The sequence below is a fragment of the Triturus cristatus genome, chromosome 5_1 (assembly GCF_964204655.1).
Source record: "Triturus cristatus chromosome 5_1, aTriCri1.1, whole genome shotgun sequence".
Lineage (NCBI taxonomy): Eukaryota > Metazoa > Chordata > Amphibia > Caudata > Salamandridae > Triturus > Triturus cristatus.
This window is the reverse complement of record NC_140587.1, coordinates 605,992,893-606,137,071: the sequence shown is the minus strand read 5'-3', so window position 1 is coordinate 606,137,071 and position 144,179 is coordinate 605,992,893. Positions and strand designations below refer to the sequence as shown.

Here is a 144,179-nt window from a genome sequence, read left to right as displayed (position 1 = left end):
CAGGAATAAACCTAGCGATAACGATATAAAAAGTCTTCTTAGTGGTCTTATTGGAGAGCAGTCTAACTCAGTGGTTGCCCAGGTTCGCATACCAGTAATTACGCTGACAGACACCAAGCATGACGGGCAGAATTCAAATTATACATTTACCAGATTTGGACAACCCTGAGGGAAATGCTCACTGACCGCCTTGATGTAGGGGGGTTAATGGCAGAGACTATGAAGCCAGGGGAGATTAAAACTGATATTCTGGATAGAATGAGGGACGATGGGAACAAGAGACAGGACAGCCATGGATTGAGACAGGCCCAAAAAAGTTGCATTATTTTACTATATACTTAAATAGGGGCTGCCTACCGAGATACAAAGCAGACTGGACAGCGTGGTTGGGTTAGACACCCTGGGGGGAGATACAAGACCATATATTACATTACCACAAAAAGAAACAATGAAAAGGATTTAAACAAAACAGGAGCAGGCCCAGAAAGACACTGCTAAATTGGTCCGACACAATTAAAAAAAAGACCGCCCCAATAAGGCACACAAGGGGTATGCGCACTCGCAGATCACCATAAAGTCAGATGTCACACAAAGTTAGGAACATGTAGCCAATAAGGACACAATACACACAGTACATGCAGTGACCATGCACCCCCCATGCCAGACATCATGTTACCCATTGGCTTCATTGTGTCCACGCAATGTTTAGGCCTACCTAGATTGTCCAGTGAACAATTAATTTATGACTCCGAGGGCAGCAGCTTACATTACTTACCATACAAGGCTCAACAGAACTTTGTATGGCGTACAATGAACTGTACATAAGAATGTCTCAGATCAATTGAAATTGAGACATTCCTCAGGCACTATGCCTGTAACTGATCTCCCAGCCGCAATGTTTAATTAAACATACTGCTCCTGTTTTGCCAAATGCCTTTTGTCTTTTGTTTTTTTCAAGGAATTTCATGTTCAAGCAACCAGACCTTCCAAAAGGGTGATAGATATGTTCGATCTTCAGCATATCTAGGATTATACCTTCCATATGCAAAACTATGACTTTCTCTCCTCCAGTCATCAAACATGAGTCCATAGAGTTTATAGTTGAAGCTCTAATTGATTCCAGGAAAGGGGAATTGAAATATCTGGTAGCCTGGAAATATTATGGACCAATAGAACTCACCATATTTCTTATGCTCCTAGATTATTAGCTTTATTTTATCAAAAATTACATTACAAGCCAGCACCAAAATGGGCCGGTTGTAGAGGGGGCAATTTCAGGAATAAGCAGGTTGTGTGGATACGGAGACTTGCTGTAGAAAGAAAGCACAATAGCTTTTGCTCCAGAATTCCTGCCTGTAGTCGATGGGGCACCAGAAATTCTAGCCTGGAGTGTCAATAGGTGGGACTTCCAGGTTATAAGAGGCGGCAGTGCTTTATTTTTATTTTTTTATTTCGAGAAGTTTTATATAGCGCAAACAAGACCCGCTTCGGTATCAGAGCACTGTACATTTAATCATAGACATTAAGCTGCTGCAAAAGAAAATGATACAACAAATAAAAAGGTTACAAATGCTCAAAATGCTTAGTAGTGCGGTTGGCCAGAATTTGAAAAGCGTTAGAGTTACTAAGGGAGACAATTGGTATTTTGTCACATTTGGCTCTTCAAGAGTAATCGTTTGACTTCTGTTTTTTAAAGCAGCTGTGTAGCCATTCATTTCCCTTGGGAAGGTGTTTGGCAACAGCTTGTTTTCTATTGGCTCTTTTATTGATGGTTTGTTCACCATATTACTAGCCCTTCACATTTATTGTTCTGCTCTGCTACTTAAATGTAACCTCTGTTTCCTGACATTTGCCTTGCCTTAACGTTGACATGTTTGTGGAAGATGGTTTGGTTTGGTGTGCTGTGTTTTGTTCATTTCTTTCTCTTACCATTTCCTAGGATCACTTTCAACCTGGAGTTCATCATTTCCACTACTAGCTACTTCCACATTGGCTTAGGCTTGCTGCGGCCCGCCATTCTAAAGTCAGTAAGCATAGTAATGATAACCGTATTTATTATTCATTGTTTCTGACTGGGAACTATAGTGAATGTATATTTGTTTTTCACATCTGTGAGAACACTGTGGTGGGCTCCCTGAAGTTTGAGAGATGTAGACCGTGCAAGACTGCAGTAGCGGCTCCTGGAGCGTGTGCTGCCTGGGCAGGGTGGGTGTAGTAAACTCCGGCATATGGCCGAACGGAGGTAAGTACATTAAAAAAAAAACGAATTACATTGCGCATGCTGCAACGCCAAATGTCAATGCAGCGTGCGCAATGTAATTTGTTTTATTTATTTATTGATGTATGTACTTACCTCAGACTCTGACGCTCAAGTTTTGCAAATCCTGACAATGAGACTGCGAAGGGGAAATGCATGAGAACACAGGGTGTAAAGAACAAAGTGCACCCTCATCTTCTGATGTGTTGGGCAGGAAATCTCTGTGGGAGGATGTTAGAAATTGGGTTTCTGGTCGGCAGAGGTATGCACACTGTGTAAGCAGAAGCCACAATCCAAGTCAGGGTAAGCTATCTCTACACTAAAAGATAGCTTGTGCTCACCCTCTGGTAGCTTGGCACAGAGCAGTTAGGCTTATCTAAAGAGGCAATGTGTAAAGTATTTGTGCAACAAACACACAACACAACACCATGAATACACCACAAAAAGACTCAACACAGGTTTATAAATACAGGTTATTTTACTTTGAACAAAGCAAGACAAAAAAGAAAAAAATCCAATCTATAGAATTTTAGATATTGAATTTTAAAAGAATAAATGCAATAAAGCACTTATAAGTAAGTAGCGCTAAAAGGTTACTTTAGGTCATGCTGGACCAGGGCAAAGTCAAAGTTCGGGCTGAGTGCGATGGACTCACGCAGGCCCTGGTGAACAACTACCTCTCCTGGCCGCAAACAACTAGATGAGTTGATCTTCTTCACGCAGTGAAGGCAATGTGTCAGTTCTGAAGAAGGGTGCCAGAGTCGAGGGGCATCAAACTATGCACTGATTTCTGCCACTCTGAGGGGATGTTTCAATCTCATCATGCTGCAGCGGTGGTGATTCACTGTCTCATGCATCAATATCTGGAGGCAGAGCTCTGGTTTCCAATGCATGAGTCAATTTTACTCCCGTAACAGGGTCAATGCGCTGGTTCTGCTACACGCGGACAGGAGATGCATCGAAATCCATGTTGCAAGTGTCTGGGCAACTTCCTGTGAGCCAGGCACATGAGCAGGGGTAGAGACTTTGATTACCCTGAGTCACAAGCAACAGGAGGCAAGCAAACAAGCCTTGGAGATAACTTGGAGAGAGAGCAGAGTCCAGCTCTCCTTCAGCAGAGTCAGAGAGCAGCAGGCAGCAGGGCAACATATGAAAAAGCAGGCCTTCCAAATCTGCAGTCCAAAGACGAGTCCTATAAGGAGCACAGCCGTACTTCTGACAGAGGTTCAGTTCAAGATATAGAACTGACTTATTTGATGGGGACAGAGAACCAGTACTTGTACCCAGAAATCCCTTTGATGTGGGGGGTTACTTCAAAGCAGCTCTCTGAATTGCACAGGTTCCCATTTCAGACCATCCTGGCCGCAAACAACTAGATGAGTTGATCTTCTTCACGCAGTGAAGGCAATGTGTCAGTTCTGAAGAAGGGTGCCAGAGTCGAGGGGCATCAAACTATGCACCGATTTCTGCCACTCTGAGGGGATGTTTCAATCTCATCATGCTGCAGCGGTGGTGATTCACTGTCTCATGCATCAATATCTGGAGGAAAAGCTCTGGTTTCCAATGCATGAGTCAATTTTACTCCCGTAACAGGGTCAATGCGCTGGTTCTGCTACACGCGGACAGGAGATGCATCGAAATCCATGTTGCAAGTGTCTGGGCAACTTCCTGTGAGCCAGGCACATGAGCAGGGGTAGAGACTTTGATTACCCTGAGTCACAAGCAACAGGAGGCAAGCAAACAAGCCTTGGAGATAACTTGGAGAGAGAGCAGAGTCCAGCTCTCCTTCAGCAGAGTCAGAGAGCAGCAGGCAGCAGGGCAACATATGAAAAAGCAGGCCTTCCAAATCTGCAGTCCAAAGACGAGTCCTATAAGCAGCACAGCCGTCCTTCTGACAGAGGTTCAGTTCAAGATATAGAACTGACTTATTTGATGGGGACAGAGAACCAGTACTTGTACCCAGAAATCCCTTTGATGTGGGGGGTTACTTCAAAGCAGCTCTCTGAATTGCACAGGTTCCCATTTCAGACCTGTCCTGTCTACCATGAGGGATAAATCATTCTTCAGAACTGACACATTGCCTTCACTGCGTGAAGAAGTTCAACTCATCTAGTTGTTTGCGGCCAGGAGAGGTAGTTGTTCACCAGGGCCTGCGTGAGTCCATCGCACTCAGCCCGAACTTTGACTTTGCCCTGGTCCAGCATGACCTAAAGTAACCTTTTAGCGCTACTTACTTATAAGTGCTTTATTGCATTTATTCTTTTAAAATTCAATATCTAAAATTCTATAGATTGGATTTTTTTCTTTTTTATCTTGCTTTGTTCAAAGTAAAATAACCTGTATTTATAAACCTGTGTTGAGTCTTTTTGTGGTGTATTCATGGTGTTGTGGTGTGTGTTTGTTGCACAAATACTTTACACATTGCCTCTTTAGATAAGCCTAACTGCTCTGTGCCAAGCTACCAGAGGGTGAGCACAAGCTATCTTTTAGTGTAGAGATAGCTTACCCTGACTTGGATTGTGGCTTCTGCTTACACAGTGTGCATACCTCTGCCGACCAGAAACCCAATTTCTAACATCCTCCCACAGAGATTACTACGTGCGTTGCAAAGCTTTTCTTGTGCTTGCCGCTCCGTGTTCCCGGGCCGTTACAGAGGTAAACGGTTGTGCCCTGCCTGTGGCTGGTCGCCAGGTTTTGCCCCGGCCGCTCCTTTACGGAGAGATGAGGTCTGCATTAAACATCTCTGCTTAATGCTGAATACAAGATCGGTAGGGAAGCACGCCTTGGAGATCTTTGATCTCCTTGTTAGAGAGAATCCACTCTGTCTCCTGCTGACAGAAACTTGGTTGGGGGAGACGTCCAATCCAGATATTAGGGCGGCTTTTCCTCCTGATTATACAATCTTTCGTCAGGACAGAGTGAAAGGCAGGGGAGGAGGGGTGGCGGTAGTAGTGAAAAAGTCAGCTACCTGCTCTATCGCTTTTTTGAACACCATTGCAGGAGCGGAATCCCTTGCCTTCACTATCAGATTAACCCCTCATCAAGCTCTGAAAGGGCTACTGGTATATAGATCTCCTGGACCAGTGGGCTCTTTTTTTGATGATCTTCAGGGGGCCGTATCTGGTATGGCATTAAGTACGGAGCATTGTCTTCTGGCAGGAGATTTTAATTTTCATATGGACGATGACAATGATCCGGATGCTAAAAAACTGCTCGATATTAAGGCTCCTCTCGGTCTTGTCCCTTTTTTGGTTGGTTCCACACACGACAAGGGTCATACTTTAGATCAGGTTTTCTCCTCGGTTCCTCTTGTTGATGTGGAGCTTCTTCCGGTGCTCTGGACCGACCATAGATTGGCCAGATTTGGTGTATTGGGTGGCGAAAAATTATTCAGCAGCGCCCCCAGACAGCATGGCACTGTTCAAAGGGCTCTGCATAGAGTCACACCCGAGCTGCTGGCTCAGGCTGCTATAGACCATCCCTGCCCTCTTACAGGGGATTTAGAGCAGGATGTGGAGTCCTTGCAGGGATGGCTGAACGATCTGGCCCCCGCAATGGCCCCTCGGGATAGGGCTAAGAGGGTCTCAGCCCCATGGTTCACGAAGGCATTGTGTGCTACCCGTGCGCAGTGTAAGGTCGCCGAGAGGGCATGGCGCCTTCGCTATGACCCGGAAGCTAGATCGGCTTATAGGATAATGATTAAATCCTATCATCAGGATATTCTCCGGGAGAAAAAGGAATATCTGGCCAGGAGGATTGAGACTGCCTCCAACTCTTGTAAAGAGATCTTTACTGTGGTAAGGGAGTTTACGGCGCCTAGATCCTACGTGGCCCACAGTGTTCCATTGGAGCGCTGGGTCTGCGATCTGGCCAAATTTTTCACGGATAAAATAAAATCTATCCAGGACTCTTTCCCAGTGAGGTCTGTGGAGGTGTGTTCCAGTCCGATGGCCGGATTGTCCTTCCCGCCCGCGCAGGGTGCGGTTTTTGCTGAGTTTCCTCCTGTCTCGGCCGATGCTTCTCTTGCTCTACTGGCCAACCTTAAATCGGGCTCACCATTGGATTCTTGTCCTGCCAAATTTTTGCCCAAGATGGCGGCCGTGGTTAACCCACTAGTCAACCCTTTGGTGAATCTTTCCCTGAGGGAGGGGAGGGTTCCAGTGCCATGGAAAAGAGCTATGGTGATCCCCCTCCTCAAAAAGCCTGGGTTGGACTCGGAGGTCTTGGCCAATTATAGGCCGATTTCCCTTTTGCCGGCCTTGGCTAAGATCACAGAGAAGCATGTACATGGTGTTCTCTCCAGCTTTCTCGAATCCAATGATTTGTTCCATCCATCGCAGTCCGGTTTCCGTCCTAATTTAAGCACGGAGACGGCACTGCTGGAAGTGTCGGAAATCATCAGGGAGACACTGGATTCTGGAGGAAGGGTCATGCTCGTCATGCTGGATTTGTCGGCGGCCTTTGACACCGTCCCCCATGAGGTGCTCCTCTCCAGACTTTATGACATCGGTCTGAGGGGGACGGTGTTCAATTGGTTTACATCTTTTCTCGAAGGCCGCCGACAAACGGTCTGGGCCTCTCCGAGCTCCGCTGAGATGTCGCCATTGGGAGTCGGTGTTCCACAGGGTTCTGTGTTGAGCCCGACTCTCTTTAACATCTTTATGACACCTTTGGCGGCACTGGTGGAGTCCTCTGGGGCCCGGATCGTATCCTACGCTGATCACACTCAACTGCTTTTCACGTGTGGGAAAGGCCAGGCTTTTGATGGAGAGAACATCCGGGGTTGCTTGGAGTTGGTCTTTGGCTGGTTCCAGTGAAACGGCCTTAAGGCAAACTCCAGTAAATCGGAGGTGCTGTTCTTCGGCTGCTCTCTGGACCCTGATTGGCAGGCCTGGTGGCCATTAGGTATGGATTGCCCTGTCCAGGCATCGCTTGTGGCTAAGAATCTGGGAGTGAAGGTTGACAATAATTTGTCACTGAGCTCACATATTTCTGGCCTGGTGGGTACCTGCTTTGGTATGCTTAAGATGCTCCGGAAGTTCCTGCCTTTACTCTCAGAAGAGCACAGAAAGATCACTGTGCAAGCCTTGATAGGCTCGAGATTGGACTATGCGAACGTCCTTTATGTAGGTCTTCCGGAATATCTGGTTCAGCGGCTGCAGGTTGTGCAGAACTCCGCGGCCCGGGCCATCTTTGGCCTTCATAGGCGAGCGAGAGCTTCGGGTCTGGTGCGATCGCTACATTGGTTACCTATCCGGAAGCGGATTATGTTTAAAGCACTGACCCTGGCGCATAAAGCGCTATTTGGCACCGGAGCGAGGTATCTACAGCAGAGATTGTCTTTCTATCGCCCAGTTAGATCTCTGCGGTCGGAATCTTTGTTTCTCGCGGTGGTTCCTCGGGTGAGGAAGGCCCGCACTGGGGGTCGCTCTTTTAGTTTGAGGGCCCCTCAGTTGTGGAACTCTCTACCTTTGGACCTACGGTCCTCTTCTTCTCTCCTTCTGTTTAGGAAGAGCCTCAAGACGTGGCTTTTTAACCTGTAGGGTGTCTTTGTCTTTTTTTCTTTAGTCTGTTTTTATGTTTTCGGTTTTACTGAGCTGCCTCGATAATGCGCCGGGACACTCCACGGAGTAGCCGTGCGCTATAGAAATAAAAGTTTAACATAACATAACTTTGAGTGGGGACAGGACACAGTCCATTCAAGTGAAGTGTTAGCCCCTCCCTTCCATCCTGCCCAGGCAAGGTGATCAGAATGCAGATGTATGCAGATGGGTATTGTGGCTGTCTAGAGGGAATGCACAAAGTGTAGCTGTCATCCAGCCCAGACGTGTATTGAAGACAGGCTGCAAAGCACACAGAGTTATAAGCACAGGGAAGGTCTACTTTCTAAATGTGGCATTTCAAAAAAAGGTAATGGCAAATCCAGCTTTACCAGTGAGGAGGATTTGTCATTACCATTCCAAACATATGAAACATGAAAAAAAACTGCTCCTCTCCGATCAGGAATTACATCTTAAAAGTGCACTAAGGAATTCACAATGCTAACCTATGAGAAGGGTAGGCCTCACAGTAGGGAAAAAAAATTGTCTGTCACTACCAGGACATGCAAAACATAAAATTACATATAATACCTTTTACTTACATAGCACCCTGCCCTTAGGGCTTCCTAGGTTCTACCTTAGGAGTGACAAGTAATACAAAAGGGGAGTTTAAGGCTTGGCAAGTAGTTCTAAATGCCTCGTCGAAGTGGCAGTCAACTGCACACACAGGCACTGCAGTGGCAGCCCTAAGTTAGGTTTGGAAGGCTACTTCTGTGGGTGGAACAATCAGTACATTTAACTTATAGGCCTCTGGGTATAGGGTATGCTCCTTACAAGAGACTTACAAGTAAATTAAATAGGCCACTCAGGTATACACAAATAACACGCATGTAGGGAAGAAGCACATGCACTTTAGCACTGATCAGCAGTGGTAAAGTGCTCAGAGTCCTAAGGCCAACAAAAATGAGGTCAGAAAAATAGGGGGAGGAAGGCAAAATGTTTGGGGTGACCCTTCAGAGAGGACCATTTTCCAACACAACACCCATAGCCCAATGCCAGGGTAGCCTAATCAGTACTTTGATGGACTCCCTGCTTGGAGTGATAGAACATGGACAATGGCCATCTACTGCATGGATACTTGCCAGTTCTACGCCTCCCTGAACCCAGTTGATCCCACGTCTATAGTCTCTGGGGCCACTGAGCTAACCCATTGAGAATCCTTCTCCTTACCTGGTTATCGTATTGGTGCAGCGCCTAACCTTAATTTGGTTACAGATGCATCCCATTTGGTAGACAGTACCACCATGAGTAATAAAGTGATGTGACCTATTCTACAACTTGAGTCTGACTTCTGTCTCCTACCCATTGAAAACTCTGTCCACAAGGATATTGCAACCAACAGAGGCCACTGACAGCTGTCAGTTTCAAGAGTCAGTCTTTGTCCTTTGTGGTTTCTCAGAGTAGGGTGCTGTAGACCCAGGTGTCTTACATCCTTTCTCCACTCCACCTCACACCACTTCAGGAGTGGTATCCTTCAACTGGTTCTCCAACCCTGGGGTCTGTACACTTGGGCTGGACAGGAGACAGGGGTGAGTCCTACCTCCCCTGCCCCTCCATCTGAGGATCTGTACTCTCCTTTTGGGAGTGGTTCCCTCAGAAAACTGAACTTTCAGGGCACCTGTGGCATCCGGCCCTCCTAGTCTTTCCGAAGCTTTGGGCAACTTTTTCCCCGGAAATTAGTCAATGGGCATTTGGGAACTAACTATGACCTTCTCTGTGTCACCTCTCCACCCCACTCTAGCAACACCAGGACCATAGGGTGGACAAAGCCCTGCCCCTGGGCTGGAGTCACTCTACACATGTTGCTGGTATACTGCTCTTGGGAAACTAGCTGTTGCACAACCATGGTCCTGCTAGCTCCAGTGTCCCTCAGAGCAGTGATTGGGACTCTCTCACGTGGTGGAAGTGATGACTCCCGCCCTCAGTATGGGGAAAGTGTGACATCTGACCAGTTCGTCCTTAAGCAACTGATTTTCTTGTTACACTAAAGCCCTTATTTACCCAAAAGTGGTAGGGTGTCCTTGAGCAGGGCCAGGCCCAGAATGTGTATCGGGTCATCCATGTCGTCCAGGAGGTGGAAGCATTGCACTCACCTGGTCCCAACCGCGGAGACAACACTGGAGAAGAAGCTGGATCTCTTATCCCTCCAGAGGACTATGCAGATCCAGGAACCGAAACTTGAGAGTCCACACTCTCCCCTGGTGGGAAGGCGGGTTGGAATAAAATAAGAAAAGAGAGCCTTGGGGTACTGGATCTGCTCAACTGATGTGCGACACTGTGTTACAGGATTTACAGTTCCTGTGGCCTTGTGTGTCTGCGAGGTACATACGCACTGGACCAGAACATCTGATTTTGCAATGATGCAATAAACTAGACATAAGAGAAGGCAGTTACCATCAGTACACTAAGAAGTCTCTACATACAATGAATATGCATTAACTTCTGTGACATGCCATTACAATTTTCATCAACAGCTTGGTATGAGATCAGAATAATCCACATCACGGATTGGAGTGTAGCACTCCGAAGAATAAACTTTAAATACAGATTGGAGTGATTAACACTCCCAGGGATACACTCGGAGCACACGGTGGAGTTACTTGCACTCCTAAGGATACACTCAGAGGAAAATTTAGAGTTACTTGAAGTCCTAGGAATATCATCGTGACACAGGATAGGGTATAAGGTTGATGCATATTTCAAAGGCTCAAAGAAGTTAACACAGAACTAACACAGAACTAAAGTCTTGAATCATTGTGCGGTGACAGTTCTAGCATCAAGGTTGTAGGGAGGATTTGGGGAATAAGCACACAGGAAAGACACTGGAGTAATTCACAGAAAGGACATGGAGGAAATGTCTATAGTCTTTGAGTATTGTGTGAGTGTATAGTTTTTGTGCATCTAATGTGTCATGATGTGTATGTGTATTTCTTTAAGTATGTGTATCAGGATTTATACATTTTTATAATATGCATTGTATTAGTGTCTACAATCGTAAAGATATTGAACAAAATATTTAAATAAAGATTATTAATTTTATGAATCTGCCTTTTTATAGCTGTTTGTAATGTGGAAATTATTTTACATTTTTTCCTTCCATTTGTACTTATGTGTGTTGACTTTTGTGCTAGTAGTGGCATTCCCTGTGTTTGTTTGAGGGTGATTCCCGTGCTGTACCTCTAGGTGGCCATCTGTAGTGTAAGAGTTCCTCTGAGTCTTATCTGTAGTAAATAGAGCCTGTTTGAGCTCTAGTACTGCTGGAGCAGATCTGGGTGTAGCACTTGTGAATTGCAACTGATTTGCAATTTTGTAGGTGTGTTTTTGTACTGGTGTGTCTTTCCTTGTGTTCCTTCTTAATTTATCTTTCCTCCTGTCACTTTTTAACAGACATTCATTTTCTAGCCTCTCCATTTGCCACTCCTACAGTTGCACCTGAAATGAAGAACAATATGTGCATAGTTGTAATCACTATCAGTGGCAAACTCCACACATGAGGGCTAGGAAAGGCACGGTTGTACACCTGCACCTAAGTGAATTGCATCTGTGAGTACATAAAATAGTACTTCAGGAGAACTAATACTCATAGTATAATATGTTTTTCTGAATTAGGTCCCATGTGTTCACTGTTTCACTTCATAAGGACATTTTCTTTCAAAAGGGTAATTTGCATGAGCACACTTAAGAAGCAGACTTACAATTTAACAGCAGCTAATGATGAATTTAACGTTACTAAACATAGGTACACATTTTACTTATATAGATAGCTTAGGCCCAAAGTAAGCTCTAATATTATGTATGTTCGGTCCCATTTCCACGTTTAAACTTAAAATAGGAGATACTTACTGTTGTGATGAAAATATTACACCATTGTGTTGATATTTACTAGGTACAATAATAACCTGCTGCCTTCCACCCCAGTTGTAATCAGGGCCTAATTTGGCACCCTCTATTCGAGTTTACGCAGATTGCACTTATGCTATTTATAGCCACATTTGCAGGACTTGACAAATGCAAAAATTACAATTGCATAGACCAATCAGCGAAAAAGTGAAATTTTTTATTGGTCGGTTGTTTCAAATATTGGTTGAATATTACACCTCTGAGCTCTTTGTAGTCTAGAAGTGCATGAGCGATAGTGTGTATTATATAGGCTAGGCTAATATATATTTTTGTACGTAAAATTTGTGATATTATTTAGGGATGAGAGTACTTGGTGGCAGGACGCCAGAAGACTGCCCAGCGAATCTAATATATACATCAGTCCGCGCTTGGCGTCCATCATTGACTATAGTTTCTTATCACCTCCCATATTCGCTGCTGTTCGCTCCTTCCACACTGCCGAGCACTGTGATAGAGACCATCTTCCACAAACTCTGGTGTTGGATCTCAAGAGGGAGGTCATTGAGAGTAGACCAACCATGTTCGGCTCCCAGTTTACTGTGAACTGAAAAAAACTAAAATGCTCAGAATCATCTTTTGCTTTGATTATTAATAGTGCCTCACCTCATCAAAATGTTTCAGCACACCCTGAATTCAGCCCAAACTTCAAAAAGAAATCAGTAGCCTGTCGTCTGACCAAGAAAAAGCTAAACCAGGCTCTGGGGCCAGCTCGCAAAAAAGGCATCACAGCAAAAAATTATAACTTAGATGCACTGAGGGCGGCAAAAAAGGAATCCGAAAAGACTATTTGTTCCAACAAAAGAAAGATCTGGACGCCTTCTGGGCCAAACTGCTCTATAATAGCAAACAATTCAACTCAAGATCTTTTTGGCAAACTGTGAATGATTTCAACGGGCAGCAGCAGGCCCCTTGGATCATTCCAATCAGGGAAGATGGTTGGATTATATTTCTTAAGAAACACTTCTTGGCTGGAATGGAACTGGCTCCAGCAACACACACAGAGGCTGATCCTGTCCTGCCACCGCCAACGGCCTAGCACCTCCCTGTAACAAGTCCTTCCTCACAGTAAACCAGACAGTAAATATACCATTAACAAATGTCTCCCCAGCAGATCAAGCTGCCAACCTGGGGTTATGTCGTAGTTTAGGCTACTGCCCAAACGGCCAACTGTCTTTAGCTTCGGACCTACTCTTTTCCCTCAACCCAGAAGGTGTGCAACTGCCACAACAAGAGGTTGAACACTTTATTAACAAAGCTAGGAAGTGTGGCTTCCACAGGCCAAAAGGAATACCCCAGGCCATTTATATGCAATACCTGCTGTATTGGTTAAGGAAGCTGGCCCCCCATTATTCCCCACTACACACACAAGGGAGGGGATAATCCATGTCTAGAAAAAGATCACCTCATAATGCTCCTAGATAATGAAGCAAAATAGTGTGCATCCTGTATTCTTCATGACCAGACCGTCTGGGTTGACGCTAATCAATTAATTCCAATAACTCAATCCTGCTATTGGAGAGGCTCTGGCACCATTACAAACATCTTAGCCCTGTCAACAACCTTGGGTCAAATGGCAAAGCTGAATCGTACTACCTATCTTTGCTTTGTTGTTTATAAATTGGTGTTTGATTGTGTAAATCATGTGAAGCTCTGGAGGAAGCTCAGGGCTTTGAACATCCCCTCCCACGTGCTCAGATTCATCAAGCCCTTACACAGTCATATATGGGTGCGGATTAAAATCAGTGATGGCTCACTAATGTGAAGAAGATGCAAACCCATCATGGCCAAAAACAGGGGTGAGTGTTAGCCCCACTTCTTTTCCATCTTTTGATGGCTGACCTCTCCCCTGCTCTTGATTAAACTAACAGCCATGCCCCCAGATTCATTATCTTTGCTTTGAACCATCTTTTATATGTATAAAATGTAGTCTAATGCATCTTTGAACCATCTTTTATATGCGTAAAATGTAGTCTTATGCAGCTTTGAACCATCTTTTATCAGCGTACAAAGGTGGTCTTATGTAGCTTTAAACCATCTTTTGTATGCGTACAATGTATTCTTATGCAGCTTTGAACCATCTTTTATAAGCGTACAATGTAGTCCTATGCTGCTTTGAACCATCTTTTATATGCGTACGATGTAGTCTTATGCAGCTTTGAACCATCTTTTATATGCGTACAATGTAGTCTTATGCAGCTTTGAACCATCTTTTATATGCGTACAATGTAGTCCTATGCAGCTTTAAACCATCTTCGATATGCCTACAATGTAGTCTTATGCAGGTTTGAACCATCTTTTATATGCGTGGAATGTAGTCTTATGCAGCTTGACCAAAATTGGCGTTTAGAGACTGATCAATACGCTCCACCACCATGCAGCGCTAAATGGCCTGGTTGTCAATCGGAACAAAACCAAGGTGCTGATGGTCAGCAAGGCAACTAGGAAAAATGTAACCTGCCTTCTTGGCACACACATCTTAGATGCAGTAAATGAATACATGTACCTAGGATTTCTGCTGGATGATAGGGGAATGGCCAACAAAAAGCTTCGAGCCATTAAAAATAAGAACAACGCCCTCATTGCTGCCTTCACCACTGTGAGCAAGAAGTTGAAAGGTTCATCATTCGATCCGCTGCTGAAGGTCCTGGCAGCAAAATTCTGCCATCTTTGACATGAGTAGCAAGGCTTTCTTGGGCCGTGACTCGGCCGTACGGGACAAACTCCAATACAAATCTACCATTAAGTATTAAATCAAACACAAAGAACACTTCCACTAGCCAAATTCGGCTGGAGTTTGGCTTCAAACGGTAGTCTATTGGGCGCCAGTGATCCATAGACGGCTTGCAATGGCTAAAATCTCTTTTTATAAAGGATAAAGAGGAGTATGCTAAAAGAGGTCAAGCCTGGATCTCATTAATCGCTGCTCTAAATTATCGCAAGCACTGTATTTAGCCTGCACTTACCCGCTGCACCTGAAACTTAAACTATGAAGTGCTGCCTGGGCTGCCTCAATCTCTAGCGGAAAAACGAGCATGGATATACTCTGGAAACATAGAGTGCCGTTTATGTGGGACAAATGAGAATCTCCTGCACTTAACATGCATCTGCTTCGAGCCGGCCATGGAGAGGAGGCACATTCTTAAGCCCCTAATCATAAGTAAAGAAATCCGTATATGCAGATATGCAGTGATATACTCCATTTGTCATTTGTTAACTACTTGGCATCTTGACAAAATGGATATTGTAGGAGAGTAGGATCTGCTTCACATGGGTACCCCCACTTTTTGCTGGTGTTTCACTGTTTTTCGACCTTAGTCTGGCTGTGGCCCTGCTAATCAGGACCACAGCCTAGCTGCTTCCTCTCTAAATTGGCTTGCATGTACATTAGGTACATATCTAATTGGATTCTGGAGTGCCTTATAAGCCCCTAGTAAATGGTATACTATGTACCTAGGGCATAGGTACCTCAGAGGCCTACCAGGGGCTGCAGCATATATTATGCCACCCCTGGGAAGCACTCCAAAATGGCACCACAGGTCTGCTACTGCAGCCTGGGTAAGGGTGTGCTTGCACCCCTTACAGTGGTATAGGCAACCTATATCCACACGTATATACAGACACATAAAAACCTATAAGCCACTCCTATGGCAGGCCTTGACAATCCTGAAGGCAGAGTGCTTGGTTTTATGTGAGAGGGTGCCCAAGCATGAGCTGAGCCCCTCTGCAGCTGTCGGAAATACTTCCTTATGGCTGTTCTGTGATACAGCCATACCATATACTCTTAAGTGCATTATAACGTCGTGGTAAATACTAACTTTGGAATGGCTGCATCATAACATGTTGTGTTTGGTGTCAAACGCTTTGGAATACTACCCTCTGACAATTCTGGCGGCGGGGGTAGCATTCTACCCTTCCAGAGGGAGAGACATGTTCACACTGGCTAAACCCGGTAGGACTTTCCTGAGCCCTGGCATCACAAAATGGATGCCTCTGCCACAGACATGGGTCTGGCCTCCTGCTGCTGACCAAAACTCTGGCAGGGGAGGCCTGGACAATAGGTTTCCTGTCGAGGGGAGGTGTAACCACCTCCCCAGACAGGCTGATGTGTATTGGGGCTGGGCGGGAGCACTCTCTGGTGCTTTGAAGTCCTGCACTGGGGGCACGTTTGCTGTCCCTGTGCATAGCCCAGTTCAAACCGGTGGCAGGGGCTACCTGCCCCTGCTCTGGCGTAAAACTGGACAAAGGAAATGGGTGTAACCACTCCTCTTTCCAAGCCCTCCCATAGGTGGGGCCTTAGAGTTAGTCCATCCCTTAAACTTACTATAAGTATAGGAATCCAGTCCCTAGGACTTTAGATTACCCTGGACCAAACTCTGAAACATATATCCTGGACCTTCGACTTTCTATCACGACTACAAGACGGAAGAAATCTCCCTTGGGTTCAATCAGTGACTCCCCTGCTTGGCAGGCACCAAAGAAGAAACTGAACCGGTCTGCATCGCTGAAGCTCCCGCCGGACGCTGAAGTCTTTGCATCACCAGGGGTGGATTTCCAGGCAACCCTGAGTCCACAGCAAAGCTAAGGCCCATGACTATCGTGGATGACGTGGAACCGTGACCCCTGGACACCGTGATCTTTTGCAGCAACACTATCTTCGTGGTCCTCCTTGAAGTTGTGCTTTGGGCTCCGAGTAGCCCCAGCCTTGAGCACCTCCTGCACCGAAGATAGTTGGCCTCCACTCCACGAGTGACCCCTGGGCCAGCTTCAAGTGCGACGGCTCGAGGCTCCTTTGCGATCACTAGCCCGTTGGCTAGCAGGTCCCCACCAAGGCAACTCTTTTCTACTTGGGCTTTCCTGGTTGCTCCATACGTGCCCTGACTTACCCTCACTGGGTGAGTCCCTCAGACCTTGCTGGTCTGCACCGCAGTCCTTTCTCTGGATTCCCGTGACTTGCCATTGCCAAGGCTTGTTGGGTCCAATCTGGTCCCCGACACCACAGCACTTGACAGTCTTTGTGGGACAGCTCGAATCCGGCTCGTGGACTTCATCGAAGCCTCCTGGACCTTGTGGCTGAAGAGTCAAGACACCCATCAACTCACCTGAAGCACCCGACATCTGTGGGCATTGGTCCATCCTGCCCTTGGTCGCTGGCTAGTGACCATGACTCTGTCCCCTCTGCTTCCAAGTTCCTTACATCCTAGATCCAGGGTTGGTTCTCTTCGGACACTTCTCCTCTTCACGGCAGCACTGCCCTGTTGCTACTTGTTTCTGGTTTTTTCTCTGTTCTGTATGTATTTTCCTTCTGCCAGTCAAAGCTCCGGGATGCCCCTTTGCTGGGGGAGCTGTGCGCTATAGAAGATGAGATAACATAACATAACATATGAGACAACAACACATGCTATCAATAGTTATGGGATCTCAATAAATATACATATTACCTACCACTGCCTTGCTGATGTTATTCCATCTGATCATGGAGATATGGGTAGGTAAGATCAAAAGAAAGGGGGGAGGTAGAGAGAAACAAGCTAGGTCCACCCTCCTATATCATATGTAATCAAAAAATCTGAACTCTCAGATAGAGAACCTAGCAGGAAATAATCACTCAAATGTTGGTGAAAGAAAATGAGAAAAAAGAAGGAAAAATGTCCTTTCTTGAGTCCCCTCACTCACCAGGGTTTCCCCACAGTGACATGCTTCATCCTTGGGGCCATCTCAACCCGCTGCGGGTTGATGCGTGCCACGACTTGCGGAAATACGTAGGAGCACTTTTGTGAGACTATGTGTGGTGTGGTGATGTGTATGGAGTGGAGTGAGTTTTAAAAAAAATATCTAACTAGTGGGCTAAATGACTTTTATTCTTGCTCCTAGTTGATATATTAAAAAGGGGTGAGTCCCTAGGGGGTCTGGCTATAATGCGTCAGATGTCCCTAGTGGGTGTCAACATGTTTCGAGCTTCCCCTCAGCTCTTCTTCAGGCAAGGTATAGGGTCCAGCAGCATGCCTTCCACTCCTAAAAGTGACCTAAATAGGGATTAAAGATACGTGCTACATCTAATAAGCATGCACGTTAATACATACGGTATCTTAACTTGTATATCTGTTAAAGAAAAACACAGTTTATTATGTTCGACAACCTACTCCTGGTTGAGTAGGTAAATGGCGTTAAACCGGTGAATATGTAACAATAGAGTGCGCGTGATAAATGACATGCATAATCAAAAAAAACACACACATAGATGAAAGTGTCATAGCAAATGTGCCTTTAAAATCTGTTCCTTCGTGACAAAATAACTGACGGATTTCATACGAGTGAGCTAGTCAGGCAAGGTCCGTGCCCGAAGTGCTCTACCCCGTTACACCGAAAAAAGGCAAGTATGCGTCAACTATTTATAATGCGTAGTCAGATATACTACTGATCGTGTGCCTGGTTATCGTGCACCTAAGTAGAATCAAATCATGAGCCACAAATCTACATCGCTATAATTATGTAGGCTATTGAGAAAAGCATTACTGCATTTAAATATCCGGAAACGCCGGAGAGCGTGCTTGTTAAATGATCGTAAATGTAGGCATGCTGATAAATGTCAGAATTCGTTAAAGTTTCACATCCATCAGAAAAATATATCACATACGTCAACAAAGATATAACTAACAAACATTTAACCAACATTACGACACAGATGACATTTGTAACATACTATTTAGCGGGCAACAATGCGCCTCATGGTGCTGGAGGGGTAGGGAGGATCTCGAGCGCTAGAAAGTAAGAAGCGAGGGAAAGAGTTGTCAATCGCCTCGGTGGTAGGGAGGAAACGAGGCTAAAGGAGTTTCCGTAGGCTGCCCGGTTACTGTGGGGGGAGAAAATAACTTACTTGTCGGAGAAATCCTCTCTGGCTTGCTTGCCTAGTGTGTCCCTCGAGACCGCATATTGGCGAGTCTCGGGGCGGGTTCTGTATTTTAAGGAAGTGTTCCCGCCTAGTCATACTTGGAAGACTAGAGCAGGAACCTTTACAAGATGGCCGCCGCCTATTGGCTCATCAAACCGCTCTGTTAGAGGTGTATACTTCCGCCTCGAGAAAGGAAAAAGGGGGGAAAAAGTGTATTAGAGGAACGAATGTATAGTATTAAAAATTGATGGTAGATATATGAAAAGGTATTTTCTCAACTTGGATAAGTGGGAAAAGGGAACCTAAAAACAAAAAAGGACAAACATTAAATACACATATAGACAAACACTGTTATGGCTTGGAAAAGGATCCAAAGGTTCAAGTTACGTCAACGGGCTGAATCTCATTGATCCAGTGTAAATATATTGTTGGTGTTGGCGCGTTAGCTTAGTGGGCAGCTCCTAGGCTGGAAATTTCTTATCTGCGGAGCTGACCCCAAGGAATGTTATCGTTTAGGCCTTGTCTATCGCTGCGTAATTTGAAAACCCAGCGTTGCTCCTTCTCCAGGAGTCTGTCTTCCAGATTGTCACATCCCTTAATGTGTTCCAGTACCACCCATTTGATGTCGTTGGGGGTGTGTTGTTGCTCGATAAAGTGCGTTGTCATATTTGTTGTGGCTCGCTTGCACCTGATATTACTCCTGTGTTCTACAATCCTTGTGCTCACTTTCCTGGTCGTCATTCCTACGTAGTGTAGCTTGCATGTGCAGGTAATCATGTACACTACTCCCGATGTGTTGCAGTTGGTGAAATTCCGAATTTCCCAGGTCATACCATTGTTGAAGAAAACCTTTTTGGTAGCTGTGGTAAGGTGGCAAACACTGCAATTACTACACGGGTAATGTCCGCTGGGTAGTGTGTGTAAGGTTGTTTGGCCGTCACTTATAGTGGTGTTCTTGGGCCAAGTGTGGACCAGATAGTTACGGAGATTCCTCCCTTTTCTGTGGCTGAACATAGGCCATGGGATATCTAAATTTCCACTGTTCAGTGTACGCCAGTGTTTTTTGACAATCTTCGTCACATGGCCTGATGCAATGTTGTAAGTTGTTATGCAGATGGGTCTGTTCTCCTGTGTAGCATTTGTAGGTCTAGGTTCTAAGAGAGCTTCTCTGTGGTTGTTGGCTGCCCTCTTTTTCGCTTTTGAGATCAGATGTATTGGATAGTGTCGTGCTAATAGTATCCCTGAAAGGTCTTTGTCTTTGGTATTGTAGTCTTCCTTTTCAGTGCAGTTTCTTCTCAGTTTCAAGAACTGACCGAAAGGAAGGTTATCATTAAGTTGCCGGGGATGACAACTGTCACAGAACAATAAGCAATTTCTGGCTGTCGGTTTGAAGTGTGTAGTAGTGGACAGTTTGCCTTGATTTGCTGTGATGTTAAGGTACAGGAAGATCAACTCCGACCTACTCATAGTGTGAGTAAACTTCAGAAAGGAGACTTGAAGGTTGAGCCAATTCATAAACTCTGTGGCTTCCGTTTCAATCCCCTCCCAGATTACCAAAATATCATCAATGTAACGTTTCCACAGTTTTAGATGGTTGATATGAGGGTTGGTGGTATTCAGTATTTTCTCTCTCTCAAGATGGTGGACGTACAATCTCGCTACACTCGGCGCGCACTCTATTGTTACATATTCACCGGTTTAACGCCATTTACCTACCCAACCAGGAGTAGGTTGTCGAACATAATAAACTGTGTTTTTCTTTTACAGATATACAAGTTAAGATACCGTATGTATTAACGCGCATGCTTATTAGTTGTAGCACGTATCTTTAATCCCTATTTAGGTCACTTTTAGGAGTGGAAGGCATAGGGCTGGACTCTATACCTGTCCTGAAGAAGAGCTGAGGGGAAGCTCGAAACATGTTGACACCCACTAGGGACATCTGACAAATTATAGCCAGACCCCCTAGGGACTCACCCCTTTTTAATATATCAACGAGGAGCAAGAATAAAAGTCATTTAGACCTCTAGTTAGATACTTTTTTTTTTAAACTCACTCCACTCCATACACATCACCACACCACACATAGTCTCACAAAAGTGCTCCTACGTATTTCCGCAAGTCGTAGCACGCCTCAACCCGCAGCGGGTTGAGATGGCCCCAATGATGAAGCATGTCACCGTGGGGAAACCCTGGTGAGTGAGGGGACTCAAGAAAGGACATTTTTCCTTCTTTTTTCTCATTGTCTTTCACCAACATTTGAGAGATATGGGTAGATAGCCTGTAGGAGCCTTTTCTACAGTGGGTTCAGCTGACGGTACCTGGTGTGGGGCAAGGTTAACCTTCCAAGCATGTCCTAGACTTTGTTGTGGTCCTAATGTTGGGTGGGCTCACAATGCTTGTGACACTCCTGTACCAAGCGGTTGTAAGCTCGACTGCAAAACCTAGAAATATCCGGCAATATCCTTACTGATGGTAGGTGTGCAAACTTCACCAAAAGGCTATATGGCCCCATAAAGCTCAGTATAATGCTGAAGGGTCCCACTCCAAGATCACCTCAAAAGTGCAATTTTATTAGATGTTTATGTGCGTGTAGTGCAGGGGTCTCAAACCCTTTGTGTAGTGAGAGCTACTTCTGGTCAGTAAAAATCGTCGTGAGCTACTAAACCCCAAGCAACTCGCACATTTTTCCGAGAGACCCCCCCACGCCCAATTTCATTGATTTTAAGCCTAATTTCTTCAGAGCCCATACTGTGGTTTGAACAAAATACTAAACAGTTCCTGTCTAGAAACACATAAAGGAATGACTTTGGATTGGTGTTGTCAAGACGCTTCGAAACCTTATAATTAATAGCTTCATAATCAAGACCGTTCAATTAATAGCTGTCACTGAAATAATCATTGTAATGCAGCTCAATTAACAAAGGAAAAGCAATCTTACTTTCAATGTGGAACTCTGATGTCCTCTAGTACTGTGTAATCTGGTAGCCTGGCAGGGGGGACAGTTCTGAAGATCTCATTATAGTAGTGAAGTAGTCACAGTGTGTGGCAGTCAGCTGGTGCAAAACTTTGCTGAATCACAATTGCAGATGGATTCTTCTACTGTAGCTTTGACAGAATGTCTGTCAAAGTCAAATGATCTTTATTCGGAATTTGTATTTCCATAAAAGTACATCCAGGTTAAAAACACACATAAAAACATGTATAAAAATATTTTAAAAACAATAATTTTTCAATAGGGTTAGAGCAGCATATATGTAACATAAAGTGCTTAATACACAAACAGGATATACATTATCTAACATGATTTACAATTGGGTTTAGCAGCAAATAGTCATAAAATACGAGGTGCACAGTGGGGACAAACATGATCTATTAATATATGAGATTGTAAATGCCACCTTATCCATTTCTATAAAAATCACACATGTCCAAATACGCATAAAATAATTAATTCAATTACTATTTATAATGAAATAATGCTAAAGTGCAGTATACATTCAATAGCCAATTATGTATGTTCCATGCTAGCCCTGGATCTTATGCAGGTTTTTATAAAGCAGTTTACCATGTGTATAACCTCCTCTGTCGACAACATTTGAAAAATTTTTAATGCCAAGATGAAATCTCTTATATTATATTTACGAAGAATCGGCATTAAATATTGACGGGTATACAACTTATAATAGCCGCAGAAAAAGAGGAAGTGCAACAAACTTTGTTTTCCACCTTCTGAGCAAGGGCAATCCAGCTCTTCTAGGTTTTTATTAAAGCCAAGGGGAAAACTTAGTAGATTAACGATACTTCCTTCCCGGAACCTAAATAAAAAACTTCGGTTCCATCTTCCAATTGGGATCGACAGGTATCTGCGGGGTTTAGCTAGGTTGACATTGTCTGGGTCAGTTAGTGGCAGATATTTAATAACAACAGGCTTTACAAATTCAGATCTCCTGCGTTCCTCTTTATAAAGATCAAATAGTGCCCGTTTTACACCGTTCTTATGGGAAGGGGCAATGATATTAGGGGAACTAAACAGGAGACCTTGGCCCACACTCAACAGGCTGTTGTTAACCGCATTTAACCAGGGGACAAGGTGGGAGCTTTCGAGTAATAGACAATCAGATATTATGCTGCGTGTTAGAAGTGCAGCTGGGTTGGACCAAATTTTTATCCAGAAAAGTGCAGGCCTTGACCTAATAAAATCGGAAATGTATGGCATCCTTAGTTCATTATGACAGATGAATGTGGGCGCACAGGGAACACCCCCCAGTACCTTTCTACAAAATCTATTTTCCTCCAGCTGGAGGGGGGTGCTGTTGCAATAGCCCCACACTTCTGCTCCATATGTCCCAGTTGGGTGACATTGGGTACGGTAAATGTTAAGCAGGGGGGAAATGACATCGGCCAGTTTGGGTTGTAGGAGAGATAAAATAGAATAAATCGATTTACCAATTTTATTTCTCGCATAGGCAGCATGTGGCTGCCATGAGCCTGTATTAGAAAATAATAACCCTAGATAAGGGAAGGTGCTGGTGCATTTTAATACGTTGTCCCCCGATTTTATCGAAGTGATATTATACTTTTTAGGCCCACAGTTCATGATGAAAGATTTTTTAAAATTGGTACTTAGGCCCAAATCGGACATAAAAGCAACAAACCCAGTTATTAAAATGCGTAAAGCATTCGGAGTACGCCCCATTAGTACTGCGTCGTCCGCATAGAGAAGAGTAGAAATGGGGGAACCATTTATGATTGGTACATCCTTAGTGTTCGTGCTCAAAGAGCGGCTCAACCCGTTGATGTACAAAATAAAAAGCAGTGGGGCGAGTACACAGCCCTGTCTTACTCCTCTGCTAATAAAAATATCATCTGATAGTTCGCCATCATTATTGGTGCGAACTCTCGCCTTTAGATCCCTATGTAGATAGGAAAGAAAATAAACCAATGAGCTATCTAGACCATAATCCAGCAGAAGTGACCACAACCTAGAACGATTAACGAAATCAAACGCTGAGCTCAGATCCATAAAACCTAAATAAAGCGGGGACTTTTTAACAATAGTGTATTTGGCCATAATTAAATTCAAGTTGAGGCATTGTTCAACTGTACCCACATGGCTTCTAAATCCCAGTTGGCTGCAATGTAGAATATTATTATCCTCAGCCCAGTTACGTATTCTTTTAAAAATAACCCTTCCGAGAACTTTTAACGTATTGTCGATTAGTGAAATCGGACGATAACAGGCAGGATCCGACCTGTCACCTTTTTTAAATATTGGTACGATAATACTGTTCGACCAGGAATCGGGAATTGAGCTGTCAGCCAAGTGATTAAATAGATTGCATAATAAGGGGGCCCAGAAATTAATTTCAGATTTAATCTGGTCGATAGAAAGACCGTCCGGGCCTGGGGCTTTATTGCTGGTGCTCTCGAGTATGGCATCCTCCACCTCAGATAATAAAAAGTTAAGTCGATCAACAGTATTAAATGAGTGATCAATATCTAGGGAGGAGGGTAATATAGCGTAGATTTTAGAAAAATGTTCTACCCACGCTTCACTAGTTATATTACAGTTAATTGGTTTGATGTTAGAACCAAAAGATCTTAGGGACTTGACTTCTCTCCAAAAACCAGTCGTGTCCTTTAGTGAGGCAAAGCGTGTGAGGGATTCCCAGTGATTAATCACTAGGGCCTCAGATCTAAGGCGTAATGCAGATTTGTAATTTGATCTAAGTTCTCTCACTAATTGATCATCCCTCGGATTGGTTTTTAAGGCTGCCCTCAGGTCCCTATTGGCCCTAGAGCAGGAGGAGTCAAACCAGCGAGGGCCATGATCTATATTAGGCCTGGCTGGTTTAGAGCATTCTATTTTAATAGCCCCACAGAGATTACCAAAGGCAATGACCACATCCTCGCCTGGGCTGGTATACGACAGACAAGTCTCTACTATGATAGGGTGCTTTTTGATGACTCTAGCTAGGATATCTTTGTTATCCACCCCTTTCCATGTTAGTCTTAGTCTGTCAGTGGATAGATCCAAATGGTGTTGTTCCCCCAACACTGTTCTCGATGTAGCCTTCAAGGTCTGTGGATTATATAGGCATATTCTAAGAGGATAGTGATCACTATAGGCGGAACAGATGACTTCAGCTTTAGAAATTATATCACACAGTGAGGGACAGATAAGTATATAGTCTATCGTGGACGCACAACCCTGACCTATATATGTAGGTGTTAATGTATTATTTACGCTAGATCCAGCAGTGTCCATTACATTTACCAAATCACGGGAGGCTAGGTGATTTTTCAGCTCTTCACCGTTTCTGCATGGGGGACTATTACGATACATATGAGCATTAAAATCCCCTCCAATGCAAATGCCATCAAAAAACCCATACTTCTGCCCCTCCATTACTTCATCAATAAAATTAAACAATGACAAAAAATTATTGTTGGGGTGAGTAGTAAAATCATTATTATAAAAATTAATTAAACATAATTTCATCCTGTTAATGTACTTCATAGCCATAAAACATTTACTTGGGGTCGGAATTAATTTTGTTTGTACCCCGGATATTATTTTAGTCCAGATAGATAATCCACCACTAGGGCGTCCCATAGTTGAAACAGAAGCCTTTTGATTATAACAACAGAATCCATCCATTGTAGGTGTAATTGTACTCCAGGTTTCTTGTAGCATCAATATGTCACAGTTATTTTTAACCCATTCTAACCATTCTTTAATTTTCATTTTGGTATTGAGTCCCGCTATATTCCAGCTTACCACGGATAGTTCGGAATCATGGGACAATAATCTATAGTTAGAGGGTTTTTCTTTCTCTACAATCCAAGCAGGAGGTTGTGGGACTTCCATAATTTCAGCAATTGATTCCAATAGTGAACGGTCAGCCCAATTAGTCAATGGAGGTCAATCTAACGTGTCCAAATCTGACAAAGGTGCAAATCTATTATACATATTGAGTGGAGGTAGGGTTGACTGGAGTTGTGTGAAGGGTGGCTGAAAATGCATTGGTGGAAATTGGTGTTGCATTAATGGTGGCCGTAGTTGCATTATGGGTTGTCTGTAAAAGTAACCCAAAGGTAGCATAGATATAGCTGTGGAAATGGCGAAACCGTTACCATTTCTGTTAAGCAAAAATCTTACGGTACCAGGGTTTTTAAAATTAAGAACAATGCAGTCACCTTCTTTGTCTTTAATTAAGGGACCAACCCAAGACACCCTACGAGCTGATAAAATCTCTCTAGAGATATCAAATCCAACACCTTTATGCTTAATTAGCCAGTCTATGCATTTATTTTGTAATTGCGCCCATGATTCCCCCTGTTCCTCTCTCAACATTGGTACTCCTGCAAGAACTAGAACGTAGGGACAAGCGTCAGGTGGTAGATGTAAGACGGGCCCCTGATGTTTAAGAGGCTTATTTGTCCCTACATGCCCAGTGCCTTTATTATTGTCAGCAGTTAGTCTTGTGGCTGTTATAGGGTAGATGGGACCGCTATTATTATTATTGGCGTTTTTATTAGTACTAGCAAAAGGGCCAGTTAGTCTAGGAGCAGGAGTTGGGGTGGATTTGGGAGGAAAATTAGGTTTTGTCAGATTTTTCCCTCCATTAATATTTCTTGGCTTGGTTATGGGTAGTACAGGAGAAAGGGCTGATGTACCAGGATTATTCGTACCCCCACCCGGTATGTTAGACACAACCTGTTTCTGTAGTGACATAGTATGGCTTACAGATTCAAGTTGTTTTACGAGACGGTCAGCTCTGATTTGATCCAGGATGACATGTCCCTTTCTTTTTGCTTCCTCATTCTTAACTAGGTTATCTAACCTGTCCAGTCTTTTAAAAACATTATTAAACTGATTGATCATTGACTTTTCTAGTCGGTTAAAAATAGTATCCACTATGGTTTCTATAAGGTTCCCATTCTGTTTCGAGAGATGGTAATTGTCTCCCATTAATGTAGTTTGGGTCCATATAGTATTAAAAGGCCCACTCGAGTCCACAGTGGTTGCAGTGGGAATATCCTCATCCGCAACCGTGATATCTTTATCCTTCACATGAGCAATTTGAGCCTCTGTGGGCTTTTGTTTATTCCACAAGCACTGAGGCGTCGGCTGATTCTTGCTCATTGGGGGTCTTTTTCTTTTGTTAGCGCTGAGTTTGGAAGTACCCCTTTTGCGTTTTTCCCCTCCCTGTCTATTACTGGTGTCATTTGGTCCCACAGTAATGACATCATCCTGGGAGGCAATTGTAATAGTAGGAACAATTTCAGGCAAGAGGGATACAGGTGATGATGGTACTAGTGCCGGCTTTGTGATTACAACAGCTGGTGATAGAGGAATTCCAGGGCTATTTGGCCGTGGTGACGAATCGATAATATTGTGGGAACGGCTCATGGACATTCTTCTCTCAGTGTCGGCTATTTCACTAGATACCAGGTTCAGGGCATTTTCGAGTAGGGACTCAAATGTGGCAGGGGGGAACGGAAAATCGTCCTGTGTAATACCAACATTGACAGACTCCATGTTTGAATAGTTTTTAAGACTCACCGAGTCGTGATGTCAATGATAGAGGGGTGGCCCGGCCCTGCCTCCTCCTGCCCCGGACGGCCACAGACGGCCCGCGACGCGGAGGAAGGCGCGTGTTTTTAAAGCGCCTCCGGGCGCGTTGGCGGCGTCAGCGGCCGCAGGGGTGCTTGGTAGCTGTAGTCTCCCCCCGCTCTCGGCCGCAAGTGTGGTGATGGCGGCGGCGGGGGAGACAAACAGCGGAGAGTGACCAGGGCAGCAACGCCAGCAGCGCTGGCGTGACGGTGATCCGGACGGCTCCCTCAGCGGCGACAAATGGCAAGTGGCTGAGTCGGTCGATTTCCCCACTCCACAGTGGAGGCGCGTGTTTTTAAAGCGCCTCCGGGCGCGTTGGCGGCGTCAGCGGCCGCAGGGGTGCTTGGTAGCTGTAGTCTCCCCCCGCTCTCGGCCGCAAGTGTGGTGATGGCGGCGGCGGGGGAGACAAACAGCGGAGAGTGACCAGGGCAGCAACGCCAGCAGCGCTGGCGTGACGGTGATCCGGACGGCTCCCTCAGCGGCGACAAATGGCAAGTGGCTGAGTCGGTCGATTTCCCCACTCCACTGTGGAGGCGCGTGTTTTTAAAGCGCCTCCGGGCGCGTTGGCGGCGTCAGCGGCCGCAGGGGTGCTTGGTAGCTGTAGTCTCCCCCCGCTCTCGGCCGCAAGTGTGGTGATGGCGGCGGCGGGGGAGACAAACAGCGGAGAGTGACCAGGGCAGCAACGCAGCGCTGGCGTGACGGTGATCCGGACGGCTCCCTCAGCGGCGACAAATGGCAAGTGGCTGAGTCGGTCCTTTTTAATTGCCAGATAAGCTGAACTTCAGGTTTGTTTGAGAAAGTACAGATTTTGTTCTCCACTCTGAATTCTTCGGAAGGTAAATTCTGAATTCTTCAGAAGGTTACGTTATGACTTTAAGGTTTTTATGGTACCAGTCATGTTTGCAGTTGTATTCTCATTGCTCCCTTTACTTTGCAGGAGTGTCAGTAAACCAGGACTGCAGTACAGATTGCTAAAAGAACTTTGAAAGATGCTGAAGATTCTTCTCAACAGCTATCTTTTTTTCTTGATGTCAATAAACCAGGCCTCCAGTAAACACTGCTTTGTTATCTTGTGCAACAAATAAACATTTGGAAAGGTGCTGAAGATTCTTCTCTCCAACTACTTTTTTCTTCATGTCTGAAACACAGGCCTGCAGTATACATTGCTTTGTTCAACTAACAAAAGGACTTTTGAAAGATGCTGAAGATTCTTCTCTATAGCTATCTTTTTTTCCTTGATCACAATAAACCAGGCCTCCAGCAAACACTGCTTTGTGCTTGTGCAGCAAATAAAAAATTGGAAAGGTGCTGAAGATTCTTCTCTCCAGCTACCTTTTCTTGTCTTTGTAAAACAGGCCTGCAATACACATTCCTTTGTTTTTGTTCAACAAATAAAAAACCTTTGTAGGGACCTGCAGATTCTTTTTTGCAGCAACTTTAATCTTGGTGTTAGTAATGAAACAGATACCTAGGTTTGGGATTTCACCAGGAACTGTCACTGAACAAGTATGGATTATGAATGCATACAAATAATTTCAGTGAGAGACTTGATACTGCATGGTGTCCACTAATCCCTTGTAATCTGGGGTGTAGCTTGAGAGGGCAACTCTTATGGAGTCGTTTAAATGTTCGTCAGTCAGACGTGTGTGAAACTTAGATTTTATGAAGTTCATATCGGAATAGGCAGATTCGCAAAGATAGGTAGAGCCAAACAGGGAAAAAAGTTTCAATGCAGCTGTTTGGATGTTCTTAAACTTTTCAGCATCCACAAGACTCCAGAAATTAATGTCAGATTGCCTTGATTTCAATCCAATGTCATTTTGAAGTGTGACAATCTCCATTTCCATGGTGGTAGAGTCAAGGTTCAGAAGCACACTAATTTTCTCTGAAATGTCACTAACATCCACTTCCATGAAGGGGTTGGAAGTGAAAGTCACACAGGGCTCTAGTTGCTCAATGTCACTAAATCTGTCACTGAACTCTTGATTAAGTCTCATGAGGAGGCTACTGTATTTTTCTATGTCCAGGAGCTCAGCCTCAGCTTTGTTTTCTGAAAGTATTTGGAGCACAGAGGGAAAGTGCTGCATCTTTATTTTCTGTACATGCTGTATGAAAAGGTTAAGTTTGGATTTGAATGTTTTCACTGAACTAATCATGTTGGATATTGGACTGTTTTTGCCTTGCAACTCGTAGTTCAATAAATTTAATTTTTCTGTCACATCAGTCAAAAAAGCTAAATCGAGCAACCATTCAGTGTTTGATAACTGTGTGGTATCTTCATTTCTTGACTCCATGAAAGCTTTGACTTCTGGCAATAACGAAAGGAATCTTCGCAGTATTTTTACCCTGCTAAGCCATCGGATTTGAGTGTGCAGTAAAAGGTCACCATACTCGGCTGATAGTTCCTCATGGAACAATTTGAAGGTTCGGTGCTGCTTGGCCTTTGCACGAATTGAATGAATAATTTTAACAACAGGAGTCATCACATGTTCAAACCCCATTACCTTTGCGCATATTGCCTGTTGATGTATAATGCAATGGTAGTTCAATAACAGAGGGAAATCTGGATCTGCTTTACAATTGGCAATGAAACCCGAATGACGCCCTATCATTGCGGGTACGCCATCAGTTGTTATTGCCACTAACGTTTTCAATGGGACATTTTGTTTCACAAAATAATTTTTCACCTCATTGTGGATGTCAGATCCTCTGGTTGTGGTTTTCAGAGGCAACAGAGTTAAAAATTCCTCTTTATCACTGAAATCTTCAAAAAACATTCTAACGAACATTGACAACTGTGCAATATCGCTTGCATCAACAGATTCATCACATTGAAGAGAAAAATATTTGCATGACTTTAAATCCCGCTCTAACTGCTCTATCATGTTGGCCGATAATGCAGATACCCTTCTTGCCATAGTGTTTGACCCTAACTGCACATCTGAAATAGCAGACTTCATTTCAGGGCTATTTTTAACGTCTTTGAATAAGGATTCTGCCATTAGAAGCATTGCTTCCTTCACAATGGCTCCATCTGAAAATGTTGCTTTGTGCTTGATCAAGTGATGAGTAACTATGAAGGATGCTTCAGTTGCCACAGTGGCTTTCTTTGTTGGCTTCGTAAAAAAAGATTGCTGTGTCTGCAATGCAGATTTCAGTTTGTTTACTTTTTGGGACCTCAGGCTGCTTCCTTTAGGGAACTTCCTATCAAAATGCATGCGCTTTGTTGAAAAAAGCCTCTTAACATTGCCTTTTTTCCCCACTGCAACTTTTGCTCCACAGATCAAACATACACAGTTATCTTTAATTTGTGTAAATAAAAAATTGTTCTCCCACTCTTGATGGAAGTAGTATGTCTTACTGCTCTTTGGCCTTTTGGAGGGACCTGGCTCTTCATCCATTATTGTAGTAGTTAAGGCTGTAAGCAAGAATAGAAATGTTGGTGAAGTCAACATCCAATTCCAACAGGTAAGAGTACCATGTGGCCACCTTTAATTATGTAGCAGCATGTCAGGCCATTTGTGATTAGCAACCATGCTGGTAAATTAAACAGCACATTTGGAAAATAAGAGAACTAACTCACATTAGCTATGTTTAATTATGAATACTGGATGACTGCTTTTCACAAATGACCCTACATTTGATTCAGCATGACCTAAGTCCTAAGAAGAGCCAAAAATTATGAACTGTTATGTGGACTTGGACTTAGGCGAATTCTGTAAATAGGAAGAGGTCTAGTTTGCACCGTCCTGTCCTACACTAAGCACATACCCATTTTTCTCAAAAGCCATTCACTACTAACAGCACAGCTGCCTACTGTGCTCAATCGCTACATACCCCTAAGGCACACAGGTGTCAACCTCTTCAAAAATGTTTTTGGGAATGTGCGTGCATCAATCTGTCTGTGACTCTGTGTACAATCCTAGACATGGTGCTGCACCTGCTCAAAATGTCAAGGGCCGCCAGTGCATATTTGACTGATTTTTACTTATCATCACCCCAAAAACCCTTCTGCTCTACCTGTTAATTTTTTGGTTAGCCCACCTCTAACAAAATGTTTGATGGGTCTCCTACCTTCATAAACTTATTCCAGAAAGCTGGTGCCTTACTGCAAATGTAGGAGATTGGTAAGTAAAAATGTATTTTCCCTTCTGACATTTTCCCTTTCTGTGGCATGAATTTTGCAATTTTGCAGTCTGGAATTTATAACGCAGAGAAGAACGAGACAAAACTCATCAAAGGGACTCGTTCTTTGAATTGTGACAATGCCCTGCTTCTGTCTGTTGAGCCGCGAAGTAGCAGAAGGAAAATTTGCAAAGGAAGAGGCACAGACCTACCTTTTTCAAAAACATGTACTTTCAGTAATGCTGAAGGTGCGAGTACTGTTCTTGTTGGCACCAGTGACCAGTCTGACCTTCATTTTCAAAGTGCACCACATTTTAATTACAAAAATGCTGCTCAGTGCATGTGAGGCCCTTTGATTTCAACCTTGGCTGCCACCGCACTTTACTATTAAATGAGGATGTAAAGCGCGGTAGCAGGCGACGTTAGAATCCAAGATCCTTGCATGCTCTGAACTGCTTTCACAGTCATGCAAAGGTAAATATATAGCGCAGTGTAGAAATCAATGAAAGGTCGCGCTGCCCTAGCTGCAGCACAGTACATGCAAGGACTTTTAATTTGAATGTCAGCTGCTGCTGTGCTTTATTACTGTTAAGGCAAATATTAAAGCACGGTGGCAGCCGATGTTAAAATCTAAGGTCCTTGCATGGGTGCATGCTAGCCAGGCCTGCTAACAGCTGTCACAGTCATAAAAAAGCATATATATAGCGCGGTGTAGTAATCAGTGAAAGGCTTTCACTGATTACTACACCGCGCTATATATTTGCCTTTGCATGAATTTGGAGGTGTTCAGTGCAGGCGAGCACTTAAGTTGGCTGCCACAGTGGTGGAGTGCCTGCAAGGACCTTTGATGTTAACGTTGGCTGCCACTGCACTTTATTCCTCATGCATATGTAAAGCACGGTGGCAGCCGATGTTAAAATCAAAGGTACTTGCATGCACTTTCACAGAATAATCCGCTTTCACTGACTACTACGCAAAGGCAAATGAAAGCGTGGTAAAGTCAGTAAAAGTGGATTAGTGCAGACAAGAATCTTAGACTTTAACATTGACTCCCACCGCGATATTGGCCCAGTCACAGTGCCTGAAAGGACTTTTAATTTTAACGTTGCCTGCCACTGGGCTTTTTTACTGAAGGCAGATCTAAAGTGCAGTGGCAGACAACACTAATATTGAAAAGCCTTGCAAGCACTGAGTGCTTTTTAGCCAGCGACTCGGCTCATTCAGGGTCGGGGGCCCCTCTTAGCACACAGCTGCTCCGGGAGGCCACAAAAATGAAATATGATCCGAAGCGCGGTGCCAGCCTGGAAAAGGCAGGTGGCGCGTGAATCGGAGGAAAAACCTCACGTTCGTCAGGCAATAATGAATAAGAATCTTACATTTTTTACTTAACACAGGCATCCACTGCCACCGCAATATCGGCCCAGCCCCAGTCAGTGCCTGAAAGGACTTTTAATTTTAAACGTTGCCTGCCACTGCGCTTTTTTACAGAAGGCATATCTAAAGTGCAGTGGCAGACAACGTTAAAATCAAAAGGCCTTGCAAGCACTGAGTGCTTTTACCCGGCGACTTGGCTCATTCAGGGTCAGGGGCCCCTCTTACCTCAGAGCTGCTCCGGGAGGCCCAAGTCAGTGGAGTGGAAGATGATGGGAAGCGCAGTGCCAGCCTGGAAAATGCAGGTGGCGCGTTAGTAGGAGGAAAAACGTCACGGTCTTCAGCCTGCCCCGCCCCAGCTAAGCTCACTGCAGCTGGTATGTGTGAGGGCGGGCAAGGGCTGTTTACTTGTGGAAAAGGGCTGAAAGTTGTGAAAGAAAATGACGGGATACAAAATAAAATTGTAAATGACGTCTCAATAATTCAATAGCAGCGCGAGCTACTCTCAGAGAGTCGGCGAGCTACCGGTAGCTCACGATCGGCCTGTTGGAGACCCCTGGTGTAGGGCAAATCTACAAACTTAACCGGTGTGGGATGATTTTTTTATGCAGATAGGAAAAGTTTCTACTGTGATTCTTGTGGTTTTGAATGTTCTGTTATTTGCATATGGTGTTGATTAAAATGGCATATCATTTTAATGTTGGTTGTTTGTGTTGTGTGTTATTGTTTGAGTGTATAGGTTTTGCCCATCTAATGTGTCATGATGTGTATGTGTATTTCTTTAAGTATGTGTATCTGGTATTTATACATTTTTATAATATATACATTGTATTAGTGTCTACAATCCGTACAGATATTGAACGAAATATTTTTAAAAAGATTATTAATGTTATGAATGAGCCTTTTTATAGCTGTTTGTAATGTGGAAAGTTATTTTACATTTGTTCCTTTCATTTGTACTTATGTGTGTTGTCTTTTGTGCTACTAGTGTCATTCTCTGTGTTTGTTTGAGGGTGATTTCCGTGCTGTACCTCTAGGTGGCCATCTGTGGTGTAGGAGTTCCTCCAAGTCTTGTATGTAGTGAATTGAGCCTGTTTGAGCTCTAGTACTGCTGGAGTAGATCTGGGTGTAGCACTTGTGAATTGCAACTTTTTTTTACAATTTTGTAAGTGTGTTTTTGTACTGATGTGTCTTTCCTTGTGTTCCTTCTTAATTTATCTTTCCTCCTGCCACTTTTTAACAGGTATTCATTTTCTATCTCCTCTCCATTTGCCACTCCCACAGTTGCACCTGAAATGAAGAACTATATGTGCATAGTTCTAATCACTATCAGTGGCGAACTCCACACATGGGGGATAGGAAAGGCACGGGTGCAGATCTACACCTGCACCTATGTGAATGGCATTTGTGAGTACATAAAATAGTACTTCAGGAGTACTAATAATCATAGTATAACATGCTTTTCCGAATTAGGTCCCACGTGTTCACTGTTTCACTTCATAAGGAAATGTTCTTTCAAAGGGGCAATTTGCATGAGCACTCTTAAGAAGCAGAGTTACAATTTAACAGCAGCCATTGATGAATTTAACATTACTGAACATAGCTACACATTTTAGTTATATAGCTTAAGCCAAAGTAAGCTCTAAAATATGTATGTTCGGTCCCATTTCCACGTTTAAACTTAAAATAGGAGATACTTACTGTTGTGATGATAATATTACTCTATTGTGCTGGTATTTACAAGGTCCAATAATAACCTGATGCCTTCCACCCCACTTATAATCAGGGCCTAATTTGTCACCCTCTTTTCGAGTTTACACAGATTGCACTTGGGCTATTTATAGCAACAGTTGCACAACCTGACAAATGCAAAAATTGCAATTGCATAGACCAATCAGCGAAAAAGTGACATTTTGCATTGGTCGGTTGTTTCAAATATTGGATGAATATTACACCTTTGAGCTCTTTGTAGTCTAGAAGTGCATGAGCGATAGTGTGCATTACATAGTCCGGGTTAATATATATATTTTTGTACGTGATATTGATTACTTAGGGATGAGAGTACTGAGTGGCAGGACACCAGACGACTGCCCTGCAAATCTAATATACATCAGCCCGAGCTTGGCGTCCATCATTGACTATACTTTCTTATCACATCCCATATTCACTGCTGTTCGCTCTTTCCATACAGCGGAGCACTGTGTTAGAGACCATCGTCAAACTCTGGTGTTGGACCTCAGTAGGGAGGACATTGAGAGTAGACCAGCCATGTTTGGCTCCTAGTTTACTGTGAAGTAAAAAAACTAAAATGCTCAGAATTATCTTTTGCTTTTATTATTAATAGTGCCTCATCTCATCAAAATGTTTCAGCACACCCAGAATTCAGCCCAAACTTCAAAAAGAAATCAGTAGCCTGTCGTCTGGCCAAGAAGAAGCTAAACCAGGCTCTGTGGCTAGCTCGCAAGAAAGGCTTCACAACAAAAAATTATAAGTTAGACGCACTGAGGGCGGCAAAAAAGGAATAGAAAAAGACTGTTTGTAACAACAAAAAGAAAGAAATGGACGCCTTCTGGGCCAAGCTGCTCTATAATAGCAAACTCTCCAACTCAAGAAGATCAATAATTTCAACGGGCAGCAGCAGGCCCCTTGGATCATTCCAATCAGGGAAGATTGTTGAATTATATTTCTTACGAAACACTTCTTGGCTGGAATGAAACTGGCTCCAGCAACACAAACAGAGACTTATCCTGTCCTGTCACCGCCGACGGCCTAGCACCTCCCTGTAACAAGTCCTTTCTCACAGTAAACTAGACAGTGTGTGTTAGCCCCACTTATTTTCCATCTTTTGATGGCTGACCTCTACCCTGCTCTTGATGAAACTATCAGCCATGCCCCCAGGCTCGCCATCTTCCCTTAGAACCATCTTTTATATGCGTACAATGTAGTCTTATGCAGATTTGAACCATCTTTTATATGCTTACAATGCAGTCTTATGCAGATTTGAACCATCTTTTATATGCGTACAATGTAGTCTTATGCAGCTTTGAACCATCTTTTATATGTGTACAACGTAGTCGTATGCAGTTTGAACCATCTTTTATATGCGTACAATGTAGTTTTATGCAGCTTTGAACCATCTTTTATATGTGTACCATGTAGTCTTATGCACCTTTGAACCATCTTTTATATGCATACAATGTAGTCTTATGCAGTTCGACCAAAATTTGCTTCCAGAGACTGATCCATACGCTCACCAGATTGCAGTGCTAAATGGCCTGGTTGTCAATCGGAGCAAAACCAAGGTGCTGATGGTCAGCAAGGGAACTAGGAAAAATGTAAACTGTCTTCTTGGCACACACATCTTAGATGCAGTAAATGAATACATGTACCTAGGGTTTCCGCTGGATGATAGGGGTATGGCCAACAAAAAGCTTCGAGCCATTACAAATAAGAGCAACGACCTCATTGTTACCTTTACCACGTGAGCAAGAAGTTAAAAGGCTCATCATTCGATCCGCTGCTGAAGGTCCTGGCAGCAAAAATTCTGCCAACTTTGACATAGGGTAGCAAGTCTATCTTGGACCGTGACTCGACCATATTGGACAAACTCCAATGAAAATCTACTGTTAAGTATTACATCAAACACAAGGAACACTTCTACTAGCCAAATTTGGCTGGAGTTTGGCCTCAAAAGGTAGTCTATTGGGTGGCAGGTATCTATAGACGACTTGCTTCAAGTTAAGACAACCTGAACAACATCTTGTGGTTAGCAATTAACAAAGAGGGCAGCATCAGTAGTCTTAAAGAATTCTTGGATCAGTCGCCAGCACACATGGAAAAAGTGAAAATGAGGAGAAATAATGCATTTCTCCTCGTTTCACCAACTTAAGACCAGGGTTTTCCTGGTCTTCATTTTGGCACTGTACATAGGGGGCAGCATCAAATACAATGGGTTTTGCTGTGGAACCCCCACCACACCACCCACTGAACGCCCTTTTCATGCTAACCATGGCTTAACGCTGCCTTGTACATAAGGCGCAGCCCCTATCATCACCATAACGTTCGTAAAAGTGCTGTTGTGGTGGCGATAGAGGCTTGTACATATGCACCTATATCAAACTGTTCATGCATGAAATTTTAAATACATTTCAGCTAAAACTGTCCAAGCAAGTAAAGTAGTGCACCGTGGCCCAGTGAAACAGCTGATCAATCTGGGGCTGGCCTCATTTTCCACTGGTCTAAATTGTGAACTTCAGGGAAGCCCCAAATCCTCCTCTGGTGGGCTTAGGCTTCAATTCCCCAACTCCCGGGTCGCATGGGGCCTGCTGTGTGACCCAGAAAACCAACATGAATGTACAAATCTCCTGGTAGTGGCACCTTGGACCTTACGACAAAGCGACCTGCTAATAGTGGCGTCATATTTTAACTTATTTGAAACTGCCTTGGCTGCTATGATTACATATTTTTGTGTATGTTTACATTTAAAATATTTTGGCCACTTGCACTTTAACCTAGCTGCCAGGGTGGTAGCTAGGGAAGTCATATGACTGGATAGCACCCATGCACGTTAATAGCAGCTTCACGCTTGCAATTTAACTTACCATTGGCCCCCATAGGCACTTTTGATCAAACAGCTCAAGTGGGTGATGGTGTCAGCCGGGTAACATCAATTAAGTATCAGCTTTTGCCCTTTTTGTTCCCTCACGGTATAGTCAGGTTTTTATGAATTTTATGATTGAATCTTCTTTGTAAGATTTTAATTAATTGAATACAAATAAAGATTGATTTGATTTCATCTGTCTCTCTCTCGCTCCCCCACTGGCATTGCTTTCTCCCTCACTCTTCTATTTTCCAAAGTAAGGGACTGAGTTGGATATGTACTAGGAAGTGGTAGAGCGTGTCGTTAGCCTCCGTGGCTTAATGCCACGCTCCGCCACTTCTGAAATGCTAGGCTGCACCATATTTACAAGAATGTGGAGCAGCCTTCCTTTTCCCCCTGCAATGGCACTAAGTTTAACAACTTAGCCCCTATGCAGGGACCCTTGCATCAGAGTGCAAGGGTTTCTGCGTGCAGGGAAGGACTGTTGATGTGTAGTAAGGTGTCCCTTCCTGCACATAAACAATCCTAAAATGCCATTCTGTCACTTCCATGTGTGCTACTTCATGCAGCACACATGAAAGGGACAAAATGGAATTTTTTTTAAAGGTTTGTTTATGTACAGGAAGGGACACCTTCCTGTACATAAACAAACTATGGCATTTTGCTTTTTCCATGTGTGCTGCACAAGGTAGCACACATGGAAAAGGCAAAAACGAGGAGAAATAATGCATTTCTACTTGTTTCGCCAACTTAAGACCAGGATTTACCTGGTCAGAATTTTGGCACTGCCTCTTATGTACGCCACCCTTGTACATAGGGGGCACTGTCAAAATTAATGTGTGTTGCGGTGCAACGCCCACCGCAACACCCACTGCCCACCTCTTTCATGCTAACCATGGCATGAAAGGGGGCCTTATGTACATGGCAGGTTAATCCACATTAAGTGGCTTAACGCTGCCTTGTCCATAAGGCGCAGCCCCTATCACCACCACAACGTCTGTAAAAGTGATGTGATGGCGATAGGGGCTTGTACATATGCCCCTGTGTGACCTTATCCAAGCACATGTGAGCCTGAAAACATGTAAACAAAGCTGTAGATTTGAAATGTCAGAAAACTCAGGGGGATATGTACAATGAAGTGGCAGAGCGAGTTGTTAGCCTCCTTGGCTTAATGACATGCTCCGCACTTCAGAAACACAAGGCTGCACCATATTTTCAAGGATATGGTGCAGTCTTGCATTTTACCCCTGCAATGGCGCTAAGTTTAACAACTAAGCGCCAACGCAGGCACCCTTGCACCAGAGTGCAAGGGTGTGTGTGCCGGAGAAGATTGGTTATCTGTAGGAAGATGTCCCTTCCTGCACATTCACAATCCTAAAATGCCATTTTGTAATTTTCATGTGTCAGTCCTGTCATGAGTGATGCTTTATGCAGCACACATGAAAGTTACAAAATGGCATTTTTTTAAAAGGTTTGTTTATGTACAGGAAGGGACACCTTCCTGTACATAAACAAACCAACGCATCTTGCCTTTTCCATGTGTGCTGCACAAGGCAGCACACATGGAAAAAGCAAAAATGAGGAGAAATAATGCATTTCTCCTCGTTTTGCCAACTTAAAAGCAGGATTTTCCTGGTCTTAATTTTGGCACCCCCCTCCTATGTACGCCACCCTTGTACATAGGGCGCAGCTTCAAATACAATGGGTATTGAGATGGAACGCCCACCGCAACACCCACTGTACGCCCCTTTCATGCTAACCATAGCGTGAAAGGGGGCCTTATGTACAAGGCAGCGTTAAGTGGCTTAACGCTGCAAGGCAGGGCTTCTATCGCCACGGGAACATCACAAAAAGTGGTGTTCCCGAGGCGATATGGGCTTGTACATATGCCCATGAGCCTCTTGTTGTCTACACTTGGAGGTGGTGCTGCATTTGTGGTGTCCAAGGAGTGAAGCTGAACCACTTTGGCCACCAGCCAGCAAACATGAGCTGGTGGACATGCTCAAATGTAGAAAGAGTGCACTGCATGCACAGAGACAAGCTCAAAGCAGCAGCAGACATGAGACCAGAGAATAAATAGAGATAAAAGAAGGACTAATTATGAATTTTAAATAGACATCAAAATATTGTCAATATTAATTTTACTACAATTTAATTTTTGCTGACAATATGTAGGCTATATTGCAAAATGTGGCAGCAATTGAAATCACTGTAAAGGCTGCTTTGGTAAAAAATAAAAAAACTGCTGAACTTCAGGAACTGCATTTTACCCCTCACAAAAATAGAGGCCAGCACATAATCACTCAGGCTGAGCCCTAGTGTGAATGGTCCTCTGGTAGAGTGGCGGTTGCTCATGTGTGCAACAACTGGCACTGCTCACCTGCCCTTCTACAAGTCCAACTAATGATAATAATTGGTTTCCACTGCTGTAACTTTATATATTTCATTTTGCTTGTCACAAAGATGGATTTAAGATGAGCAAGCGTTGGCCTCGGTGTGTAGCGGCACTGCGCACTTGCTCTGCAGTCAGCCTAGCCCTAGACGATTGTAACTGTGGGTTTTCATTGGAATGTAGGGACGCTTCTCAGCCCATGAAATACGGTTGGAGCAGTCCATAGGTGAATTGATACACCTAATGCTCTAATGAACTAACTGACCAATGAGACCAGTAAGGAGGATACTCCACGGGCTGATCCAAAATTTGACTGACACTTCAAACAAGCAGCCGTGAAGCAGACTGACCCATTAGCAACCAATGGCCTGTGGAGGAGTCTCAAAGCCCTTATCTCCATATGTGTTGTGTTCATGACATAATCTCTAGAAAACAGTGTTGTGGTCCACCAAATACTAAGCAAAGACGCTTGCTGTGCCGCTACAGGTTTTATGGATTTAACAGGTCACTGCAATCAAAACAAAGCCAACAAATGATTGGAGATCAATTAATATGGCGTTAAGGTTTTTTAAGGTTTAATCTGCGAACACCTAGATGGATGGAAATGAGAAATATGAGGTTTGAAAAATAGACATAATAGCACAAAATACCCTGTAAATAAGATAACAATGGACATAAAAATGACACACTCACTGATATGATATATATCACTACCAATGACTTGATCCATGATATCACATTTGACACCATCAGTGAGAGGTTGCTCCTTGCAGGGGACATGGAAAAAAGGATGGCGCTACAGGAAAGGGAAATGAGGAAAAGCAAATTCAAGTGCCTGGTGTTTTTTACAACATGGAATATATTCTGCGTCAGTCTGTAGGTCAAAGTAAATGAAACGAAATATTTGGTGGCGCAGGGCCAAAGGTATGTTATGCAGTGTGATACCAAACAATGTGCCTTACATACGAAACTTGCTCAGATGAGGCCTGCATTGACAGCCAATCACCACTGCCCATCAGACACGTTTGCCTTTCCAGTTTGAATGGACCAGGCAACTATCTGTATCAATGCCATACAAAATGGCAACTTGCCCTACTTTGTGAATCTACTGCTCTGTAATAAAGAACACAATAAGATGTCAGCTCTGTTTCCCAGAGGGCGCATTCCTGTTGCTTGCTTTTACTGTAGAATTTTCATTCGAAGTAGGCTGACTGTAGGAAACGTACAGTGTTACATGTGAGAAAAACATATAAATGAAATTTAAAAAAACATTGGCATTGACAATAGATTGGCACCACCGACAACAGGAGGGAGGGAGAGTTGGGGGGAGAAAAAGGCAGTGACAATGGGAGCGAGCAAGGGCGGTGGAAGAAGGTGGCCAGGGAGTCGCACAGATCAAATCAGATAATTTCCCTGGAGAACTAGTCACCGACAAGAAGTCTTCAGCCAAGCATTATCCAGCATGGTTAGGGGAGAGCCATATGAAAATGCTCATTGTTGCCCTGGGAAGTGGCTTGCCATCCTTCGCACACCCAGAAGCTACCACTGGTTGTTTAGCACCGGCGTGTACCCGGGGAGGCTGAACAGCAGCTGAAGCACGTGTTTCGGTTCCCTCTCCTCGTACAGTGGTGAGCCTCGCCCTCGGCCAACACCGGCCTAAAGGAAGCCGAGCACGGCATTATAGTTGGTCTCATATGTTCACACGTTTCCAGGTAGGTGTTTAAACACCGAGTCCCTCAGGCTGGAATTTAAGGTCAACCAAAGGGAGCAGTTTGGGCAACTTTTCATCCAGAATAACCTGTCATATAACATTCCTAAAACACGCTAGAAATATTTGGTGGCACTGGGCCAAAGGTTTGCTCTTCGTGTCCCTTCTGGCGACAAGTTAATTGCTTAGTAGCATTCTTTTCAGTGATTGGCTGGTGAAGGAGAGGTGTGGCTGATGTCACCCAATAAGACCCCTTCGACTATGAAGCTCCGAACAGACGGGATCTTCTCTTCCAATTGCTTTCTTGCTCAAAGGCACAAGGTAAGACAACGGGTTTGCATTGACACAAGAATTGTGCAGGAGTGGCAGGGCTGTTTTTGTATTTGGTTTTCTGGTTAAACTTGTTTCCCTCTCCTGAATTCACCTTCACTTATTTCAACTTAAATAGTCTATATTAATGCTCCTTGTACAACACTTTTATCCAATTTGCTTTTTACAAACCCGCTGTCACATCACTATTTGCCTGTTAAAAGGGAGAGCCATCAGCACTTGTCCACAGTCCATAATTATTCGGGTGTGACCTTACAATGCCCGCAGTCACAACCAGCAGACGGCGTGAAAAACAACACCACCAGCAAAGCCAGCTGTCAAAGACCCGAAGGGAGGACGAGCCTTCGGTTCTCTTTCCTTTTGTGTTCCATGGAGCTGCCATTCATTACCAGAGGGACTGTTTATTTATGCGCTTCTGGCGGTCGGTGCAGGGAAGCAGGGCTTTTTTTTTTTACCTTACATCACTTTCTAAATAGCAAAAAGCTAGATCTGAAATTGATGTTCTATCTGCTGTGAATGTGTTTGCAAAAAGGGCATTTTGAGGTCAAGGGCACGGATCTCATCTGACGCTGCAAATCACCAACATGCAGCTTATAATCAGAGGCCCAAGAGAACAAAGATTTCAGAGAGGTAAGAGGGGAGTAGGGTAACGGTGTGCTCGTGCATTATAATAAACAAAGCACCACATTGCTGACTTGTTACACATCATGTTCCGGTGCCATTCCTCATTACTTACCCTTTGACCCTTTAAACCTCCATATTTAACCAGCGTGTAGAAAGAAGAATAACCATAAACACACATAAAGGCAAATTTCGTTAAGAAAAGTGCCTTGTTGTTACAGACCCACGCTTTGTGTATCAAGGAAGAAGTGCCACCGAAGCTACAGGGAGTCAAAGAGCAGGATACTGGACTGCCACCAAGACCCCCCTAGCTGCAGAGTCCAAGTGAGCCTCATGGAGCTCAGTGAGAGGACAGGGGCCTTGGCAGGATCAGTTCAGAGATCTGAGGTTGAGTGAGGCGGGGCTAAAGGGTTCACTACAATAGAGAAAACATAGCACTGAGAGGGTGAGAGATTAGGAATGGGAAGTATGCATGTTGATAGACAGTAACTGGAGCTTTGCAGAAAAAAGGGGAACCAAAACTCTATAATGCTTGACGGTGACCTGTGAGTGTTGTGTCACAGAAGCTGCAATGGTTGTGGAGAGAAACAGAATGGTATAAGACTAAGGGCCTAATTTAGAGGGTGCCACAAGGGTTACTCTATCACAAACGTGACGGATATCCTACCACCTTATTACAGGTGCTTTATATCCTATGGCCGTTGCAGTAAGGAACACTTTTGTGAGGGAGTGACACATTTGCCAAACTTTAAATGAGGCCTAGAGGGCCGAATGTACAATCATTGGCAATTGTGACTCGCAAATTGCGCCAAATTGCGAGTCGCAATTTGCGAGTCACATTTGCCAATATAAAACAGTGGCTGAGACACTGTCACAAATTGCATGCCTCATGCATATTAACCCCTTCGCTGCGGCGGAAATTCCGCCGCAGCGCTGGGGGGTGCGGGGGGGCAGCGCGGTGGCGCGGTGCTCATGACGGAGCCACTCCGTCATGAGCCACGGTTGGGCTGTGCTCATGACGGAGTGGTTCCGTCATGACTCCGCCCACAGCGCTAATCGCCCGCACAGGCGGGGAATTAGCGCCGGGTGGGCGGCGCGGCCGCCAACGGCCGCAGCATGACGGAACCACTCCGTCATGAGCACACGGCAACCGTGGCTCATGACGGCGTGGTTCCGTCATGAGCACGGAACGAGTTAATGAGGCAGTCGCTATTTGTGACCCCATTGGGAATGGTGGGCACTCCCAGGGATGGTGGCCTGCTGGGGTCAGCAGAGCTCCATGTCTGGGACTGCTTTTAAATAAAGCTGTTTTTTTTGTTGAAATGCAGCCCGTTTTCCTTTAGGTTGAGCATTCGAGACCTCGTGTATATACTTTAGTATATACTTATTATATACTTATATGTATATGTACTTTGTGGGCTCTGGAGATCGGCCCTAGGACTTGTCTGCTTCCACTTAGGGACTTTTCTTCTGTTCAACTGCCTCTATTTAACTGTCTTGATTGAAAACGATCAGCAGAGGTCAGTAAAATACCAGAATTGCTTTCTGCTGAAGGACTTTCTTTTTTTATTTTTCTTGCAACTGCCTATATTTAACTTTCTTGATGGAAAACGACCAGCAGAGGTCAGTAAAATACCAGAATCACTTTAGCATTCTCTAGATTCCAGTCCATAGAAATTGTCTTCCACGTGCACCCGTAGACAATAATATTTCTTTAAAATCTTGTATTTTCAGTGATATGACCAGCGAAGGCCCTGATTTTATATCAAAAACAGAGCTTTGGACTATACCATTTCCAGTTGAAAGGCAATATTTCTCTCCATGTGTTCCAAAACCTGGCATGTCACGCAGTTTGGTGCTTACTTTCCCTCCATGTTAAAGAACAGGCTAATGTGCTTCATGGCTAAATATACATATAAGGTCCCAAAGGCGATACCAATTGCATTGCAATTGCTTGTTTAATGGCAGGTAGTGGGCCCTGGGACTACTGCCTGCACTGAAAAAATGTTTGTGCATCCATTCACAAAGGGGATGGGGACCCCTTCCTGTTTGCAAATGGTTTACCACCCTCTTGAAGAGGGTGGTAAACTGCAAGTGTTTTGCCACCGCAATTGCAGTTGCAAAACTTTCTTATATAGGGGTCAGAATCGCTTTAAGAAGGGACGCCCTCAGAACGCCCTTTCCTAATAGTGAGTCGCTAACCCTAGTTTGCGAGGCGCTATTTAATTTGCGACTCACAAAATAGGGTTAGTACATGGGTCGCAGGTTTTTTGCAAGAGCAAACATGTCTAAAACCCATTTGTGCATGCAAAAATCTGTTGTACCTCTGGCCCTTAATCTACTAACCATTTACTGAAAACTCTCCTCTCTCATGGATCATTTCACAGAATTTCTGTGCTGTAGCCATCAAAGGCAAGGTGATTGAATTTCAAATAAATTAGTATACTTTCTGCCCACTAATGTTCTATATTTGGTCTTCTGCAAAGAGGAATACTGACTTATATACTGACCTAGTGTTGGGCAGAATGTCCACTGAGCTCTGACATCCTACCATTTGTCAACTTTGCAGTTTGTGTCACCCCTGATTTTAGATACACAGCTGCAGGCCTCTTTCCCGAAGCCCATGAGATAGGCGTATGGTGACCCTCTTGCTCAAATCCATCCAAAACCAATGTAATCTCTTACTCTGGGGCCTGCCCAAAAATCAGACCTCATCTGGAGATGACAGAGAAGAAAAAAACACCTGAAGAATTTGGAAAACTGTGTATGGAGTGCTTTTATTTTTTGATTTGCTGACGTATCATTTGTTTAGAAAACTTTTTCATATTTTGCAGCTACTTTAGAGATGGTATAAACATTTTACCTTGGAAATGTATTTGCAATGTTTCCCTTTAAACTAGTGTGGTGGCAGTCTCCTGTAATGTGTGCTGCCTAGGCAATGTATTGGTGATTGCAAAAGCACCTGTTATTATTATATGGTTGCATTGTATCCTGAGGGAAAGGCTGTGGATGGGTAAAGAGCTCCGTCATTTCAATGTAAACTGTTATTTGTGAGGCAAATCAAAGGCCCCTTTCCATCTTCTATTGTATATTTTCTGAACTTTCCTGTCATTTTGATGCAAGCATTATATTCCCCATTTCCCCCGTCACAAGAAATTTAGCATCCTCAAGGCTGGCCCAGCCCCAGTAAATCTTTCTTTATTCTGGCTGGTTTGTATTTTACTTCACTTTGCTTCCTACCCCTCCCACACCTCCCCTATTACACCCCCCCCTTCACAATGTACTCGGTGTTCTCCTTCCGGCCTGCTAAGTCTGTGACTCCACCCAAAAGCTGGTGTCCCTGCTAACATATCATGCTCCCCTCCCTCTTCCTCGGCACGTTTTGTTACTCGCCCATATTGAGAAATATCAGCATTAAAACCTGCGCTGTATGGAAGTGTGAGCCAATTTACATCTACAATAATTTCCCGCCATTTAAAATTTCCAGTGTTTTAGCATCTACACCAATGAGTGCTATTTAGTATATAAGATACGGACAGTAAGTAAAGTGTGTATTTTGACTCTTTTTTACTCCTCTTTTCAGAAGATAACCAAAAATGCAGGAAGTTGTTGGCAAAATAATTCTGCTCTGTGCGATGTTCTCATACAGCGCAGGTAAGGTGTTTTGATTATTAACACAGCAGCATTTTCATTACTTTTTTAGACGTAGTAAAAGCTGTATTATACAGCTTTTAGGGTCTCGGCATCTGCTAAACGTCATGTGATTCTGGACAAATGATTTATATATATCACCTTTTGCAATGTAACTGATGCCCATGTAGAGCACTCGAAAGCCTTCAGGTCACGTTGGCGCTATATAAAATAGTTAAAAAAAAAAACATGGAATAGGGAAGAAAACACTCAAAATTAGTAGGGTGCATTGGAGGGAAAGCAGTTTTCCATGATAAAATAATATCTTCCATGTGAAAAAATGAGGTTAGCAAGTGCGTTTTCACTGCAATTGCAGGTTCTCATGAGAAAAGTGTGTACATTTTTGCATGAGAAACTGGAATTGACAAATGTTTTCCGGGATAATGCTTGCAAAAGCTAAGTCTGGTGTCCCACTGTAGGTGGAAATTAGAGTATTTTTGTGAATTCCGGAAATTAGTAAATCTACACCACTACGATCTTACGATCTTCAAAATGCTAATTGCTTTGAACATGTGGCTCAGAAACTGCATAGTGTAGACTGTAGAACATAAACTTAAAACATCACTGTTCAAAGTATCTGCCATACATTAATGTCTGCATGAAAAGTGTTCATCAAGCAGCTAAACCCACTATCAAGCAGCAGCCTTGTCCATTGTTTGAGCAGTCCTAAAATAGATGGGATTTGAGTTTGTCTGGACTTAGAACTATGGAAGTAGATTGACATTTTTGCAATCAGCTTCATGAGTTATTGATATTTTAGCAAGAGATGTTTTAAGTCATTGTTTTGCAGGTCTGTCTATTCAGTTTGTGGTTCCACATGAAACTAACTGACGTAGCTTTCAGGCTGATAGCAACCCTTCTGACCTCTCAGTGGGATACCCTGACTGTGCCAATCAGCAGAGTGACAGAGCAGGAGGGCTCTGGGACAAATACAATAATGAAGTAAAGATGGCGCATCTGTTTCCTGTACTATGTGCAGGCCCCTTAGGGGTGGGCGTAACTTATGTAATAATCTTGCAAAATAGCCATAATGAACACTGGTACGGAGTCATTGGAAGGAATGTAAGCCCTGGATCCGAAGATCCCTGTATGGGTTTGGAGAGTCCTCTGAGGCTAGGTGAGGGTCCTAGACTGCTTTAGGTGAACCCATGGAAACTAGACTCCACTCAGAGAGGTCTACTTAAAAAATGATATTTAGAAATACAGCTCCCTTCTACGAGGTTAGGACTGGAGCTGTGCTTCCGTAGAGCTGCAGGCACTTTAAACATGCCTATTTCAACAAAGTGGAATTCTTTGCTAAAACTTTAAGCGGAAAATTAATGATTATGAGTAAAATAAAGTGCCGCAAAAATGCCGCTAAATTTCCATATTTGTGCCGCTAAATTTCCATATTTGTGCCGCTAAATTTCCATATTTGTGCCGCAAAATCCTGGGGGGTCTGTGTATTCAGTGCAAGGTATTCTTTGAATTGAATGTCCTATTGCACACAATACAAAACGGATGTGGTAAGTAATGAGGAGGACCAAACGTAAGGTACAGAGACACCATAAAAAGTTTATTGAGAGAGTCCTAAGGATTTCATGAAAAGAACGTGGGAAGAGGAAAATAGAGACTTGGTTTAGATAAAAATTGAATTACCATCAAGGTGGCTGCAGAGGATCACAAGCTGCAGGAGTTACTGTAAGCACTCTGTGAAGGACTGACATGCCTACGAAGAATGTCAGTACAACTGCACGGTTTGCTTAAAACTAAGATGTTGAGCTTTATTAGAGATATATTTTCAAATAAAATGAATGAATCTCGACATTTCTGAGTTTTATTGGCATACACATAATTTTACCATGATAGGGGCATATCAGCAAGGGCCGGCGATAATTATCGCTCAGCGCTCTTAGCGTGAGGATAATTATCGCCGGCCAACTCAGAATTTTATCGTGGAGATAGTGTGCTATTAGCAACGCTTATCTCCAAAGTGATAAAATTCAGAGCTCAAGCTGCCAAATGTGCGATTATTGCTGGAAATCCAGCGATAATCACACAACTTTTTGCGATAGCTTGCTGATAGGGCCTCACATACTTAGCCATGTTATCCACCTTCCATAGGATATCATGGAAAAGCCAGTTTTAAAGCAGGCATAAGGAAAGTAGCGATATCAGAGGTTATCGCTACTTTTCTTGTCGCTATGATGCTTTGCGTGAGGCTTGATAATAGGAAAAATGTCGCTTAGCGACATTTCTCCCGTTATCCTGGGGAGGAAAGCCCACTTTGCATATCATTAGAGATGCAAAGATGGGCGTTAAGGGAAATGGCGATAAGGCAAGGTTTCATGCAATAGCGTGACCTTGCTGATCAGACGATAAAATTATCGGCGCTTTTCGTCCGAAAACGGACGCAAAAGCGTCGATAATTTTTTATCGCCTGCTTGCTGATATTCCCTTAAGTCTTTTAATATAGGGTAATATTGAAGTTGTCTGTCTGTCTCTGCACTGAAAATAGCAGTTGACCGGTTTAACTGGAGTGGAGGTAGGACTGTGAGCTTTATACAGATGTGTATATGTTTCGCTCAAAGGGGCAAGTTGGACTTTAAGCTTCATCAAGGCATGTGCATTTGTAGCATTTCTAGTGCTACTTAATCTTGGAAGCAAAAAAACAGACATTACTCAGTTTCAATCTTCCAATCTGTGGCTTCATACTTTCATGTGTCAGGATGTTGCTTGTTGTTCACATGTTTGCTAGCATGTCTTCAGATGAACACAATGTGCCAGCCCTGAGTCACACAGGTAAACGTACACTTTTGTGTAAGTTTACAATTGTTTTCGTATTCACCAACTACGGGCCTCATGTAGTATGATTTGGTGCAGGGCAGCGCCGCAAGGCTTTTCGCTGCGCTTCCCTATGCCAAATCAAAAGGGCAGGAATGCACCGTATTTACGAGATACAGGGTATTCCTGTCCTTTCGGTTAGCTCACAGTTTGATGCCTTGCTCCAATACAGGCACCCTTGCCCCATGGTGCAGGGGTGTATGCGTTGTTGGCAGGATTGTTTTTGTGCAGATAGGGACACATTCCTACACAAAATGGAAGCGTTTTCTTGTTTGTATGTGTGCTGCAGAATACAGCACACATGGAAAGAAAAAAAACAAGGAGATATAAATATATTTCTCTTCGCTCCATCTAATAATAATAATCATCCACATTTGTAAAGCGCGAACAATCACCCGTGAGGGTCTCTAGGCACTGGGGGCCGTCGGGAAGATTAAGCAAGCTATTGCCCAGAGTCACATGGTGCTGGGCTAATCTGCTGCCGGCGCCGGGGATTGAACCGTGATCCCCAGATTCCGGGAGTCAGTCGCCCTGGCCGCGGCGCCCACTATCTTTCCTGGGGAGGTGTACAGTTTTGATGCATTCCCAGGTTTACATTTCCTTGTAACACGCGACACCCATTAAACACCCATTTCTCGCAAGAATGTCCTTGGGGCCAACTACCCCTCCTGCTGCCTCCTGTAAGTCCCACACAGCGGGATTGCTAGGAGGTCTTTGGAGGTGACTCCCTTTTTGTCCACCACTCTGCAAATGCCCCTGCTGACGCACTACTGGTTTAGGGGATGAAGTCCACTTTACTCCTGAGGGACATTGGGGGTCAAGAAGCCCTCCTAGTATCCCCTGTAAGTCCACTACAGCGGGTTTCCTGAGAGGCCCAGCCGCTTTTTCTGCACCACTCTGCAAACGCAACTACTATTTAAAAAAACAAAGAAATTTACGAAAAAAACAAAGGTTACAGGAACGTTATAGTTAGGAATTAGCATTTTGAAAAAACCTTAGAGATTCACTGAAAAAAACAAAGGTTACAGAGACGCTATAGCTAGGCTCAGGTTTCTATTGCAAAAAAAGGTAAATTCAGCAGTTATAGTTAGCACAGTTAACTATAACACGCACCCCCACAATGCACTGCTTATGATCTCACATAATACATCACTCATGACATGCTCAGTGACATCACTGGTGGCATCACTTATGACATCGCTGATTATATCACTGATGACATCTTAAATGACATCATTGATGATATCACTGATTACATCATCTAGAAAATTACTAATGCATCCAGTCACACCCCATAGAACCTTTCATACACCCACTCCCACACAACCATTCACAAACCCATTCACTGACCCATACCAGTACTTTCACACCCACTCACTGATTCAAAGATCTACACACACATCCACTCACTCATCTATACAGTCACTTATACACCCACTCACTCAGTAATACAGCCACTGAAATATCCACTCATACAGCCACTCCCACAATGAGTCAGGCACCCATAGAGCTACTCACACACCTACTCACTCCCCCTACAGTCAATCACACAGCCACTTACTCACCCATACAGTTACACACATACCAATTCACTTACTAATACAAATACTAACACACACTCACTCACCTACACATTCACTGACACAAGCAAACACCCATCCAGCCACACTCACATTCACTCACTCGCCCATACAGTCACTCATATTCCCTCATCACTCACCTGTACTGCCTTTCACAGATCCAGTTACTCACCTATAAACCACTGACACATTCAGCCACTCACCCACACAACCATTCACATACTCACTCACCCATATAGCCCCTCACACACACACTCACTAACCCATACATCCACCAACTCACCCTCTCACTCATCCATACTGGCAGTCACACACACCCTCACCCACCCACTCAGACAACCATACAGGTACTCAGACAAACAATCACTCACCATTACAGCCACATGCGTATCACTCACACACCCATATAGCTACTTAGACACCAACTGACAGATTGATACAGACATTCACACAACCAGTCACTCACCCATACGGTCACTGAGACACCTAATCACTCACTTATACAGTCAATCATGCAGCCACTGAATCATCCATACGGGCACTCATACACCCTCTGATTCAACAATATGCCCCCTCAGAAACATTTTAAAAACAGTCACCGCATGATGTTATCAGTGATGTCATCAGTAATGTCACTGACCATGTCATGAGTGACATAATATGTAAGATCAGAAGCAGTGCATTGCGGGGGCGGGAATTATAGTTATCTGAGCTAACTATAACTGTTGAATTTCACTGGTTTTGTACGAGTGAAACCTGAACCTAACTATAACATCTCTGTAACCTTTGGTTGTGCGCGAGTGAAACCTGAGCCTAACTTTAACGTCTCTGTGGCCTTTGGTTTTTTCAGTGATTCTATCTATCTATCTATCTATCTATCTATCTATCTATCTATCTATCTATCTATCTATCTATCTATCTATCTATCTATCTATCTATCTATCTATCTATCTATCTATCTATCTATCTATCTATCTATCTATCTATCTATCTATCTATCTATCTATCTATCTATCTATCTATCTATCTCTGTCTGTCTGTCTATTCATCTATCTACCTATATATAAAGGTTTTGCACTTACCTGCGAAATACTTACATATTTGTTGTGAAGGCATGTGTGTAAAGGTATATGTGTGGCAAAACGTTGCATGGTAAAGGCATGCATGATAAAGGCATATGCGTGGTAATGGACATGTGGTAAAGGCATGCATGTTAATGGCATGCATATTCCATCATACATCAGTGGGAACGCCCATGCCCCACCCATGAAACCCCACCTTAGGGCAGAGTAACGCAAGACAGCGAATTGCGCTGCCTTGTGTTACTCTAGATTTATCAAGCCATGCATGGCCACGCAAGATAAATCTCACTTAGGATTTCCATCGCCCTTCCGCCCTCCTGCAATGTGCAAGGACATTGCAAAACCTTGATAAATATGGCCCATAGTATTTATGGGATATGATTGAATTTGGCCGACGATCAGCTCATTGCAATCATAATATATAGGAAATACTCATTTTACTCACCTGTGCACTGCTTCACCACAATACTTGTTGTATACGTAACTCATTTTGTACTATTGACCCTTGATACATAGATTTGATCATGAAGCTTGCTTCATATTTTAAGTCCTATTTTTTAATAAAATTTAATGTATGCTTGAGTCACTGATAAAAACAGTGCACTTTCTCCACATTTATATGGTCTCTACTGAATGTTAAAATATTTTCTATATGTTTCCAAAGAACTCTCTCATTATATCCCCAGGTTATTAGGCATATAGGGAGACCCGATATTCCTAGTCCATATCATGGCACCCTCATTCCACTTAATGGGACTAAAGGTATAATCGCCACTTTCTGTTAATGCACTAGTTTATACTGATGAAGGGGAGCTCAATTCATCGCACTACAAGCTATTAAATACATCCAGACCCACAAAACAGATCAGGAAGAGACTCTTGTCACACCTAATGTCTTGAAACTGTCCTTAACTGAGCTCAGTCACATATAATCAATGGCCCATAATCCACGTCTCATAATTGGCCTCCCACACAAATGGAATCAACCAAAGTTATACCAAACAGGCCCCTGGAGAGATAGGGTTGGGGTTATTGGTCATTCACAGGCTGCTGTTGGTTCTAATTTCTGTATGGCTGCCACCTTGGCAGAGCCTCTGACTTAAGAGGTGAAGAAAAGTATAGGAACCCCCAAACACCTGAATGCCAACACCACAGATTTCTTTTCAAACCCTTCTTATACATTATTTGCCCATTATGGGCTAATGCGCAACATTAACTAACACTACTGATATAACAACTATTACAACAACACTGAAATAGCTTTCTGTATCCCTGTGGGATTGGCTGCAAAGACAAGGCTATTGGCATGCAAAGAGCAGAGCAGACTGTCATCCTATTGTTTGCATTTTCAAATGGGAAACTTTTTCTAAAGCAGCTTCTGTTCCTCAAAGGAACCGCTACTGCTTTTTATAAAAAAACAAAAACGGCTTCCTGTTTGGGAAAATATTGGGGCACAGTAAAGAGTGGTGCTCTGGACCATGGATATTCCCTCAGAGGCTGGCAACACCAGTCACAAAGGCTAAGCTGTCCCAGTGGACACCTTCCAGTGTGTGAATCAATTAACACCATCTTTGAGGTCAGTGGTTCACGACCGCAATTGCAGTATCAAACTACTGACATATCATACCAATTCACAATTAGGAGGGAACCTTCTACTTTCATGCCGCTTCCTAATTGCGATTCGGTATTTGTCAGTAAACCAGTTATGAAAGTCAAAAATACTTTTCCAACTTGCACAATGAGTTTAATAGCAAACAATGCGACTTTGAGAAACGCATTGTTTGCAATCGCAAAATGGCTTTCTACGTCTGTCCCATTGTTGCTAGGATAAGGAGTACACTGGTACTAAGAAAAGAATAAACAGTTGACTTGTTCACTGAGATAGGGAGACAATGACACATAAACACACACAAACACACACACACACCACAAACTGTAAATAAAATACAAACCTATGGAGCACACTCACATGGGCTTGGTGAAAAAGTGACACAACCCACTCCTTTATGGAGCCCGCAAAGAGCAGACGTCTTCAGCATACCGAGAAACCCACAAGTGCAGTGAGGCTACGACTGTCAGTGAATGATGCTTGTAAACTACATATAGTAACTCCTTTCTAAAATGTTGGTTGATTATATGGAAGTACCTTCTCTCAATTCAAGTAACAGTCTTATCCACATCTTTTACACTAACGACTGTGCAGATTTTAGAATGAATTGAAAGTCAATTTGTGACAAAAAACATGCTTTGAATCATATCAATTCATCTAACAGGACAAGCCAACTTCCCAGTAGGATGGTCGATGAGATCCTCTGTCTACTACAAGTATATTCCCACTCCTAAAACTTGGGTGGAAGCAGAGGTAAGACACAAATTTCTCTGGGCAGGAAAAGAAGGCACGCCAGCCTTTCTGCAACAGTTGCAATAGTTTTCTTGCCTTCATCATGCTCTCTTGGTCTTCTCCTTTTTTAGTTTGCCTCTTTCTTTTAATTTTTCTAACTTCCCTCTTGCCTTATCTGTTTCCTAATTTTCCTCATTAATCCATGCATCTCTTATTTCTTCTTTTTAAATGATCTCCTTGATGTTTTCTTTACTCTAGTGTCTTCCTTGATTCAACTTTTACTATCTTTATCACTTATCTTTATTACTAATTTTGTCTCTTAATAATTATCCTTTTTATTCTGTTTCTAGTTAAGAGTAACAACCAATGCATGCTAACGTACCACATAAACTAATTGTACAATTAACATCAGTATTGGACTTTGTTAAAGCATATTTGAGCATTATGTTAACAGGTATCATAGCAATGAACTAGACAAAGCCATATTCATCTCTGCAGTGTAGTGATAGGGGTCCATACTGCAATATGCACTAATCTATATGAAACCATGTCTCTGGGATGTCTTGTAATATCTTCATGAATCTGCACCCCTCTAGCCATCCACGTCTGGGATGGTAAGTCAAGAACCTACCTCTGTATGAAGATAATGCCTGAACAAATCCCAAAGGTCCCATGGCCTAGTGACCTCAGGTTGAAAAGCCACATATTTTCTTGCTATGGTATGAGACATGTAATTATCTAGTGCCAGGCCTTCACCATGAGACATGAGGTCTGTAACCCACACAATGCCACTTTGCATTTTTCCATCGGCAGCATCTATTTCACCAGCTGCCTGGCAAACCCTGAGTTTCCTGAACATAGCAAACACAGGGAGATGATGGACGGGGTGCTGAATCCTATCAGACACTCACCCCCAGTAACAGATCTGGGTTGATTCCATCATCATTCTTTATCTCACTTCGCCACCCCAGTTCAGACCCAGCCATATGCAAATCAGTCTTGACCCTGTTCCTTCGGGAATAGTCAAGCCCGAGCTGCCAAGCCAGGTCTCTCCTGGACCGGAACCAAGCATCCAGGAATAGGGTCCACTAATTTGCATATGGCTGGGTCCAAACTAGGGAGGCGTGGTGAGCAAAAGAACGATGGATTAAACCCAGATCTTTATGACTGGGGGTGAATGCTTGCATTGTTCAGCATTCCGTCCATCACTTGTTCCTTTTGCATTTGTGGGAAGGGAATGCCCAGATGTGGGTCCCGTGCTCACTGCGCCTCTGGATTAAAGCTACCCTGGCTGATGAGGGGTGGTGCCCAGAAACCAGTCCCAGGATGCTTGTTTCTGTTCCAGGGAGGACCTGGCTTGACAGTTCGGGCTGGACTGTTCCCATAAGGAACAGGGTCAAGACTGATTTGCATATGGCTGGGTCCAAACTGGTTTGGCGTGGTGAGCAAAAGAATGATGGATCAAACCAAGATATTTGTGACTGGAGGTGAATGCTTGCATTATTCAGCATTCCGTCATCATTTCTTCCTTTTGCAATCTTAAGAAAGTCTGAATATTGTATTGCAGATTTCCGGTATACCATTTAACCAATGTGGTATCAATATCTCGTATGCTCCTATCCACAGACAGGCACATGTCTTACAGTGGATAGGATGTAAGCATCTTGGAGTGCTCTCTGCAATCTTTGCATTCTCTATTTTTCCTGGGCTACTCTCCTACAATCAACGAAAGAGTGATCAAAATTGGGAGGGGGGTTCCTAAGTGTGCAGTGGTGATCCTCTCCTGCCCGAAGTTTACAAGAGAAATAAATGAAACATGTCCAACCCATTACTACGGGTGGGAAGGGAAAGAGACCCTTTTCTTTAAATTGCCCTCACTCACTCTAATAGTGACATGCTTCAATATAGGGCTCACCCCAACTGCCGAAAGGTCGGGGTGGGCTCAACTGTGTTTCAGGGAGCACTTAAAGATATTATGTATGGGGGCGGACTGTTAAAGATAAAATTCTTTAATAATGGAGTGGGAGGGAAGGTTAAAATATATACAATAGTGTGTTTAAGGATGTGATGGCCCTATGACGCTTACTCTAGCACCAACATGTTTCAGCCCTTATATCTGGCCTAAATAGGTCCTGGGCTTTTCTTCAGGGTGGGATGCAAAGAAGTTACTTCCCTCAAAGATGTGTGTGCGTGTCAACTATTCGTTTCAGGCACTCTTAAAATATTAAAAACTGGAACAAGCCTAATACTTGCCACTGGTCTCGATGAGGAATTACCCATGTAAAGAAAAAACATATAATATATGCATTTGTTAACATATACATTGTGATTGATATTTGATCACCAGTTTCACACCGATCCCTCTAAATCCATAGATGTGATGATGTGGGCGTTTTCACCCTATAACCCCATTGTTACAGCATCTTGCTGAAGTGGTTGTATAACTTGTACTTCAAGTATACAATACCAATTAGACTCCTGTGACTTTCACATGCTCTATGCAAAAATACAAGCATGCATTATTTCATTCACAATGTACTCTCAATCTGTTCATACCAATCTCCCATTATTATTTACTGCCACAATGTTATCACAATGTTACCTTCAATTCCCTCTAAGTATATTTTGAGCAATGATAACGTTAGTCATAACATTTTAACTTTAAATATCTTTGTCACCCATAGAGTGTGACAATAATACCTCCCTCCTACTTTCCCTCTGGGAATCCGTTACCTTGAGTTACTGGGGTGAGTGCTCTAGGAATTTCCATACCACAACACATATACTAATGAAAGTGAAACAGAATGGGAGTTTTGGATGAACAGATTGAGAGTACATTGTGAATGAAATAATGCATGCTTGCATTTTTGCATAGCCCATGTGAGACGATTTTTCAAATAAAGAAGGTTTGATTCAGCCCCTAAGATGGAAGAAACTAAATTCCACAACATGGCTGTGGGAACTGAAAAGGCCCTATTTCCGTAGGTGACTGTTGGAATCCTTGGGAGGCTAACAAGATTTTGTGAGGATGAACGGAGTGTGTTGGAGGGATAATAAATAGAAACTTGCCAGATAGTAATGTAGGACTGCTATGACAGACACATTTGTGAACAGATGTTTAGTCCTGAAATGCTATTCTGGAGTGCATGGTCAATTTATGCAGTGGCTTCAGGACCAGGCTTGTGTTAGCCAGGGAAGGGGGTTTCAATGCTGATGGGAGCAGCAGTGTTCTGCACCAGTTACAGCGCAATGGATATTTTTCAGGTAATTCCACCACCGTTTTGGCAGCATCCTTCGGTAACATCTCTTCACCTGAGACTACAGTTAAATACTTTCGAATTAAATGGAATAGCAATCACACTATGGAAAAATCAAATATCAGAGGTGGTCTCACCCTGCCCTCTCTGGTCATGCCTCTTCTTTCCATCAACAACAGTAGCAGCCTTTATTAGGTCTAGACTAGATTATTGTAACTTCCTAGAGCACTGAATGTAGAAACATTTACTGACTATACTTTACGCAATCCAGAAGCATGCCGCCAGATTGGTTAAATGTGCACATTTTTTTTTCATTGGCCAAGCCTCTTCTTGCAGTTCTTCACTGAATCCCAATCAACAATAGGATTTCCTTCAAGACACTGTGACTGATGCGTAAATGTCTAAATGGTGAAGATTTTTATTCTAAAATGTAAAGTCAGTTGCTACAAGGCATCATAGACTCTTTGGTCTGCCTCTGTTCAGTTACTTAATCAACCAATTTGTAGGCAATCCACTTTTGGAGATAAAGCCTTCTCAAATCTGGCACCAGGTCTCTGGAGTAATCTTGATTTGAGAATCACATATTTTAGGAAAAAGACTTAAGATTTTTATATTGAGTTAAAATGAGTTTTCAGGGTCATTTCTCATTACCAGTCAATAGTGTAAAGAGGCCCATGTAGTGCTAGGTGTGCTTTACATGTGTCCATTGACATAACTTATATTAAGTTGTCATAGTCCAGTTTACATTGCATTAATGCATTTATCACTGGGATCTGGCAGCATTTTTCAATATGGGACAGAATTATTTTTAGTGTGGACCAATGGGAACTTGGAGTTGAATAAATCTCCAAGAGCCAGATGTACGACTGCTAAATAGTGTCTTGCAAATTGCGTCGCATTTGCGACTCACAATTTGTGAGGCGCTAGTTGGCATGTACAACAGTGTGTTTAACACTGTTTGTGATTCCCAATGGGGTCGCAAATTGCGAGGTTCATGAACATTAATGAGCCTCCCGCAATTTGCGAGCCCTTTGGGAATGACAGGCCCTCCCAGGGATGGTGGCCTGCTAGGCTCAGCAGACCACCATGTCTGGGACTGCTTTTAAATAGAGCAGCTTTCTTTTTTTAAATGCATCCCGTTTTCCTTTGCATTTAAAAAAAAAATTACACGTTTTTGTTTCATTTTTTAAGGGCAGGCAGTGGTCCCTGGGACCACCACCTGAAAAAGGTTTCTGTACCTCACCCCCGTTCAATTAAAAAATTACTGGTAAATGGAGTATCCCTGCCAAAGCATCCAGTACCTGTATCACATACAACTCAATACCAAAATAGATAGATGAACCCCATCATCTCTGAAAAACCTCAACATCTCATACTTAATTTCGCAATGTTCCAAAAACCTAAACCCTTCGCTTTGCAAAATGTTCTCAACTCTTTATTACCTTGCTTGCAAGCTCTGTCTATTGCCCCAGGTTTCTTTGCCCCTCTCTAAACTCTTCCTGCCATTATTTAATCAAAACCACTGTCGTGCCAGACCAAGACCCCTTTTACTGCTGGAAGTGCAGCGCTCTTTGGGCTGGTTATATGAATACATTTTCTGTGTTGTGAAGATGTACAAAGAAGACAAATGGAATGCTCTATAGGTGCTGGTTCTATGGTTGCATTTTCTACGGCCTGAAATTGGTTCCCATGAGGGGCTGCTTTTATGATTGCATTTTATGTGGCCTGAAAGAATTTAAAAAGCGGAGAAACACATTTTATTTTCATGTTAAACTGTTTCATTGAAATAATAATGCTGACAGTGATTACTGATGAAGGCTGATATGCTTTATTGACATTAACAGTTGTGTTTACCAATGGTTATTATTGCTCATTACATTTATGCACAAAATGATGGTGCTTTTAACATGCTGTTTGTTGTTCCTGTAAATTGGTGAACCCTTATTAATGCCAATAGACCTGTTTTATATAAAGTGATAACTATATATTGATGTGTTGTTTGGTATAGGGCGGGGGCACTGTGATTTTGAGTATCAAGACCATTTGAAGGTCAAATGTGATTTGATAATTTAATCCAAGGTATTTTTGATCTGCCTTATGTATATATTTGTAAATTAATGTGTTGTATTTAGTAGTGTGTGTGTAATAAATGTACTTTTCCTTTTTGTAAAGAAAAAGCACTGACTGGACAATCATTTATTGAGTATTATTACTATTATTGCAGGCCAGCGAATAGTGATTACTATCCCACACCACCTCCCCTGAGTAGCCCTTAAACTGCACTGCTTTGCTACCCTGAGAGAGTCCAGTGCTACAATGGGGTGCTTGGTTTCCAATAAGGGAAAATTGTTGACCCATTATTTGACCAGGCCTCAAATTCTGCACAATTAATAACCCAATTTCCTGCATTACCTGTTTGGAAAATTGCTGATTTGTGCTTCCTCTTTTCTTAAGGGTCAAGACGCCATCCAGTTGGTGTGCCAATGCCTGAATAATCAACAAGAATGTGAAAAAAAATCACACTCGATTCCTTATCAAGTGCTGCAGTTCATTGTGGTTCTTTTCGAATTGAAATTGGGAAATGTATTTCTTCCTCCCCTAGGGCAACAGAAGATTGTGGGATCTTTTTGGAATCTCCTAGTCTTTCAAAGTGCTGCAACGAGTGAATGGGTGAGGATAATGGGTGACATGGTGGCTGCTCTGTGTCTAGTACTCTGGGCTTGCAGACAGACACCTATACGACCTTGCTTATCACTTTCGTTTGGTTTGGAACCTAATGTCTCAGAACTATGACTTTTTGGTCCCTAGCCTTGGTCCAATTTCTCTGAAACTGCAATGGTGGCTCAATCCATCAAATCTATTGAAAGGAGTACTGTTGGATTGTCCCCTTCCGCAGACAATCACAACTGATGCAAGTGCTCTTGGTTGGGAAGCAATACTGCAGAATTAATTGGCCCAGGGTCTTTGGACCTCAGCGGAGTCCATCACATCTTCTAACTGGAAAGAGTTTTCAGCTGTCTACAAAGCCCTACTGAGTTTTTCCCCTTGGATCAGGGGCACTGCAGTCCAGATCAGAACAGACAATCAGTTTGTGAGGGCCCATGTGAACCGTTTCGGGAGTACCGGTGTTCCTTCACCAGCATTTCTGGCAGAACAGATCGGTATTTGGGCAAATAACAATCCTTTGTCTCTGACAGAAATGTTTCTGTTGTGGAGGGAGAATGGGTGTGCAGATCAGCTGAGTTGGTTATTCCCATGTACCTCTACATTGCAAGAGAGTCTTTGTCACATGATAGGGCTTTATAGAGCCATTCTTATCTATATTGAAAGTACTTCCTCTTTTAGAAAGGTGAACTTTGTTACTTATGGCTTGTACAACAAGTGACACCGCCCTACCACTTTGACTTTAAAACGATGGATACAGATGGTAATTTTTCTAGCCTATCAGAATTCCGAAGTCAACCTTCCTCCCAACATAGAGGGATGCTCCACTAGATGAATGTCCTCCTCTTGGGCAACTTTCAGGGTCACCTCTTAAAAAGATATTTGTGTTGCTACAGTTTGGACTTACCTTTCCAACTTTATTACTCACTTCAGATTGAGAATAGGGAGGTGTTTTCTTTGGAATTTGGGACAGCTGTTTTGTCTTCAGTTCATTACACGTTTTGTATTTGTTGATTTAATACATCACTTGGGTGTTGCATTACTTCTAGTGGCATGGTGTCATTTCTGTTTTTGCAGCTCTGGTATACAATCACTGAAATGGACTGGGATGAGGAATACAGACGAGGTAGCTAATGACTCGGCTACTTACCAGTAATCTTGATTACCCCGAGTCATGGTCTTCCTCACCTGAATCTTTGGTTCCCTCCCTTCCTTCCTGGGAAAAAGAGGAAAAAACCTTGTGATATGTATTCTTACTTGGCATGTCAGGAAGTTATGTCATTTTAGCCTCTCCTTTATAGGTAATAGATTATCCACTTTCTCTGGAGCCATATTGCTTAAGGCAAAGTTTGATTATTTGTGTTATGGGTGAATTCTGTGGTTGAGACAGGAAGTGCTCATTGGTAAGGACCGGTGCGAGGACAACTATGACTAGGAATAATGAAGATTACTGGTAAGTAACTAAGTCATCAACATACACAGATAAAGATAATCCAACCTAGCAAAGTAAGGAAGCCAAATGCCCCGTTAACAGATTACACGATGAAGGCAAAAGCTTGTAGCCTTATGGCACACCATTGCTAAATCTCCTGCTCTTGGAAACAAAAGGCGGCAGAGCAACGGCCTGAGTTCTGTCAGATATGAACTGTGCCAGAGAACCCAAGATTAATAAGGGTTTGCTGAAGGATTGAGAAGCAATGATTGGTTTGTCTTTCAGTATTGTAGAAGCAAACACCTTCAATAGTATTAAAAATGAAACCAATTCAGCGCACTATTGAACAGCGAGGAACAGGGTTAAACTTTGTGATCAATTAAAAACAATAAAGAGGGCAGCAATCAGAAGTCAAGCACAGTAGAGGCCTGTATTTTGGAAGTCCGCCTTTACTTACAAGAAGTAGACATTTAAGCATCACAAGTAGGTCAGTGGAGCTGGAAAGTTTGGAGTTTCTTCATGAATATTTCTATCTCCATCCTCCTAATGCAGGTCTTTTGCCATGTTCACTTGCCATATCCTACCTAGTGCATCTTCTCTGGTTGAGGATTCTTCCCCCCAGCTCACAGCTAAACCCGCCTCCACGTTACTGCAAGCCAATAGAAGTCAGTTGTACTACTTCTTAAGTAGCCTAGCTTTCAGGCATGATCTTGCTTTCGATTTTTCTCCTCTCTGTGTCTTATACTTTGTGATGTATGAGAGGTAAGAAATAGTGTCATCTTGAGGATTTATGCAGTCCTAGACCAGAAATATTTGGGGGCCATCATACTTTGGTTAGTTTCACATGCCAAACTGCCTCAAAGATGCTACTGTTGTGTCTCGTCTGGTGTACTATAATTTTGGTAAACTGGGTTCCACGATTAGTACTTTGTTGTTCTGATCAGTCTACCACTCTCAATGAGAGTCACTTTGTATACTTAAATTCTGCACCGCTCACAGTATTTGAGACTGCAGGTTTGCAATCCCTCACTCTCTGAGCCCCCACATATCACAATAGGTTTCACCTGGCTGGTTTACAATCTGTGTCCTTCTTTAATTGAAATACTTGTCATGACTGTAGTCTGTGTCTCTTATGGCGAAAAGCACTTTTCAAGATTGCTTTTTGTATCTCTTCCACATTCTATGAGTAACATCTGTTTCCTCAGATCTATTGCCAGAGCCTTACACCTACTGCCCATCTTGCTTCTGTGCACTCACTGGAAGAAAACCGTTTTATTCAGGAGCTGATATACGACAGTGCAAAAGGCGACCCCATTGTATGGATTGGTGCCAGTGATTGCCATAAGGTAAGTGCAGTCGGCAGTGCATGAAAGTGTGTGGTCCATATACTTATTCTATGTTATCACTGAAGGGCCTCATTTACAAGGCCATTGCGCTGCCGGTGCGGCGCTTTTTCAGAAACACCAGCGGTGCAGTGTGCCTGCCCATATTTCCCATATTTACAAGGCCACGTATATAGGGGTGGGCGGAATTTGCGTAACCGCGTTACGCAAATCTCCGCGAAACGGTAAAAAATCTCCGCGAACATGCAGAAATTCCGCGAACACGCGGAATTGCTTGTTCGCGATACTTTTTTCCTGTTCGCGATCGCTGTTTGCGTGCTCGGGGTGAAATATCTCGCGAACACGCATATTGAGAACGCGAACAAGCAAAAAATTTCGCGAAGTTGCGGAACGTAGCTTTTTTTGTAATTTCGCATTCTCCGCGGAACGCGAAATTACCCAAATTTCGCAAATTCCGCGAACGGAACGGAATTTACCGCCCAGGCCTACACGTATAGTCACCCTGCATGACTTTTCATAGCCTTGTAAATATGGGCCCTTCTCTGTGTGTTGCTGTTGGTATTCCCATGCAACATCCATGGAACCTGAAACATTCCCAGCTTTACAAAGTTTTGTAAAGCTGAATCCTATGACTCCCCAGGGGAGGTGTAGGAGTGGTTTAACAAGGAGAAATACTTCTTTTTTCTCCTAATGTTTTCCTCTTTCTATGCATGCTGCATTCTGCACCACAAATAGAAAGAGATAAATGCAATCAAAACCCTCCCGTACAAAAACTATCATCCTGAAATGCAGGCACCCTTACAACATGATGCAAGGGTGCCTGCACTGGTGCATGGCAGCCAATTGTGCAACAGTGCAGGGGAAAGCACAATGATGTGCGTCTTGTTGCTAATACGACGCGTACCTGTGCTTTTAAAATGACGTAGCTCGGTGCAGCAAAATGGCTTGCAGCATTGTTTTTATAAATGTGGCCTGAAATATTTGCTAACCTGAAAAGTGGCATTTAAAAATACACTGATTATACATAGTTTATGTTATTAGCTGTGAGCAAATGTGACACATACAGTACTTAATTTTAGCTGGTGGTTGCAGGTGAGGCCCTCAGTCACATATCTTTCCTTATCAAGCTTTGACCCAGAGCCAGACCAAAAAAAACAAGGATGGAGAGGAGGAGAAAGACAGAAAAACTGTTGCAAATATTAAGGAGGGATGCAGAAGAATTTTAAAGAGTGCTATAAAAGAGCAGGGACTGTCCGGTGATGGATGAAAGAGAAATCATGAGGTGGGATCAAGACTACACAGCCTTGGTATTCAGACGTCTTATATTTATTAGCACCAGCCGTGAGCTTCTGAGTGAAACTTTGGGACCCAACACTTATTCTTTTACAAATTACTAGGAAGTAATCAACTGTCAAATACACATCTTTTTTTTTTTATTAACAATACAGACCAAAACAAGACATCGTGGTATCTTATACAACAGTACACATTATAAATGATGAACTTGTCCCTTCCATAGCCAATGGACCCACGTAGTACCCCCCTCAAGATTCACAAATTCCTGGCTCCAGTATTCATTAGCTTCTATACTTTCCCTACACGATCCAAACCCTCGAGCCCTGACCTTTGGTGGTTCTGCTGCACCCCGTGCCCTCGCTATATTCCTCTTTGTCACAACAGACGCCACTGCCAGCCACATTTTTGTATGTTTGGGCCAGACGGCCTCCCCTGTCACTATCAGCAGGTGCCATCTTACCTCCACAGGAACCTGCAGACCCACTACTGCTGCCATCACCCGGGATACCCCTTCCTAGTATCTCTGAATCTTGGGACAGGTCCAAAGGATGTGAGAGAAGGTGCCCGTCTCCCCACAAACCCTAACACATTGAATAGATTCACATGGGCCCAGTCTCTGTTGTAGTGTTTGGGCCATGTAGGACCTCTGTAGAATCCTGAGTTGGACTAACCTGAATCTGGCACGTATGGCAATTTCCCTAGGGCTCTGTATATCCTCCACCCACTTGTCTGCCCAGTCGTCATATTCCAATAGTCCCCAATCTCCCTCCCACGCTTCCCCTCAGGGGCCTAGAGGATCCGCTCGATTGTTCATGATCTTGCGATATATATATAAGTGCTACGGCCTTGCCCACCATCGGGTACATCAGTAATCTATCCTCCATTGGGTAAAAGTCAGGCAACTGCACTCCCTCCGTCACATGGCACCTCAGGGCATGTCTCAGCTTTAAATACCGGAGTCTCTCCCCCTCTGCCAATTTATATTCTGAATGTAGGTTCTCAAATGTACACATTTCCCCATTTCATCAGACATCCATGAGCTTGTCAATTCCAATGAGGCTCCACTTACGGAAGCCCTCCAGGCATCCCACTTCTGCCAACTGGTCACAATCCCACAATGGGGATTCGCACGTCATTTTGGATTCCCACCCCAGCCGTTTTGTGGCTATCCGCCATACCTGAATGACCGTCATTGTATATGCCGGCAGATGCGCCTTACGTCCACCCTTATACAATGCAGCAGGATATCCCCCAGGTCCCAGTGTGTGACGGTCTACCCTGTAGGCTGGTTCCTCGTCAGGTGCAAATACCCAATCGTTCACGTTCACAAGCTGAGCAGCCAGATAGTAATACCTGACATCAGGCACCGCCAGTACACCCTCCTATACTGCCCTTTGCAGCAATTCGGGGGCTCCCCCGCCCACAACATTCTGCATCAAATGGCCGAAATACTGCGGTCGGGATCTGATATGGAGTATTCTGGAGTACATATAGTAAACGTGGGAGGGCCATTATTTTAAACAAGACAGCCCTTTCCATAAGAGAGACCGGTAGCTTCCGCCAGTTTGTCACATCTCTGCGTAATCTCTCCAGCTGCGGATTTAGATTCAGTTGTAGACCTAGTAACCCAGATTCCTAAGACTAAGACATGGCTGCTGACACCGGTGGGACTTTCTGCTGTTTTCAACAGTTTTTACTGCACACAATTTTAAATCACGCTTTTTACCTGTTCTCCCCAATGCTATTTTTGCTTTTCCTCTGCCTCTTGCCCTGGTACACCAATGGCTGTAGTGCCGATTGAGCAGAGGGCAGAGGTCACGTTGCGAATTTAATTTCTGCCCTATCACATCCTCAGGCGATCAGCGCTCCAGTTATCCCTTGCTCCCCTACTTAAGCTCACACAAATACAGACATGCAGCAGACTAAGAGGGCCGCTGACGCCGCACAAACTCACCTTCGTTCCCGGGGTAACTTTCTCACTCCCCTACTTAAGCACTCACAAATGCAGATGTGCCAAGCTGATTTGAGCTCATTGAATCTTTTTCTTCCTAATTCTGCTGCCACCAACATTGCAGGTCACCTCCTAGACCCCATCTTCTCCAACCTCACCACCATTCTCGTTGACCCTCAACTTCAACTTTGTTGGACTGATCATTATGCAGTACCATTTATTATCCAAGTCCCTCGCTTCCTTGCTACTCGGCCGGCACCGCAACTCATGCAACTCATGAATAGACACTGGGCAAACTGGATATGCCTGAGCTCAATATTTGAATCCTTAAGACTATCCCTACCCTTAGTGTCAATCTTCAGGCTAATCAAATCGTTGTGCATCAATGGCTTAGGGATGCTACTGACGCATTTTTGCCTTTAACACCTATAACGCAACGAAGAATAATTCCTCCTGCCCCTGGTTCAATAAAGCCCTTCGATGCAAAAAAAACCACTGTAAAATCTTGGAAAGTGGCTGGAGGAAGCACTATGCACCTGAGGCCAAAGCAGATTATACTGACCCCTTGAAAAAATATCATGCCTCCTGCAAAAGTGCCTGATCATCCTATTACACTGAAAAGATTTCCAGCACCCAACACTGCCAAATAACCTTGTTTAGAGTGGAGATTGAACTCTCGGCAGTTAGCATTTTTACACTGCTGCCCTCTCTTTCTCAACAACAGTGTGATGAGCTAGCCACCTTTTTCCTAAGCAAAGTTGAGCTAATCCGTCAGCAACTAGCAGTAGATGCCCCCACACTAGTGAGTTCCTATTCCGTAGCCACTCAAGCAATTGACAATTCAGCCTTAAATTCTCTTGCTTACAAGCCCAAAGACAAGCCTGAAGAATCCTCGGAACTCAAAGCCTGCTTCCCGTTGGATCTAGCATTGTTGCTTACTTTATTAGACACCATAAGTCTGACTCTCCTTATCCTCTGTCTAAACTTGGGGCCATATTCTCATGGAGCTATCGCAGAGTTAACGGCACTTTATTGCAGTCAAAGTCGTGATAAATGTATCACCCCATTCACAAGCTGGTGCTAACAGCCCATATCACCAGTTCACCTGCGATAGCAGCCGCAAAAAACATAGCCACAGATGACCCCGGCAACTATCGCTAATGAGATGCAGAGTAGGCGTTCCCGTGCAAAAAGCCGCGACAACACCACTTCACAACATTCTTAACAACCAGCCAGATTGACGAAAAGACCACGAAACATGCAATAAGGCGTGTTAGAAAATTAACATCTGCTCTGACCTGGTGCAAAGTCAGACGGCAGCCTGCACCACAAAAGTGCCACACCTGAAGAACAACAGATGCCATGGAGCCACTGAACATGTGTGCTGGTCACCCAAGAGGGGCACAACACCCACCGCTACCACCCCAAGGACCACCCCCACCCCCTGGACACCCACTGCCCCCCCGGACCAACACTGAGGCAGCGGAGACAAAGACAGCAACCCTCCCAAAATGCACCAACCACACAGACCCAACACCAGAGAATGTCATTGCCCACTACATGCCCAAAGGGACAACCCTGCTCCGCATCCTGACCACCATTGCCTACAGGCTGACGGTACCAACACAGCTGACAACCAATATCCCACCTCAGACAAAGCTGATGGCCTTGCTGCACCTGTTGGCCTCTGGTACTCTCCAACCAACATATGCCTGAGACGGAGGTGTCACACAGCCAGGCCAATCCAAGCCCCTCACAACGGTCATGGATGACACCATCAGCTTGGTACCCCACTATCTATACTTCCCACACACTGCTCAGGAACAGCTGGAGACCTAGCAAGGCATGTACGCCACACCTGGCTTCCCGCACGTGTCAGGGGGCAATTGACTGCACACGTGTCCTACTAGTGGCCCCTGGCAACACTGCACACAAGATGCGCAACAGAAAGCGCACATATCCCACCAATGTCCAGGCAATAGTGGACCACCTGGGAATCTCTGCCAATGCCGCCGCCAACCACCCAGGCAGTGTGCATGATTCCTATACCTTCCGACAGTCTATCATCCACCTGCACCACCATGGAAATACACTGCTCGTTGGCCAATACCAAATGTACACAGCACACAACTCAACTCCACAATCATGCAACCCACAACACTGGGAACGCATATGTCACAAGCTCACATACAACATGCACACCCACCGGACATGACAGCACAACTCACTGTGGGAACCTGGGCAAGCAATGTACATTAGCCATCAACGGCATGGCACCTCGGCCACACAATAGCAGAATGTTGGAAGAGGTGGGGACAAGGAATGTGCGAAGGAGGTAACCGACTCATGAATGAGACTGTACACAATGCCAAGTGTGGCATGGATGTGATGGCCAGACTGCAGTATGCAGACCACACACAAATCCATGTCAACACACTCCACTGGTGTTTGGAGTGTAGTGGACAGTGGACGCAACCATGTCACCCCAGTCAGTAGGGAAGATCGCAGAAATGTAGCTTGTTATGTCCCCCAATAAGTGTGAGAGGAGTGGGTTGGCCCAGCATGCGCCAGGCCAGCGCATGGGTGTGAATAAAAGGCATGTAACTCTGGGTATTGTCCTCTTCCGGAATGCCCAACGTTTCTGCTAGGGCGGCACTTCTTACCCCGCCATGAGGCTGACGCCATGAGCGGAGTCGCCAGCGATCCTGTGCGCCTGCTGCACCTTGGACGTTGGCTCCCAAACCAGTCCTGCCCACACCTGCGCACCCAGGACTCAATGCCCACCTGCCGACACCGGCGTGTGTCAATGAGGGCCCCCCATGTGCCGGTGCAATCTCCAAGCCCGTGGCATGCAACCGTGGCAGCCACCTTAGACCATCACGGCCTCCACAACACAGGCCTGCAGTACTCCTTACTCGTTGATGTACTCCACCAGCATGCACAGCGAACAAGTAGGTCACACATTTGGAACTGAGTCCTGATTACACCATGGCAGTGAACATTATTTAAGGCAGAGTTTATGTCACTATACTCCATTCGATGTGGTGCCACCAAGTCCGTGCAAAGCATTATAACCTCACGTGTCTGTGGGCCCACGCGGACTACTGCCCTCAGCCTACACTGCGCACGAGTAGGTCACAGATGTGGAACTGAACATCGATTATTCAAAGGCAGAATACATATCATTGCACGCAAGGAGCGGCGCAAGAGGATGATGCGTTGCAGTCCCGAGGGAATAGGATCATTGTTACGGAGGTGATCGAACACTACAGACAACTGCCCTGGTGTCACTAACTTTGTGCATCGCGAGCCAACGACACGTGGCTGTGGGCCACTGCTGACCGCTGCCTCCGGCCTACACTACGGTCCAGTAGGTCACAGAGTCTTGATTTAGCGATGGCAGAGTTCATATCAGTGTACCGGCATCATCGCAGACTGCACCCCCTCTCGGCCCCGGTGCCACTAAGTCTGTTCCCTGACATTCATGGACACTCTCTGGTTGTACATTGGTGCAGTCTGAGTCTATAGACTAGGGGGTAGTTTTCATCCTCATGTGGCTGTCACCGAGTTGGTGGGGGCAACAAGGTTGTCGCTTTCCACTCCTCCATTTGCTGCTTCCGGATAACTTCAGACCTTTGCATCATGCCCTGGAGGACACCTTCCACTGTCCCCCACAGCACTCCGCCACATTCACCTCAGACATCGATGAGGACCCGCCCAGTCCGTGTGGCCCTACCTCAGTGCACCGCAAGTCACCGTCCCGTGGCGGCGTGCATGTGCCGACCGCTGTGCATCCGGGGCCACTAACTCTGTGCAGCTCACGCCAGGGACCCTGTCTGAATGAATATTGGATGACCTCTCTGACTGTGGTCTTGGGGTCATCGACGCCATGTGCATGTAACCCTGCACTGTCCGCTGCCCTCGGCCTCAACTGCGGACCACCAGGGCTCACACATCAAATCGAGTCCTGACCGGCCCGGACCTCGCATAACCGCAGGAGGCACACGCTACCATCGCAAGAGCCAACTCCATCCACCATCTGCCAGAGTCGAAACAGCGGCACTGGCAGATTGACGGAGTTGCTCAGGCCTTTAGTGGATGCCATCATCTGCCTGATCCCCTGCTCAGCACTCCAGGTGCCACTGACTCAGTGCACTGCAACCCATGGACCGTTACTGATTGAGTTTTGTGCTGTTGAGACGCTGCGCAGCAAAGTCACCTCAGGCAGAGTGGGAGTCCTGGGACATTGATGAGGAAGTTGATGCAGGTGTAACACACCCCACTGGATCTGCATTAGGACTAACCCAAAGAGACATAATCCTAGCAATTTCTTTACATGAGCACGCTCATCTCTAGTGCCCCAACCTCAGTGCACTGCAACTCACGGACACTTCTGTTTGAATGTTGGGTGACCGCTGTCCTTACTCCGGCTACCTCCATGTTGCTCAACAGTTGACTCTGTTATGTAGGTGTTTTCTGTTTCCATTGCACTGGTGTCCACTGTTCAAGTTGTTGCCAGCACCAAGCACTCCGTGCTGGCCGGCTTATACTCACCCCCCACACATACAGCACAGGCGTCACTGTAAATGTGGCCCTGCCAATAAAGGGGCCAGGTGCACGTGCCCGTAGCCAGTTCATCATGATATATGCATGTGTCCCTGTGGTCTTGTCGTAAGCATGAGGGCCCTGGGCCCTACGACATTACATAGTGCTGCATACAGCAGATGCAGACATGTCACCGCAGGCAGCGGGTATGACCTTGGGCATTTAGCTTTGTCGTCAGCCACTCAATGCGTAGAAGTGGACTGGGCCGTCGTACGGAGATCCAGCATCGGGGTGTGAATGATGATTCCATGGCTCTGGGTGTGGTTCATTGCAGGACATGTGCACATGCATGTGTATCTGTCGTGGTGTGGGTCTCCTATGTGGGGTGTAGGTGGTCCTGATGGGCTTCCATGAGCTCTGAGCCCACCCGCACCTGTTCGGCCACCTCCTTTTTGCATTCTGACACCTGGCATTGGAATGCGATGTGTGCCTCTGTGAAGTGTTGGTGGCGGGTGCTTCCTGCTGTGTGGTCTTTGCATGGGCTGGGGTCTTCTCTATGTAGCTTGGCTGCCCTGTTCCTGGGGGTGGGTTGCCTGAGAAGTCCATGAGCTGTTGTAGGGCGTCGGTGTCGGAGGTGTGGTGGTCGTCTCCGGCATCATTGATGGGTTGTCTGGTCTGACTTGCTGGAGGTGTTTTATATCCCTCTGCAATGTGAAGGGGAGATGCATGTTGACATTGTCTTGACATTTATGTTTGCGCACTGTTCTTGTTTACATGCAGACTGTGTGACAATGTACATTGTGACTGGGCGGTGCTGGCAATTTGGTGGGTAGATTGGACATTGGGACTACATGACGGATGTGAGGTTGTACCTGTGCATATGCATCTCACAGTTCCCTGCTCTGTCCAATGTGATTGGCCTGTTTCTGTGAATGAACGGACCCAGCTGTGTCCCCTGTTCTGCAGTGTTGGTGTTGCATCTGGTGCCACATTGTCATGGGATGTGCTGTGATTGCTATGTGTTTGTGCTGCAGTGTCCCATGGGGATGAGGGATGTTTTCCATAGTCATTGTGGGTGTGCAGTGTGTTATGCTTGATTGTGCATGTATGCCATTGTGCCCATCTCCCATCGTCCCCTCAGTCCCTGGTTGTTACTCACCCTGTTGTTGTTGTGTCAGGTCCTTTCGAGCTGTGTCCTTGCACCATCTCCTCACTGATGACTGGCCTCCATTTACTCCTGCTACTCCTGCGGCGCCGGACTCCCACCTCCTGTCACCGTTGCTGCCTTCCTTTTGACGGCGTCTTTGTGACTGGTTTAGGTTTTCAGGTCATGCCAGCACCTCTTGGCCTCATCCATTGGCCTCCTCGACACTCCGGCTGCATTCTAGGTAGTCTGATTGTGGAACAGTTGCTGGTAGTGTTCTGTCACCTCCTTGAAGCTGGTCTTGTGTAGTTGCGGACTGCACCCCGTCTTCCTCTCTCTCTTTTACCTGGCCTTCCCGACCCCGTTGTACCTTGCTGGTGGTCTGTGGGCTCTTGTGGGGTTCGCGTAGGCCTTTGCGCTTGATCAGGGTGCATCCATGGTGCTGCGCACTTTTGATTGTTTCTGGTGTGTTTTTCTTGTTCTGCTTTTATAGTGCATTATCCCGCCAGACGCGTGGGATTTGCAGACCTGTGACAGGTTTTCGCAGCATTTTGTATCACGCTTGACCTCATCGCAGCTTTTTTCGCGTTCGTGTTTCGCACTTTAGCTGCGTGGCGTTGATTTTAACACGGCCATTTGACTCGTTATCTGGTGACTATCGTATGGTACCGCCGTGTTGTGAATACTTGGATAACACGGCGTAAATTTCCTGCAATAGACTGCGATGTTGTAGGTTGCGTTAAGTTACTTTTGCAATGATTATCACACGATCGTGAGAATATGCCCCTTAGATTGATTGATGATGCTGCCCTTACAATAATTCTTGATCTTCTCAACTGCTCTCAGAGTACGGGCCATGTCCCCCAGAATTAGAAACATGCCGTAGTACATCCTCTGCTCAAGAAGGATGGTCTTGACCCCCTTTGTTGGGCCAATTTTTGGCCTATCTCTCTCCTCCCTGCCTTTTCTAAGATTCTTAAAAAGCATATCAACACTCAACTCTCCTCCTTCGCTACTTCCTTCAATCTGCTCCATCCGTCTCAATCCGGCTTTGGGGCAGGCCATAGTACAGAATCCGCCTTACTGGGAGTCACTGAGCTCCTTCATGTGGACTCCGGTGGAACAGCCGCCCTTATGCTTTTCGATTTATGTGAGGCTTTTGACACAGTTCTACATTCTATTTAACTGGACAGATTGGAGGCTCTAGGCATTGTGGACTTGGCACTAAGATGGATGTCCTCGTTCTTGAAAGATCGTACTTTTCAGGTCTCATCAACCGATAACACTTGCTGCCCTCGGGGGTTCCGCAGGTCTCCATTTTGAGTTCCCTTCTTTTTAACATTTACCTCCGCCCTCTGATGGACGTGATTAAGGAGTCTGGTCTCACTCTGTTTTCTCATGCTGATGAATCCCATATTATTTTCTCACTTTCTAATGCACAGAACTTAGATTCGTCCCCACTTAGGCAAGGCCTGACTAATGTCGCCCACTGGAGGAACAGAAATGCCTTAAAGCTTAATGGCAATAAAATTGAAGTCATAATCCCTGGCAACAATCCTGAACTCTGGAAAGTTAAACACTGGCCGACCTCCCTGGGACTCTAACCTACGCTGGTTGATAAAGTCAAGAATCTTGGCTTTATTATTGATAAAAACCATTCACTTAAGCTACAGGTCTCAAAACTCACACCCTCTTGTTCATCACTCTCAAAGGGCTCTAGAAAATTCTCTGGCTGATTCCTTAGAACACCCAAAGAACGGTTTTACAGGCATTGATAACGTCCAGATTGGACAATGGAAATGTTCTCTACCTGGGCGCAGATAAATCAGTGATCCGCTGCTTACAGATCATCCAGAATGCGGCTGCCCGCCTTCTCTTTCAACTACCTAGACATACTTCTGTCTCTCCCTTGCTCCATAAAGGTAATTTGCTCAAGGTCAATGAACGTATTAAATGTAAGGCCTTGTGTTACATGTTCCGAGCTTGGCATGGCCTCACCCATACATACATCCAAGGTCTGGCGTTACCTTATCTCCCCAGCTGGCTGCTGAGATCAGCTAACCATGCCCTATGCACCATGCCCAGGTTTCGCTGGGCCTGCATGAAGGGTCGCTCTTTTGCATATTTGGGCCCAAAACTCTGGAACTACCTTCCTTTGGCTCTTGGGAACTGCCACTGTCTACTTTCTAACCGTAAGAATTTGAAAACTTTGCTCTTCAACTGCTACAATGGGCTAATGAATTTACTTCGGGCTTATGCACCCTGTGGCTGTTTTGCTCTAGCACTGGGAGACACTTTTGTGTAGCTGCGCGCTCTATAAATTCTCTAAAATAAAATAAATTCCCAGATACTTAAATTCCTCCTGCTGCTTCAAGGCCGCACACACCGACGTAAGGTGTAGTTTTTGGCCCGTCAAGGAAAAGACCAGTGATTTATCCCAGTTTGTTTGGTAACCAGAATAAGTACAGAATGCTCTAAAGATACAGATAAGTCTATGAATTGTGTGGCGCGGTCTATGCACATAGAGCAGGACATAATCCGCATAGAGGGAGATATGTTCCTCCCAGACCCCCCCAACATCGATTCCTTGTACAAGAGGATCCCTACGTACCCATGCCGCAAGATGCTCCAGAGCCATCACGAATAGCATCGGGGATAGCGGACATCCCTGCCACATGCCCTTGTGGAGCGCAAATGGTCTAGATATCGCCCCCTTGACTCGAGCTCTACCCATGGGGTCCGAGTAAAAAAGCCGGACCCAGGTACAAAACCCCGGTCCAAAGCCCAGCTTGGACTGGACCATAAACAAGTACGTCCACTCGATGCTGTCAAAATGACATACGGGCATCCAATGACACTACTACTGCGTCTTCTGTAAGGCGCACCGTTACCTCTTGCATTATTCCATATAAACGACAGAGGTTCAGTCTTGTGCTCCTCAGAGGCATAAACCTCGATTGGTCTGGATGAATTATTGTAGAAATTATTGGCTTGAGTCTATTAGCCAGCACCTTTGCCAATACCTTAGTCTCAAAATTGAGCCGCGAGATGGGTTTAAATGACCCATATAATTCCGGTGATTTACCCAGTTTGGGGATTACCACTATTGTAGCAAGTCTAAAGTTCTCCAGTAGACATCCCACCTCCAGCGCCGCATAGAACATTTCAAGCATAGGCTGCGCCACTGTGTCTGCCACACATTTAAACATTGCAGTAGGCAGCCCATTCGGGCCCGCTGCTTTCCCGGACTGCAGCTCTCTTATAGCACTGGCCACCTCCTCCACTGTCAGGTCTTGGTCAATTGCCTCCCTATCTTCCGCTGAAAGTGTCAGCGTGGCAATATCTTGAAGGAATGCAGTACATGAGGTCGACTGGTATATCTTTTCATAGTATTGCGCAAATGCTTCCGCTATATCGGATCCTGCCCTACAGCACGCTCCATCTATCTCTCTGATTTCAGCCACCCAGTTCCTTTCTCGATCCCTCTTTTCCAACCAGGCAATTAGCTTATTAGCTTTATCGCCTTCATCATTCGAAGTCTCAGGGAAATCAAAGACTTCACAAGAAGATCCTGGCTGGATCTCAAGTGAAACTTGCCTGAAAGGAAAACTGCCAAACTGCACGAGTTGCGCTACCCCTGATATTTTTGGGGTGGGAAGGCCTGCAGTTGCTGCTCCTGTCTGGAGCAGGAGGAGGACTGGATTGTTCCCTCCTGTTTATTTACAAAAGAGCGTATGGAGCGCATTAGGGAGCGTCTCTGTAATTTTTAGTGTTTAAAAGTTAAAGCGCTTCTTATGCAGACATAGCGCGTAGGGAGTGTGTTATGCCTTTTTTCTGCTAGTGCATGGTAAATGCTATATGTACCTAGGGAATCAGCGTGTGTACATGTGGGAAATGCTGCCTGGGCACCATGTCAGGAGTGAATAGTGAACACTGAACTCTAGCCAGGACCATGCCTAGATCCTCCAGGGATTCCCTGCTCCCTCACGCCACCTCTGCCAGCTGAAGAGAGGAACTGTGGCGGCAAAGGGAGTCCGGCCCAGCCCCAGGGCACTCTCTGAGCTGAGAGCAGGGTGGTCGTGTTTTATCCTGCCAAGAAAAAGAGCAGCATGCCTGTAGCTGGGACCCGTGTTCCCCACCCAAGTGCAATGCACCCGAGAGCCTACTGTCCTGCTGGAGCATTGCTGGGCAACTGAGGACACACCCCAGATCTCCAGAGGAGTCCTGGGCCATGTTAAGTGGTCGGGGATCAGGAGCGCACCTTGTGTGTCGTGCTCAGCCTGCTGTGCTCCATTTCCGGTGCCTCGACCACAGATTCGCACTGGGCGCACACCACCCCAAGGCTGTGGGATGCTGATGGCAGCCAGCCCTACCGTCACCTTGAAGTGGGATTGAAGCGCTACGTGCCACCTGGCGGTTGTTGCCCTGAGAGGCAGGTACTGTGACTACTGGGTCCATGCGGCTTTGGCTGCCAACCCCAGATACATCAACGGCAAGTGGGGGAAGTGTAACAAAGGAATGCACGTGACCCCTAACGCTAAGAACAGCGTACTAGGATCACCAAGTGGCTTCGGTGCATAAGCTTAGGAACCACCGTAAGGCATTCAGGAGTGCTAGTGCCAGGGTGGCCCATGTTAATGTACCCTACAAAGGGTAGCAGAAGGGCAGGGAAGCTGCCTCCTATGGGTTCACAGTGCTAGTAAGTGATTCCTGGGCCTTATTAAGTATTGCAGCATTACCAGCCCCAGTATGGGGATGTGGGAGTACCTCACTGGGTTTTAATCAGACCTACTGCATTTTTGTTTGATGCCCTAAATGTAATGACACTTAAAAATGTGTTCTTACTTCAGGAGCTGCATAAATGTGCACAGTGATGGTGTAAGGTGGTGCTAGGCATCAATGATATTTTCTATGACAGGTGCAACATTACAGGTATTTAGCTTTTGAACAAACTGTGATATAAGACATAATGTTTCCGTGATGGTGTTCATGACAAGTGCAACTTATAATTAATCATCAAGTGCACTGCCTGTTATGACAATTGCCTTATGGCATAGAGATTTATGATCTATGAGTTAATATGGCAAATTACTTGTGGCAAAGTGATTTATCTGATTGTGGTATAATATGTGTTATATACAATATAAGTGATATTTTTATTTAATCTTGTGTGGAGTCTCTTTTTGTGGTGTGGCTAGTGTGTCACTGGTGAGTGCGTGTGTGTGTGTTGTGCAAACGCTTTACACATTGCCTCTGGGATAACCCTGACTGCTCTGCCATGGTACCAATGGGATGAGCAGGGGTTATGTTGGGTGTGCAACTCCCTTACCCTGACTGGAGTGGTGGGTTCTGCCTGGCTTAGGTGCATATCCTAGCCAACCAGAAACCCCCTTTCTAACACACATAAAGATTAAAAATGAGTTACAGAGAGGCACACTACATCTGTCTTTAATTTGTGGTGCCCTCACTCATGATTAAAAACTAAACCACACTTAGACCATTTTAAGCTGAACGTCTGACAAGTTTCATTGCCACTTCACTTTTTAGCAAATTCATCAGGGCACGGAGATGCCATTCCATCTTTAAACTTCATTGGGCTAAGTGGTTGCCAGTTGGCAGCCTACAAGCAGACTGCAGACAGGAGACTGGAAGCAGATTTAGGGACCAAACCTCAGTTGCTTCCGGGCTCGGCGTTTACACGTCTGAGCAAACTGACCATTGCGGTACTCAAAGTGGCCTTGTCTGACTGGATAAATCTATCTTAGAGTTGCATCTCTCTTGGGGCGTGGCTTGGATGGCAGAGCCGATGGCTGCCTGATCCAGTTGCTCTGTCGAGTGCAGAGCTTCAGCGCATGATGTACCATAATAATGGTATTATCCAGGCTTGGCGATAATGGGAATCGATCTCGGAGCACTCCCGGCATCTAACACAGCCTTCTGAACTCCATATCAGCAGACTCACGACATCGGACCATGTTTGAGTTTCTCGGTGCCGTGACTCAAAATGGCAGACGGAGCTGTTCGACGGATGGAAGTCATGGCGGACAGATGAAGACACTCTGATCCCTGCCGAGGATCAGCTTCTCATGTCTACAACTTCATTATTTCTTGCCGAATGGTCAATAACAGAACTACGCGATATCCAGTCTGACCTTAAAATGGCGGCATGACGCACCCGGCGAGAGGACTCTTTGTTCCCCAGTTGCAGATAGCAGATCGGAGCGACAACAACAGTGAGAGCAGGAGTGGGAGGAGGACGTATCTGCTGCCAAACTGCATACATTTTCGGCCTGGCTCCAGCCTTAGCTTTTGGTGATTACCCTTGTTGGCTCCCGCATATTGGCAGCCTATTGATGAGACGGTGGATCCACCGTTTTCCCCTCCATCAGTGAGCAGTTACAAGTGAAGAGCGGGCAAGTGTTTGGTTAAGACATGGTGAGTGGGGCTGAGGGGTGGCGGAGGGGAGACAAGGAGGAGAGAGGAGCGTGTACAGGGACACCGGTTGTGGTGTCTGCTGAATGAAGAGCTCAAACGCGCTGCAAGAAAAGAAAAGAAACATTGTGAGCTGACTTGGGAGAGTACTGGTTTCTTATCTCTGGATTGCTTCCAGGAGGCACCGCTCTGCAGCACTTGCTACCACAATATTGTTTACTACCTGACCTGGACATGGTGCATGCACGAGAGAAAAGACCATTGTGTATTTACATTACGATTTGACCCAACAGCTGGAGTGTTTGTTGCTTGATCCCTTCCTTGGCAAGCAAATTTGATAAGAGAGGGGCTATATTATTAAACCAGGGCCATGCTTCTAATTTACAGGTGTGTGTCGCTTTTAGTCATGTGCTGATTTCACTCGGGAACAATTACTAAAGTAGCCTTTGATGTCTCTTACCCTATAAAGGAGGCCGACGGAGTCAGATCGCCCCCTTCTTACTGATTGTGCAACTCAGTGGGGTACATGCTCTAAAGAGTAGCTTTATTTCAGTATACCGATAGGCTGATAAAGGGGGTACTGATCGGTTACACAGAGCTTTATTGAAATCAACCTGTTATCTGCAACTTCTCATGTGCTAATAAACCTAAACTGAGAAGGAATTTATCCTTCCAATGGCTGAAAAAGAATCTAGGATGCAGTTAAAAAAAACCAAAGGGGAATCTTCACCTCTGATTCTCCCATCAAAGCGAAAACTGACATGAATAGTACGATGGAAATGATTCTTAAGAAACCCGCAGATGTACATGATCTCGCTAATTCCACAAAACAGAATACAGACACCATGCAGTTAGAACTAACAGCAATCAGAGCAGACATGAGTGCAATTAACTTTAAAGTGTCAGCAGCTGAATAGAGACTCAGTGATGTTGAGGATGTTGCTAAAAAAACTAACAAAGAGATAAAATCCCTCAGTGATATTACAGCCAATCTTAGGAAACAAACAGCGGAACTTGAAGATAGAAATAGAAGAGGTAACATAAGGATTTTAGGTGTTCCGGAAGGCTCAGAAGATTCAGCGGATTCTTGTATAGCTTTCCTAGAGGACTGGATACCTCAGTTTACTGGTATAAAATGTTCAAATCCTTTTGAGTTGGACCGTGCACATAGAGTAGCTACCTTTAATTCTTCTTCACGTCAAATAACCTGTCCTATTATCTGTAAGCCACTGAGATTCCAGCATACTGAATCTATCCTCAGCTTTGCCCGTAAAAGTTGTCAACTGATTTGGAATGGTCACAAAATAATTTTCACACAGGATTTCTCCAAGACTACTGTGGATACCAGAAAGCGGTTTCTTTTCCTGAGAGACAAACTTAGAGCTAATAACATTCAATTCTCCTTTGTAGATCACCGTCACTACTTTACGGAGCCTAAAGATGTGCTGAACTTTCTAGAAGGGTCCCCTCCTCAAGACATGGACGCTACTCAATCTTCCTCCAATAAAAGGAAATCATGATACTTACATATGCTTTATTAACCGGATAACAGTTAATGTCCGTTTGTGTGTAGTCAGTGATTGTAGTATTGTATAAACACAACATCGGTTATTTTAGCTGCTTAGCTCGTCTGAGGTTGAGAATCTTGTGTCAGATCTTTACTCTTGGAGGTAATTTTCAGACAGCTTGATTATAGCTGCTACACTTATTGCGTTATAAGATGGTTTAAAAGGGGAGCCATTATATTTTCTCCCTAGTTTGTAGCCTTGCTTATGAGCCACATTGTTCTTTAGGATGTTCTGATGTCCTACTCAAATTGACAATGTTGATGTTATTCAATATCTGCTCGACAGTTTGACGCTCCTGTCATTGCACCTCCTACATTCAAGGTTTTCAGGGATGGGTGGAGAGGGAGGGGGGTGAAGGATGTTTGGGTTTGGATTCAGGGAATCCCCAGAACATGAGGAATGTTACTAGTTGGGCTATGTTTTGTTTTTTGGGTTTCCCCTATTGTTTTTTATTATTTTGTGTCTTCTTCCTTTTTCTTCTCTTCACTGTCTTTTCTCTATTGTTAGTTGGGCTATGTCTTGGCCCTATTAGACAAGAGTACCTATGTGAGATTTCATACACAATATGGTTGATACTTATAGTTTTTGTACTGCCACGACAATTTATTTCTTTGTTGTGAATGGGTTTTCTGAAAATGACTTAGTACTTAATGCGGAAGTCAGCAACTATTTTATAATGTGTGTGTTCAGTGCAACCTGCTCTCAATCGTATTTATGTTAGCACAGCCTAAGTCATGCAATATTGAAGAAGATCTCAATGTAATTTCCTGAAATGTTAAAGGGCTTAACCACCCAGTTAAACGTCGACAAATATTTGATTATTTAGCTAAAACCAAAGGGGACATCATTTTATTGCAAGAAACAAAATTATCTAAAGAAGATGTCACTTTTATTAAGCATAATTGGATCTCTCAAATTGCTTGTTCACGGGCGGATAATAAGAGTAAGGTAGTGTTCACATTGATAGCAAAAAAAAGTGAATGCTTCATTAGAATCACAAACTCACAACAGTGATGGCAGACTATTAGTTATCCACTTAAAGAAAGGAGAAGACATCATACGCGTGGTGAATATATATGGCCCCAACACAGATGATCCAGATTTTTGGGAGAGTATATCAAAATCTAAAGAGGATCTGCCTCAGGAGGATCTTATCATAGTTGGAGGAGATTTTAATATTCCTTTAGATCCAATAATTGACAGACAGTCCAATTGCAAATGCCACTCCACCAGATCGCATGCCATAGTCCACACCATATGTTCTAAATTTAATCTCGAAGATGCGTGGCGCATTCAACACACAGATTCCAGAGATTATACTTTTTACGCCCCACCACATAATTCATATACTAGAATTGATTACATTCTCATTTCAGGGTCATTCATACATTTATTTCAGCACTCAGATATATCCCCTAAGTTGGTGTCAGATCATTTGTGTATTAGTGTTAAACTGGCGGGCAGCCATAATGAACCTTCTTCAAAAAGATGGCGCTTTAATAATGAAGTCTTATCAGACCCTGAGGACAAAAAGAAAATTGAAGAGGCTATAATGGATTGTCTTAAGCATAATGACACTGCGGACACTAACATCAACACCCTATGTGATGCTTTGAAAGCCACCATTAGGGGAATATTTATTTAAATTAAAACAAAAATAAACAAACACATTAATTCTGAATTAGTTCAATTAGAGCTCGAAATCAAAAACCTGGAGCCTTCACATGCCAGTTCATTAAATGATAATTCTATCCTCGCATCATTAACGCAAAAGAAATATGAATATAACAAAATTCTAAGCGAACGGGCAGGTATATGGGTAAATAAATTCAAAGCCCTTAATCTTTGTGAAGCTAATAAGGTGGGTAAATTACTTGACTCATATCTTAAGCATACACAGAACCAGAATGTTATCTCGTCCATCAAGGACGTCAGCGATCATGTGCACTCAAAACAGAAAGACATACTAAACACCTTTATTTCAATCTTTCTACGAAGATTTATATAGAAAGGGCAAGGAACTTAACTCAGAGAACTGCACACAATACTTGAATAGACTTAGATTACCCCAATTGACTGAACAAGACAACCTAGAGCTAGGGAAAACAATCATTGCAGAGGAAGTTACGAATTCCATAAAAAGCTTGAAAGTTAATAAAGCTCCGGGACCAGACGGTTTTACTGCCATATTCTATAAAACCTTCTCAGTCCAACTACAACCGACCATGCTGAGAGTTTTTAATAACATAGCAAGTGAAGGTCGAACTACAGACTCCATGACAGAAGCCAATATAGTTATCATACCTAAAGAAGGGAAAGATCCCCTGCTCCCGATGAACTATAGACCAATATCTCTCATCACTGTTGATTGTAAAATCTATTAAAATATCTTAGCTACAAGGCTTAACATTGTTCTGCCATATTTAATAAGAAACTTTCAAGTAGGTTTCCTTAAAAGTAGCATGTCTAACGACAACACCCGAGTGTTGTGTCATGTTTTAGAAAGTGTTGTGTTTAAACCAGATCCGGCTATTGCTATTACTTTAGATTTAGAAAAGGCCTTCAATAGAGTCTCTTTTCAAGATGGTAATGTCCCTTTATTTAGCGCCATCAGCTCTTATTGCGATTAATGGATCTCTCTCTGACTCTTTTACCCTTCAGCAAGGCACTAGATAGGGTTTCTCCTTGTCTCCATCTCTGTTCTTGCTGGCAATGGAACCATTAATTCAAGATATTAAGTTGAATTCTGATATAAAGGGGGTAGGCTTTAAAATATATTCAGGTAAATTACCTGCCTATGCGGATGATATCCTAATTATGACTGAAAATCCGGGTCCTTCAATTGTTGCCTTGATGGCTACAATTGCAGAATATTCCGTATATTCAGGATACAAACTTAATAGCGACAAATCAGAAGTGAAACCCCTGAATGTGCGTTGCACCAGAGACGTTTTAGGTAATTCGTGATTGGCTTGGCAATCGGGATATGTAAAATATTTAGAGATCGAATTTGGTTGCAATATCATTGATACCCTGCATCACAATGAGAAGGTAACTTTGAAAAAAGTCACAAAACTTTTGGATTCTTGGTCACCAAAATTTATAACATGGTGGGGAAGGGTAGAAACTATAAAAATTATGATCACACCTTTGGTTGATTACCTTTTAAATATGCTCCCTCTTCTGTTGACGGAGGACTTTCACCATAAACTAGACATTCTCCTTACAAAGTTTCTATGGCGCGGCAAAAAAGCTCGAATTGGCATCATAAAATTGATACTTAACAAATCCTTGGGTGGTGTAAATGTAGCGGATTTTAAATTGTACCAATCAGCGTTTCTTACAAAGCAAGGATCCTATTGGATTTTGCCTCCTGCTCATTATAACCCGGTGTGGTTAGATGTAGAAAAATCCATTCTTGATAATCTCAATCCTCTGACATTACTTACCTCTAACCAGCTTTACCCAAACAGATTTAAATCTATTTTCAAAGATACAATAATGGCACTTCTGATGATAGATAAGAAATTAGATGTAAGGTTCTAAGATGGAGTCTCTGTGGCTTAATCGAAGAGTATTCTACAAAGGGAAATGTTTAATTATGATGATTGGATCAAACAGGGTATCTTCTTCCCTTATCAGATGGAGCACTCTTTGTATCCAGTGACGTTTGTAGATCTTCAAACCAATTATAAGTTAGACAAAATCAAATTTTATAATTTTTTTAAAGTAAGAGCGGCAATAACTAAAGCCAAATTCCATAATGTGCCCCCATCCTTACCGATGTGTGTAGCACAGATCAATAAATTAGGCCACCAAGTATCACATATCTACAAACTTCTCCGCCCTAAATCCTCTAAACTCAATGATAATCTTGTCACTTTTTGGGATTCACACTCTACTGACCCAATACCTGACTCTTCATGGCCACAAGTGTGAAATTCGATAACAAGCAAGAACATATCCCCAGTATTATCTCAAACTAAATACTGGCTTTTGTACAAGGCATTTTGAACCCAGCTTGACTACATTCTCTGGGTATTCGTGATGATCCATTGTGTTTGGAATTGTAAAGAGAAAACTGGTGACTTAGCCCATCTTATTTTACATTGTAAAACTGTGTCGTCCTTTTGGGACAAGGTTTTTGGTTTTCTTTCCAAAATATTCAAATGTGAGCTAAAAGAGAGTTTTCTACACTAATTACAAGTTTTTTAATGGTTTTTTAATGTCTGATTTGTGTACTGAGACAGACAAAGCCCTTTTGTACCTTTTACTTCAGCAGTGAAGATTGTACTTAATATTTGGAAAGACACTCACAAGACTTCATATAAAGGATGGATGAGCTGGGTTACTCAACTTAGGGGGCAGACAATATAGCACTACAGAACTCTCTGTGGAACTCTCGTTTAGATAATTGCGGAACTCCTTGGACGTTTACTTTAATACACACAAACCTCCTTGATCAGGCATACTTCGGTTGTATTCTCGGTAATGTTACATTTATGATATTTGATGCTATGTTTGTCGCTATTTTTTGTATTTACAGTGAACTTTCCAACATTTGTATACTAATGCTATCAGTACCTCAATATAGGTTTCTCTTGCTGTTTATTATATATCTTTTTCTTTTTTTTCTTTCTTCTTCTTTTTTCTTCTTTCTTCTTCTCTCTTGGTTTTTTCCACCTTTCTATCTTTGGTTTACATGGTTTGGAATATTGATTTTAGTAGATTGCTAAATTGTATGCGATGATAATTTGGAACTTTAGCACAAATATTCAAGTTGTACATTACTCCAAACTTGTTATTTGTGGTTATTTTGGTATATTGTTGAAAATTTAATAAAGCCTTTGAAATAAAAAAAAAAGCCAAATATGACAAAAATCGACACTAAATTGAAAACAAGATTAACAAGCATTGGCATAGCCAATAGGTCTCGTCTTTGGGACCTTATAAGTGTTTAGTTATGCAGCACAATATCCTGTGGCATGGCTAAACACTTATAAGGTCCCAAAGGCAAGACCTATTGGCTATGCCAATGCTTGTTAAACAAGGCTTGTATGTTGGAACTTTAAAACTACGATACACTAAGTGCAATATCACTGCAAGGTTATTGCATACGGCTATATTTAATTTTATGTTGTATGTCAAGTATGTTTGCCTGCTGAGCTTATACGTCTTTTTATTGCAAATACGATTAATGGATGTAGGACTGCAAGGCTGAGTAACAACGCATGTATAATGTCTTATTCAATGCCTAAACTTATCAATGACTAAAGAGGCACTTTCCATTATAAGCAAGACCAACTGGCATTGCCAAGGCTTGTTATAACTGGGCCGCACATTATTTACCTACAATGGCTTGCAGCTATACACCTTATAATTAGAAGCTTGCTCCACGCTAGCAGATATGCATTAATTTCTGAGCTTTTGTTTTATAAATCTTTGTAATCTGTTGTGTTAACTTGGTTTGACTGAAAGAAACAAGCAGCGAAAGTTCCAGAACGTCGCAATGTATTAAGAATCCAAGAACAGGATAACAGGGCCTGACAGCAAGAGCGAGCACTTTACTGCATCTTTAAAATGTCATGGACAGCACCTTGCAAGTTGATCACTGTCTTTTGGACTCAAGACAAAACTCTGCAGAGGGATCTGACAAACTGTGGAAGGACATTTCAACCTCCTCTGGTTTAGATTACTTGGAAACTACTGTTCTACTTTTCATTTAGGTAACTGACCCTTATCCTGGAACCAGCAAAAGCCTAGCAGTGTACTGTTTCACAGTATGTGATCTGAAAAAAACACAAATCAATAGTTGTAAGCCTGCAGTGGTTCCCAAAACACATACCCCTTTTTTGGCTGCTGTCAGCTTTTTCTTCCCAATGAGAGTGGGCTTCACATCTGCGAGAAATCAGAACAGCGAGTTAGCAAAGAGAAATAGAACCATGTTAAATGGTTATCACTGAGCACATCTGCAGGCTGTTAGTAACACACTTGGGTAGGCATCGCACAGCTTATTTTCCCAGATCAGAAGCCAGTGTGCTGGTCACCCTTCGACATAACAAGCAGTGCGCTACAGCACATGACGACATGTCATAAAGGCTGCGATCTTGGACAGTGTGAGTTCAGCCATGGGCAGCAGACAGTGGTGGCAGTGCAGTGCATATCGATGGAAGAAGAGGGGTTTGTCTATCTCAACAGCAGTCATCTTACTCCCAGAACCACAAAAAGATTTGAAGGTATCAGCTCGATAGAAAGGCAGCAGCTCTAAAAGAAAAAAAAGGAAGCAACCTCCGTTGGAAGGGATGGCGGTTCAGAAGTTAAGTGGAGGGGGGGATATCGGCAGAGGGGAATAGGTATTGGGTTAGGCAGGAAACCCATACTGCAGTGAGCCTGGCAAAAGCACAGCGATCGCTGGAACTAACAACTAGCCTGATGAGGTAGGAATTTCAACGCAGATAAAAGCAACAAGCGTGCACGCCCGGCAAGTAGGGGGTGGAGGGGAGTGCAGCCAAGAGCTGGCAGCGTTTCCCTTGCTTGAACGAGCGCGATAATAGATAACACATGGTGCCACTCGCTCCCGCAAGGGAATCGCCCGACGTGCACGTGTTGCATTGAAAGCAATACAACGCGTGCACGTTTTGCCTGCAAAGTTGAATCAATTTCAAGAGTTCTCTTTCCTATGCAGTGCATGCGCGCTGTGTGGGCGAGACCTAAAAATGTTATTTTCCTCTCGATCTATCGGAGTGAGTTAGATAACCAAAAATAACATTATTGGCAAGAGGTGAAAAGCACAGATAGCGGTCTGAATGGTAATCAGAATTGTCAAACATTGCCATCTTGTGGCTTGAAATAGAACAACTCATTTAAATACTTGAAATGGGATGGTGCCAGGGTTCTCCAGCCTTTTCTGTAATGAGAGCAACTTCTGATCTGTAAAAAGCGTCATGAGCAACTGACCTTCCAACTTACTCTGTTCCACTGCATAGCTACCAAGGTTTCAGATTGCTCATGTGTGACATTTTCATAATTTCAGTGTAATAATGAGTGGCATTCAACGACTATGAGTGACACTTTCTCGCAAGCAAAACTAAGCAATAAACACGAGGAAACAAATATAAATATCAGAAATTAAACCCATTTGAGCAATGGGAAACTCTAAGAAGAGCTTAAAACTGCTGGAAAGTACCATAAATGGAAGGGTATTAGGGCCCTTGTAATTTGATAGTTGTTAAACAAATGTGTAACCATGATGTTAACAGTCTACAGGATTGGTGATGTGAGCACAAGCGGTAGGAAAACATATCTTCTAAAAAAAGCAAATATGAACTGTAGCATAAGGTACAAACATAGCTGAATTGCTGAATTCGATTACCTAGATGGTTTCATTTACATTCGGTAGCCGGGTCAACACGTCAAGGCCAGGGAGTGGGACCTGAGCTGATGGCTGTAGAGCAACATTAAATCGTGCCAAGACAGGTGAGCTGCTTTCCAAAAGTAGCCCTATAATGTGCAATATTTTCACCCAGTTATGACATTTCTTATCCAATATAAAACCCCATACTGGGACATGTAGTTTACCTTTTCTGTGCACTGTTGACTAAAAAGCCAGACCTTACTGAAGATGTTTGATACAACAGATTGGGCAATGATAAATAAAAGTTGCTTTAAAGACAAGATAAAAAAAGAGTTGCATAACTCTTGCGCCCCGTTGCGTGGTGCAAGGGCAACGCAACTGTTTGATGAAAATTCCCCAAAGTGGTCACCATTATGGTCAGGTGATTCTCAGAAACATATTGCTGGAAGTCTTGCAGACTGTCATGTCTTGACCTTCCTTATTTCATTTATTTTTGCTTGGGAAATATTCCAGTTATTTGCACTTAGCAGTAGAAAATACTACCTTTTGTCCTTCCTGCCCTTGTCTCTATTTTATTTCTAGTGCCTTCTCTCCAAATACCATCTCCATCTTCCATTTCACTCCAACATACTCACTTATGAAGAGACATTGGCAGAGGTCCTTTGTGTGCAAGCCCTTTATATGTAACAGATTAAACATTAACCGCTTTGTCTGAGGGCAGCATGGGGTTTTCTAGGATAGAACGCAGGTTCTGAATTGACTGCTAAATAGAACCATATTCCCTTAATTTGGTGCAATGATTGAGCCTTGTACGGGGAACAATGGGGCCACATTAAGTTAAGTTTAACTTTTATAAATAGCCAATAGGCTCATGTTGCTTCATTCTCTTTTGATATTGTAACTGCAAACATTTCTGCTTTAGAGAGATTTCAAAGAAGGACATCCCTAAATAAGTACAAATACATATCTGATTCCAGTAAATGTGTGTTTTCAATCTCCTTTGTCTGCAGGATAGGACCTTCATGTGGACGGATGGCTCTCAGTGGAACTTCCAGGCATGGTATAGCGGAGAACCCAACAACTTCGGTGGGCGGGAGCCCTGTGCGATATTCAACTTTGGAAGTAAGTGAAAACTCCTAAGCATTAGCACTCAGCAACTGCCCAGATTATAGTTCTGTATACTGTCTATCTACTATTTAGGAGCTGATTCAGCTTGATGTGTAGTGTACGTTCTGTCAAGCCTCTCAAGCTGGATGTTTGCGCTATATTGCTTGTTGCAGGTGTTATTTCCAAAAGTCCTAACAAAGGCCTCCCTTGCCAGGCCAGGTTTCCTTCCTTCTGGATTTTGCAGCACACTGTAACTGTTATCTCAATGTCTGTCTCCTCGCAACTCCCTCACAACCCCCAGAAAGTGCTGGTCTAGATTTCTTTACAGAAGTGGAGAAGGCAAAGAAATGCACAAGAATGGGGGTGTGCGGTCCCTATGGGTAGAGGGGCCACACCCCTCCACATTTCGCCCCTCGTGAACAGTGTCTGTGAGGCTGAACAAAAGTCAACCTGAAAGACACTGTTCACTTTCAGTTCAGGCAGCCAGGAGCCAGACATGCGCATTTAACGCAGGCCCCTGGCTGCCTGAACTGAACTTTGCTGGGCTGAGAACGTCACAGCTCCGGTGGTCGTGACGTTCTCAGCTCAGCAAAGGTTGCTGAGGCCCTCCCCTCAGTGACGAGGGGTAGTGTCACTGGTTGCCTCGCGCCTGGGCACTTCGGGCCCGATTCACAGAATTAACTTAAGACAAAGTCCTAAACTTAGTACCATTTTGGTATTCACAGAATGCACTTACTACTTCTGGTATTCACAGAATGACCGTACTACTTTTGCGATTCACAGAATAAACTTACTACTTTTGCTATTCACAGAATGGATTTACGACTACTAACTTTACGTCTGCGCTCGGGCCGGAAATTCCGGCCCGGAGGCGGAGCTTCCGGCCCGGACGCGGGGCTTCTGGCCCGGAGGCGGAGCTTCCGGCCCGGAGGTGGGGATTCCGGCCTGTGGCGGAGATTTAACCATGGCCAAAATCTCCACCTCTGGGCCGGAAGCTCCGCCTCCGGCCCGGAAGCCCCGCCTCCGGCACGGAAGCTCCGGGCCGGAATTTCCGGCCCGAGTGCGGACGTAAAGTTAGTAGTCATAAATCCATTCTGTGAATAGCAAAAGTAGTAAGTTTATTCTGTGAATCGCAAAAGTAGTACGTTCATTCTGTGAATACCAGAAGTAGTAAGTGCATTCTGTGAATACCGAAATGGTACTAAGTTTAGGATTTTGTCTTAAGTTTGTTCTGTGAATCGGGCCCTTCAGTTTTAAGCCCTGAAGTGCCCAGGATCGAGTGTCAATAAGTGAAACTTCATCACAGAGTGGGGTGGGGTCAGTAGTGTCTCACTGACCCCATCCCACTCTGTGATGATGTTGGGACTGCTGCCTTCCCTCATTGGCTGACCTTTAGGTCAGCCAATGAGGGAAGGCAGCAGTCTCAACCCTTCTGAATCGCTGAGGCAGCGCAGAGATGGCTGAAGGTAAGTGTGTTTTATTTTTGAATTGTTCGTTGTGCGTGCGTGCATGTATGAATATTTGGGAAAGTGTTGTGAATCAATGTGTTTGTGCGTGTGTGTGTGTCCCGTCCGCCCCCTCCCTCCAAAGTGTACCGGCTGCCATTGGATGAGTGTCACCTGACACCTAACCATATGGTGTCAGTCAGCTGTGCACCTAACTGGAGCACCAGATGTGGATTGAAACAATGCTGGATGTCAGCAATAATACTAGAAAAATAGCCTTCTACAGATAGTATTGTCAATGCCACCTTGGTCCCCTTATCACTATGGAGCAAGGCCTCCACTACACAGCTTCTACTCTCCTGGTGTATCCAATGCTCACATGAATCCATAGGTACACCTTCATGTTTACCATTGACACTCATTTGGCACTTTGTGGAGCCCTACTGGCCACCTGGCAAAACTGAGTGGAGCAAGACTGAACAGAGCCATTACAGGAGGGTCCTTTGAAGCAGCTGTTTTCATTCTGAGCGCGGAAAAGTTGAGAGAGTGCTCAAGTATTGAACACTGTGTTGCCTAATCACATCACTGCATTATCCAAGCTCAATTCCAGATTTTACGAGTAGGCCCTGTCAAATGTGACAATTATTGAATTTGATAAAAATCCGAAACGAGGTGTTCGGGATTTATTGGATGCAATAGTTAATACTTAGTCTCCATTTTCGGAGAGTAACATGCAACTTATGGTGCCCACTGCAGAAAAAAACTGCATGTCCCAGTACATACTGAACCTGTGCCCATTGTCATATTCTGACAGGTTTGAGCTGCTGCAGTGTAACAAAGGGTGCAATCTTTTTTGCATCTGGTAGTTCCCTGGTGTGGTAAGCATCTTAATTGCTATCCGTGTACAAAAAGGTGTTTGCGCAAGGGTTGCAATTTAATGGGCTATTTATATAATCAGGGTCAATATGTTATAACAACAAATGATCATATTTTATTCACATACAAAACAGCTCATTTTGTCCAATTCAGAATGTTATATAGCCATCTAACTGCGATTCACTCATTATTTTTACACCATATAGCATCTGCTCTAATATGCAGCCACCTCACACTTATAAAAAGATGCTCCCCCACCCAGGCCCACAGGAGCCAATTCCATGAACATTATTTCATTTAGGGCCTCATTTATGAAAAATTGTGCATCGCTGCATGAAAATAACGATGCAACACTTTTCAGCGCGCCCTCCTTGTGACACCTTGGATGCACCGTATTTACCGTACAGCGCTCCATATAACAACGATTTACAGATTCGTCAGTATTCCTGATGTATCTGTAGGCGCAAAAGTGGCACATTGCTGGGGTGTGTCTGAAAACAGATGCAACTCCAACAATGTGTCTTAAATGGCCTTTGTTAGTCTTATGCCTGCTGTGAGGCAAGCACATAAATTTGATGCACTAGCGTCCTAGAAGCATCACAGGGAAACCTCATAGTTTTCACTGCGACACTTCTACAAGCCTTTTTTGCGATGGAATGCCTACCCTGCATACATTATACCTGAAGCAGGTATAATATAGCAAAGGGGTTTACAAAGTGAAGCATCTGCTTAGTAGCATCACTTTGTAAATATGTCGCAGTGTGGCGCATATTTTACGCTGCCGGTGCATCACAAAAAGTGCCGCATCGGCGGTGCAAAGGGCTCATTAATAAGCCCCTTAGTACCTAAACCTTATGCTGGTATATAACTAGGTTCAATGTTGGAATGGTCCATTGGGTACTCTGGCTCTTCCACATTTCTTCTCACCCACATAGCCTACTTTAATTATTCTTTTCTCACTTACACTAATTGTATTCAGTTACTTACATCTGCCCTTCAGTCACAATCACCATTCCCTCCTGTGATTTCTCCTGCTTTTTATTTTGTTCTAACCCCTTGCTCTCTGTCTCTCATCAACATCCATTGATTTATGTTCCGTTTCTATTATAGCTAACTGAATCTAAGGATTCTTTCACCTTCTTTCTGTTTGGAAAAAAATTTCTAAATACAAGAGAGTCAGCCTCTTCAGCCAAAAGGGACAGTGGAGGTAAAACAATTAAGCAAAACAAATTCCCTTTTGTGCTAGAAACCTGTAAATGTCCATTAGTAATCCTAGAAGTATGCACTGAAAAGCTTACACTATTGTGCCACAATAGTCAATATTACCAGTTAACACCTGTCTTCTATTCTTATTCAATATTATTTAATCAAATGAATATTTAAAATGTCTTACAAAATATAAATATATGGACATACATTTGAACATTCATAAAAACCTACATAAAAAGACAGGATTTGCCTGGACTCTTAGTGTATTAAATAATTCCACTCTGTATTGTGTGTCCTATTTGCAGAGACTCATTGCAGATTAAGAAAATGTAATTAATAACAAAAAATTTGAAAATGTAGGACTTGTGATAGAATTTTTAAAGAATTAGAATTTTTTTATTAATTATTTTTTTTTAATCTGCAATGATGTTTTTAATAATTGATGTGTGATGTACAAATTGTGATGATATTAAGAAAGGAGGATTTGCTGATGAGTCTCTGCAAATTGGATGCAATACTGAGTAGACGGTCTCTCTCCTCCCAATATGACTTGCACTTGGAACCGCAGTTTTTTTTGCAAAACACACAGACAGGCAAGGGAAGCCCTTCACTCAGCTTAGGCATAAGGACCTCTCATATTCTCATACACAAACCCCCCCCTTACACCATGTCACATGCCGCTATGATGGGTAATAGTTCTGTTAGTTACACCCAACCATTCCTACCCATCCCCTTTGGTGATCTGCACAGTTACTTGACAGCCTGCTGCACCATGCCAGCCAGTGATATTCACTACCCATGCCAGTTCCACACAGCCAACCCGAAACGCCACCCTCTATGCTTTAAATACTCAGTTTCACATGTCAGGAGTCTTAATGTCCCCAACAAACGACAAGCCCTGTTGTCGATGTTTAGGGAAATGGGCTGCGACATATGCCTCCAACAAGAAATGCACCTCTACTGAAAGACTGGAGACAGCTAAAATCATACTCGTTTGACTAACAATAATTTTCATCAGGCCCCTGTAAGAAAGCCAGTGTGGCTATACTCCTCGCTTCCAAGTTCCATGGACAGGTGCTGCAGACCCAAGCCGAAGTTACGGGCAGACTCCGGGTGTTACGACTTACCCTCTTAACATACACCTTTATGATTGCTATGATTTACACACCTAATAAACAACAGGAACGTTTCCTCTTCCGGTCCCTTAATCATGTTCCGCCATCCCCTGATGCAGACATTACAATATGGAGAGACTTTAATATGGTCTTTAATAATTACCTTGAAAGATCGACCCATAGACTGGGATAGTTATGAACTTGGAGGAGTTGGCGTTTGAGAGGTGGGCCTCATAGATGTCTGGGCAGGTTCACCACCCCACAACGAGAGAGTACTCTACCTTTTCTGCACCCCATCTATGTTATACGTGCGCTGCACAGACTACTCTTTTCTATCCTCCCGCCTTGGGGCAGCAAATGCTGTCATTGATACCAGTGACTCTGCCCTTCTTGACCATGCTCCCATTATGCTGCTGTTACACACTCATGGGGCCCAACTGCCGATAAAACATGGCGCCTCAACCACACCCTCCTCTTTCACTCATCTAAAATCAAAGAAGTGAATGAGGTGATGTGCCACCACTTTCAGGTGTACAACTCCCCCAACACTCCAATCGCAATACTATGGCACATCTTAAAGGCAGTGGAGCAAGGTTCCTTCATAGCCATATCAACTAAACGGGACGGGACTAGGAAGGACAAGAGGACTGCCCTTGAAACCCAGGTGTAACTACTCGAGGAGGCACATAATCGAACCAGCACCATAGAGTGCACCACCATTTGACCCTGGCCTGTAAGCAATTCAGGGCTCTTGACGTACTGAGCTGAGTTAGCCCTCCTCACACTAAACAGAGATTTTGCATCAGCAGTAATAAGGCGGGACAACTCTTTGCACGTAAGCTACAAGCAGAGGCACACAAACATAGACTTCAGGGGATATATATACTCAAACAGGCTCTGTAGCCCACACTTACCACGACATAGTACAAGCATTCAAACATTTTTATACTGACCTCTACACCGCAGAGAAAATGGACCCACGGGCCACATGTTCATATTATGTATTGATCCTTCTTTTAATCTTTTTATGGCACTAGGCACTTTAATGGACTTAATTGTCTAAATAAAGTATATTTGTTTTGATTTGACATCCTCAATATCTCTTCCCCGCGTACACTGTCCATCTCCCTACGGCAGAAGCACACTCCGAAAAGGCAGATATACAGGTGGGCGAGGTACTTGCCACCATTGTCTGACCACAGGTGGGTATGGTGCCCAGCATAGATGGGTTCACAGCAGATTTTTACACAGACTTTGGCACCGAACTAGCCCCACTGCTGGAACCCTTAGGCAACTCATTTAGGGAGACGGGTGCGAGAGGGTCTAATCACAGTGATTGCGAAGCCTGGGAGTATCAGACAAGATGCCTTTCCTACCTCCCGATATCCTTGCTTAACATGTATGCCAAGCCCTTCTCTTCACAAGTATACTGGCCGCACACCTCAATCCCTATATACAGGGCTTTATTGACCCAGATCAAACCAGGTTGATTCCAGAATGAAGCTTTAGTGACAACATCAAACAACTGATGCATCTCATTGACAATGTGTCCCGCTCTCACACACCAGCGCTCCTCCTTTTGATCGATGCAGAAAAAACATTCAATCGAGTGCAGTTGCCCTACCGTTGGCAAGTGTTGTGATCCAAGGGGGGGGGGCCTCCCGCCTGGTCAACGATCGCGCTGGGCCTAACTCGCGCACAGCGGTAAATAAAGGGCACACACTCTGCATGTAATTGTGGCACAGACTGCCTCGCGGCTCCGCCCGTGTTTATTTTATATGCGCGCTCACGCCTACGACGTGAGCGCAAGGGTGGTCTTGGTTTAGCGCGCCAGCGGCAAACGCTGGTGCGCTGACCATCGCAGCAAGTATTGGCCACTGTGGCTCAAGGCACCATATTCCACACATGTGAATCATCTGCATAGTCGAGGTGTTTATCATTATCAAGTTACCATCATCTTTTTCTACAAACATGCATCTATGTACTTATTTCTGCACTATCACATGTATTTGTTGGCTTGTAAGAACCTTCAATTTCTTTACACTTACATGGTCATTTAGACCTATGCAGTTTTCTGTCTGGTATTTGCCCCATATTAGAGTTGTTGCCTACTGAGAAATGAGATAAAATTGCTTGTAATTTGTGTTGGAACACACATGCACTAATAACATATGCAAAATGTCCATCAATACTAGGGGTGGATGGAATTTTGTATTTCACCGGCGGAAGTAGGGGAATTTAGTAATTCCACATTACTCTTTTAACTGCTAATAAACTAATAAATTCTGCCACTTCACCGGCAAACTTATGCAGCACTGCGAGTCTTTGTCACTTGCTCCCTCAATCCCGCCTCTCTCTCTTTCTTTGCTTTCCGGTCTCTTAAACTCTTTCTCTCCTGTCCTCCCACAATCTCTCTTTTACATTTTCTCTTTCTTTCTCTTTCTATTTTCTCTAACTCTTTTCTTACTTGAGGAGTGGAAAGGAATTCCCCCATGGGTAGTTGCAGTGTTTGAAGGTAATCACATCCATGGTAGAGAGGGGGTTCTGGTGCCTTTAAAACAACACACCTTTGTGTGCAGTTGTTGGGTGTCATTACATACATTTCATTGTGCAGGTGCTAGCTAGGATAAAGCTAATGCTAGCTAGGATAAGGCGGGTGCTACCTTGGACAAGGCTGGTGCTAGCTAGGACTAGCTAGGATGAGGCAAGCGCTATCTAGGGTGATGTAGGTGCCAGCTTCACCCATTAAGTGTGCCCCTTGCTGCCCATCCCCTCCTACCCAGTATTTGAGCTGTTGGTGCTGCCAGGGAGGATGCTTCACAGGTGGGTGAGGGAGACGTGGGGGCATCAAGAAGTATGCACATCACGAAATCCAGATGACGATCAGAGACCGGGGTTTTCTGAAGGACTGGCGACACTCCAACAGATAGTGTTCCCAGATCACACATGAGTGAAATAATGGGGACCGGTTGCTGCCAAACAGTTGTTATGGCAACCAATGCAGTGAGTGTCACTTACAGGGCTTCTCATTAACCAGTGCTTAGATCTGAAGCTCATGCACACCGAATGTGTAGCTACCACACCCGGTGTCCCTCGAGGGAGGGGAGGCCCCTGGGGGCCCCAGCCAGTTTATTTTACTGCCAACTCACTACGATGCTGTTGTTTGGTCCATGCCCACCCGAAATGCCACACTAGCTGCCCATGGGCATTGCACAGCCCCTTAAGGGCACCGACTATCTGTGAGGAGCACATTGGGCGCTGATATCCAACACTCCTAGGCACAGGAAGGTCCCCCACAAGTATGGTTCTCATCCGGCTTTAAGGTCCACAGATTAGCCTGTTCTGAATGCCGAAGACTTCCTTCCAGACAGGTATCAGGCAGAGTCCCACAGGTCAAGGGGAGGCTCAGTCACATGTCAGAGTGGCACCTGACAACAACCAGTTCAGGCCAAAACTGCTCTATATTTGACCGCACCATGGTGCAGAGCAGCAGTACTAGAGGCAGCAGTGCCCATGGGTCGTCCATCTTGCTCTCGGCCACCAGTGGGTATCCATTTGTAATTTAGATTTGTACATTGTGTAAAATAGTGTAATTCGAAATCCTTATTAGGAATGTTTCATTGTTCCAAAGTTAGTGGAGAGTACCATCAGCATTCCATAGCACCAAATGCCCCACTCTGTCCAGCTGTGGAATCCCGCAGAATTTTTGTGTAATTCTGGAGAATTCGGCAGAGCAAATCTCTACGAGTTCCTCCCAGGCCTAATGAATACTAGTATATGCGTTGTTCGCCATATTTTGCTACCATCTGAATATTGAATGCAAAAGTTTGTCAAGCACTTAGGGAGCAAGGGTAATTTGCATCTTGGTATTTTTACACTTGATCTTACATATACCATTAGGCATAATCCTCCTAAATTTGCAAATGGATTAATCTATTGAGCAATTTGCACATGTATTGTATTTTAATTGCAGTTATATAGTACTTACCACTCCTGATGAGGTACAGAACTGCTGTACGTCAGGAGCAAGCCACTCTGGAATCCAACGCTCGCGGTTATTGGTGTCATTGGGATCAGTCTTGTGCTCTCAATGAGGCCATTATGGGCATTTACTCCAGTGTCTTTTTGGTGCATTCATTTTGGTAGGAATTAGGTGTGAACATAAGTGTGGGGTAAATGAGTTCATGCAGATGGCTGGTGGAATTAGTAGTTGAGCTACAGTGATTAGGTATTGCTAGGTTGCAGGATATGACTTTCAAAAAGGACCAAATTAGTTTTTTTAGATGAGGTAGGACGCAATTTAAGGTAATACAATACTAGAGACTAATACACACATGCATATGACTTACATTTGGCTGTATTAAAAAAGAGGAGGCATGCAGAGGATGGAAAGTATTGAGAAGTTCATTCAAAGATAAAGGAGAGGCAACAATGGGAAGTTTTAAGTCAAGGTAAAACTTTTTGTACAAGGTTTTAGCAGCATGGACTACTTTTGAGATATCAAATATTCTGAAGGTGCAAACTATAGAAAGAAGCATCATTATTTGCTTGTGAAGTAGTGCTTTAGTGGGTACCATTTGATAGGCCTTAGAATCAGGTGACTAGCCTGTCCGATTCCAGGCTACCCCTAGACTACCACTTCATCAATGACAGCAGGTCAGCTCAAGGGCTGGAAGCATAATTAGTGACTGGGCACTTATACAGGGACATATTGAGAACTTTAGACTATGCGTGAATGAAGTTGAAAACTCATGATAAAAGCAATGTGAGAGGAAATGCAGGTTAGGTAATGCAAATATCTTATAAAAACATCAACAAGAAGATTCGTCAATTTCTGGAGCGAATGTCGTCTGATGTTTAAACTTAAATTTTGTCTTTAGTTACATGGCATCCTGGAAAAAGAATGAAATATATTATGTCTTTTGTATCTTCCACAGAACCTGGAAGATGGAATGACGGGGGATGCAGCACAACCATTGCGTTTGTGTGCAAAGCAAATGACAACCTTGATTTTCCAGGATAAGCACCAAATCAGCTTTTTCCAGAAGGGCCACACGATGATATTTTAATTATTGGAAATGATGAATCCTTACTTATAATAATCACATGTCAGTATATAACTGGAGGCTGGAGTTTTTGGTAATTGAATTCTAAATAAAATCATAGCACTTAAACTGAAAACAAAAGCTGCTTCGTTTTCTATCTTCATGAATATATATTGTACGCTTTCATAGAATGTCTTCACTTTACCACATAGTTACCATGTGAGAGTGGGCTTGGATCCTGTAGGAACCCTGCAACAACTGAGGCTTCTTTCCTCTCCTGGCTACCCTTCCAGTACCAGGAGCTGGGAGAAGTCATTATTGATGTCAAAGACTGAACAAATGAAATACACCTTGAAAAAGTAAAACTGTTAATTTACAGGAGGGAAGAAAGGTCCAATAAATATATGTTTTTCCATACCATGGAGGAATTCCACACAGTAGAAAAGAACAAAAGATGAGGGGAAAAATCAAATAATCAATGAACCAATCAATTAACCAATCAAGTGGCTTGTATAGCGTGACTACTCACCCGTCAGGGTCTCACACCTTATACATTTATATATCCAGCAAAAAGATGAAAAGCAGTTCCAGACAGTATGCGGAATAATTCTTCCGCCTGGTCGTCAACAAAACCAACAAAGTCTCCCATATTTCTTACCTGCCCCAGCTCAGCACCAGCATGCAGATGTAGGGGTAAGACTTTGTGCCTTAGGGATTCAAAGCACAGGACGGCAGTGTCACACAATTCTCACTGAGTGCCTACAGTCATACTTTGCATGTCCTCCTCTGGGCTTGAGTTTTCAGTAACAAGTTAAGTTAAAGGATTTATATAGCGCTTTGCTGCCCCAGAGACGGGGCGTCCCAGTGCTACCCAAGTACACATTGCAGGAAGACAAGCAGAGGGAGAGAGGTTAAGCTGGGAATAACCAGATTTCTATGGCCTTTCGAAAGGCTAGATGGTTCAGAATACCTCTGATGGATACAGGTAGAGAATTCCAGAGTCCAAACACCAAAGCCTTAAATGAGTGGCCCCAGGCTCTTTCTCGTAGGACTCGGGAGGTACAGGATAAAAACTGATTAGCTAAGCACAATGTACGTTGCGGTAAGTACGGTGCGGGCATTTTCGCTAAGACAGGGGGCGCCTGTTGGGTCAGAATTTTGTGAGCAAAGTACAATGTCTTAAATTGGATTTTTTTATCAACAGGCAGCCAGTGTAGCTTAGGTAAAAGCTTTGAGACTGAGCAAGATTTTGGGAGAGCAAAAAGAGTGTGTGTTGCCGCATTTTGTACCCTTTGTAGTCACTAGATCCCAGATTTATCAGCGCCAAGGTAAAGGGAATTACCATAGTCCAGTCTCGATAAAATTGTGGCTTGGCTAATGGTCTGGCGAGTTTGCGAGTCAAAGAAACCTAAAAGTGGCTTTAGTCCTCGCAAAAACCCAAAACAAGCCCCCGCAACCGCTTTTGTTTGGGTTTCTAAGGATAGACCACTGTCAATCCATATTCCCAAATCTCTCACTGCCTCCTTAGGCAGGTGTGCAAGCTTTAACTCATCTGGCCATCATTGCTCCACCACAAATTACTGTCAATCCCAAGCAGTAGCATTTCGGAATTGCTGGCATTTAACTGCAGGCAGATTGCTGTCATCAAATCAGCAATAGCCAGCATGTCCTCCTTAAATTTAAAGATGTTATTTTTGCATTTCTTGGAGTAGGAGATAACCAGTTGGGTGTCTTCAGCATAAGATACTGATGTCAACCCTTTGCTTTTTGCTACCACCGCGAGGGGTTGCAGGTAGATATTAAAGAGCGTGGGACTCAATATTGACCCCTGCGGCACACAGTAATGGATGGCATAGTCCTGCAAACAGTGGGGTGGTGCAGTGACCTGGATCATTCTGTCATCCAGAAAAGATCTGAACAAGGCCAAGGCAGCCCCCCCAATACCTATCCCCTGCAGGCGGCGCAATAGGATCTCATGGGATACGTTATCAAATGTGGCACTTAGGTCAAGAAGAATTGGAGCCGCAGAGTTTTCTTCATCCAAACTGCTTCGAATTTGCTCCGTCACTGCCAAGAAAGTGGATTCGGTACTGTGGCGTGATCTGAAACCGTTTTGTGAGGAATCCAGTATCTCATTGAGCTCTACAAACTCTGTGAGGAAGGCTTTCACATGAGATTCAGTAGCTTTGGCCAGGAAAGGGAGCTGAGATATATGGCGATAATTTTCCGGCTTGGATGGCTCCAAAGACGCTTTTTTATAGCAGTGTTACTTTAGGATGCTTCCATGAGTGGTATGGATGCCGAGGTCAGGGATAAATCAATCAGCTCCCTACATGGTGGTAGAATATGTTTTTGAAATTTTCGGAGTTGGTCTGGTTTCATAGGATCAGCTGGGGAGCCTGATTTACCTTTAGTGCAGAGAGACTCAACCTCAGAGAGGGATGGTAGAGGGAAGGAGAACAATGTTCTTCCAACATTTTTTCCTTTGAGCCTTTGCCCTCCCATACAATCTATGTTGGCATTTACAGTTGGAAAATTATAGTAAATCTTCTCCACCTTGTTAAAAATATATCTGGCCAACTCGTCTCACTGATTAGTCGAGGTGATGGGCAATTGTTTCCGAATTCAAACTCTTCATAACCTTAAGAAGGGTGAAGATCATTTTTGAGGGATTATTACTCTCTTTAATTTCAGAGGCAATATACTCAGCCCTGGCTTTCTGAGTCAACTTGTGGTGCACGATACTGGTTTTTCGCTTCTAGGTCACATGAGCGTCTCCAAGCACACTCAAGTTGCTTGCATTTATATTTTGTATGGGTCAAAGACTGCACTCTTTTTCAATAGCTCAGTTTAGCAGGAATACAGCTGTCAAGGGCATGTATAAGCCAGTCCTGAAAAAGGACATTTGCTGCATCTATGTTAGAGGGTAGCTGGGGTGTATGACTTAGCAGCAGATCAGAGAAAAGGTTAACGTCTAATTTAGTGCCAGGGTCGCTTTAGAGCAGGCTGCAGACAAATTTGTAGTGGATTTCCTTGCCATCGCAGGGAAATAGAGACAAGGAAATGATCCAACCAACCCATGGGAAGAGGAGGGAAAACCTTTCTGGAGGCCAGATTGGAGAATACAGGGTCTAGCAGGTGCCCTGCTAAATGTGTGACGCTGGGAACACATTGCAATGGCTGGCAAGCCTCTAAATCTGCTAAGAAACTGACAATCTCCTTCTTAAGATCTTCCAGATGTAGGTTGGGGTCTCCCAGAATATTAAAATGTGCAGATTTACTGGCCAATATGGTGACTATATTAACCAGCTTTTCCCTTAAGACTTTAGATGGCCCTGGTGGTTGATAAATGAGCAAGCCAGAGATTGTAAGATTGTGGTTTAGGGTAATTTTAAAAAGGGCACTTTCACAATCTGGGATATCCTCCTTAATGAAGCTGCAGTGGTAGAACTATTTTTAAGATTATTGCAATGCCCTCCTCTGTTACAGACTCTATTTAATTATTTCATAGCGTAGCCCTGGGGTAGTGCTAACTATGCTTCGGCAGTGGAGCTCTGTGTCAGCCAGGTTTCCGTTAAGAACAACGCATCTGCGAATTCCTCTAGTAACAGGTCAAACACCTTTGCATGATGCTGGGCCAGGGACCTACAATTCAGGCTGAGAAACCTGAACTCAGATGTGTGGGGAGGAGGAATTGAGTTTAAGCCACCCAATCTTATTTTGAACGCACATTGTTTGCAGTTAAGGGGACCCCCCCAGTGGGGACCAGGCGTGATTAACACAAGTAGAGCATTGTGCCTTGAGGGACAAGAGGCTGTTAGGCGAGTATGAGAGCTTATGCCCATTTACTCCTGGCGCGGACAGGTGCGGAAGTGCTTGTCTTTGGCACACTTTTGGTGCACCAGCGGCGTGTCCATGCTGTGGCATACATCAAATAGCCAGTGGGCAACAATTGGCTCCTCCCGTCTAGCGTCTGATTGGCCCAAGTCAGCCAATCAGCGCTAAGCACCGTCCGTAAGCTGAAGCGTACTGCTCCTAATCTAACAAGGAGAGAGGATATGTGTATATGGTGCCATGTACACTCTGTGGCTTCTGCATTCTCTTCCTCGAACAGGCCTTATATGATTGTCTTCCCAGAGGCTGCACCAATGAAGAAAGCCAACCACAACCTGACAGTAACTTGCAAAGAGACTGTCTCACATAAAATATGGTTCTGATCCTGAAAAGGCTTTTTATCACTGTCCCCAGAACCGGTAGAGGTAGCCCAGAGCAAATCACCATGTACCATCTGCCACTCACAGACGAGACCCATGTGATTATTGCCTTGCAGAGAGCATGAAGATACCTACCACACACAATAAGAATGTAGAAAAGATGGATTGTAGTCACGAGGTAAGTTCAAGTAGAAGTTTATTGGTAAGTTACAAGTTAGTTCAAGATCCCACCAGGAGCTGCATCTTTGCTGCTCAGCCTACTCCCTCTAACTGTCATTCCTCCAGTCCACCAGGCACACCAACATTCCACACAGTCATCACGCATTCCAACATTCCATACACACATACTCATGCATACTGGCTGAGCAGCAGGAAATGTAAGTACAACACATCCTCTTCCCTTGAGAAATCAACAAACTATAAATAGAACAAGCATATAAGAGGGTAGCACCAATATGCAGAGGGCTTGTTAAAACATTGCATCCAAAAGAATATTTTAGGTGAAGAAAAGATGCAAAAAGAGGAAGGACATAGAAGCTGCAGAAAAATAGGTACATATTGCAGAAGAACAGAGAACGGAAGAATGAGTGAAAGTATACAGCAAGGAAAAGAGTGCAAATGAGAAAATACAAACATAACATAGCACATCCCCTTCCCTTGGAAACATAAAGAAGAAAAATCCAGAAATTGGGATAAACGAGAAACTGCAAATATGAGATAAAGAGGGAAAACATATTAGCAATTCACCTGGAAATAAGAATTTCAGATGGAAAATGAGAATAGGAAGAAGGCTATCCTCTAAACCACTATATTAAATTCAATTTTAGCATGGAAATACTGTGCAAGGTTGGGAGAAAAGTTGATACCAATAAGGTATATGATCCAAACCAGTCACCCATTTCAACACACCACGCACTAAAGAGGGCAAGGTGTAGGACTTGGAGAATGGAGGACACCCGCGAAGTGTAAATTCCAAACCATTCACACTGTTCTACACGCCACAACCATATAAGGGACACAAAGGAACCCATAATGCATTTAAAATAAATGCATACAAAATAATCAATTATAGGGTACACTGCCCCTTGCGCACCAAAATATATATAATGTAAAGGGGACACGGCCCATTGCGCACTAGAAATTTATGAAAAGGGTACACTGCCCATTGCGCACTAAAACATATATGATATATAGGGAACACAGCCCATTGCGCATTCTAAATATAAGAAAAGGGTACACTGCCCATTGCGCACTAAATATTTTAAGAATTGGGTACACTACCAATTGCGCAAGTATGCAGAGAAGAAAAATAAATAAATAAATAAAAATAAGTGTAAAGGAAAAGTAACCCACACTGCTAGGTAGAACAAATATACAGGAAATATACAGGTAATGCAAATGTTAAAAAGGGTAAACAACCCACACTACAAGGTAGAGCAAATATACAAGTGTAAAAAGGTTACCAACCTACACTGCTGGGCAAACAATCTATACTAAAGTTAGGCACAAATGCTGTTTACGGAGAAATCAGTGTAAAGGGTGTGCGCACCACCCACACTGAAAGATAAAAACAAGTGTATAGAGACCGGCTCTAATACACAACTACCCTAAAGGAAGCATCTAAGCTTAGTGCCCTGAAGATATCTAGATCGGCCAAATCATTAACAATTAAAGCTCACACTAAATGCATACCACGTAAGCAAAAATGAGTAAAAATACAGAATAAAATACAGTGTAAATAACAGATTACTTAGTGTACTGAGTAAGATAAGAACTGTGGTACACCTCCCCTTACACACCACTTGTCAAACACTTTAGAGTCTCATTCGAATTAATACATAAGTCATTACAAGCACATTAAATCGTAGTTCTAAACCAATAGTGGATGACAATATATGAGCATGGAAGGACAACGCCGGTGAGCGAACTCTCTCACCCGAAAAATATTGAACATGTCCCACGCCGTTTAATAAGTCCTTTAAATGTTAGGAGTTGGAAGAGAAACAACTGCACCCTCTGGCGGTTGACAACGATGAGGATAGTCTTAAAACATGAAAAGGTTGCCAAAAGAATTGTAGTACCAGATCACCTCGTCCAAAAATTTCCGGTGAGTTGCGCAGCTTGACTTCAAAACGTCAGTGTTCACAGAGACTGCCTATATGCTGGATTGATCGAGGATAGCGCAACGAGAGCACAGCGCAACGAGAGCACAGCGCATTAGTACTAACCTTGAATGAATGCAAAGAGTTACAGAGAATGACTATGAAGCAGACAGCAATCCCCAAAAATGATTCCTCGGTGTTGAATGAAGTCAACGGTCAATATAACTTTATTGACACGCAAAGAAAAAAAAACGTGGTTGGCAGACATCGTATTGTGCGTGAAATTGCTGGGCACTAAGGAGAGCGCCAAACACAAAATGGCGGCACGCACCAGTGATGCCGCGCAGGATGGCTCCCAGCACCACCGTGCTGCAAAGCATAATGCATTGAAGCCTTGGAAACCAGCAAACGTCACGGAGGAAGCACAGCAGCTTCGCTGGACACTGGAAAGCGGTAGGGCTGCACGCGCAGTATCCACACACAAGGTGAGCGCGCGGTGTGGTGATTTGAACTGGGCGATTAAACTGTCACATGTAGAGGGAACAGCTGGGGCCCAAATTAAAATCCAAAATTGGGCTTACCTCCATATTTCTGTAACATCACGACTTCGGTACTCATGTGAAGTCGAACACTTGGCAAACAAAGATCAAAAAACGTACGTGCAGATCTCGCCTCACCCACAGCGTCGCCTTAAACTCTCATTACGCTAAGAGCCCTTCGCAAAATTAAACCTTGCCATGCGTTCTTCTTTTCACCACTGTCTCCAAATGCCTCTGAATGTCGAAACGTGTAGCTAAACAAGAAAATATGCCAGACCTTGATGTATGCTGGTCAGCGCTGTATTCGTTCCTTCTAAAATATAAAACCAATAGGAATGTGAAGCGCCCTGGGTAGGCTGTCCAGATGGTTGAGGACACTGGTGGGATTTGCGAGGGCGTTCTTTTCCTTGATCTTTAAGTTGCTTTGCTTTGAGTAGTTTCTAGTATCAATACAGTTCCATAAAAATGTACATATCTTCACCTTCTGCAGTCTTGTCACGCAGGGTTTCTTCCAGATCGTCGCCAATGTAGAAAAGATGGATTGTAGTCACGAGGTAAGTTCAAGTAGAAGTTTATTGGTAAGTTACAAGTTAGTTCAAGATCCCACCAGGAGCTGCATCTTTGCTGCTCAGCCTACTCCCTCTAACTGTCATTCCTCCAGTCCACCAGGCACACCAACATTCCACACAGTCATCACGCATTCAAACATTCCATACACACATACTCATGCATACTGGCTGAGCAGCAGGAAATGTAAGTACAACAAAGAACTGTAGTGTTGCTGGGTCATGGGCCACACAATAGAGTGATCCGTGCACAGGGGGATATTGGTAAAACCCAGACCGCGTAAGAGCAGCAGTGATGGCTGGTGCACGCCAGCGTAGGATAATAAAAAAGCCTGGTGTGACATGGCATGGCTCCAGTTGGAGACCACCACTGGATCACTTTGTATATGTCGTCCTTTTGTAGGGTCTATTGTGGAACTGGTCTACGGCACCACAGTGGCTGCAAGAGGGCCAAAGTACTCATGTGTGCTCTCCCTTATCCTTCCAGCCTTTTGCATTCTCTTGCTTCTGCTTCAGCGGCTCCCAGCACCCGTGGTACTTCACCGATGGAGCCTCCCAGGCCTGAGAGCTGTCAGCCTGCTCCGTCTCTGCCCCGCCTGGGTCCGCTGTGCCCGAGGGTCAGGGTTCTATCCTCACATCGGCACATCCTGCCTCACCAGGTGATCACATCGCCGGCAAGGCAATGCGGCGGCTGCCTCTTTGCTGCTCCCTTGGGACTCCAGTCCCCAAGCTCAACCCCCAAGAGGCCGAGGGGCATCTTCGGTGCATGGAGGAATACTAAAAGATATCTAACAAAAATAACACTCAAACGTGAAAATTATCCATCATTGACACAAAAAAAAGAAGATCTCAAGGCACAGGATACTTAAGATGGAGATAAGGCAACCACCTCAGGACTCCCTGGCTAGAGGAGTGTCTCCACGTATCGTCCACTGGCAGGTTCCACAGGTCAATGTTTCTATTATTCGCAGTGTGCATCGCAACTGCGCCGACCCTCAAACCCGGACTGTGACCTCTTGGGACCCCTGATCTCCTCTGCTGCGCATCACACCTCAGCCACATGGCATCCATTCCTCCACTAGAGCCTTTCACGATCACTGCGCTTCCCCCCTCCTAAGCCACTCCCTGTAAAGCATGGGTGGAATACCTAGAGAATTACTTTGAAGCAATAGAGGTCCCTGCTGGCCACAGATACCCTATGCTTCTCCACCTAGAAGAAGCCGACGTTCATAAAATATAGAAGCCATTGGTAGAAGCAGATCCCCCGCACAACTACGCCACCATGAGGGATGCTGTCACTGCGCACTTTGAACCTTACACCAACCCAGACTATGAAAGATTCCTTCTGTGCCAACGTCGACAGCTACCAGATGAATTAGTGGATGTTTTCCATGGGCAGTTAAGAAAGCTTGCCAGCAACTGCAGTCTGCTAGATGAAGACAATGACATCCAGGCCCAGTTCATTCAAGGGTGTACCTCCTCGAAACTGCATGAGCATGTCTTGCAAGAGTCCTAAATGTCCATGAGACACATTCTAAAATGTGGGCATTCTAGGAAACTTTCCATTGCTCGGGCGGCCCACATGGACCCACACTCCTCTACCCCTATCTAGAAAGAACCAATTAATGCCGTCCAAAAAGGTGTGTGGTTAGGTAAGCCATATTCCGGTGGGCGTTTTCCAAGCCCTGCCAAACAAGGACCGCAAGCTTGCACCTGCAGATGGTGCGTAGCCCATACCCTCACAATTGAACTTGCCCTGCCAATAGCAAGACGTGCAGTGTGTGTGGCAAACACAATCACTTCTCCAAAGTCTGCCGCTCTTTGCAAGGGCAACGACCCAAAGGCCCATGGAAAGTGGTGCGCACAGTGGAACCACACCAAGATAACATGTCGGACGTCGATATGGACGAAGATGACGCATCGGTTGTCCATGTGGTGAGGAAGCTAGATAACTCAAGACTGCCCCTTTGTGCAGGATCAAAGTACAGAACCACCCTGTCTTTGCTCTTATAGACACAAGACCCACAATTAATCTGATGGCAGTGGATGTCTACCACAGCTTACCTGACCCACCAGCACTCCGGAATACTAGCATGCAGGTATACCCATTTGGCAAGTGCTTGCCGCTGCTGCTTCACTGCATATTTCAGGCAGACCTGTCCCATGACTCCACGCACTGAAGAGCGAAGATCTACGTGTCGCGAGACGGGTCAGGACTTCTGCTTAGTTGCCACACGGCTCAATGTCTCGACCTCATACAATTTGCCTTTAGCGTGCATGCATGTGATCTAGACCATCTGTTGCAGGACTTCAGCTGCCTGTCAGGTCCCGCCATCCAACTGCATATTGACAAGTCCATTGCTCCTGTGGCTTTCCACCTTCGATCCAAATTAGAAGTCGAGTTGAAGCTACTGGAGAAAGCAGGCATCATTGAGTGGCTATGAGGCCCCACACCATTGCTTTCCCCATCGTAGTGACAAAGAAGCCCAAGCAGCCAGATGCAGTCTGCATTTGTGTCAACATGAGGGTCCCGAACCTAGCGATCAAGCTAGAAAGCCATCTTACACCAACCATAAATTATATCATTGGAGAGCTGACGGGCTCCAGATGGTTATCCAAAATGGACCTCAGCTCCAGCTACCACCAGACCCCCATCCCATCACCGCTTTCTTGGCCCACTTAGGCCTGTGGAGATACACAAGGCTCAACCTTGGCATCTCCAGCGCCACCATAGTCTTCCAAAACATTGTGAAGAACGTCCTCCATGGCCTGCCCAGGGTGCTCAACGTGAGCAACGACTTCCTCGTTCACACCCCCACGGTTGAAGAACATCTGACTCATCTCTATGCCGTCTTCACACAGCTCAAGGAACGTGGGCACACACAACACCAAGAAAAGTATGAATTCCTACGGAAGGTCATTAGTTTCTTTGGGTACTGCTTTTTGGAAAAAGGCTTCGGCCCTGACCCCGACAAGGTAAAGGGCATTGAAGAGGCCCCGTCATCCATGTCAGGAGTCTACAATTTCATAGGCATGGTGACATGCTGCGGACACTTCATGAAAAACCCGTCAGACATCACCGGCCTGTTCAGGGGTCTCACCAAGTCATCCAGCCCATGGGTCTGGTGACCTGAGCAGGAAGAATCATTCTGACACACTAAGGCAGCTTTGTCTGCAGATAGAACTCTGGTGTACTTCAACCCCCAGAGAGCATCACAGCTAGTGGTGGATTCTAGTCCCACCGGCCAGGCGGCATTACTGGCTCAATGGAAGGAATGCAGGGAATGGGCTCTGCTGGCCTACGCCAGCCACACTTTCACACCCACAGACCAGCGCTACTCTCAAATAGAGCGTGAAGCGATTGCCATTCTATGGGACTGCAGGCATTTTTACATCTACCTATTTGGCCACGCATTCTTCATCATCATAGACCATAAGCTACTGATCCCGCTCTTCCAAGGATCATCGTCGAGGCCTCCCTCGAGGATTGAAGAATGGATCCTGCAGCTGCAAGAGTTTAATTGCTGTTGAATACTGACATGGCACCCGAAACCCTGTTGATTTCCCGTCGAGGCATGCCTGACCTGTTCCTCTTCCTGAGGCCGTGGAAGCTGTGGAAACCGAAGAGTATGCGAAGATGTGGATCGCTCCAAACCTCTTCTGATGTCCCTGATGGAAGTAATAGGCGTCATCCAAAGAGATGACTTCTTACAGATTGCCATCGAGGCAGTCACAACCAAAGATTGGCTGCTGCTGCAAAACGCAGCATCTTTCCACACAGAAGAGGCCCAGTCAATCCTCAAGGCATTGTATCATGTCCGCCAGGAGCTGTCAGTAACCATCCCATGACTTGTACTGCCAGAATGTCCTACACAGAAGGCAGCGCTTATTGCACATGAAACACACCAAGGCATCGTAAAGTAAAAGAACCGGCTGAGGAGCAAGGTCTGATTCTCAGATTTGGACCAAAAAGGCTGTTGTGCAAAGCTGTCCAGTTTGCCTCCCATGAGCTCACCCGGTCGCACAGCACCGGTTATCACTGAAGTAGGCCCCAGTGCCACATGGCAGAGAGTAAGTGCAGATTTTGGCAGTCTATCCGGATGACAACACATGCTGGTCATTGTGGGTGACAACTCACGCTATCCTGAAGTAGAAATCATGGCGACAACATCTGCTGCAGAAGTTATCCTGAAGCTGGAGAAGCATGGACAATGGACCTCCCTTCAGCAGCTCTGAGCTAGCGGAGTATCTGGTCTCTCACAATATCAAGCATCGCCGCATAACCTGTCTAATGGTCTAGTCTTCAACTTTCTTCTTTCCCGGGCTTTCACTTAGTATATAAGCCGCAACGCGAATGCAGAGGGGACCCGCGCAGAGGGTAAGTTGCTGGTGCGCTGAAGGTACACCAAAGGCAAGCCCATCTGCGCCCATTGCTTGGACGCCGCCAGAAAGTCTACATCTTTTCTAATGGGTAAGCAATGGGCAAGTTATCCTATACTAGTTCGCCGCTCACCATGATAAGGAATTTAAATGATAGCACCCCTTATTCAGGGATATTATCTCCTATGGATAAGGAGGGTCTGTGGCACTGTAACATATGCAACTTCTCCTGTGTTCCTTCCCCCTCTCAGACCAAGCTACACAGCTTATATCTCAATGCGCGTTCTATTCCAAAGCATGCTTCTTAGCTTTGGGATCTATTAGATACTACCAACTACAAACTACTTGACTTAGCTTTATCACTGAAGCATGGCTTCACTCAACTGCCTCCTCATCTATTGCAGTAGCATTCCCTGATGATTATAATTTGACTAGATTGGACAGGCAGTTAAAAATGGGTGGTGGAGTGGCCATTGCTGTATGTAGCCCATTCAAGATAAAATCCTTAGACTCCTGTTCCCCTACCTAGTTGAAAATTATAATCTTTCAACTAAAAAACTCTTCAGATTTACCCTGGAAGGGGGCCCTGGTCTACTGCCCTCCTGGCTAAAACAAAAATTTAAGTTATAAGCTTATGGAACGGTTAGCACCCCATATATTAGCAGCAGACCAGTTTCTATTCTTAGGGGCTTCAACCATCATGTGGACAATCAGTCTGACTCTGATTCTATCTGTCTTCTTGCAGATCTAGAATCCCTTGGTCTTTATCAAAAGGTAATTAGTCCCACCCATATCACTGGACCTACCTTGGACGCCGTGAGTACAAACTCCACCCAACATAGTGGTTGATCCCCCGACTGCTCTGGTGTGGACTGACCACTTCTGTCTAAATTTTTCTATACCATTTCAGAAACCCAGCGCTGGTTATTCCAATGGCTCTAAGCCTACCGGATCCTGGAGGAAGGTAGTTCCTTCCACTTGTTCCTCTGTATTTACTCCCCTTCCTCTGAGGGACTATGAAGATATGGATCTTACATTAAAGGTTTTTGAGGACTCCATAATGCAGGCTTTAGAGATTATTACTCCCGTGAATTTGACCACAAAAAAAAAACCTCCCGCTCCTTGGTATACTGAATCCATGTAGGAAGCATGAGCGCAAATGGAGTAAGTCTAAAATTGGATAGACTCAGCTTTAAAATTTCATTAGGAAAATATCTAAAAACTATGCAATACTGCAAGAAGGACTCACACAGTGGACAGACTCAATTCTGCAAATAAATTCCTCTAAAGAGCTTTTTAAACATTTTAAATAGTTCACTATTCCGACCACATGTAGCTCTACTATCCCAGCATTGCAGATGCTTTGCGATGACCTGGCAGCTCCTTATGAACAAAAGATTAATAATATCTATTTATCTCTTTCAAATAATGTGGCATTGAAAAAACTAGCCTCTTCTGAAGTTTGTGTTAACTCCCAGGCCTCCACCCTGGAGTATTTCAATCCCGCCACCCCATATCAAGTTTTGGATAGGTTACATAGGATCAAATCTGGGTCCCCATTGGATCGTGCCCCCCTTACCTCATTATCACTCTGGCACTAATCATTCTTGCCCCCATCACAGATCTATGCAATCTTGCGTTTAAGTTGGCAACTCTTCCATCAAAATGGAAAAATGTATGGATTAGACCCATTCTTAAGAAACGTTTGGCGGATCCTACGGTTATGCAAAACTATAGGTCTATATCACTGCTCCCTCTCATTGCCAAAGTTTCAGAGTCACTGGTAAACCACCAATTGGTGTCTTTTTTAGAATCCAACTCTCTGTTGGAACCCTCCTAGTCAGGCTTCTGTGGAGCTCATAGCATGTAGTAAGCACTAATGGAGGTCACCGACACAATCAGACTCACGTTAGACCAGTGGAATTAAGCTATGCTGATTCTACTTGATCTATCAGTTGCATTTGATACAATTTCCCACCCAATTCTAAGTCAAAGATTGGAGGAGATTGGGGTCAGTGGCAAAGCTCTGAAATGGGTGGAAAACCTTTTATCAGAACAAACTCATAGTGTACATATGGATTCTTATCACTCTATATCCATGGCCCTGGATAAAGGGGTTCCACAGGGATCTATTTGAGCCCTGCTCTTTTTAACACATATGTGACTCCCCTTGCCAGGCTTATCAGGTCTTGCAGCTTTGACACAATCTCAAATGCTGATGGCACTCAACTGATCATCACCATGGATCCAAATCCGGAACTTTCCAAAGTCAGATTCAAACTCTGTATGTTACAAATTGCATCATGGATGGTTGCTAACCTCCTTCAGCTCAACTCCAGTAAGCCGGAGGTCCTACTTCTTGGGAAGGCTCATTCAATCTGGTCCACGGACTGGTGGCCAACCGATCTGGGACCAACCGGAGACCAAGAAAATTGGTTAGAAAATGTGGATATCTTTTTGGAGGAAAATCTCTCTATGACCAAACATGTCAAATCCATTTCTGGAACTTGTTTTGGTCTGCTGCACATGCTTAGGAAGACTTTTCAATGGGCTCCTCTGAATGCTAGGAAAACCCTGGTCCAGGCGTTAATAGTGAACTTTCTGGACTATGGGAATTCCCTGATGGTCGGAATGAATGAAGGCCTGTTCTCCAGATTTCAGGTGGTACAGAACACAGCTGCCCGCCTCGTCTGTAATCTTCCTCCATGATCTCCATCTGAACCTGTGTTATGCTCCCTTCATTGGCTCCCCATAAAAAAGTGTGCTCTTCAAACTTATGTGTTTAGTTTTTAAATCACTACATGAGAGGGGACCCTGTTATCTTAAAAACAAACTGGAGCCCTATATCCCGGGACGTCAGCTCAGATCCAGAGAGCTTCTTCTACGATGCTCTAAACGTATCCATAGAGCCAGATATGCAGGCCGCACGTTTTCTTTTTTGGCCCCCAATTACTGGAATCAGCTACCCTTGCCCCTTTGCTCTTGCTTAAACCTAATCCCTTTTAGGAAACCCCTGAAAACATGGTTGTTTGATCTTTAATCACCTTATGGAACTGTAACTTGCATCTGACGGCTTTGGAGCTGAGAGATCCCTCGAGGATGATTCACGTGCCTAACAAATATATTATTATTATTATTATTATTGTTACTATTATCTCCCCAAGCAAGCAATGTTTTGGCTGGTCAGTGACGGATACCATTCCTCATCACCCTGCTCGGAAGCAAATGCCAAATTTCCCTAACCAATTGGACTTCCAAAGAACCTGCACCAATGAGTATGCCTCCCAAAAATGACGGGCTCGGGAGAGCTACATCAAGTTTGACGTCCAGGTACTTGTGAAAGACTGCCACCCAGGCGGAAAGTTCAGACTACCCTTCAAACTGGATTCATGGGTTGTCATTGACATCAAAGGTACTAGAGTGACGGCCAAAAGAGGCCACAAGTGCATTATATGGAACATCTCCCAGTTCAAGAAAGTCCCAGGGAGAGCTACCAACACGCCCATGTTAGCTGCCCCGCATGGAGATGCCACAACAAGCAGATCCCCTGACATCTAACACCGAGTACGATCCGGATCAAGAGCCAGGCGCATTCTCAGAGGAAATGTTCTCAGCGCCACCGCACAGCCCGTTTCAAAACACAGAGATAACACCCTTGGTGGCACTCAGCAGGAGGCCAAGAGCCTCCGACACCCCAAGCCAGATAGGATCTTCACCAGAACTCTCATCCAGGGGTGACCAAGGACGTTATCTGCTGCGGCCCTACATTAAGCCATCTCAGAACTACAAAGACTTTGTGTCTGGCCAACCAGAGAATGATGGCGGTGTTACGTTTGTGAGTAGGAACTTTGTACCACAACACAAAGTGAGAGTATGATGTGAAATGTATGTCAGGGTCTGGACTGTGGCGAAGCATTATTATTATTTGATGTTTTCTTGTACAACCGTATGATAAGTTTTGTATCTCCTGGCAAAGGAGGAAAGTAGTGTTGGTGGGTTATGGGCCACACCATAGAGTGATCCGCACACAGTGGTATATTGGTAAAACCCAGTGTGCGTAACAGGAGTGGTGATGGCTGGGGTATGGAAGCCTAAGATAATAAATAGCCCCGGGCACCGAGGGTGGCTCCAGTCAGAGACCACCACCGGACCAGTTTGTACATGCCGTCCTTTTGTGGGGGTCTGTTGTGGGCCTGGTCTAAGACACCACAATAACCATGACATTTACAGCAAATTCAAAAGTGTACTTATCTCTGCCTTCATAAAGAGACGGCTGTGATGGGCAAAGGATAATGTGAAAGGACACTGAGTGCTTTTGCATGACAAAGAACTCTGAAAGTGCTAACAACCTGGGGATCACCCTCAAGAATCTCTTCAGCAGTGGATTATTGGGCTTGGATGCATTACATGGCTGGAGACTATGCTCTGCTCCCATATTCCTGAACACATGGCTAGGCGACTGAAGGACATGTTTTAGGTGTACATGTACTATGTCCAAGGAAAGCTTACTTTGTACAGGGGACACACATATCATTAAAAGCCCTAATCATATTAGAAAATCAGTCAAGAGATGTCATTGAAACAATCATTCTAATGTCAAACTTTTCCCTAATGCCTGTAGTGTCGTGGGGCAGGTGGGTATTTGGCAATATCAAAACTGGATACTTGATCTTGAATGAAGAGGTGAACCCTCAAGCCTTCTTGATTATGTGGTGCATTGTTGAGCAGGCAAGGTTTTGCGTACACGAGGTGATATGAAGATTCAGTTTAAATGCAGTACAATAAAGACGGGATATCTTGACAAAATTGTTGTATTGCTTAAAAGAACAACTTAATAATACCGCAAATATAAAAATATAAATACCAAATCTATTTATTACCTGTTTGATTTATTGAAATCCTTACAGTAAAATATATACAACTGTGCACCCCCCCACCTTCATTCTCATGTAAAAAATATAAAATATAAACAGATCCACAAAATTGAGCTTTCAATAAGTGTTAGAACTGGGGGTCTCTAGATGGCAGAGGTAGGTACCTTTGACCAAGTAGGGACCCTTGCTTCTAGGCAGGGTAAGGGGGCTACACACCTAAATAACCCCATCTCACCTCCTTGGTAGCTTGGCACAAGCAGGCAGGATTATCTCAGAGGCAGTGTGTAAAGCATTTGTTAACGCATACAGCAATACAGTGAAAACACTACAGATGGACACCACACAGGCTTTATAAAAATAAATATTCTTTATACAGACTTAGCACAAGACCAAAACGACAAAAATCTACAATACTAAAATCAAAACTAATACTTTAGGATGGTAGAAATAGCTTAAAAATAGGTTATCCACTTAAAAGTAGTTGTTAGACCTGCCAGCCCTAGGGTGGTCTACCCCATTTTTTTTGCTGTAGTCGCCTCATTTTTGACGCCATCTTTTTGTTGGCCCTAGGTCTCTAGGCGCCTTACCACTGCAAAACAGTGCTGAGGTGCAAGTGCTCTCTCCTAACAACATGGCTGCCACAGGCCCCTGCTACTGCGGAGTGGCCATTGCATACACACACTCGTGGTTAGGAGCAGGCTGGGACATCTTGATACAGTATCTTTTCCATCCCGCCTTTTTGTCCCATAGACAGCTATGTGGAAGCTCCTGGAACCTTCCAGCCCTGGGAGGGATTATGCTTTGCCGCCTTTGCAGGAGGGTCACCTGACCTGGGGGTATAAGAGGAAAGGAGGGAAACTGAACTAGTCAGTTGGGGCAACACTGGACCTGGGGGATCCTCTGCCGGAGCGTAGGCGGTTGGGCCTAGGGGAGAAACCTACACTACTGGGACTGACTGAGTCTAGGCCCTGCTGTACCCAAGTTAGATGAGGGACTCTGCCTGCCTGCTGATCTTGACTGGTGAAGGGGTAACCCAGGGGACCATCTCCAGTGTGCTGCAGGGACCCACCCTGCCTCGGATGCCTGCCAACTCCACCCCCTTCTCCCCCTTCTAAGCCTGCCAGGGAGACCTGCCATCTTCTCCCCCAAGGCAAGTGCTGCCCTGGGAACCTGGACTGCCGCTGTAGCCCCTACAAGAACTACAGGTAAAGCGCTGTTTCCCCCAAGCGCTGTGCAGCTAGAACTGGGCCCATGTGGAAGAAGCTGTAACTGTCAAGCACTGTACCTGTCTAGCGCTGTTCCTGGCAAGCGCTGTATCTGCCAAGTGCTGTATCCATTAAGCGCTGCCCCTGTCAAGTGCTGTCCCTTCCTAGCGCTGTGCCCTCTGAGCGCTGCAAACCCTCCAAACACCGCCGCTGCCCTGGTACCGACGCCCTGGCGCCAAGTTGATGCGAGCGCTCCTTGCGGGAACCTCCGCCGCTGCCCAGGATCCTACCGTCTAGCGCTGGGCGCCTGGAAGTGCTAGCTGCCCAAGTCACCGCCGCCGTCCCCTGCTCCGCGTTGGAAGAAACGCTGTGCCACTGACACCGCCGCGGCCCGGGGAATCGCCGACATCGCGGACACCTGTTCTGCCATCCCTGCAGCGGCCCCCGACGCCTGGAGAGGGCCGCCGCAATACTGAGGAAGCTAGTGGTAGGCCATTGAAGCCAGTGCGGCCTGTACCACATGACGGGGTCGTCGGCCGCGTCACCCGCCACGCCCCGCCAGGACCGCGCCGCTATTGGGCCGAGTTGCCGCACCCCCCAGCGAGCCGCGCAGGGATTGGTCGCTGCGGGTGCGGCCTGACGGATCTGCACCCAGGACGAGGAAGATGGCGCGAGGCGGAGGTCAGCCCTGAAGCCTCCGGCCTCGCCCCCGCCATGTGCAGAAGCCGCGGGGAGCCCGCTTTGTTGGCACGGGCCCCGCCCGCCCTGGAGGTCCTTTGAAAAGGTAAAACCCCTGGCGGGAGGGCAGAGAGATTGCGTGAACCGTGGGGGCTGCCCAGTAGCCCCCATCGTCTGACCATGCAGCCCCGCGTCCGCCCCCCCTAGCCGGGGACTGCAACCGGGCCCGGCAGGCCCCCTCTGAACCCACAGAATCGAATGGCTGGGCTGCGCCGGTGCTCATACCCAGTGGGGGAGTGTAGCCATGTGAACTGGCTCTGATTTGTAAACATTTCGCCCATAACACCCCCTGCAGAGAATCTGTTTGCCCGGAACTTGGACACCTAGGGGAATTACTTGCTGGTTTGAGCCTTGATAATTTATTGATGGTAGTGAAGTGATTGTTACCTTAAAATGCGTTTACTTACCAGATTGAATTGTTTGTTACACTGAAACACTCTGGTTATTGCCTGTGAGGAATTGATGGTTGCCTAGAACTGCACTGATTTGTTTACTCTAAAGAATTGATTGTTGCCCTGCAATGCCATGGACCATTTAATCGATGAATTAAAGTTGCCCTGCGAATATCTGGTTAGCTGCTTGAATGAATTGGCTTCTACTTTGAATTGCCTTCATTTCCCCTGAATGATTTGATTGTTACCTTGGGGAGCACTGATCTATTGGCCTGAATGAATTCGCTGTGGCTTTGAAGTTACCTATAGATAAAGAATCTGGTTTTAACTAAACAACTTGGTGTGGTGTCCTTCATTGTGTGTGCGTCATTGAGTCCATGGGGGTGAGTGCTGCACAACTGCTTTACACATTGCCTTCGGGTGCCTTCCTACCTCGCGCCAAGCTACCACATTGGAATTGGTGACCCCAGTTCTCACAGTAGTCTTTAGCAACAGATAACCCCAAGTGGAGTTATCACGACGTCGAGGTAAAAGAAATCCTAAAGTACGGCGCCGACCGCGAGGTGCACGGCGTCGGGCCCGGACTCCAAAAAGACCCACAAAGAACAGTACCTTGGAAAAGCTCAAGGCATTGGGGAGATGCGGTGTCGTTGGCGCTGTGTGACATCGGTTCCTTGCTTCGGGGGAGGCGATGCGTCAGGCCCTCGATGCTTGCGCAAAGCAGGGGATGCTTCTGTTCTTTACCAGAAAGGGGGTGATGTCACGATTGCACTGAAACCACAGTTCTGTACGATGCTACAATGTCGATGGATTCTTGACCGCCCATGTCGAGGATTGGCCCTGCGATGATGTTGGCTTCGCAGTCGATGCGGCACACCAGCAGGCATTGGGCTTAAGTCGCAAGTCGGAGCAGGCGCTTGTAACGTTTTCCATGAAGCACAAGTCCAAGGCCTCCCTGGAAGTCCTGACTTCCCTTGCCCCAAAGATAAAGCAAAGCAGGCGGCGTTGATTATCAGCCAATTTAGGGCAACAGTACAGCAAATGCAGCCAGTTTTCTTTGCGATACGTACATAGCCTTGCGTACCCAGGCGGGGTTAAAGTCAAAGACTTGTATTACCATAAGACTCATGTAGAATATTTTACTATGGGCCTGGACTATCAGGGCATGATGAAAGTAGGCTTGTGCTTCCCCAAGATGTATGATGCATCCAATGACGTTGTGATGGGATTAGCATGAAAATGTGCGTGCTCCTTTTCAAATGGTTTCTAACACTTGCCTGTTGCCCGCTTTTTCCTGGCAGACAGCGGAATGTTGAGGGACAGCAAACTTTCTGCCTTGATCTTCAGGCTGATGATTGGCTGTCCAAGTCCAGTTTCCCGGGGGGAGCCCTCCTCCTCAAAGATCCTCCTCAGTTGGTGTTTAAGTGAGTCTTTTGGGGCTCGCAGGACCCTGATGAAAAACATTATTAGGTCCCCCTGGCTCACCAAGTCTGGTCTCCCGAGCCCTAGCTCCAACTTCAACCTCATTTTTCTGGCTTGCCGTGGGGCTAACAACACTGCCTTGTATGCCTTAGTCGAAGCAACTGTTAAAAGCCTGTCCAGGGCACCTAAAAATGCTGGATAGTCGTGTTTGAGGGCTGGGCTCAATTTTACTTTCAAGACTGTCAGCATGGGTTCTTCAGTTGAACTTAGTAGACGGTTGCTTAGGCGCTTCGATGTGTGGATGATGTGGTTGGAATTTTATACTGAGGTGCCTTAAATGAGCGGCCGGTATGACCCTCTCAGAAAGCCAAACACCAAGGTAGTTGTAAGCTGACGCTGTTCCTACTGGCAGGTCTCAGAATTGCCAGAGAGATTGCTTTTTGTGGGGATATTTACTCAATGCTACTACCTAGGATTGTTCTCCTGATTGTAGCGATGGAGTGCATCGAGGGCTCTCTGTAGGCCAGGTCTGGTGTGGGCCATGATAGCGTGTCATCTGCATAGTGCAGGATGGGAAGTCACACCCTGCCCAGCCTTAGGGTAACTATGCTAGTGCCTTGCAGGACAGCACCCAGATCTGCAGTGTAGAGATTCAATAGGAGTGGGTCCAAACCACAGCACTGTTCAAGCCAGTTGTTTGTGGCAACTCTGGGGATTACTGTGGTGGGGTTTGTTTTACCCTGAACCCATGTTTCCTGGTTTAATTATATAATGGCTTTGAGGAGCAGGGGTGAAATACCCCATACAGACAGTTTCTCCCATAGTCTTCCATGATCCACACTGTCAAAGGCAGTGCTTGTAGGTTATGAGGCAGCAAAACAAGGGAGGTTGCTTCCTTCTGACAGGTTGTGTAGATAAGTATCCGATTGCTATGATATTGTTCATAGTTGAGCAGTCTGGCCTGAATCCTGAGTGAAAAATGGAAGGATGCCTTTTTCCTTTGCCCAAGTCTCCAACTCTTTCAGGACAACTTTGGCATTAACCTTGGCTTCTAGATCGAGCTGGGCAGCAAGCCTGTAGTTTGTTGGGTTAGAGCGGTCACCTTTTTTATGGATGAGAAAGAGTATTGAACCTCTCCAAGAACTCAGCTTCAGTTCAGTGGTGAAGGCATGAATAAAGAGAGATGATTTGAAAACAGGGACAGTGTTAGAATCCGGGTTCTCTGGTTGGCACAGGTAGGTACTTGTGACAAGCAGGGAACCTTTCCTCTAGTCCGGATAAGGGGGTACACTCCTAAAATAACCCCTGCTCACCCTCTAGGTAGCTTGGCGCGAGCAGACAAGGCTTATCTCAGAGCGTTATAGGTTAAGCATTTGTGAACACATACAGTAACCAAGTGACAACATTACGAATGGACACCACACAGGTTTTCTATTAAAAACAAGGATTCTTTATATAGAGTTACCACAAGACCATTAAATGACAAAAATACACAATACTGTTACTTTAGATGGCAGAATGTTGTTTAGTTCTCTTAAGTTCTTAAATGCGACACTTTAAGTCAATGTACCTTTTAGATGCGACACGCAGGGCAACGAAAGTGTTGCAACGATGTTGATGCGATGAAGTTTTTGGTGCAAAGAAATAAAGACGTGAAGATCTTCCAGATGCGTTACGCTTCTCTGATGTTGCGAGAAGACTCGACTCGATGCGTCAGCTACAGCGGTGTCACCCTTTACGCGATGCGACGATAGTGGCCTTGGCAGCGGCACTCTTCTCCGACGGTTGCGAGACGCTTCCGCTCGATGTGATGTTGCAGCAGCGACACCCCTTTACGCGATGCGACGACAGCAGCTCCAACGGCGGCACGCTTCTCCGTGGATGTGAGGCGCTTTTCTTGATGCGGTGCAATGCGACAGCTACGATGGCTGCGACGGCGACACGCTTCTTCCTCAATGCGAGACTCTTCTCTTGATGCGGTGCGATGCGTCAGCTACGATGGCTGCGATGGTGACACGCTTCTTCGACGTTGCGAGACACTTCTTGGATGATGCGAGACATTTCCGCTCGATGCGATGCAGCAGCGGCGACACACTTTATGAGATGCGACAACAACAGCTCCGACAGCGGCACGCTTCTCCTCCTTGAGTCGCGCTTCCAGCTCCTTGCGACACGCAGTCCCTCAGAAGGCCCAACAACAGCAGCAGGCACTTCCAAAGAACTTTGGGGAGCTGGGGCAGTAAGTCTGTTGTTCCTGAGACTTCAGCAGGAGGCAAGCTCTATTCCAAGCCCTTGGAGATCTGTTTAAGCACAAGTTGAAATAAAGTATTTGTAGTCTTTCTCCTCTCCTTTCAGCAGCAAGGCAACCACTGCAGGCTAATCCCCCAGGTCAGGGACAGTACTCCTTCTTACAGCTTTCCCAGTTCCTTCTCCTTAGGCAGAGGTTCTTCTTGTCAAGCAGGATCTAATTTCTTGGAAGCAGGGTCCCAATACATATACCCCTAATTCCTTTGTTCCTCTGGGGTAGAGGGGCCTTTGCCCAGTCCAAACCAGTTCCTGAGCACTTTGTTGACATGACTCTGACTTTCCATTCAGGGTGCAGGGCAGAGACATCAGCCGCTCCACAGGAGGTGGATCCAGAATTGTGGTGGCAGAGCACAGCCCTATTCAGAGTCCAGGTGCACTCCTCCCACCCATCTGGATGTCAATCTCGCTATTCACCACCAGGCTACCCAGCCCTGCCCCTCCGGGTTTCTCCAGCCCTGTCACTCACACAAACCAGACAGGCAGATACACATCATAGCAGAGGCGGGATGAAGTGGTTAGGCAAGCAAATACCAACTTTCTAAAAGTGGTATTTGCAAACACAGAATATTAAAATAAACCTTACTAAAAGATGTATTTTATTATTCTGAGTTCATGCATACTAAACTCGAATTTCTACCATGTTCCCTGGGTCTGTTAGGATCATAGGATGTAACAATTCTAACAGCCCATTCTGGCCTACGGGAACAGGTAGCCTTACAATAGTGAAAAACGAAAATGGCTGTAATTCACTATTAGGACATGCCACACACCTCAGGGCTTGTCCTACCTTATGCTTACAATGAACCCTGCCCTTGGGCCTACCATAGGGGTGACTAATATGAAGTTAAGGGAAGGTTTAGGGACTGGGAAGTGGGTGCACTTGCCCAGTCAGCATGACAGTACCAGACTGCACGCAGGTTCTGCAATGGCAGACCTTAGACACATTTTACTAGGCCACTTCGGTGGGTGGCACAACCAGTGCTGAAAGCCCACCAGCAGCATTTGTATTTACAAGCCCTGGGCACTCCTGGTGCACTTTACTGGGGTCTGACAGTAAACCAAATAAGCCAATCATGGAATCCAACCAACATATACATTTTATAGAGGGAGCACTTGCACTGTGGCACTGGTTGGCTGTGGCACAGTGCTCTGAGCAGCTAACACCAGCAAAACACATGAGGCACAGCGACAAAAGGTGGAAGGGAGACTCGCTCCAAGGCGCCAGGTCTAACAGGCAGGAATCCCATTGGGCACCAGGTGCCCCATCTTTCCTAATTTTTTTTAGGGTCGCTATTACAGCACCTTCGGTAATAAAAAAATACCTTGAGGGATGCTGGTGGCTAGTTCCGAGCAGTGTGTTGGAGCAGCTACCACTGCCAATGAATCAGTTGAGTATAGGTGTTTGGCATACCACATCCAGACTTGTTTGTCAGTGTCGTTCTCCTTAGTCATTCCTGTGTTGTCAAGCCATTTACATGCCTCCACAGTCGGCAGTGGCTCTTCTCTTTCAGCAGAGTAAAGACTTTACACCACTCTGACTCGATGTGCTCTCTTTTAAGCTCCCATACTTTCTTTTTGTAAGCTGTTCTAAGAATGGTGATAGAATGGCCTTCAGTTGATTTACATCCTCCTTTCCTGGCAACCAAAGCCCTGCAAAGAGTGCATTTGGAGTTGATTAGATCTTTGGGATGATGGGGAGTATTTAATGTCATTGCAGGGCTATTCCTCAATGGTTTGCATTTGCCATTCCCCACTGCCTGTTGAGTGTCTGCAATGACAGCCTCCCTATTTCCTATTACTGAATTTTGAATAGATGACTTAAGGCCAGAATTTCTCTTCACCATCTAGGCTTACAATTTATCTCCAAGATCAGCTGACCATTTGATTCTTTGAAGAACCGTGTGGCGTTCTCTTGTTGTTTCCCCGATTGCTGGTAATGTTATTGCTGTGGGGAATGCTAGTTGCAAGATAACAGACAAGGGCCCGTGGAGCTTTTGCCCATGTCATGAATTTCAAAGTCTTCAAGCATGGAAGCAATTATATCACTAACTAGGATATAGTCTATTGTAGATACGTTCCTAAAAGTGGGATTCAGGCACCAGGAGGGTAAGCGGTTTCCCTTGTATGAATGGGTCGAACTAAGAGGAGAAGCCACAAGTGTTTGCCTTAGGAGGTTAAGTGTCTTGTCCAGGTCCCTCATATTGAAGTCCCCCAATATAACTGCTTGATAGGAGTCGTATTTAATCAATAAATCATCAATCGTTCTTGTTAGGGAATCCAAAGTATCTTTCTTTTGAGGCTGTGCAGGATTGAAATAGCAGTTAATTAGCAGCAGAAAAAGGGTTTGGGAATCAAGCTTCAGGCCTTTTATGAGCAGAGCTTGGATAGCAGGTGAATTAATGCTTATTTCAGTGGCAGCAGTTTTGTGGGCATGTTTTAAAAAGACCAAGAGACCTGCAGATCATTGTCAGATTATATTCTGTTTTGAAGCTGCAACATGGAATTCATACCAGCCTGCAAGTGACGTAGTTTTCGTGGCCCAGGTCTCCGGGAGGCACTCTAGGAAGCTAGCTCTGTATACTATACCAAAGTAAGGTATAGTATGCACAGAGTCCAGTGGATGCCCAAAGGTAGGCAGAGGGAAAAGTAGATAATACCTGGCTATTTTTGTAAGGGTGGGCGAGCAATAAGGTTTTCTCAGAGGGTAGTGTTAAGCATTTATTGTACACATTCAGGCAAGAAAAGATTTTACACACTCAAAGACAGGACTCTGACCAATTTGTTTTGTATAAAAAATATTATTTAGTTGTATTTTATTTGTAGAACCAAGCCAGGTCTAGTACAGGTACGTGTAATAGTACTTTGCAAGAATACTGCAGTTAAATACAGTTTGAATGCAGTTGAATGCAATTGGGTTGGTTAAAGGTAAGTAACTTGGTCATAAAACAGTTGGAATTACTTTTCAGTTACTATTGACATTACTTTTCAGATTACTGTTTAAGTTAATTTTTCTACTCAGTGTGATATGCCTAGATATCACACTGGGACATTTCCTAGAAAAAAAGGTAAGTAAATCAGTTTTTATACATATGCCATTTCCTAAGGTTTCATACAAAACAACTCCACACTTGAAACAATTTTCACAAGAAAGCAGTCAATGCAGTTCTGTGTGAGAAAATCAGGTTATCATATTAACGGTAAGTAGTTAAGTTTGGGAGTTGGCTCACACGCAGGCCACAAGGTTGTGGGAGCACAGCTCCTGGACTTAGGCTCAGGACAAAGGGGGATCTGAGTTAGAACACAAGGTGCACCCACAGCGGCAGAAGGAAGGCCGGGTGCAGAGTGCTGATTTGGCGTCGGGTGCCCTGTTGTTTTCAATGGGAGTTGCTGGTTTGGATTTTGGCTGCAGGCTCGGTCAAGGAAGATTTCCAAGAGGAATCAACAGCTGGATTGGTAAGTTTGAGGGCTCGGAGACATAGATGCACCTCGGGTTCTCTTCTCCGGGGTGCAGGGCACCTGGATGCAGGGGTGTCTTTTGAGGTTGGATTTCACCTTACTGGGCCATTCATGGTTGGGGGGGTCTCCATGCAGAGGCTGCAGGCGACATCAGGGAGTCTTGGAGGGGTCAACACAGGGTGGACTTGGACTCTGGAGTGCTGGGGGACCTCGCTGGTACCGGTGAGCCACTCTAACTCAGGCTGTAGGTGACAGGTGCAGTGGTGGTTCCAGGCGTCGGGTTTCTTTGTCCTAAGCAGGCTTTGAGACTTGCTTTAGAGATTCTTTTGAACAGAGCTGCTGTTCACAGGAGACCTGGTCTTTGTGGAAGGCAGTCAGTCCTCCCAGGGGTTCTGGAGGTCGCTGGCTGCAGGACAAGGTTACTTTTGGCACAGGATCTCTAGAAACGGTAGACAGACCTGTAGGGCTGGGGACAAGTCAGTTTTTATCTGCAGTCTCCTCTGCTTGGCATATTCTTTCATCCTTCTTCTTGTTAGGTTGCAGGAATCTGCCTTCTTGGTCAAGGCCTGCCCCCCAAATACTGTATTTAGGGGATTTTTAGGGGTCTCGAGGTCAGTAGCCAATGGGCTACTAACCTTAGGGTGACTACAGCCTTGGTGCCCTCACCCCACGTGGGCGAGTGGGCAAAATCCCTAACCTTGATTGGAGAGTGTCTGCCATCTGCAAGATGGCAGGCACTGAAGAGTGGGTTTTACCTCGCCTCCCCTACCTGAGGGGTGTGGTTGGCAGAGATGGGCACACCTTTTGGGCTGTTCTAATTTTTCCCGCCTGTCTTCCCTATGAAAAGGAGGGGAGACGAAAAGGAGGCCTCAACATGATGGCAAAAGAGGCTGGGGGTGCGTTACAAAGGCGACCAGGCCTTTGAAGCGCCCCTGCCACAAATGACTCTTCCAGACCTGGGGGTGGTGAGACTATCTCCGCCCAGGAAAGGCTTTGTTTCTGGGCGCAGGGAGCGATGGTTCCCACCCCAGGGGTCCAGAAACTTGTCTTGTGGTGGCAGGCTGGTGTTTACCAGTCATGGAACCCACCTGAGGCTGGTCGTCTTTCAGGGAGCATCTCTAAGATGCCCTCTGAGTGCATTGTATAATAAATCCCACACTGGCATCAGTGGGGGTTTAGTATGGTGAGAAAATTGCTACCAAACTTCCCAGAATTCAGTAAAGCCATTGTGGTGCTGTGGAGTTCATAATGACAAACTCCCAGGTCATATACTCTTTCATGGCTTTACTGCACTTACAATGTTTAAGAATGGATTGACACACTGTGGGGGTACAGTGCTCATGCAACTGTACCCTCAACAGTGATATAGTGCACCCAGCTAGAGGGGTGTCTTACCGATTAAGTGAGGCCTCTCCTGAGCCACTGCACTCCCGTAGTGTTGGTGTTTGAGGCCCTCCTCCACCTGCAGGTTATACCTGCACCTCATCCCTGGTGGTCCAGTGGACCTCTGACTCCCTCTCTCACGCCGCTTTCTGCCCCCTTCATCCTCTCCTTTCTTCTCAGTTTCACCCTTTAGCTTTTTCACCCTTCACTCTTTATTGCACTTTTTTTCTGATTTCTGCTCCGTTTCACCCTTTACTCTTTTCACCCTTTTACTCTTTATTTCAGTTTTCCTCTTCTTTTCTGCATCCTTTCCCCCACTTTTCCTGCATCTGCTGCCCCCGGCACGACTACTACAAGCCGGTTCCCCTCCCGCCTTCCAGCCCTCCCCGACCCCAACTTAATGGCGCCCGCTGCAGGGAGAGGCGAGCAAGACCACTGACTCATTTTCAGTGAAATTCCTCTCCCACCCTCGCATCTCCACCATTAAGTGAGGCCACTCCTGAGCCCCTGCACTCCTGTAGTGTTGGTGTTCGATGCCCTCCTCCACCGGCAGGTTATACCTGCGCCTTCCCTGGTGGTCCAGTGGACCTCTGAATCCCTCCTCCTCCCGCCACCCAGTGATCCCACTACGTGCTAGAGACGTTGGTGGTCAGTTTGGTACTGACACTGACTGTGAACCAATGCTAACTACTCAAAACTACCCCTCACACATCCCTCCCCCAGGCATGTCACTTACAGTCAGCATTAGGGACTGGGTTGGGTCGATTGCGCTTTAGTATCATGAATGTGCCAAGAATACTACTTCAAGAACTATTCCGCTATGGAGGCGGGGGTCGCCCTGCATACTACACATAGTGCTCCCATGAGCCTTACAGCACGGCGGTAGACTATCTAATCTGCCACCTCAGGAGCGGCGATCATAGGAGCAGAACCAAGGTTTCCCATGCCTTTGCCTCTTCCAGAGCTTTCTCACTTCCCGCTCTTTTTTTGGCAATTGCAGCCTAACCATTCCATCGCACTCCGCCCATTTAATGAATTCCTTCTTCCATCTGGTTATGGTAGGGCCCCTCTGTGTCTTCCAATGCATAGTGATTTCTCGCTTAGCCAACAAGAGGCCCATGTCTATGAATTTGCTAGTGATCTTATTTTTAGTCGTGTGGGGGAACCAATGCAGCAGACAGGGCCTTATAGCTGGCTCCAACTCCCTATCTGTGATCTCAGTCAGTGAAGTCACTACCTCAGACCAATATTTATCTAATTACGAGCAATCCAAAAACATCTGGCAAAAATCCGCTCCCTCTTGATTACAGCGTGGACATGTTGCTGTGCGGGTGTCAAAGTATTTATTCATTTTTACTGAGGTGAGATAGGCTCTATGCAATATGTTAAAGTGCACTAATTGAAATTAGACATTCCTGGCCCTCTTCACAAGATCGGCCCAAGTCTTTTCTGGGATTTCCACCCTCATATCTTCCTCCCATTCAAGTTGTAGCTCATGTAGGGGCATCAACATTTCCTGAGTCATACGTCTGTATAGGCATGTGACCGCTTTAAAAGTTCCTGCCGCCGTCACTATGTATTGACACCCCAATGATGTCTGCGGTTATATGAGGCCTCCTTTCCAATGTTTACGGAGAGCCACAGTGCGTGCAGAGTGCAGTAGGAAGTACCCCCTAAGTAAGTCATAGCGGTCCTGCAATTTGTGAATGGGGAGCATAGTGCAATCTTCATATAGGTCCCCTACAGTGGCCAGACCCTTCTCTTTCCAACTCTCCAGTCCCCTCCAGGTACCTCCATGAGGTAGAGCCTCACACATGACCAGAGGGATGTCTGCCACGTATGGAATCTCAATCCATGCACATTTCAGACTCCTATTCCAACACTGCCTCGCTACTTGGAGATCCCCTGGGAGATCTTGGGCTCGAACAGGCAATTTCTGGACAATTTGGGAGAGCACCCAGAGTGCCAGGAAATTATCCCTCATGTCTCCCATTCCTCGGAGCCGAGCTGCAACCATCTGCGTGAGCCACTGTAATTGAGCTGCCAGGTAATAGGCCTAAAAATCGGGCACTGCTTGGCCCCCCTCTGATCGCGATCTCATTAGGATTCTCAACGCCACCCTCCTTCTACCAGTACCCCATAGGAAGCCCGTGGTCATGGTCTTAAGTTGATCAAAAAATTGTGCTGGTATCCAAACCGGTAAGGTCCCGAAGTGATACAGTAGTCGTGGGAGGGTCACTATTTTAAGTAAAGCGACTCATCCACCTATAGACAGAGGGAGCGCCCCCAAAAAATCAAAGCTGCCCTTCATTCCCCTTATTGCCATAACTATGTTGCCCTCCAACAAGCCTCTCTGCGTATGATATATTTGCATCCCTAAATATGTCAGATATCTGTACTCCCATTTCACCCCGTCAGTCTCTTGCGGGCCATCTTTATCACTAATGGTCGGGAAGAGACAGGGCTTCCTCCAATTTACCCGAAGCTCCGCCACCCAGCCAAGGTCACAGAGCAAATCCTTTGCTCCACGCGGGTTTGCCAGGAACAGTAACAGGTTGTCCGCATAGAGGGCAATATGGTGAATCTGTCCATCTACTTGTAGGCCTTGATAATATTGACCTGTCCTAGCCCTAACTGCCAGTGGCTCTGCTGGAGTGGGTAATGCAAAATTTTGTATACCCTCCCCAATTTGTATGTCCATACTAATTAGAATAATCAATTAATTATAACAGTATTAAGTGTTTGAAGTGAATTGTGAATCAATCTTACTAATGTATGAATTACACGTGGGATTTGCATTTGCATGGCCTAATTAATACGTAAACTAAAATATGTACGCACACTAATATTAGAGAAATTAGAATATTGCATGTTATATGTTGTTTTTGTGACGTAATTGTAAGTTGCATTAAATAGTGAGTATAAATGCTTTGAATGTTGCTATCATGCTAGATAATGACATACACATAGGGGAATTAGTGAGGGTTTAACAATTTATTAGCTATTTCCATGTATAAATTAAGTTTTGTGTTTGTTTTGCTTAAGTTGACCATTCGGGCCTTCACAAAGATGGCCACCCAGTTGACACAACGATTCTCCACGAGGTTCTGGGTGAAGCTGTACCCACCAAGGACATACCGGGAAAGATGTCAACCCAGCAGACAAAGGACTTTCTTTAAAACCGGAACCAGCAAGTGTGATGACTTAATGAACTAAACTATGTGAGAACTTTACCGACTGACCCCAAATCTACCAATGAGGGTCGTCCAAAATTGATATTTGTTACAATTATTTGTTGATTTTCCTATAAAAATACCATAGAATAGTGAGGAGGGATCGCTCTTTTTGTTTTCCTGACGTTATGCTGACGGAGAGGACGGTGACACTGCAGGACAGCTGTTTCCCTGAATCTTTGACGGACTGAATTGCTGCCCAATTTCCTGATGAACTTTTCCTGATGAACTGAGATCAAATTAAATGGGCATAGATTGACTGGTACGCGCTTATGGTCTCAACCCAATTTATGGGACTGTAGCGTGCTGCAGGACAACCTGATTGACTTAGAGGACGACAATTAGCCAGAATAGGTAAATATGGTGATCTGCGGTTCGAATAACAAATTGTTTAATTTGCATTAATTTAGATAAAGTTTGATATTGATCATTGACAAATGAGTTTGGTTGTTTATTTATAGGGAATGCTTAAAGTCAAATGTAAATTAGAGAATTAGAAGATTAGAAGATTATCTTACCAGCAACTAACACGGATCTATCGAGTCACATGAAAGGGATATCTAAAGTTAGATTTAGGATATGTCGGACTATGAATATGTTGAATAGGGTTATGTAAATGTATTGTTATTTGGGTTAAATGTATTTCCTTTCATGTCAGCGTTTGAAACCATCATCTCTCAGAAAGACAGATCAATGAAGTGTGAATGTTGGTGTTATGGGCCCCACCAGTGAATGTATTGATTGAATGTGTTTGTGAGTTATTTGGTCTGTGACGAAGGGAGGAGTTGAGTTTCCACGCTTCATCAGTTTTTCTGGTAGCAGGATGATGGTTTGTTATTGTTTTGGTTTGGTGATTATTGCTTGTACATTGCTTATTGATTATTGATTGGTATTGATTTATGTACTAACACTCTATGTCGAGTTACGTTGACTTTTATGTTGTTTGCACGGCTTATGGGATGTAGGAAGTCGGAAGTTTGTAACGGTTCCGTAGTAGAGCAGAGGTAAGCGCTGCTCTCGGGAAAGACGGAATTGTTGTTGCCCTGTAGGTACACAGGGAAAACGTGTGACGATTGAAGTTGCACGACGCATTGTCTGGGTCCGATTTGGTAGCATCGTTGTGTGTTGCCATTGGAGACATTTTCTGTATGAGAGAAGTGTGTATGATAGCAAGGGTTACCTGCGAAATTTTGGTCTTAGGTACCAGGAGGCCAGAAGGTACTCTGATAACGCTTATCACTGAAAAGGTAGCAGGTGTTCTCTGAGCTTGATAGAAGGACAGAGTAGAGGGAAGTGCTACTTTGTTAACGAGTGTTGCAAATCTACAGCAGGACAGACTGTTCGCTGTTCTCGGGAAAGACAGAATTCTGTGTGATTGTATTCCTTTTTTCCCGTGTGAAGGTGCGTGAATGAAAAGGCATTCCGGTTAATTGCGAAACTCTGGTTTTATTTCTCAGGAGCATTTGGTCTCCAACTAGGTGTCTTAATTCTAGAGCAGCGGTTAGGTGATGCTTGTTAGAAGGGTGAAGTAGAGGGATGTGCTACTTTATCAACGGAAGTAATGATTCCGTAGTAGGGCAGAGGTAAGCGCTGCTCTCGGGAAAGACGGAATTATTGTGAAAAAGGTCTTTTTACTATCCTTTGGTTAGCGAAGCGGACAATGGTGGTGTTTTTATGTAGTTACTAACAGATTTGTAAATTTGAAAAGTTTGAAAAACTTATCGAGAAATTTTTGTAAAGGAGGGGTCAGTAGAAGCAGGAATAGGAGCAGCGGCTGTTGTCGTCAGAAAGACCGTGCTGGGATTGGCCAGTTGGCCGGAGGTGTAGAGACTCCTGATTGGTGCGTTAGTGTATGCCGCGCTAGGATTGGAGAATTACAAGGTGACGTAGACGCTCCTGATCGGTGCGTTAGTGTACGCCGCGCTAGGATTGGAGAATTACAAGGTGACGTAGACGCTCCTGATCGGTGCGTTAGTGAGAGCTAGGATTGGACAGAATAACAGTACAGTTGTAAGGAGAGACTAGCGATACACGGAAGACAGGAAAATGTATTACGATCCTCCAGAAAAGGAGAAAAAGTCATGTTTTGGTAAAATTATAAGGTCGTTTAAAAAGGACAAACCGATTGTGACAAGGGAAGGACAGTTACTTCCTCCATCGAAAACCCCCGCATCCTTTATGGTTGCAAAATATGGATATCATACTTGTATTTGGTTAGAAAATTGGGTAAAATACACGAAGGACGACGGAGCCCTGGCTTTCCCAGTACATGGTTCATTTAATTTGGCAGTTCTGAGAAACTTGAGAGAGAAAATGATGAATTTAGAACCAAGACCTAGACCGACACAGTTTGAGGCATTGACAGAATGGGAAGATGCGATGCATGATCGAGAGACACAGAGGAATGGTGGAAGATATAGGTACATGTTTGGTCGACAGTACGGACATGAAAGGCATGATGATCGGATGAGAAGGTGGCGGAATGCTAGTATGACTGAAGGTTTGTTTCCTGTGAGAACTGCAGAGGATAATGGAGGGCGAATATATACAGAGAAAAGACATAATGTAGAATCAAGAGGGTATGGAATGAATGAATCAGAAGATGATGTTCTTGATGACATGTTTTATAAAAATCCACCACCGTATCGACCAGAACCAGAAATATTAACACCGAGTGCCCCAATGAAAGAAATATTATGAATTATTAAGACAGAACCTATGTCACAAGATTTAGAGAGGAGTAACTCCATTAGAGAGGTAGAAAAGAAGTCAGAGAATAGAATAAATGGTGAAAATTCAGCGGAATTGGCAAAAACCACTCTAGAATTAACAGAGAAAATAAGGGAATTGACTAAAAATTTGGAAGCTGTAACTGTTCCAGTAACGATAGGTCCAGTAATGCCCATTTTTGATAAACAAAGAGATAGCGAACATTGTTTAAGAGTTCCTTATAAGAGCCATAAACAGGTTGAAAAAACAGAACTGAGCCAAAATGAGAATCCATGGAGACAGACGATTAGTATGATCGAACCAAATGTTTCAAACAATCCATTCATAAGTCAGAATTTTCCTGAAAAGAGTAGAATGACAGTAGAAACATTATTAGAAGAACCACAAAAGAATTTGGAACAAGGTAGCATAGAGAAACCAGTCGGACCATCTACAGAAGAATTAAGTGAATGGTTAAGAAGTTTACAGAGAAAAGATAAAGAATCCCAATCAATCGATGTGGCCAAATTATGAATGGTATTAGAAGAATTAATAGTAGGAACTATCCCGACAGAGAAATTAAAAACTTACCAAGATGAGGAATTACTATTTTTGTGCAAAAGTGTGACATGGAGAGCGAACAATCTACATGAGAGGTTAGAAGAAGTAGCAAATGAAATGGGAATAGACATTGAAAAGGTAAAGGCTTTGCAAAAACCATATCGAATTGATTTCACTGAAAAAGATATCAAAAATTTGAATACCACAGGATGGATGATTCAGATTAAGGAAATAATTGTCTTGTTGAGAAAATGGGGAGATGTGGAAAAATAGAAAAGCAGGTGATATAGGAAACGTGATGATGCCTCAGATAAGACATTTGCAGCATTTCCTGTAAGAGAAAAAGAAAAGGTAGTGACAGAATGCCCCATGAGAGAGATTCCAGGAGGAGGATGCATACATGTCCCATGGACAAGACAGGACATTTTGTCCTTTACAAATGATTTCCCTCGACTGCGCGAAAAGCCTGTCGAGTGGTACAGGCAGGTGGATAGATTTGTAAAATTGTCTAAAGTATTATGGATTGATCTGAATAGTCTATTTGACATAATAGTACCAGCAGATTTGTGGATAGAGTGTAAGCTCATGATATATTGGCCAACTCAGGAATACCCTAGGGACCCAAAAACAGGAGCTCCAGACCCCGAGGTAATGAAGAAATATGAACAGGTTATGGCATTTGTGAAAAACAAGGTACCTCCTAAAGAGACAGACTGGGTACAAATTGACCGAACACATCAAGAAAGTAAAGAGTCAGTGCATGCCTATTATGAAAGGCTAATAATAGCTTTTAAACAGTTTAGTGGAGAGTGAAAAGGATTTGAGTCATTTTGTATACAGATTTGTATATTGTCTACGTCCAGAAATTAGTGAAATGATGAAACAACATACTGTTGACTGGCAGAATAAGTAAATAGATGAAGTATTAAGACATGCTACATACTTTAGTGATGAGATTGAGGCAAAGCAGCGAAAATTGAAAGAAAAGGCTATGTGGGCACAGGTAAAAGTAGCAGGAAAGGCAGGAAGCTCAATTAGTAGAACAAGCGAATAACACAGGAACAAGACAGAAATTTGGTCCTGGGAAAGGAAAGGGCAATATAGAAGAAGCTAAAAAGAAGTTCCCATGCCATAATTGCGGTAGGGTAGGGCATTGGAAATCCGAGTGTAAATTTCCCCCAAGTACTAACAATGGAAATCCATCATTGAATCCACAGGTGTAGAATGAGGTGAGTGGTCAACTGCAGCAACAGCAGCAGGTTGTTACACCACAGAATCAGATGCCAAATCCGCCTTTTCCACAGAGCAGAAACTCTCAGAAGTATAGTAGTGAAACGGAATTCTACGATGAAGAACAGGTAAATAAGCTGCCACACGCTAGCGCTGTCTCGCAGTATTGGCTACAACACGATGAAAGTGACTCAGAAGAAAGCTATTGACGGTGCCGAAGGGAGGAAGAAGAGTGCGTACTTGGCGCAACTCTAGAAGTAGACCAGACAGAACCATTTGTAGATGGGAAGGTTTATGACGAAAATATTACTTTCCTAGTTGACACTGGTGCTACTCAATCAACTGTTAGATCAGCTGATGTTAAGAATCTTCCTCTCTCGGATGAAATGATCCAAGTAGTTGGTATATCCAACAGACAGATTAAAACTTACCTTACAGAACCAGTGAAAGTTAGCATAGGGAAATTTCCGGAAATGCACCACTTTGTCGTGTGTGATACCAGTCCTCTGAATTTATTAGGTAGGGATCTATTGTGCAAAATGAACTGCACTATATTTTGTACTCCGGATGGAATAGCATTTGAAACACCAGATGATGATGTATTGTATAAAATGACAATAGCTAACAGAGAAAACGAGGTTGTTGAAACCTATGCTGTATTCAACCCCTGATGAATTACCTAAAGAATTAAAACAATCCGTAAAAGCAAAAGTTTGGGATTTCACTGGAGAAGATGTAGGACTAATGAGAAATATAGGTCCAATAAAAATAACAGTAAAGGAAGGAGTAAGCTATCCAAATAATCCTCAATATAAATTGACACCTGAAATAATCGAAGGAGTAACTCCTGTAATGGAGAAAATGATCAGACAAGGAATTTTGAGAGAGATAATGAGTAGTCCATGTAATTCACCAATAATGGGACTGAAAAAGCCTAATGGGAAATTCAGAATAGTACAAGATTTGAGAAAAATAAACAAAATTGTTGTGTCATGTTGTCCCATTGTACCCAATCCATCAGTGATTTTATATCAGATTCCCCATTATGCAGAATGGTATACAGTGATTGATTTATGCCATGCTTTCTTTTCTATCCCGTTGCACCATGACAGTCAGCAAATTTTTGCATTTCGTTTCGGCAAGCGTATTTTGGCTTGGTGCCGAATCCCACAGGGGTATACAGAAAGCCTCTCGATATTTAATCAGCTATTGAAAAAGTCTTTGGAAAGTCTAGAAATGCCTGAAAATTCGGTGTTAGTTCAATATATCGACGATCTCCTTGTGGCGTCGAAAACCCATGAAGCTTGTGAACTAGACACTATAGCATTGCTAAATCATTTGGCAGATGGAGGACTGAAGGTGTCACAATCAAAATTACAGTTTTGCAAAAAGGAAGTACAGTACTTAGGGCATAACATTGAGAAAGGACTAAGGAAAATAACGATAGACAGAATCAGAATCATAAAAGGAATGAGAGCACCCATGACCCAAAGAGAGGTGAGAATTTTTCTGGGAATGGTTGGATATTGTCGTCAGTGGATCAGTAATTTTTCCTTGATTGCAAAACCTTTGGTACGACTGACGAGAAGTGATGTGAAAGATCCCATTGATTTGAGCAAGGAAGAATTGGCAGCATTTAAACGATTGAGAGATGGATTGTGTGAAGCACCTGCATTAGGTATGCCTGATTATGAGAAGGAATTTGAGTTGTATTGCAGTGAAAGAAATGGATGTGCACTTTCTGTGTTGATACAGAAGCATGGAAAGATGAGGAGACCAATTGCATATTTTTCATCAATGCTTGACCCAGTAGCTGTAGCCTTACCTGGGTGTTTGAAAGCAGTAGCTGCTACATGTCGAAGTTTGGAGTGAGGGAATTGTGATGGGATATCCATTGAAAGTGTTTGTACCTCATGATGTGGCGATCCTTTTAACAAGGGGTCGTACTCAGTATATGACACATAGTCGGCTGACTAAGTATGAAAGGGTCATATTAGGTGCAACTAATGTAAGCCTTGTGAGATGTTTGAATGTGAATCCTGCAACATTATTGCCTGACGCTGAGAATGTGGAAGTCAGAGATGAAGCAGATCATGATTGTTTGGATGTACTTGATTTTTGCACAAAACCACAACCAGATACAAAAGACTTACCTTTACCAGAAAGTGATTTTGTGATGTTTGTTGATGGGTCTTGTTTGAGAACAGATGAAGGAGTGCTGAGTGCGGCATATGCAGTATGCACAGTCGCAGCAGTACTGGAAGCATCATATCTGAAAGGAGTAAAATCAGCCCAAGTAGCAGAATTAGTGACCCTAACTAGAGCATGTAAGATTGGGAAAAGTGTGAGAGTGACTGTGATAAGTTATAACTGACAGTCAGTATGGTTTTGGAGTTGTCCATGATTTCGGCAAACTATGGCTACAGAGAGGTTTCCTAACCTCGAGTGGAACTCCTATGAAGAATGCTGAAGTGGTTGGAAAGTTGCTTGAGGTGATACAGCTGCCTAGACAATTGGCTGTTGTGAAATGTGCTGCTCATAGTCACGGTGGGGATTATATCACCACAGGGAACAGGTATGCCAACAACATGGCACAATATTGTGTCCGCAATCAGAATTCCATCAATCAGGCTAAGGAAATGGAAATTAATTCTTGCTCCTTAATGTTTACTAACCTTGTGGGAACATGGGAAGAAGTAAGACAATTGCTGGAAGAGGCAGGCGATGAGGAAATGAAACAGTGGATAAAATCAGGATGTGCACTAAGAGAGAAAGACCATGGGCCATATGTAGGTAAATTACATTTACCGATTCTAAAATACCGAATTTTACCGATTCGGTATTTATGAGTCGGTAAATGTAATGTAGGTAAAAAAATACCGATTCGGTAAGTGTCGGTATTTTAGAATCGGTATTTACCGATTCGGTAATGGTAACTTGTTTCCCATTGATTCCTATGGGCCAGGAGGCCCATAGGAATCAATGAGAAGCCAGTTACCATTACCGAATCGGTAAATACCGATTCGGTAATGGGGGGAGGCATCATCATGGGTGGCAGGGTGTCACATTGACACCCTGTTGCACCCCGGATTCATCCATGTGTGCACATGTGGCGCACATACATGCCCTAGGGGCATGTATGTCTGCCACATTGCACACTTCACAGTGCACAACAATGCATTTTTACACCTATTCGTCATTTACCACCAACTTTTAGTTGGTGGTAAATAACGAATCCCCACACCCACCACACACTCCCCCTACATCTCATTTCTGTATTCGGTATTTACCGAATCGGTAAAATTACCGATTCGGTAATTTTAACGATTCGGTAAATTACCGAATACAGAAATGATCCCCCTACATAGCAAAGGCCTAAATACCGGTCGGTAACGGTATATTTACCGAAAATCGGCCGTTACCGACTGGTATTGGGCTACCTACATATGGCCCCATGTGTGGGTTTATCGGGATGGAAGACCAGTTATGCCTGATAGCATGAGGTCTACCATGGCACGGATGTATCATGGCCAGGAACACATAGGGAGAGACGCTATGATCAGGTCATTTAAGCAAACCTGGTACAATGCAAAGTTCAGACTTGTAGCAGAAAGTTTGTGTCAAAGATGTCTAATATGTCAGCAATACAATCCTGGGAGGAAGACAGTAGTGAGTCTAGGAACAATAGGCCGAGAAGGAGGGCCTTTTACCAGAATGCAAGTGGATTTCATTGAGATGCCTCCCTGTAACAGATTGAGGTATGTTTTGGTTATGGTCTGCCTATTCTCTAGGTGGGTGGAAGCATTTCCAAGAAGAAGAAATGATGGGATGACAGTGGCAAAGCTACTTTTGAGAAAATTCATCCCTAGATTTGGGTTCCCAGTGACAATTGAATCAGACCGAGGAGGATATTTCCATAATGAGATCATAACATTGATTTGTGAAGCATGAAATGTACAACAGAAACTACATTGTGCATACCGACCAGAGGCTTCTGGTGTGGTTGAACAAATGAATGGTACTATCAAAAATAGAATAGGGAAAATGTGTTTAGCCACAGGTATGAATTGGCCTGATATCTTGCCTCTGGTACTCATGAATATTAGATCAATTCCGGACAGAACTACAGGGTTAAGCCCCCATGAAATCATCATGGGACGCGCCATGCGACACATGTTTATACCAGTCAACAAGCTGATGACTATAACTGATGACATGGTGTTGGAATACTGTAAAAGACTGGCTGACGCAGTTCATTCTGTGTTTTATCAGGTTGGAGCGGATGCCACTACCCTTGAAAAGAAGCCAGCCCATAATCTGAGCCCAGGGGATTGGGTAGGGATAAAGGTCCACAGAAGAAGAAATTGTTTGGTTCCAAGGTGGGGAAAACCAAGACAAGTCATTCTGACCACGACAACAGCTGTGAAGTGTGCAGGACTAAAAACTGGATCCATGCAAGTCATACATTGAGAATTCCAAATCCAGTGGACAGCACAGAAAAAGAATATTTTGATGAATCAGAATCAAGTACTGAGTCAGATGACGGAGAGTCAAAAACAAGAGAAAACTCTGAAAGGGGGGAAACAGAACCAGGTCTAACATTAGTCCCCAGAAGTAGCTCTCTGAGAAGAAAATTGCAGATTTCTGATACCAGTTCAGATTCCGAAAACGAACAAGGAACACAATGTTCCAGAAAAGAACATGGAAAGAACAGAGATAAAGACAGTGAAGAGACAATAAAAGGAATTAGTCAAAAGGGAGTACCAGATGAAAGACTAAAAGAAATTCCACCTGAAATAACCAATGTACGTGAACAAGGGACAGGTACAGAGAGAGAGGGACAGATTTCTGCGGAAGACCCCCGAGGAGGTGTAGGGAACAGCAACATCCAGTTAGGTGAAGGGATAAGTAGTCAGCAGGAAGATTGCGCGTCGGACACTCGAGGAGGGACAGAAGTAGGGAAAACAAAACAAGTGGTGGAAAAGGAAAGTGTTGACAATAAAAAGCAAGTTGGAACAGAGTCTGAAGGAAGCGAAGATTAAAAATCTGAAGGTCGAGTTCTAAGAAAGTGAGCTTGGAGAAATGAAAAGAATGACAAAGGAAGTAAGTTAAAAAGAGCTGCAAAAGATGACGTTTGGCCGAATAAAATAAAGAAATTGAGATATCGGCTAACACGAGTAAACTCACCAAGGGCTGAACAGGTGAATGAAGTGACAAGTCAGGCGAAATCAAAAGAAGAAGAGACAAGTGTAATTAAAGAAAGCAAAAGAACCAGGAGACCTAACCGGAAGTATAAGTCGCCGGAATGGACGTATGTGGCTCTGCCTGAAAAAGGAGAAGAGGCAGATAGTCAAGGAAATCCAGAGGAGACTGTACTGAAAGCGGTTGAAGAAGAAGAAGAATCAGAAATCCTGAGAGTTCTCTTGTTCGAGATTGGGGAAGAAGAAACGGAAATTCAGGAAATTCTGTATTTGGATCACGAAAATAATGTGAAAGACGATGAGATGCCAAACTGAATAAACCAAGAAAGTTGCTGATGAAGAAATAATAAAATAGGTCAAAAAGATAAAAACTGGTAGAACCAAGTAGGTGCTTAGAGCCTTGAGTTAGAAAACTAGTTGTGAAGTAGAAGAGGCTATGTCAAAAGACACGGTCCATTTTAGCGAAGATGGCAAACATAGATAGTAGCAAAGGAAGATGTACATTCATGAAGAGATGGTGTAAAATGTGTTGTTGTTGTACAGGATTATTGATGCTTCTGTGAAGCATGCTTGCTCTTCTGATTTCTTTTAAGGTTACCTTAGACACACTAGAAGGACATAGTGAAAACAAAACTAATGTAGGGAAAATTCCAAAGGTAGTACCAACTGTAATAGATAAAAATTATTTACATAAAGATAGGTCTGTAACTGATTTTTCTAATAATGTGTTTTCAAAATTATTGTATGAATACGTAAAGACAATGGACGTAAGGGACTGCTACGTATGCATGCAGTTACCTGCTTCTGTTTCAGAAGGAGTGACTTATCATCACCTTCCAGCAACATATGGAATAACATGTAGTGTAATAGCTAGTTTATTTTACCAAACGGGAAAATTAGGATATTATTTTTCAGATGTGGATAACATTTTTGCGCAAGTGCCTGTCATTAATAAACTAAACAAGGTAAAACCTGAAAAGGTATTAGGTGAATTTGTCTTAGAAACTAAAGAACTAACACTAGAATATATATTTAAAAACAATTTGACTTGCAGTTTCAAGAAAGAGGAAAAGACATTCTTAGACATGGTTGAAGAAAGGAGACTGAAAATGCAAAGAAAGGCATCTGAAGGAAAGGTGGAAAAGACAGTCTGGGATGTGGAGATGGAAAAACACCTGAAAGGTGAAGCTAGTCCAACTATGGCTTTAGATTGGCCTCAGAAAGGGAAATTGTGTATTAGAAGGAATCAAACTGTATATGATAATTACTTTTTAGGTAACAGTGAGTGCCATGATACATACCGAATCATGGGTGGATGGGGATTTAAAGGTGGAAGAGATCCAGTTTTCCCTGGACTATATTTTATTTGTGGGAACAGGGCATATTATCGTTTGCCAGAGCATTGGTATGGCACATGTTACATAGGCCTGGTTTTCCCGAAGATCTTTCCTATGGATAGAGGAGAAGATGGTGTACATAGTTTAGGTAATCATTTAGTACGTAGTAAGAGAGAATCTTGGACAGAAATTGTGGGTGAAATTTTTGGAGCATTGATACCAGCAGTGGGAATATCTCTGAATGCTAACAAGATTAGAAAATTATCAACAGTAGTGGATCGCTTATCAACAAGCACCGCTGGAGGATTCTTATTGGTAAACACTGAAATGGTTGCCATGCATGCTATGGTAATGCAAAATCGACTTGCCCTTGATATATTATTGGCAAAAGAGGGTGGAGTCTGTGGAATGCTGAAAGTTCAACATTGTTGTACTTACATTCCTGATGAAAGTAAAGATCTGAAAATTTACATTAGAAACATTACAGAATTGCATGATGAAATTGCACCACTGGAGGTTGAAGGTGTTTGGGAAAAAGTTGGAAAGAAGATATCAGCTATTAAAAATTTCTTAGTAAAGTTAGGTAGTACATTTATAGGTAAAATATTATTTCCATTAACGTGTAATTTTCATAATATTAGTGATAAGATTAGGTTGTATTTGTTGTAAAAATAATAAAAATCAGAAAAGGTTAAAAAGAGAAAATCTAAGGAGAAAAGACAAGAAACAAGAAAGGGAATTTGATGAGATAGAATTAGAAGAGTTAAAGGAGAGTATGTACAATTCGGCAAAAAGAGAAGAAATAGGGGAAACTGAATTGTGATTAAGAGCAAGAAAACATTTTCAAGATTCCGTAAAAGAAAATACAAAATTTTGATGGTGTGGTGATAAAATCACCAAAGGGGGGATTGCTGGAGCGGGTAATGCAAAATTTTGTATACCCTCCCCAATTTGCATGTCCATACTAATTAGAATAATCAATTAATTATAACCGTATTAAGTGTTTGAAGTGAATTATTAATCAATCTTACTAATGTATGAATTACACGTGGGATTTGCATTTGCATGGCCTAATTAATACATAAACTAAAATATGTACGCACACTAATATTAGAGAAATTAGAATATTGCATGTTATATGTTGCTTTTGTGACGTAATTGTAAGTTGCATTAAATAGTGAGTATAAATGCTTTGAATGTTGCTATCATGCTAGATAATTACATACACATAGGGGAATTAGTGAGGGTTAAACAATTTATTAGCTATTTCCATGTATTAATTACGTTTTGTGTTTGTTTTGCTTAAGTAGACCATTCGGGCCTTCACGAAGATGGCCACCCCGTTGACACAACGATACTCCACGAGGTTCAGGGTGAAGTGCGCCTGCGCAAGGAAGTACAGCAGTGGCCTCGTCCTGAACCCAGGCTAGCTGTACCCACCAAGGACGTGCCGGGAAAGATGCCAACCCGGCAGACAAAGGACTTTCTTTAAAACCGGAACCAGCAAGTGTGATGACTTAATGAACTAAACTATGTGCGAACTTTACCGACTGACCCCAAATCTACCAATGAGGATCGTCCATAATTGATATTTGTTACAATTATTTGTTGATTTTTCTATAAAAATACCATAGATTAGCGAGGAGGGATCGCTCTTTTTGTTTTCCTGAAGTTATGCTGCCGGAGAGGACGGTGACGCTGCAGGACAGCTGTTTCCCTTAATCTTTGATGGACTGAATTGCTGCCCAATTTCCTGATAAACTTTTCCTGATGAACTGAGATCAAATTAAATGGGCATAGATTGACTGGTACGCGCTTATGGTCTCAACCCAATTTATGGGACTGTAGCGTGCTGCAGGACAACCTGATTGACTTAGAAGACGACAATTAGCCAGAATAGGTAAATATGGTGATCTGCGGTTTGAATGACAAATTGTTTAATTTGCATTAATTTAGATAAAGTTTGATATTGATCATTGACAAATGAGTTGGGTTGTTTATTCATAGGGAATGCTTAAAGTCAAATGTAAATTAGGGAATTAGAAGATCATCTTACCAGCAACTAACACGGATCTATCGAGTCACATGAAAGGGATATCTAAAGTTAGATTTAGGATATGTCGGATTATGAATATGTTGAAGAGGGTTATGTAAATTTATTGTTCTTTGGGTTAAAGGTATTTCCTTTCATGTCAGCGTTTGGAACCATCATCTCTCAGAAAGACAGATCAATGAAGTGTGAATGTTGGTGTTATGGGCCCCACCAGTGAATGTATTGATTGAATGTGTTTGTGAGTTATTTGGTCTTTGACGAAGGGAGGATTTGAGTTTCCACGCTGCAGCAGCTCCGCTGCCAACATAAATAGAAAGGGGAATATTGGACATCCCTGCCGGTGTTTTAGCCCTCGCCGTGGAGTTTTTGTATAGCAGGGCCATCCATGCTATGACTGTATCTCCAAGACCAAATGTATTCATCACCTGGTACAAGTATGGCCATTCATGACTGTCAAATACTTTTTCAATGTTCACAGCATAGACAGTGGCCATGTTCTTTAGATAGGAATCAGCCTCCAGGAGCCGCAATAAATGTTGAACATTAATAGCCGTATTTCTGGTTGGGTTGAACCCAGATTGAACTTTATGTACTAACGTCCTCATATAGGGAAATAGACGAGTGGCAAAAATACGGCTCAGGATCTTATAATCCATGTTAGGCATAGAAAGCGGTCCCAAGCCGGCTTCCCAGGTTTCAGCAACAGGATAATAACAGCCTCCTGAGTCGTTGCAGGGAGCTTTCCTAACTGTTTTGCATCATTATATAACGTGACTAATCTACGAGCCAACTGCTCAGTGTACATAAGGTAAAATTCAATCGGTAACCCATCTGTCCTTGGTGTCTTGTTCCTAGCCATGTGTTTGATAACACTTCTCACTTCCCCAAGTTCAATATAACGACCCAGAAACTCTGCCTGTTCCCTAGTCAGATGTGGCAGGCCATCTACGTGCAAGAATCTATCCCTGTCACCCTCTATCAGGGTCGTTTTACTTTTGTACAAGGCGTTTTTTGGGGTGGAATAGCAGTTTTTGGGTGTGTGTTAAATAAATAGGGCTTTTTAGCGAGTTGGTAACCCTAGGGATTCAGCTCGCGTACTTTCGGTAACTCAGCACAGCGCGACAACGCGGACTTACAGTTTTCGTCATTTTCGCGCTCTCAATATGCGTGTTCGCGCACGCGATAAAGCTTTTTTGTACAGTTCGCGATCCCGCACATGCAGCATTTGCAATCTGGCAAACAATATCTCACGAGCACCATAAATCCTTCTTGAAAACGCTGATTTTGTGCATTTTGCTAAAAAAACTTCTCAGGTTGTCATTCAGCTGTAGGTTTGGAGCACGGAGAAGCTTTTATTTAAAAAAAAATATTTTTATGAGAGGAAGTAAGTTCCACAGACACTACAACTTCCTGTTCCTGTCCTTTGTAATCACTTTTTGGTTATTATTGTGGTGGGTGGCCTGAGCATGTGTGTGGCAGCCATTTTAGGAAGGCAGGCATTGTGCTTTTGCCATAGGCGTACATTGACTGTCTTCCATTTCTTGTTGTTGTGGGTGTGTGGCGGCCATTTTGTGGAGCCATCCAAGCAGTGTGCTTGCTTTTGCCATTCTGTTCCAAGCTTGTGGCCTAGTCTGCCAGTATGCCCAGAGGTAGTCATCCTCAAATCTTTGGTGCATTATTTAAATTTACATTTTGTGTTGTGTGATGAATTATATTTTTACACCGTGTATGGCTTTGGATTTCATTGCAAAAGGTGGTTTTTGGGGTGGGATAGCAGTTTTTGGGTGTGTGTTAAATAAATAGGGCTTTTCAGCAAGTAGGTAACCCTAGGGATTCAGCTCGCGTACTTTCGGTAACTCTGCACAGCGCGACAACGCGGACTTACAGATTTCGGCATTTTCGCGCTCTCAATATACGTGTTCGCGCACACAATAAAGCCTTTTTGTACAGTTCGCGATCCCGAACACGCAGCATTTGCAATCTGGCAAACAATATCTCGCGAGCAACATATATCCTTCTCAAAAAACGCTGATTTTGTGCATTTTGCTAAAAAAACTCCTCAGGTTGTCATTCAGCTGTAGTTTTGGAGCACGGAGAAGTTTTTATTTTTAAAAAAATATTTTTGAGAGAGGAAGTAAGTCCCACAGAGACTACAACTTCCTGTTCCTGTCCTTTGTAATCACTTTTTGGTTATTATTGTGGTGGGTGGCCTGAGCATGTGTGTGGCGACCATTTTAGGAAGGCAGGCATTGTGCTTTTGCCATAGGCGTACATTGACTGTCTTCCATTTCTTGTTGTTGTCGGTGTGTGGCGGCCATTTTGTGGAGCCATCCAAGCAGTGTGCCTGCTTTTGCCATTCTGTTCCAAGCTTGTGGCCTAGTCTGCCAGTACGCCCAGAGGTAATCATCCTCAAATCTTTGGTGCATTATTTAAATTTACATTTTGTGTTGTGTGTTGAATTATTTTTTTACACCGTGTATGGCTTTGGATTTCATTGCAAAAGGTGTTATTTTGGGGTGGCATAGCAGTTTTTGGGTGTGTGTTAAATAAATAGGGCTTTTC

The 144,179-nt window shown here is 44.2% G+C and overlaps 2 protein-coding genes across 2 annotated transcripts; one reads left to right on the top strand and one right to left on the bottom strand.

Moving 5' to 3' along the window:
• Positions 1-28,804: 28,804 nt before the first annotated feature.
• On the bottom strand, positions 28,805-30,670 carry LOC146831262 (general transcription factor II-I repeat domain-containing protein 2-like). The gene has a single exon (XM_085603863.1). It carries the CDS (start codon positions 30,668-30,670, stop codon positions 28,805-28,807), a length of 1,866 nt encoding a protein of 621 aa, XP_085459989.1.
• Positions 30,671-41,702: 11,032 nt separating this feature from the next.
• LOC146831261 (lectin-like) lies at positions 41,703-97,856 on the top strand. Its single transcript, XM_085605532.1, has 6 exons — positions 41,703-41,786; positions 46,000-46,070; positions 53,865-53,953; positions 62,491-62,631; positions 87,929-88,040; positions 97,608-97,856. Exons 2-6 carry the CDS (start codon positions 46,013-46,015, stop codon positions 97,691-97,693), a joined length of 486 nt encoding a protein of 161 aa, XP_085461658.1. The 5' UTR covers positions 41,703-41,786; positions 46,000-46,012; the 3' UTR covers positions 97,694-97,856.
• The last annotated feature ends 46,323 nt before the right edge of the window (positions 97,857-144,179 follow it).

Excerpts from the sequence above, each read along its gene's own strand:
- LOC146831262 (XM_085603863.1), bottom strand. The coding sequence starts at position 30,670 with ATGGATGAAGAGCCAGGTCCCTCCAAAAGGCCAAAGAGCAGTAAGACA.
- LOC146831261 (XM_085605532.1), top strand. The coding sequence starts at position 46,013 with ATGCAGGAAGTTGTTGGCAAAATAATTCTGCTCTGTGCGATGTTCTCA. Across the intron at positions 46,071-53,864 it reads GATGTTCTCATACAGCGCAG|GACAAGCCAACTTCCCAGTA; the intron begins GTAAGGTGTTTT and ends TTCATCTAACAG. Across the intron at positions 62,632-87,928 it reads GTGCCAGTGATTGCCATAAG|GATAGGACCTTCATGTGGAC; the intron begins GTAAGTGCAGTC and ends CTTTGTCTGCAG.